This window comes from Salmo trutta, chromosome 29 (assembly GCF_901001165.1).
Source record: "Salmo trutta chromosome 29, fSalTru1.1, whole genome shotgun sequence".
Taxonomy (NCBI): Eukaryota; Metazoa; Chordata; class Actinopteri; order Salmoniformes; family Salmonidae; genus Salmo; species Salmo trutta.
The window spans coordinates 21,726,621-21,859,616 of record NC_042985.1 but is presented as its reverse complement, the minus strand read 5'-3'; the positions used below and the strand labels follow the sequence as shown (position 1 = coordinate 21,859,616).

At 42.8% G+C, this 132,996-nt stretch overlaps 5 protein-coding genes across 7 annotated transcripts in view; 3 read left to right on the top strand and 2 right to left on the bottom strand.

Moving 5' to 3' along the window:
* The first annotated feature begins 11,120 nt into the window (after window positions 1-11,120).
* Window positions 11,121-24,658, top strand: LOC115167134 (tryptophan 5-hydroxylase 1). The gene is made up of 11 exons (XM_029721243.1): window positions 11,121-11,300; window positions 14,192-14,347; window positions 15,006-15,198; window positions 15,577-15,677; window positions 16,212-16,279; window positions 16,531-16,727; window positions 16,916-17,051; window positions 22,707-22,833; window positions 22,948-23,043; window positions 23,150-23,283; window positions 23,420-24,658. Exons 1-11 carry the CDS (start codon window positions 11,199-11,201, stop codon window positions 23,592-23,594), a joined length of 1,485 nt encoding a protein of 494 aa, XP_029577103.1. The 5' UTR covers window positions 11,121-11,198; the 3' UTR covers window positions 23,595-24,658.
* A 14,512-nt stretch (window positions 24,659-39,170) lies between these two features.
* LOC115167132 (potassium voltage-gated channel subfamily C member 1) lies at window positions 39,171-71,377 on the bottom strand. 3 transcript variants are annotated; one of them, XM_029721241.1, is made up of 4 exons: window positions 70,367-71,377; window positions 56,886-57,825; window positions 47,339-47,617; window positions 39,171-41,725 (listed from the first exon to the last, which is right to left on the bottom strand). In XM_029721241.1, exons 1-4 carry the CDS (start codon window positions 70,901-70,903, stop codon window positions 41,610-41,612), a joined length of 1,872 nt encoding a protein of 623 aa, XP_029577101.1. In that variant the 5' UTR covers window positions 70,904-71,377; the 3' UTR covers window positions 39,171-41,609. The 3 variants fall into 3 exon arrangements, with proteins under 3 accessions (XP_029577101.1, XP_029577102.1, XP_029577100.1); XM_029721242.1 differs by lacking the exon at window positions 39,171-41,725 and adding an exon at window positions 42,285-43,546; XM_029721240.1 differs by lacking the exon at window positions 39,171-41,725 and adding an exon at window positions 44,969-46,495.
* Window positions 71,378-79,492: 8,115 nt separating this feature from the next.
* Window positions 79,493-98,890, top strand: LOC115167131 (CD81 antigen). Its single transcript, XM_029721239.1, has 8 exons — window positions 79,493-79,759; window positions 84,841-84,955; window positions 95,245-95,342; window positions 95,460-95,534; window positions 95,796-95,921; window positions 96,073-96,171; window positions 96,277-96,360; window positions 96,486-98,890. Exons 1-8 carry the CDS (start codon window positions 79,694-79,696, stop codon window positions 96,546-96,548), a joined length of 726 nt encoding a protein of 241 aa, XP_029577099.1. The 5' UTR covers window positions 79,493-79,693; the 3' UTR covers window positions 96,549-98,890.
* Window positions 98,891-116,989: 18,099 nt separating this feature from the next.
* Window positions 116,990-129,001, top strand: LOC115167130 (plakophilin-3). Its single transcript, XM_029721238.1, has 13 exons — window positions 116,990-117,393; window positions 119,673-119,761; window positions 120,192-120,871; window positions 121,015-121,138; window positions 121,339-121,543; window positions 124,449-124,623; window positions 124,725-124,842; window positions 125,248-125,412; window positions 125,572-125,754; window positions 125,901-126,054; window positions 126,212-126,407; window positions 126,522-126,609; window positions 128,221-129,001. Exons 1-13 carry the CDS (start codon window positions 117,168-117,170, stop codon window positions 128,260-128,262), a joined length of 2,445 nt encoding a protein of 814 aa, XP_029577098.1. The 5' UTR covers window positions 116,990-117,167; the 3' UTR covers window positions 128,263-129,001.
* Window positions 129,002-132,037: 3,036 nt separating this feature from the next.
* Window positions 132,038-132,996, bottom strand: part of LOC115167128 (anoctamin-9) — a 12,759-nt gene continuing 11,800 nt past the window's right edge. The window contains exon 24 of the mRNA XM_029721237.1: window positions 132,038-132,996. This exon is cut by the window's right edge and continues 442 nt beyond it. The gene's annotated coding sequence lies outside the window, so the exon portion shown is untranslated.

Below are 132,996 nucleotides of genomic sequence, written 5' to 3'. Positions count from 1 at the left end.
GGGCACTCTGCCACTGCTGTAGCGACAGGAGGGGAGACTTTAAACCCCTGCCTGCGCCGGGACGCAGAATGGTTGGCTAGGTACCCAGAGCCGCGCTTAATGTTGGATACCGAGGTGGGAAGACCCGGTTCACCGGCAACCCCACAGGTGTACCATGTGGCTGTGCCTAACGGGGAAATGGGGGGTGTAGCCGGTCAGGTGCAACCCAGGCAACATGGAGATGCGGGGAACAGAGCTTGGTGGGACCCAAAGCCACCCTCCCGCCAAGAACCCTGCGCCAAGGGAAGGGAGAGAGCTATTGAAATTCGAAACAATGAAAAACATAGAAAAATGTATGTAAAATCACCTGAGATGAAACTGGACAAACTAAAGGGTGTGCAATATATAAGGCTAGTGCCTGGATGTTCTGAAAGTAGTTTGAGGGTTGAAATTAGAAACATTGAACATTTATGTAAAATCTTGTGAGATGAAAATGGACAAACAAAAGGTTGTGCTACATATAAGGCTACTCAGTGGATATTCTGAAAGTAGTTTGAGGGCTGTAGGTCATAAGACTAAGGAGCTATTGAAATTTGAATCTTTAAAAAATGATCTAATGAGATGCAAATGGACAGACAAAAGGGTGTGCAATGTGTAGGCTCACTGAGTGTACATTATGAACCTTGTTTGAGGTGTGTGGGTCACATGACCAAGGCGCTATTGAACGTCAAATTTAAATAAATCATTTAAAATAGTGTGAGATGTAAACCAACAAAACAGTGCGTGCAATGTGTGTCTATGGTTCTAGCTAACCCAATGGCAGTTTTGAAAGTTTTAAGAGTAATGGTTAAAGAGCTCTTGAAATTTGAAAAATTAGATTTGTCACTATGTTGACGATCCCTAACTGCTGTTGGATGTAAGGAAAACTACAGGCGAATATCTGTCGAAGATCCAACCTGAATCTGTCTTTACCTCGGTGAGACATGCCCAGTAGAGACCTCAGGATGTGTAAACGTCAGAGGACAGACATTTTTAGAGTGAATGAGCCAACTCCAAGATTCCCAGGGTGTGAAAAGTGGTGCAGTAAGCCACTCATTTCAAGTACAGTGAGTGGTGTTGTTAATGATTGTGGCAGACCAGGGGGTTGGGTCAAAACGTTTACACAGATCAGACACGGACAGAGTAGGATTAGCTCAGTTTCAAAGGTGTTTATTAAAATAATAGTTCAAAAGAAAAGAATATGTCTCCCCCATGACACCCTCTTCTTGGCTCCGGGTCTTGCTGTTCCTGTGGGGATCAAAAACTGAACTCACTCCTGTTTCCTCTGCAACTGTCCCCAACTATACAGGAGTCCTTTCTTCCCCCACTCTCTTCCCTGTGTGCTGCCCTTCTGGCAGCTTTATGGGACTTGTACAGCTGGTGAGCAATCAGCCCCAATTAGTCCTGGCCGGAGAGCCCGTCGAGACCTGTCACGTCCAGCAGATGGCGCCATCGCCTCGTGATGTATGCTCCGTCTATCACCAATCCTCGACGAGTCTCCCCCTGGTGGCTGACCTGCTGTACGCCACATGATGCATGGTGAATTCTGTTTCAGAAATACTTTTAGTTAGTATAATCTAGCAGACAGAGACAGCGACAGAGACAGAGACAGAGACAGAGACAGAGACAGAGACAGAGACAGAGACAGAGACAGAGACAGAGACAGAGACAGAGACAGAGACAGAGACAGAGACAGAGACAGAGACAGAGACAGACAGACAGACAGACAGACAGACAGACAGACAGACAGACAGACAGACAGACAGACAGACAGACAGACAGACAGACAGACAGACAGACAGACAGACAGACAGACAGACAGACAGACAGACAGACAGACAGACAGACAGACAGACAGACAGACAGACAGACAGACAGACAGACAGACAGACAGACAGACAGACAGACAGACAGACAGACAGACAGACAGACAGACAGACAGACAGACAGACAGACAGACGCATGTCACTTTATCATGTGTGGATTCTGTCATTTTTCCCGCTTGGTACTACAATCTCTGTGCAAGTTATCCCTTTTGTATCTTGCAGGCCTATTCAGTATGTATTTATATTGAGAGAATTTCAACTAGTTACATAATCTGTGAAATTTGTGTCAATGTTGAGATTTAAAAAATGTTTCCTTGGTCCTTCATATGGTGGTGCTGCCACTTTTGGAAATCACAAAGGCTTGATGTTAAATAGAGTCTATGGTTGCATGCAAACACAAACTCTTTGGGTGGGGGCTGGGGGCAGTTGTATCATGCACAGTATCATGAATGATGATGCAGTCTTAGAATTAGAGACAGTGGTTGGGCCTATCTCTTTTCCTCTACCGAAAGCATGGACCCCTATATACCTATAGAAGGAAGAGAGACTCAATCAAACGCCCACCATCAGGTTCATGGCCATACAGTTAATATGATTTGACTTCCCGTTCACTGTTGCCCCAGAGCTTTCCTTTAGCTGTCATTCATCCTGTGGATCCATGTCTTGCACAAAGTGGACCTGACAGCCTGAATTTCCATTGAACCATGCATTCATATTTTCTCATCATATCCACTCTTGACTGCACATGTTTGCCCCCTGCTTTCCTGAGTCAAACCTGTCTTCCTGCTTTCACGTGGCTAAGCCATGGCTATACTGTTTTCATGGAAAACAGTTATGGCGAGACAAGATGCAACTCACAGTAGAAGGGAAATATTGTCCAGGTGACTGATACAGATTTTCTCCAGACAGTCAATTATTGCATATGAATGTATACAGTTGAAGTTGGAAGTTTACATACACCTTAACTGAATTTAAATGTATTTGGCTTTCACAATTCCTAGTAAAAATTCCCTGTCTTAGGTCAGTTAGGATCACCACTTTATTTTAAGAATGTGAAATGTCAGAATAATAGTATTTCTTTTGTTTCTTTCATCACATTCCCAGTGGGTCAGAAGTTTACATACACTAAATTAATATTTGGTAGCATTGCCTTTAAAATGTTTAACTTGGGTCAAACGTTCCAGGTAGCCTTCCACTAGCTTCCCACAATAAGTTGGGTGAATTTTGGCCCATTCCTCCTGACAGAGCTGATGTAACTGAGTCAGGTTTGTAGGCCTCCATACTCATACATGCTTTTTCAGTTCTGCACACAACTTTTCTATGGGATTGCGGTCAGGGCTTTGTGATGGCCACTCCAATATCTTGACTTTGTTGTCCTTAAGCCATTTGCTACAACTATGGAAGTATGCTTGGGGCCATTGTCCATTTGGAAGACCCATTTGCGACCAAGCTTTAACTTCCTGACTGATGTCTTGAGATGTTGCTTCAATATATCCACATAATTTTCCATCTTCATGATGCCATCTATTTTGTGAAGTGCACCAGTCCCTCCTGCAGCAAAGCACCCCCACAACATGATGCTGCCACCCCCGTGCTTCACGGTTGGGATGGTGTTCTTCGGCTTGCAAGCCTCCCCCTTTTTCCTCCAAACATAACGATGGTCATTATGGCCAAACAGTTCTATTTTATTTCATCAGACCAGAGGACATTTCTCCAAAAAGTATGATATTTGTCCCCACGTACAGTTGCAAACTGTAGTCTAGCTTTTTTATGGTGGTTTTGGAGCAGTGGCTTCTTCCTTGCTAAGTGGCCTTTCAGGTTATATCGATATAGGACTCGTTTTACTATGGATATAGATAATTCTGTACCTGTTTCCTCCAGCATCTTCACAAGGTCCTTTGCTGTTGTTCTGGGATTGATTTGCACTTTTCGAACCAAAGTACATTCATCTCTAGGAGACAGAACGCGTCTCCTTCCTGAGCAGTATGACGGCTGTGTGGTCCCATGGTGTTTATACTTGCGTACTATTGTTTGTACAGATGAACGTGGTACCTTCAGGCATTTGGAAATTGCTCCCAAGGAAGAACCAGACTTGTGGAGGTCTACAATTCTTTTTGAGGTCTTGGCTGATTTTCCCATGATGTCAAACAAAGAGGTACTGAGTTTGAAGGTAGGCCTTGAAATACATCCACAGGTACACCTCCAATTGACTCAAATTATGTCAATTAGCCTATCAGAAGCTTCTAAATCCATTATATAATTTTCTGGAGTTTTCCAAGCTGTTTAAAGGCACAGTCAACTTAGTGTATGTAAACTTCTGACACACTGGAATTGTGATAAAGTGACCTATAACTGAAATAATCTGTCTGTAAACAATTGTTGGAAAATTACTTTTGTCATGCACAAAGTAGATGTCCTATCCGACTTATCAAAACTATAGTTTGTTAGCAAGAATTTGGGGGAGTTGAAAAACAAGTTTTAATGACTCCAATCTAAGTGTATCTAAACTTCCGACTTCAACTGTACATGTAGCATACATCACTACGTGAGATCCTCCCTGGCCCATCATGTCACGTCCTGACCAGTAATAGGGGTTATTTGTTATTATAGTTTGGTCAGGACGTGGCAGGGGGTGTTTGGTTTATGTGGTTCGGGGTTTGTTAGTCTATGTTCTATGTTAGTATATTTTCTATGTTCTATCTAGTCTTTTGTATTTCTATGTGTAGTTAATTGGGGTTGGACCTTCAATTGGAGGCAGCTGGTTATTGTTGCCTCTGATTGAGGGTCCTATAATTAGGAGTTTGTTTTTCATGGGTTTTTGTGGGAGATTGTGCTTGTTTAGCTGTGTGCCCGACAAGATTGTACAGTTTGTTTGTGTTTTATATACGTTTATTGTGTTTTCCTTCTTCACCAAATAAAAAGATGAGTATATATTTTCCCGCTGCGTCTTGGTCTTTACCCTATGACAGCCGTGACACATCAACCCAGACTCATTACATCATCAGCCATTCCAACATCAGTGACAAATACGGTGCACTTCAATTAGGTCCCTCTACGTATTTTCCAAAGTCTGCTCATGCTGCATATCTAGTGTCAACAGTCCTATAATTACACCATGTTCATGGAACAGTGATTTGCATGCTTATTGTGTAATCTGATTTAGACAGATGGCAAACATGGTATTTTACACTAAGACGTTTTTCTTAACCTTTGTTTGACAGGAGTCTACTTCTTATATAAAGGTGACAGACAGGTGTTCAATGTTTATCAAATAGGTTCCAATGGAAACAGGAGGAGAATTTAAGCTTCATTCTGGTTTTCACATGGGTGATAGATGCAGAGGCACAGGATGAAAAGCATGTATTCTGATAATCAGATGGGTGAGCATAGCTTTCCTCCCCCATAATAGAAGACTCTTCAAAAAGGGCTCTGACAAAAGACACTCTCCTGCTGAAAGAGAGGTGCATACACTCAGTCTTTTTAATTAACATCTCCTCTACACGTGAAGTATACAAAAAACATTGACAATGTAGCACAAAGAATCTAGGACTATACCAAACAATTAAATATAATTTTCAAACCTTTGCATAGTAGGGTAAATGTACATAATTTTACCGAAGTCTGTTCCTATTATTCTATTTGTCAAGACAATATTTCCCAGTTTTAGTCAAGAGCTATGTACTCTCCGCTATGTATTTATTTGGACAGTGAAGCTAAAATGTTTAATTTGGCTATACACTCCAGCATTTTGGATTTGAGATCAAGTGTTTTATAAAGTATGAGGCGATTGCACAGAATGTCACATTTTATTTGTTGGTATTTTATATACAGTACATATCTGTTTACCATTTAGAAATGACAGCACTTATGTCTCTAGTCCTCCCATTTGAAGGTGTCAGAAGTAATTGGACAAATTACCCTTTTAGTGTATTAAATGTAGTCAAAGGTTTAGTATTTGGTCTCATTTTCCTAGCACGCAATGACTACATCAAGCTTGTGTCTACAAACTTGTTGGATACATTTGCAGTTTGTTTTGGTTGTGTTTCTGATAATTTTCTGCCCAATAGAAATGAATGGTAAGTAATGTAATGTGTCATTTTGGAGTCACTTTTATTGTAAATAAGAATATAATATGTTCTTGAACACTTCTATATTAATGTGGATGCTACCATGATTACGGATAATCATGAATGCATCGTGAATGAATAATGATGAGTTAGAAAGTTACAGATGCACAAAGATCATGCCCACAAAACTTGATATTTGGTATGATATTTATCATTATTCATACCAAGCACACATCAAATCCCACAAAATCGACATTTTGCAATGGCCATCTCATCTCAATCTTGAAACCCATTAAAAACCTTTGGTTTGAATTGAAGAGGGCAGTCCGTAAGTAAATAAGGAAATGCATTAATGTGGTAGAATGAAGACATTTTAAATGGTGAGAGAATCAGTTGAGTGAAGCATTGGTACATGATTTTAATAACACACCTTAAACTAGGATTACATTCTCATCTGTCCAGATGTACTGAGGCCAAATTGACTGTAAGGGTGTGAAGTGAAGGAGGGTAGAGGGGAGAAAGTGGGGGGTCAATGGGTAGCGATGAACAGGATTAGAGTCCAGTAATCCCCACCCAGACCCTCCTAAAATGAGACTCTCTCTCAGCCCCTTGCTCGCTCTCATCATCCTCACCTCCTCAGACTGACCTCTCACATGGGCTAGGTTTCAGACAAGCTTGAGCTTTTCTGGAAAGTGATGTGAGAATGTCTGGTAAACTGAGGGTCAGTAAAGATGGGGAGGGGGGGGCTATTGTGTATCAAATGTTTCCCTTCAATAAAAACATCTGACAGATGGAAAGAGAGGTTTGAGCAACCAGTCAATAAACTGATCTTTGAATACATGTTTCAATTATTGGCAAAGATTCAAACAGACAAATGTTTTAAACGTCTTCAGTGTGAAGGTCATGGTAGTCATGGAAGCTTCTCTGACATGGTTACTCACGGCTTAGCCTGGTTGTTGCCGATGTGGAAGAGATGAGGGAGACACAGATTAAGTAAATCTCATGCTGTGCAATAATCCTGCTCTCCAATCTCAATGCATCTCAAAAGGCTCATCCCTTCAAGGTGCTAAACCAGGACATCACAGTTATCTGAAATCTGGGTCTTCTCAATGTCAACTCATAATGTCACCATGCATTCATCATCACAAGGGTGTCTGTTGTCCACACAAAGACGTCAACGATTAAATCTGATCGCACCCTGATGTAACCGATGTGAAATGGCTGGTTAGTTAGCGGTGGTGCGCGCTAATAGCATTTCAATCGGTGACGTCACTCGCTCTGAGACTTGAAGTAGGGTTTCCCCTTGCGTTGCAAGGGCCGCGGCTTTTGTGGCGCGATGGGTAACGTTGCTTCGTGGGGTGTCAGTTGTTGATGTGTGCAAGGGTCCCTGGTTCGAGCCCAGGTTGGGGCGAAGAGAGGGACGGAACCTACACTGTTACACTGACCTATCATTGCATTGCCAATAAAGGAGTCAAAATAGGCCCTTATTTCAGTGGGCTTTATATTCTGATAGACCAAAATGTTGAACCAAATTCAACTTGCCGTAATCTATCCAGTCCAGACAATGGTCCATGCAATTGAAAGACAAAATGAAACCTGATGCAAACCAATACGAGCGTAAATGAACTTGAATGAGGGGATAATGATGAATATGCTGTCTTGCATTATACCGGATACTGATCATTAGACTGTATGAAGATGGTCCAGGCTCCATGGCTACTTTAGAGAACATGATAACACACAAGGCTTCATAGTTCTATTAGCTGGAGTGTAGAGGGACTGAGCTCCATAATTACATTAGACATCATAGTGATGGATCTGACTCTGAATTGTGAGTACGTATATTTGAATGGGCCAGGTCTCATATTGAGTTTCCCACAGACAGGATGTGATGTTGTGAATGTGAATGTGGCTGCTGTTTCCTAAGGATAATTGACAGAAAAATGTGTGCTCTGTACATTACAAAATATATGTCAAATATGTCAGGCTGCTTAATGATAAACCTATTGGCAAAAGGTGAAATTGTCAAATTGTTTTATTATATTTATTTGCTAATAAAAAAAAGTGCAAGTGAGTTTGTCTTATGTGAGAACCTAATCAGCTAAACAGTATACAATAGTAGGCTTCACAAAAATATTTCCTATAACTAGAATAATTTCTGGGATATTACTGGATTCCTGGCCTCCTTACTGCACTTTTCCCACCACAAACTGAAGAGAGGTCAAACCATATCCATCCCCTCAGACTATCTATACTAATAAGGCTACACACGAAACCATATCCTCATTCCTAGATAACCCCCCTGCCTGTTCCTCAGGTCTCTGTATCCCCTCACTCATAGAGGTCATAGACCTCTCATGTAACACACACACACACATATCCACCCAAATAGTGTGTAGCCTATAACTGTATACAGGCTTCATTGCACAGAACACTTCACACAACCAGTATTTAACTATTTTCCACTAATTCCACTAATCTAAAACTGTCTCTTTTCCAATTCAGTTGGAGGTAGAAGTGAATTGGGGCACTGAGTAGCCTCTTTGCACATGGTCTAATTAGATGGGTATTTGAGACGCACAAAGCAGCGCGTGGTCAGTCTTGTTTACCGGCAGACATGGCTAGCCTACGTCAGTCTCTCAGTCTAGTGACCGAGGAGTGGAGGTGGAGACAAAGACCAATAAAGCAGGAACGGTTGCGTGAGAATGTCTGAATAAAAGATTAGTCATGTGTTGCATTTATTTTCCTAAAGGAAACCATCATTATTTGCACTTTTAATACAATTACTAACGGTGTGAGCTTGTAAACACAAGAATTGCTCATAACATCCACATCATTATTATAATACGACCACTGTTCATTAACACGTTTATGATGTTGTACCAAGCTCCCTTAGGAACATAACGCCCCCGCTCCCTCGGGTTTGTCATACAGTAGCCAAACATGTGCAACTGGGTCCTGGAGTTTTTCAGGAAGTACAGTGCATTCGGACCCCTTGAATTTTTCCACATTTTGTTACGTTACAGCCATATTCTAAAATTGATTCAATTGTTTTTTTCCCTCATTAATCTACACACAGTACCCCATAATGACAATCCAAAAACAGGTTTTTAGAAGAAGAAAAATATATATTAAATATAAAAACAGAAATATCATGTTTACATAAGTATTCAGACCCTTCACTCAGTACTTTGTTGAAACACCTTTGACAGCGGTTACAGCCTCGGGTCTTCTTGGGTATAGCGCTACAAGCTTGGCACACCTGTATTTTGGGATTTTCTTCCATTTCTCTCTGCAGATCCTTTCAAGCTCTGTCAGGTTGGATGGGGAGTGTTGCTGCACAGCTATCTTCAGGTCTTTCCAGAGATGTTCGATCGGGTTCAAGTCCGAGCTCTGGCTGGGACACTCAAGGACATTCAGAGACTTGTCTCGAAGCCACTCCTGCGTTGTCTTCGCTGTGTGATTAGGGTCATTGTCCTGTTGGAAGGTGAGCTTTCACCCCAATCTGAGGTCCTGGGCGCTCTGGAGCAGGTTTTCATCAAGGATCTCTCTGTACTTTGCTTCATTCATCTTTTCCTTGATCTTGACTAGTCTCCCAGTCCTTGCTGCTAAAAAACATCACAACAATATGATGCTGCCACCACCATGCTTCACCATAGGGATGGTGCTAGGATTCCTCCAGACGTGACGCTTGGCATTCAGGCCAAAGAGTTCAATCTTGGTTTCATCAGACCAGAGAATTTTGTTTCTCATGGTTTTAGCAAACTCCAAGCGGGCTGTCAAGAGTCTTTTACTGAGGAGTGGTTTCTGTCTGGCCACTCTACCATAAAGGCCTGATTGGTGGAGTGCTGCAGAGATGGTTGTCTTTCTGGAAGGTTCTCTCATTTCCACAGAAGAACTCTAGTGCTCTGTCATAGTGACCATCGGGTTCTTGGTCACCTCGCTGACCAAGGCCCTTCTCCCCCGATTGCTCAGTTTAGCCTACTCTAGGAAGAGTCTTGATGGTTACAAACTTCTTCCATTTCAGAAAGATGTAGGCCACTGTGTTCTTGGGGACCTTCAATGCTGCAGACATTTTTTGGTACGCTTCCCCAGAACTGTGCGTCAACACAATCCTGTCTCAGAGCTCTACAGAAAATTCCTTCGACCTTATGGCTTGGTTTTTGCTCTGACATGCACTGTCAATTGTGGCACCTTATATAGACAAGTGTGTGCCTTTCCAAATCATGTCCAATCAATTGAATTTACCACAAGTGGATTCCAATCAAGTTGTAGAAAGATCTCAAGACAATCAATGGAAACAGGATGCAGCTGAGTTCAATTTCAAGTCTCATAGCAAAGGGTCTGAATACTTATGCAAATAAAAAAATTATATATATGAATGTGCAACAATTTCTAAAAACCTGTTTTCACTTTGTAATTATGGGGTCTTGTGTGTAGATTGCCAAGGATTTAAAAAAACATTTGAATCAATTTTAGAATTAGACTGTAAAGTAACAAAATGTGTAAAAAGTCAAGAGGTCTGAATACTTTCCGAAGGGACTGTATAGGCCTAGACTGCGATGGGAAGCGGGGCAGGACTATCTGTCACCACTATTTAATATACTCTTAGTTACATTCAGGTTTGGTATTTCCTGTGGCCTTTACTCAGCAGGTGTCTTTCAAAACGTTCTCTAACCACAAATGTGTAAATATCAAGGTCTACAGCAGGTCACGTTTTGTGTGTACGGTATAGATAGATCTCTTATTTTGGAAGCCGCAGAACCGTCCAGATGGGGGAAACTGTCCATTACGCTGTGGTGCTGAAATTTTTATAGGGGTGAGTAGTTGGGATTGTGTTGTTAAAAAATGTAGTTTATGTACAGTAAATGATATGACATCGATATGAAAACCGTTAGACCTGGGATGCTTTGCTGTTGGTGTAGGCTGTATGATAGGCTTACATTTCCCTCGTGTCAATTAGCAAGCAAGCAATCACAACTACACCAACAGTGCCTCATTATTATAGGCTTCTGATTCCCTTCATGAAAGTGAATATTTTGTAACCATCAGTGTGTGACATTAATGTGAGATTACTTGTATAACCATTACCATGTTACATTTAGGCATATAGTTGTGATACTCCTCCCCCCCACCCCATCCCTACCCCTCCTTCCACTCAGTGTTCATAAATACTGAGGCGCCTTGTGCTTTGAGTGAGAGACTCATAGGTATATCATAGCAGTTACAGCAGCAGTGGACTGCCTTACTTATTCTCACTCAAACATATCAATCAAAGGACTTTGACATGTATTCAAACAAGATTGACGGGCCGCGCAGAGGAAGGTCTTTCGACTCTATGAGTTCTTCATTGCATACTTGTTACGAGGAAAAGCAACTGAATAATGAGGTAAGTTAAATTTATATTGTAATTAAATAATAACTGGCTAAACTAAACGAAAGTATTTTTCATGGAACAATACAAATGAACAGTCATTTTACGTTGAATTGTCTTTGATTTGATAAGCTTTTGGCAAAGGCTTGAATAATCAAACATGAAGCATTTTACTTTTGACTTCAATTATCACACATAAAGGATTTACTTTTGTTGCGCCAATCTGTAATCTTACCCTCCACTTCATTAGTTAATTTATTTTCTGTGCATATCAGAGTTTTCCCCTCCCCTCTGGTTAGGTTTAGCTAGCTCTCTTATGTCTGCCATAAACCACATAAATCTGGAGACAAATGAGATGCGTAGCCTACGTCATACAATAAGGAGGTCATTGCAAGAAACATTATAGTAAAGTGAAATAAAGGAGCACGCAGTCATAACTTTTCAGAACGCTTACGCCGCAGATCTACGCAGACATCAGACTAGATTAAATAAGTTATTTGTCTGTGTTCACAACGAGCCACTGCATCTTGATTTAGGCATATTATTGAGATATAAACTAAAACCACGCACGTAATTGATAAGAATGTGCACGTTTGTGTACAACATGTTGATTTTAATTGTATTTCCTGTCAGTAAATGTACATTGAATTTAGATGAATTAGCCTATTCCAAAAATATTTCTAATATTCTGATGATTGACATAGACTGGCCCCAAAAGACATTTGGCATCAACTGAAATGAAACCGACAAAATCAACAATTTGAACACCTAAAGATGATAAGAGAACATACGTCCAGGATATGTTCCCTTGATGGATTTATTTCTGCGCTGAAAGTAGCCATCTATAATCCCGAGTTGGATTTGGATTGGAGAGCGCTATCATTCGTCACCAAATGCGATTACTGCTGCAGATCTCTTTACAATGAGACAGACACAACTCAGCATTGCCAAAATACATTTTGCCTACCGGAAAAAAATTCGACAGTTTAACGCTTCCAATCTATAGGCTAATTAAGTGTGGTAAATATTTAGGCCTAACAATATCAGTCTAAATTATGATCTTATTATTTTGTCCCTATACTTTATTTGCTGTCACAGTTTTAAAGTTCCTTTTGCGCGCAGCCAAGTGTAGTCGCTGTCCAGTGCTGAAATCTCGAAGTAGCCTGATTAGGTGGAGTATTCAGTTTGCATTCAGCTGCAGTGAATACTGTGATTGTTTACTCTTAACCCTCCTGTTGTTTTCGTTTCATGTTAATTAATTCTGTGTTCCTGGTCCAAAATGACCGCCCCATTATAGCTTATTATAAATCCATAATAATACATATATTATCACCTAATGTTGTGTTAGATATTTTTTTTATCAACTTAAGTTCTTGTGAACATTACAAGGTTTGAACTTCTATTTGCTATTTATGGCATGTAGGCCTCATAGACCTGAGCTCATAAAACTCGTTTTTGAGTAATACAAACATAATGTATGGATAATTTTGACTATAACAAATACTCAGATAAACATATTGTGCTATTTATCACAGACTACTTTGTGTCAAAGTTTAACAAGGACATTTGTTTTGAAACCATTTCACATTTTTAAATAGTGGCAAGATTTTATGTCATCAACCCGGATATGGCGTATCTCGTTGGCCTGGGGTCATCCTGATAACATTTTCAGCCGACAGCCGACCTCTCCTCTCAGGTGGGGATGAAGACCAGGACAAATTCCCATTATTTGACCGGAATGTAACAACAACCTCAGCAGGGCCCTCTTCCTCATCACCGGATTGTTCCACATCGGGTGTCTCTTGGTCTGGATCATATTCTGTGTTGTCTTCAACTTCTGACACTTTCTCCTCTAATGTATCTTCACTGTCAATTTCCTGGCCTCTCTCCTCCTTACCAGTGTCATGATCAAAGATATGATCAAGAGCCTCACATACAGTATATCATTTGGCCATTGTGCTGCCACAGAATGAATTGTGAGCAAGGCCTCAAAAAAGCTTGATATACCAGAGCTGCGAGAATATTATATCTATATTTCTAGATATTATTGAAACAATGTTGCGATTGTTTGTGAGAATGCCAACAAGTGTGGTTGCCATGGGGGAAATATTCTATTCACGTGGGGGTTGCCACGGAAGCCAAGAAGGGGAGTGAGGTGTGTGTGTGTGTGTGTGTGTGTGTGTGTGTGTGTGTGTGTGTGTGTGTGTGTGTGTGTGTGTGTGTGTGTGTGTGTGTGTGTGTGTGTGTGTGTGTGTGCTCAAACACACATGCATGTGGTGGTCTGGGAGAGGAAGTGTGTCCATCTGATGAATGGGCATGTGCCTGAACTACATTTTATACACTAATTGTAGTCTCACCCATTCATTTCTAATGGGAACGCCACAGGTGTACAAAAGTTAAACAAAACACCCAAAATGCCAGGAAAATTATCAAAATGTATTTTGTGTGTTCAGATGCGCTGTGGGGACGAAGTCATGGAACCTTATGACAATCAGATTAAATGAACTACATTTTTCAGAGGGAAAACTTGAAAATCGGTCCAATTCGACCGGAACACAGCAGGAGGGTTAATTTACACTTTGGTGAGCTTTGGTTGTGTAAATACATTGTTTGATTTAGTTGCCCTTTCTTTGTGAGGCTAGCAAACTCTTGTTCAAATATGGCTCTTACGCACAGGATATTGAACAAATCCGTAGGCCTATCAGTCCATCTAAAACGTAGCTTGCCCTTTCAAACAAATTGTCATCGGAGGTGATGTGCTTTTCCAAAACAATTAAGTTCCTGTTCAGCCTTGATAAATGGTGTATCATAGCCCAAAACACTGCCAAATCCTTACTTTCCACAAATAGGCCTAGCCAGCTCCGAGGTTTGTTTTTCATTAATATTTTCCCTCGCTTTCCCAACAGATGAAAAAGTGTACCTTCAGCAAGATCGATGAGAACAAGGACAACAAGAGTTCATCTTGGGAGAATGGTCGCTCTTTGGAAAAGGGTCGCACAGCCATCGCCTTTTCCCTCAAGAATGAAGTTGGCGGGCTCGTTAAGGCGCTTAAACTTTTCCAAGTAAGGTTGAATATTTTAAAGTAGGCTATCACATACCAAACGGGTGATGGTAGACACCAGTGTTGGGAAGTAGTGAACTACATGTAGTTCAACTAGTAATTTAACTACATTTTGCAGTAGTTTGGTGGAAGTTGAACTCAATTCAAATCTTGGTAGTGTTTTCATTACTTAATAACTTTTTTGGGGGCATGTATCGGTGAAGCTAAGTAATGGGACTACAGACTACTTTTTTGTTGCAAAATAAAATATGTGTGAGGTAGGCAATCATTTCCTTTCTTTTTCAGCATTGGACTTGCCTAATTCTCACTTGAAACATAGTTTTTGTGTTTAATAGGCTAAATTACACATTCTGTTAACATCTGACTCCAAAGTGATCTGTTCATGCAACTTGTAGTCTATGACATTTCAGATTTAGATATGATAATTTATAAAGTCGTTTGAATGTAGTTAACACATTTTTCTAAGTAACTTTAGTTAATTAAACTATATTTTCTTAAGGGTAGCTTTAGTGTAGCTTAACTTCTTCCAGTGTGAAGTAATTGGTAGCTTTGTAAACAATCTTTTCAGATTAGCTTCCCCAACACTGGTAGAGACATTATCATGCACATCAAGATACATGACATAACTTTAAATGTCTTGTTATTATCATCATCACCAGGAGAACCACGTCAACCTTGTTCACATCGAGTCCCGAAAATCGAGGCGGCGCGGCTCAGAGTTTGAGATCTTTGTTGACTGTGACAGCAGCCACGAGCAACTCAAGGAGCTCACTGACCTGCTACGAAAGCACGCCGCCAACGTAGTTGATATGGACCATGACCAACCTGACAATTCCAGCCTGCCTGAAGAAGGTAGGCCTAGATGCTACTTTTGAAATTATTTCAGAGTCCCTAAAGTCTAGCCACGTAGGCTTATTACCTATTACCAGACTAATTACCTCTGCGTGTAGCGAAAGAGAGACTTCCGGATTGTTGTACAAGGTTACTAAAGGGTCAGTGCTATCCGGAATCCTTGGGACATCCCTACCCCACACCCTAACCTTAACCCCTAACCTTAACTGAACCATAACCATATCCCTTACCTGTCCATAACCCTAACCCTTACTTTAATCATTTTAAATGTAAACTTCAGTGGGGTAAGGATGTCCCAAGGATCCCGGATAGCCCCAGACATGACTAAAATCTAGTGTAGAGGCCATCCCAGATCATCCCATGTTTCTTTTGTTTCAGACACTGAAGATATTCCCTGGTTCCCAAAGACAATCTCGGACCTGGACATGTGTGCTAACCGTGTCTTGATGTATGGCTTAGACCTGGATGCTGATCACCCAGTAGGCATACCTTCTAATATGCTCTGGTCAATGACTTTACATTCTAGTTGCAAGCCTATCTGACCATAGATATCCTATAATTATTTTTAAATAAAAAAATGTAATGAGTGTGGCAGTCACACTCCTTTTGTAATTTTTGAGCTTTTATTGAAGAGATAGAATAGTGTTGGAAAGACAGGGGGAGTCAAAGGGCAGTGGGCCTGATTTGAATCCATGCTGACTCTGGTATACATGTGTGCCAGGGTCAGCGGCTTAGACCACTAGACCACCATAGGCCACAAGATATCCAATAATTCATAATATAGGATCTCTATGTCTCAGACTCTCACTGACCTACTGAAACAGGAGGCAAACCTGTGACAATGGTACAACTATCAAAGCCAGTTAGAACTACACTGACTGTATTAGAGTGGCAGATGGAGGATTAGACTAATACTTCTATTGTGATAAGCGGCACACTTACAGAGTAGCCACTCAGTAAGTCAGTGCATGACTTGCTGTCACACCTCAATTACTTATCTTTTCTGTCTGAAGGGCTTCAAGGACAACGTCTACCGCAAAAGAAGGAAACACTTTGCTGATCTTGCCATGAGCTACAAACAGTAGGACATATTATCATGCTTTGTGAGATCTGATTTGGAAAGCTATGATGCTATGTGTATTTAATACTTTAATGTCCTAATGCACACAGGTATAGTTAGACATTTATACTGTATTTAAAAAAAGTCACCTTTATTTAACTAGGCAAGTCAGTTAAGAGCAAATTCTTATTTACAATGACGGCCTACAGTGTCATTGTAGTGCTACTCTCTTTCATTATCTTTCTGTTTCTCTCTTTCTCCCTCTCTTTTAGTGGGAATCCAATTCCACATATCGAGTTCACAGAGGAGGAGGTGAAGACCTGGGGTGTGGTCTATCGGGAGCTCAATAAGCTGTATCCAACCCATGCTTGCCGGGAGTACCTGAAGAACCTGCCACTGCTCTCCAAGCACTGTGACTACAGGGAGGACAACATCCCCCAGCTGGAAGATGTGTCACACTTCCTCAGAGGTGAGACAGGCAGAGTCTGCCTCTGTGCATGACACCACACAGTCTCATTCAGTCTGATGCTCAGGTTTATCAGCATAATGAAGGCTATTGTAAAATGAAAAGTGTGGATTTAGGGGTATCAAATTAGATGTTGCTGAATGTGTCGTGGCCTTTTACATGAGTAAATACGTATGTGTGTGTTTCATCAGAACGCACAGGCTTTATCATTCGGCCCGTGGCAGGTTACCTCTCCCCACGAGACTTTCTGGCAGGTTTGGCTTTCCGGGTTTTCCACTGCACTCAGTATGTTCGCCACAGCTCTGACCCTCTCTACACCCCTGAGCCGTAAGTACCCCTTGACACATGTTACATTAATAAGGAGAAGTTAGTCTTGGCAAATGTTAATTCACTATCATTGTTGAACATAAATCCATCTGATGTTGAGTATATCAGTGTGATGTTCATAGTCACATACTGTAAACATAGCAGTGCGTCACCGTACCGAAAATCATCGTAAAGGAACAGTGAGTATCATTCCATACAAAGAGCCTGTATTTGATTGAACAAGCCTGGCCTGTCACACCCCTAAGCACACTTAACTCTTCCGGCTGATTGCAACTCAAAAGGGCATTTTCCACAGCTACAGTCCAGCATGAGATAGGTACTCAAAGGTGCTTCTGCATACATAATCATTCAAATCAAATGAAATCCAACTTTATTGGTCACATACACATGGTTAGCAGATGTTATTGTGTGTGTAGCGAAATGCTTGTGTTTCTAGTTCCGGCAGCGCAGCAATATCTAACAAGTAATATCTAACAATTCCATAACAAATACCTAATGGAATAAGGAATGGAATGGAATAAGAATATATAAATATGTGGATGAGCAATGGCAGAGTGACATAGGCTAAGACGCAATAGATAGTATAGAATACAGTTTCTACAGTTGAAGTCGGAAGTTTACATACACTTAGGTTGGAGTCATCAAAACTCGTTTTTCAACCACTCCACCAAATTTCTTGTTAACAAACTATAGTTTTGGCAAGTCGGTTAAGACATCTACTTTATGCATGACACAAGTCATTTTTCCAACAATTGTTTACAGACAGATTATTTCACTTATAATTCACTGTATCACAATTCCAGTGGGTCAGAAGTTTACATACACTAAGTTGACTGTGCCTTTAAACAGCTTGGAAAATTCCAGAAAATTATGTCATGGCTTTAGAAGCTTTTGATAGGCTAATTGACATAATTTGAGTCAATTGGAGGTGTACCTGTGTGGATGTATTTCAAGGCCTACCTTCAATCTCAGTGCCTCTTTGCTTGGCATCATGGGAAAATCAAAAGAAATCAGCCAAGACCTCAGAAAAATAATAGTAAAACTCCACAAGTCTGGTTCATCCTTGGGAGCAATTTCCAAATGCCTGAAGGTACCACGTTCATCTGTACAAACAATAGTACGCAAGTATAAACACCATGGGACAACGCAGCCGTCATACCGCTCAGGAAGGAGACACGTTCTGTCTCCTAGAGATGAACGTACTTTGGTGCGAGAAGTGCAAATCAATCCCACAACAACAGCAAAGGACCTTGTGAAGATGCTGGAGGAAACAGGTACAAAAGTATCTATATCCACAGTAAAACGAGTCCTATATCGACATAAACTGAAAGGCCGCTCAGCAAGGAAGAAGCCACTGCTCCAAAACCGCCATAAAAAAGCCAGACTACGGTTTGCAACTGCACATGTGGACAAAGATCGTACTTTTTGGAGAAATGTCGTCTGGTCTGATGAAACAAAAATAGAACTGTTTGGACATAATGACCATCGTTATGTTTGGAGGAAAAAGGTGTAGGCTTGCAAGCTGAAGAACACCATCCCAACTGTGACGCACCGGGGGTGGCAGCATCATTACATTTACATTACATTTAAGTCATTTAGCAGACGCTCTTATCCAGAGCGACTTACAAATTGGTGCATTCACCTTATGATATCCAGTGGAACAACCACTTTACAATAGTGCATCTAGATCTATTAAGGGGGGGTTAGAAGGATTACTTTATCCTATCCCAGGTATTCCTTAAAGAGGTGGGGTTTCAGGTGTCTCCGGAAGGTGGTGATTGACTCCGCTGTCCTGGCGTCGTGAGGGAGCTTGTTCCACCATTGGGGTGCCAGAGCAGCGAACAGTTTTGACTGGGCTGAGCGGGAACTGTGCTTCCTCAGAGGTAGGGAGGCGAGCAGGCCAGAGGTGGATGAACGCAGTGCCCTTGTTTGGGTGTAGGGCCTGATCAGAGCCTGAAGGTACGGAGGTGCCGTTCCCCTCACAGCTCCGTAGGCAAGCACCATGGTCTTGTAGCGGATGCGAGCTTCAACTGGAAGCTCTATGCACTATGATTATTATTATTTGACCATGCTGGTCATTTACGAACATTTTAACATCTTGACCATGTTCTGTTATAATATCCACCCGGCACAGCCAGAAGAGGACTGGCCACCCCTCATAGCCTGGTTCCTCTCTAGGTTTCTTCCTAGGTTTTTGGCCTTTCTCAGGAGTTTTTCCTAGGGAGTTTTTCCCAGCCACCGTGCTTCTTTCACATGCATTGCTTGCTGTTTGGGGTTTTAGGCTGGGTTTCTGTACAGCACTTTGAGATTTCAGCTGATGTACGAAGGGCTATATAAATAAATTTGATTTGATTTTGATTTGATTTGAAGCCAGTGGAGGGAGCGGAGGAGCGGGGTGACGTGAGAGAACTTGGGAATGTTGAACACCAGACGGGCTGCGGCGTTCTGGATGAGTTGTAGGGGTTTAATGGCACAGGCAGGGAGCCCAGCCAACAGCGAGTTGCAGTAATCCAGACAGATGACAAGTGCCTGGATTAGGACCTGCGCCGCTTCCTGTGTGAGGCAGGGTCGTACTCTGCGAATGTTGTAGAGCATGAACCTACAGGATCAGGTCACCGCCTTGATGTTAGTGGAGAACGACAGGGTGTTGTCCAGGGTCACGCCAAGGTTCTTAGCACTCTGGGAGGAGGACACAAGGGAGTTGTCAACCGTGATGGCGAGATCATGGAACGGGCAGTCCTTCCCCGGGAGGAAGAGCAGCTCCGTCTTGCCGAGGTTCAGCTTGAGGTGGTGATCCGTCATCCACACTGATATGTCTGCCAGACATGCAGAGATGCGATTCGCCACCTGGTTATCAGAAGGGGGAAAGGAGAAGATTAATTGTGTGTCGTCTGCATAGCAATGATAGGAGAGACCATGTGAGGATATGACAGAGCCAAGTGACTTGGTGTAAAGCGAGAATAGGAGAGGGCCTAGAACAGAGCCCTGGGGGACACCAGTGGTGAGAGCACGTGGTGCGGAGACAGATTCTCGCCACGCCACCTGGTAGGAGCGACCTGTCAGGTAGGACGCAATCCAAGCGTGGGCCGCGCCGGAGATGCCCAGCTCGGAGAGGGTGGAGAGGAGGATCTGATGGTTCACAGTATCAAAGGCAGCAGATAGGTCTAGAAGGATGAGAGCAGAGGAGAGAGAGTTAGCTTTAGCAGTGCGGAGAGCCTCCGTGACACAGAGAAGAGCAGTCTCGGTTGAATGCCCAGTCTTGAAACCTGACTGATTAGGATCAAGAAGGTCATTCTGAGAGAGATAGCAGGAGAGCTGGCCAAGGACGGCACGTTCAAGAGTTTTGGAGAGAAAAGAAAGAAGGGATACTGGTCTGTAGTTGTTGACATCGGAGGGATCGAGTGTAGGTTTTTTCAGAAGGGGTGCAACTCTCGCTCTCTTGAAGACGGAAGGGACGTAGCCAGCGGTCAAGGATGAGTTGATGAGCGAGGTGAGGTAAGGGAGAAGGTCTCCGGAAATGGTCTGGAGAAGAGAGGAGGGGATAGGGTCAAGCGGGCAGGTTGTTGGGCGGCCGGCCGTCACAAGACGCGAGATTTCATCTGGAGAGAGAGGGGAGAGAGAGGTCAAAGCACAGGGTAGGGCAGTGTGAGCAGGACCAGCGGTGTCGTTTGACTTAGCAAACGAGGATCGGATGTCGTCAACCTTCTTTTCAAAATGGTTGACGAAGTCATCCGCAGAGAGGGAGGAGGGGGGGGAGGGGGAGGAGGATTCAGGAGGGAGGAGAAGGTGGCAAAGAGCTTCCTAGGGTTAGAGGCAGATGCTTGGAATTTAGAGTGGTAGAAAGTGGCTTTAGCAGCAGAGACAGAAGAGGAAAATGTAGAGAGGAGGGAGTGAAAGGATGCCAGGTCCGCAGGGAGGCGAGTTTTCCTCCATTTCCGCTCGGCTGCCCGGAGCCCTGTTCTGTGAGCTCGCAATGAGTCGTCGAGCCACGGAGCAGGAGGGGAGGACCGAGTCAAAGGATGCAGAAAGGGAGGAGAGGAGGGTTGAGGAGGCAGAATCAGGAGATAGGTTGGAGAAGGTTTGAGCAGAGGGAAGAGATGATAGGATGGAAGAGGAGAGAGTAGCGGGAGAGAGAGAGCGAAGGTTGGGACGGCGCAATACCATCCGAGTAGGGGCAGAGTGAGAAGTGTTGGATGAGAGCGAGAGGGAAAAGGATACAAGGTAGTGGTCGGAGACTTGGAGGGGAGTTGCAATGAGATTAGTGGAAGAACAGCATCATGTTGTGAGGGTGCTTTGATGCAGGAGGGACTGGTGCACTTCACAAAATAGATGGCATCATGAGGAACACAATTATGTGGATATATTGAAGCATTGACCCCAAGCATACTTCCAAACTTGTGGCAAAATGTCTTAAGGACAACAAAGTCAAGGTATTGGAGTGGCCATCACAAAGCCCTGACCTCAATCATATAGAACATTTGTGGGCCGAACTGAAAAAGCGTGTGCGAGCAAGGAGGCCTACAAACCTGACTCAGTTACACCAGCTCTGTCAAGAGGAACGGGCCAAAATTCACCCAATTTATTGTGGGAAGCTTGTGGAAGGCTACCCAAAAAGTTTGATCCAAGTTAAACAATTTAAAGGCAATGCTATTTAAATACTAATTGAGTGTATGTAAACTTCTGACCCACTGGGAATGTGATGAAAGAAATACGAGCTGAAATAAATCATTCTCTCTACTATTATTCTGACATTTCACATTCTTAAAATAAAGCGGTGATCCTAACTGACCTAAGACAGGGAATTTTTACTCGGATTAAATGTCAGGAATTGTGAAAAACTGAGTTTAAATGTATTTGGCTAAGGTGCATGTAAACTTCCGACTTCATCTGTACATATGAGATGAGTAATGCAAGATATGTAAACATTATTCAAATGGTATTATTAAAGTGATTAGTGTTCCATTTATTAAAGTGGCCAATGATTTCAAGTCTATGTGGGCAGCAGCCTCTCTGTGCTAGTGATTGCTGTTTAACAGTCTGATGGCCTTGAGATAGAAGCTGTTTTTCAGTCTCTCGGTCCCAGCTTTGATGCACCTGTACTGACCTCACCTTCTGGATGGTAGCAGGGTGAACAGGCAGTGGCTTGGGTGGTTGTTGTCCTTGATGATCTTTTTAGCCTTCCTGTGACATTGGGTGCTGTAGGTGTCCTGGAGGGCAGGTAGTTTGCCCCTGGTGATGCGTTGTGCAGACCGCACCAGCCTCTGGAGAGCCCTGCGGTTGTGGGCAGAGCAGTTGCTGTACCAGGCAGTGATACAGCCCGACAGAATGCTCTCAATTGTGCATCTGAAAAAGTTTTTGAGGGTATTAGGTGACAAGCCACATTTCTTAGCCTCCTGAGGTTGAAGAGGCGCTGTTGCGCCTTCTTCACCACACTGTCTGTGTGGGTAGATCATTTCAGATTATCAGTGATGTGTAGGAACTTAAAACTTTCCACCTTCTCCGGTACTGTCCCGTCGATGTGGATAGGGGGGTTGATTGTTTCAAAAATCTAATGGAAGAACACTTGGTTACACTGTCATAAATTTGCACATGTTCACCCATTAGCTTAATAATCCACATACTGTATGTATGTGTGTGTTTATGTGTGAATTACAGAGACACGTGTCATGAGCTGTTGGGTCATGTCCCTCTGCTGGCGGAGCCTAGTTTTGCCCAGTTCTCCCAGGAGATAGGTCTGGCTTCTCTGGGGGCCTCAGATGAGTCTGTCCAGACGCTGGCCACCGTAAGTGCTGTTTCCATTATAACAATATCCAAACACTATGCTTGAATTTAACCGTTTTTCTTGTCTAACTGATATATTCAAACGTTGTTGGCTTTTTGTGTTTTTGTTTTGCAGTGTTACTTTTTCACAGTAGAGTTTGGCCTGTGTAAACAGGAGGGAAAGATGAGAGCCTACGGCGCAGGACTACTCTCCTCTATCAGTGAGCTGAAGGTAAAAGTATTTCATATTAATATTAATTTTCAAACACCATTTCCAGCGTAAAAACACCATCTGATGCAAAGGAAAAATCCTAAAATACTTATTTTCCCTCATACAGCATGCACTCTCTGACAATGCAAAGATCATGCCCTTTGACCCCAAGGTCACCTGCAAGCAGGAGTGCATTATCACTACATTCCAAGATGTCTACTTTGTGTCAGAGAGCTTTGAAGAGGCCAAAGTCAAGATGAGGTAGGTCAATTGTGACATTACTTTCTTGGCTGTTCTGTGGGCAAATAAACTGTTAGTGGGCTAATAAACTATTCTTTCACCTTTCCAAACCTGGGCTTAGATATGTTTTTGTCATCATCTGTTTTTATGCACACAGGGAGTTTGCCAAGACCATCAAGCGTCCGTTTACTGTGAGGTACAACCCCTACACCCACAGTGTGGACGTGCTGAAGGACACATCCAGTATCAACAGCATGGTGGAGGATCTGAGACATGAACTGGACATCGTGGCCGACGCCCTACAGCGCCTTAACAAACACTACGCTGTCTGACCAGCCTGCCTGGCCCTCATACTTGCAAGGGTTGCAAAATGCTGGTAACTTTCCCAACATTTCCAGGTAGTCCAGAAATCCTGGTTGGAGGATTCACAGAATCAGGAGGAAATAAGCAAGAAATATGATATCCTCCAACCAGGATTTTTGGAAAACCTGGGAATTTTCAGAAATGTTGCAACCATATACCTGACACAGTCCTGTACTGCTGTCTGTAGTTGTCTACCACCTGATCCTTACCGAGCAGCTCACTGCTTTAATCCTACTCACTGATATCCCCAAACAGCCTTTTACCTACAAAATAAATGATAACTCTTAAAATTCAAATGTTATATTAACTTTATTAAATTATTAACCAGTAGTTTACTTTAAAATTCAATACATTTTTGGGTTTGTCATGTGAATAATAATATTGACAAGGATGATTAGAATGTGACCGAAACTGACCTTTCCTTGGCTCTTGCTTATAATGACTAATATTCTCTTGTTTTTTATATGCAGTATTTCTTTTCTATTGAAAGTCCTATCTTAATGCAACAGGAGTCTTATAGATATTGTATTGTACTCGTTTGGCATAAACCGTTTCAATACATTTGTGAATGTGCTCGTGTGGATGTAAAGTTACATGCTTTTGTGTATAGTGAGTGACAGTCTATACATGTATTATCACATTGCACAAAGCATAGTGATGTGGTAGTATTATATGATTGTGTGTGTGTGTGTGTGTGTGTGTGTGTGTGTGTGTGTGTGTGTGTGTGTGTGTGTGTGTGTGTGTGTGTGTGTGTATGTGTACCTTATCGACCTTCTGCTGCTACTACTGTTGACCTCCAGTTGTCTATTTCACATAAGATGTTCAAGGAAGGAATTTATGTGCATGTATTAGTGTTTGGAAGATGACATGAATGTACTTCTATTGAAAATCTTTAATTTGTGTAAAAAGATCCCTGGTAAACCAATCCTTACATTGAGAAGTGGTTGTCTGCATTCTGGGCTTCTAGCTATGGGGAAATATTTACAGTAGTTTCTTTGTTCTGTTTTTCTCTCATTAAATGTACTCCATGTTCACACACTGTGTTATACTATGTGCTATGATTGCTAATAATTACTCATCATTATAATTCAAATTTCCTTAGCGAACACATAAAAAACGAGCCACATCCAGGAGGATATATATAAAAGCAACATGTTTCATGAGCTGAAATAAAATATCCCATAAATATTCCATGCACACGTTTATTTCTCAAAACTTTTGTGCACAAATTTGTTTACATCCCTTTCAGTGAGCATTTTTTCATTTGCCAAGTTAATCCATCCACCTGACTGGTGTGGCATATCAAGAAGTTGATTAAACAGCATGGTCATTAAACAGGGGCACCATGTGCTGGGGACAATAAAAGGCCACTCTAAAATGTGCCATTTTGTCACACAACACAATGCCACAGATGTCTCAAGTTTTGAGGGAGTGTGCAATTGGCATGCTGACTGCAGGAATGTACACCAGAGCTGTTGCCAGAGAATTGAACGTTAATTTCTCTACCTAAGCAGCCACCAACATTGTTTTAGAGAATTTGGCAATAAGTCCAACTGGCCTCACAACCGCAGACCACGTGTAACCATGCCAGCCCAGGACCTCTAATTACGGCCTCTTCACCTGTGGGATGGTTTGAGATGAGCCACCTGGACAGTTGATGAAACTGTGGGTTTGCACAAACGAAGAAACAGTCAGAAACCGTCTCAGGGAAGCTCATCTGCATACTCGTCATCCTCACCAGGGTCTTGACCTCATTGCAGTTTGGCGTCATAACTGACTTCAGTGGGCAAATGCTCACCTTCGATGGCCACATTCTTCACGGATGAATCCCGATTTCAACTGTACCTGGCAGATGGAAGATAGTGTGTGTGGCGTTATGTGGGTGAGTGGTTTGCCGATGTCAGTGTTGTGAACAGAGTACCCCATGGTGGTGGTGGTGGGGTTATGGTATGGGCAGGCATAAGCTACCAACAATGAACACAACTGCATGTTCTCAATGGCAATTTCAATGCATAGAGATACTGTGACGAAATCCTGAGGCCCATTGTCGTGCCATTCATCCGCCGCCATCACCTCATGTTTCAGCATGATAATGCACAGCCCCATGTCGCAAGGATCTGTACACAATTCCTGGAATCTGAAAATGTCCCAGTTCTTACATGGTCTGCGTACTCACCAGACATGTCACCCATTGAGCATGTTTGGGATGCTCTGGATTGACGTGTAAGACATCGTGTTCCAGTTCCCACCAATATCCAGCAACTTCGCACAGCCATTGAAGAGGTGTGGGACAACATTCCACAGGCCACAAGCAGCAGCCTGATCAACTCTATGCAAAGGACATGTGTGGCGCTGCATGAGGCAAATGGTGGTCACACCAGACACTGACTGGTTTTCTTAACCACGCCCCTACCTTTTTTTCAAGGTATATGTGACCAACAAATACATATCTGTATTCTCAGTCATGTGAAATCCATAGATTAGGGCCTGACGAATTTATTTCAATTGACTGATTTCCTTATATGAACTGTAGGTCAGTAAAAGTATTGAAATTGTTGCATGTTGCGTTTATATTTTTGTTCAGTATAACTACCTTTAAAGTAAGCAAAAAAATGTCTCAAGCAAAAAAATGTCTCAAGCAACACAGAGTTAGATTGAGATTGTTTAACAGAAGACGCTCTATTCTTCATCGGCTGCAATATAAATCGATGGCCAGAGGGGGGAGGGATTGTATAACTTTATGGAAAAATAGTAACTCTCACACATGGCAGGAGGGGTCAACCTTGGTTATGGCCTAGTAGCATTTGTGCAATGAGTCGTTTGTCAAAGTTATGATGAGGCTACAATTGGCATCACATAGAACATGCACTATATGCATTAATTGCATATGGAGTGTTTGTTCTCAAGACACACCCCACACATTGGGGTATTAATCAGATTGAGAATGCAGGATGGAAAGGAAGTCATAAGGTGGTTTGATGCAGGATCAGGTGGGGTAGACATCTATCTCACTGCTGTGATAGTGCTTTTCCCCCATACTCCTAGGATATACTATTGCAAACACTGAGGACATGTTAGTTTGGTCATGTTGCATAGGCAGTGCCGATGAGAGAGAATGAGAATATAATTAAAGAGATGTGTCGCCCACCCTCAACTCAGATGATTGTATATAGGTTGATTTAAAAGGGAGAATGTGTGTGAAATGTGTGTGTATTAATATGAGCTGATACTGTACATGTCAGTGTCCACGGCCTATGCCTCTGTGTGTCTGCATTTGTGCATGCATGCACATGTGTGTGTGTGAACATTCCTCCACACTTTGTATTTATGATATGTGTCTGATTTGGGACATATCTCATATGTATAAACTGCACTCCACACTATTCTACGGTATCTTAGTCACTTTTAAATTGTGTTTACATATTGCATCACCCATTTCATACTGTATGTATATACTGTATTCTACACTACTACACCACTGACTGTTAAACAGCCATCTCCAGAGGCTGCTGCCTATAGACATAGATTAGGAATCACTGGCCACTTTAATAATGTTTCCATATCTGTAACGGCTGTCGTGAGAGAGAGTAGACCAAGGTGCAGCGGAGTTAGTGTTCATCATTGAATATTTAATAGCAGAAAGAACACTATACAAAAATAAGAAAACCGACAGCCAAACAGTCCTGTCAGGTGCAAACACTAACAGAAACAATTACCCACAAAACCCAAAGGAAAAACATGCTCCTTATATGTGACTCCCAATCAGCAACAACGAACTTCAGCTGTGCCTGATTGGGAGCCACACACGGCCCAAAACAAAGAAATACAAAAAACATAGAAAACGAACATAGAACGCCCACCCAATGTAACACCCTGGCCAAACCAAAATAAAGAACAAAAATCCCCTCTCTATGGCCAGGGCGTTACAATATCTTGCATTACTCATCTCATATTTGCAAACTGTACTCTATACTATTCTACGGTATCTTAGTCACTTTAATTGTTTGTAAATATTGAATCACCCATCTCATATGTATATACTGTACTCTATACTATGCCACTGTATCTTAGCCCAATGCGGCTCTGACGTACACTACCGTTCAAAAGTTTGGGGTCACTGGCAGCTTCATTAAATAGTACCCGCAAAACACCAGTCTCAACGTAAACATTGAAGGGGCGACTCCGGGATGCTGGCCTTCTAGGCAGAGTTGCAAAAAAAAGCCATATCTCAGACTGGCCAATAAAAAGAAAAGATTAAGATGGGCAAAAGAACACAGACACTGGACAGAGGAACTCTGCCTAGAAGGCAGAGTTCCACTGTTGACGTTGAGACTGGTGTTTTGCGGGTACTATTTAATGAAGCTGCCAGTTGATGGCTTGTGAGGCCTCCCACTCCTCTTTTTATTCTGGATAGGGCCAGTTTGCGCTGTTCTGTAAAGGGAGTAGTACATAGTGTTGTACGAGATCTTCAGTTTCCTGGAATGTTCTCGCATGGAATGGCCTTCATTTCTCAGAACAAGAATAGACTAATGAGTTTCAGAAGAAAGTTCTTTGTTTCTGGCCATTTTGAGCCTGTAATCGAACCCACAAATGCTGATGCTCCATATACTCAACTAGTCGAAAGAAGGCCAGTTTTATTGCTTCTTTAATCAGGACAACAGTTTTCAGCTGTGCTAACATAATTGCAAAAGGGTTTTCCTATGATCAATTAGCCTTTTAAAATGATCAACTTGGATTAGCTAACACAGCGTGCCATTGGAACACAGGAGGGATGGTTGCTGATAATGGGCCTCTGTACGCCTATGTAGATATTCCATAATAAAATCTGCCATTTCCAGCTACAATAGTCATTTACAACATTAACAATGTCTACACTGTATGTCTGATCAATTTGATGTTATTTTAATGGAGAAAAAAATTGCTTTTCTTTCAAAAACAAGGACATTTCTAAGTGACCCCAAACTTTTGAATGGTAGTGTATATGTATATACACTGCTCCAAAAAATAAAGGGAACACTTATACAACACAATGTAACTCCAAGTCAATCACACTTCTGTGAAATCAAACTGTCCACTTAGGAAGCAACACTGATTGACAATAAATGTCACATGCTGTTGTGCAAATGGAATAGACAACAGGTGGAAATTATAGGCAATTAGCAAGACACCCCCAATAAAGGAGTGCTTCTGCAGGTGGTGACCACAGACCACTTCTCAGTTCCTATGCTTCCTGGCTGATGTTTTGGTCACTTTTGAATGCTGGCGGTGCTATCACTCTAGTGGTAGCATGAGACGGAGTCTACAACCCACACAAGTGGCTCAGGTAGTGCAGCTCATCCAGGATGGCACATCAATGTGAGCTGTAGCAAGAAGGTTTGCTGTGTCTGTCAGCGTAGTGTCCAGAGCATGGAGGCGCCACCAGGAGACAGGCCAGTACATCAGGAGACGTGGAGGAGGCCATAGGAGGGCAACAACCCAGCAGCAGGACCGCTACCTCCGCCTTTGTGCAAGGAGGAGCAAGAGGAGCACTGCCAGAGCCCTGAAAAATGAATTCCAGCAGGCCACAAATGTGCATGTGTCTGCTCAAACGGTCAGAAACTCCATGAGGGTGGTATGAGGGCCCGACGTCCACAGGTGGGGGTTGTGCTTACAGCCCAACACCGTGCAGGACGTTTGGCATTTGCCAGTGAACACCAAGATTGGCAAATTTGCCACTGGCGCCCTGTGCTCTTCACAGATGAAAGCAGTTTCACACTGAGCACATGTGACAGACGTGACAGTCTGGAGACGCCGTGGAGAACGTTCTGCTGCCTGCAACATCCTCCAGCATGACCGGTTTGGCGGTGGGTCAGTCATGGTGTGGGGTGGCATTTCTTTGGGGGGCCGCACAGCCCTCCATGTGCTCGCCAGAGGTAGCCTGACTGCCATTAGGTACCGAGATGAGATCCTCAGACCCCTTGTGAGACCATATGCTGGTGTGGTTGGCCCTGGGTTCCTCCTAATGCAAGACAATGCTAGACCTCATGTGGCTGGAGTGTGTCAGCAGTTCCTGCAAGAGGAAGGCATTGATGCTATGGACTGGCCCGCCCGTTCCCCAGACCTGAATCCAATTGAGCACATCTGGGACATCATGTCTCGCTCCATCCACCAATGCCACGTTGCACCACAGACTGTCCAGGAGTTGGCAGATGCTTTAGTCCAGGTCTGGGAGGAGATCCCTCAGGAGACCATCCGTCACCTCATCAGGAGCATGCCCAGGCGTTGTAGGGAGGTCATACAGGCACGTGGAGGCCACACACACTACTGAGCCTCATTTTGACTTGATTTAAGGACATTACATCAATGTTGGATCAGCCTGTAGTGTGGTTTTCCACTTTAATTTTGAGTGTGACTCCAAATCCAGACCTCCATGGGTTGATAAAGTGGATTTCCATTGATTATTTTTGTGTGATTTTGTTGTCAGCACATTCAACTATGTAAAGAAAAAAGTATTTCATAAGATTATTTCATTCATTCAGATCTAGGATGTGTTATTTTAGTGTTCCCTTTATTTTTTGAGCAGTATACATTCCTAATCCATTCCTTACTGAGATTTCCATGTATTCTGGGTATATGTTGTGAAACTGTTAGATATTACTTGTTAGATATTACTGCACTGTCGGAGCTAGAAGCACAAGCATTTCGCTACACCTGCAATAACATCTGCTAAACAAGTTTATGTGACCAATACAACTTGATTTGATTTCATCACTAGTAGAAAAAAATAATAAAATGTGATGTCATCCAGAGACACAGAACCTCTCTCCAGAGACTAATCTATAGGGAAGACCAGGAGGACAGTAAAACGTTATGTTCTTGTGTGTGTGTAATCAACATTTGCCATAGTGTTTGTGTGACACACTGTTCTCTCTTTTTCTGTGTGGATTGGTTTCACATGATTATTCAGGGCTTTATATAGCTGTACACAACTCCCTCCATACTGTTATGCCCCAACATCTGTGAAGATCCTATGCCACCTGGAAGAGCGAGTATCAGAATGACACGTTATCAATGCCACAATGTGACAACCACACAACTAGTATGAGTTTGTTTTATTTCTATGGTGACAACACCAAAAACAAGGGATCTGGAAAGACTGCTGTGCTGAAAAAGGAACGAATAACCACTGGAGGAGTGACACAGAGGGAGGAAATAAGGACGGAGTGTCCAGAAGGGAGTGAAAGAGAGAGAGACATAACAGTGGGGAGGATAGATCTCCTGCAGATAAATCAACGGAGACACAGGGAGAGCATAGCATGTCGTTTCCTGAATGTGTAACATATACTTGCAGAACATAGTGACATCATGTCAACTCCTATGCTTTAAAACTGGACAAAAAGGGAAATGCTTTTTAGATAATTGACTTCCTCTTGTTTGCTCATAATGTGAAACAACTTGAAGGCTGCACCTCTTGAGCTGGTCCTGCAGGCTCTAGTTTTATCTTATCTTGATTATTGTCCAGTCATATGGTCAAGTGCAGCAAAGAAGGACCTAGTTAAGCTGCAGCTTGCCCAGAAGGCTAATATCAATACTATGCATGCCAGTCTCTTTTGGCTAAGAGTTGAGGAAAGACTTACTGCATAGCTTCTTGTTTTTATAAGAAACATTAATGTGTTGGAAATTCCAAATTGTTTGCATACTCAACTTACACATAGCAATGAAGCAGGAATTCCCCAGGGTAGCTGTTTAGGCTTCTTGCTTTTTTCAATCTTTACTAACGACATGCCGCTGGCTTTGAGTAAGGCCAGTGTGTCTATGTATGCGGATGACTCAACACTATACACGTCAGCTTCTACAGCGACTGAAATGACTGCAGCACTTAACAAAGAGCTGCAGTTAGCTTCGGAATGGGTAGCAAGGAATAAGTTAGTCCTAAATATTTACAAAACTTAAAACATTGTATTTGGGACAAATCATTCCCTAAACCCAAAAGCTCAACTACATTTCGTAATGAATAATGGGGATCCATAATAAATACAAATTCACACTTACTGCACCAGCCATGCCACCAGGGTCATTCACAGTCCCCATGTCCAGAACAAATTCAAGGAAATGTACAGTATTATACAGAACCATGATTGCATGGAACTCCCATCTTATATAGCTCAAGTGAACAGCCGTCCTGGTTTCAAAAAACGAATAAAGCAACACCTCACAGCACAACGCCTCTCCCCCATGTGACCTACTTGTTGTGTGTTTGTACTGACATGAATGTGTAACTGATAGATGTACACACTACATGTTAATGTTTTTAAATGTATGTCAATTGGAAAGTCTTTTGTCTGTAATGTCTTTTTCATTATGTGTCGGACACCAGTAAGACTAGTGGGGATTCTAATAAAATCTCAAATAGAAATCTGGAAGTAAACATTTCACTGTAAGGTCTACACCTGTTGTATTTGGCACACGTGACAAATAAACTTTGATTTAATTGGATTTGATGTGGAATATCAATCTGATTTGTCTTTGTGTGACCTCAAGACCATAATCATCACCATTCATCTCAGGTACGCACACACACACACACACACACACACACACACACACACACACACACACACACACACACACACACACACACACACACACACACACACACACACACACACACACACACACTATTTTTACCGTGTCCATGGTTTCTTCATATAGCTCCAGGATCACATTTCCCCCTTCCAGCTCTCTATGAGCCTTGCTCTAACCTCCTTCATATCCATCACCACCCCTGCATAGTGGCCAGCCGGCCGGCCTGACTAAGCGGTTATGAAGGTTTAATTGCCTAGCATTAAAATTTCAGAGACCCCTGTTCCATCCTCCTGCATGGTGTGGCAGGGGAGGAAGATGAAGTGACTGCTGACAGCATTGGGTTCTGGAACCACAAAGCGCAAAGCTCAAAGCATCATGGTTTAATGCTAATTCTGCCACTACACAGACACTCAATTGTGAGTTTGTCATTGCTTTATAACAGGGATGGACAACTTTGGTCCTGGAGGTCTGCAGTGTGTGCAGGTTTGTATTATTCCAGCCCAACAGTAACAAGTCTTGTTCTAACACTTTACTTACCATGGTATATTCTTCGTGGTCTACAACACTTTCTTCCATTTCCCTCCCTGGCTATTGCACTCTCTGTACTCCTCTTCTCTAGCGCCATCTAGCGGCCACCTGTGTCCTTACAGTACACCATAGAGATAGATAGAGGACTCATTTTTTATTTTATTTCACCTTTATTTAACCAGGTAGGCCAGTTGAGAACCAGTTCTCATTTACAACTGCGACCTGGCCAAGATAAAGCAAAGCAGTGCGACAAAAACAACAACACAGAGTTACACATAAACAAACGTACAGTCAATAACACAATAGAAAAGTCTATGTACAGTGTATGCAAACGTAGACGAGTAGGGAGGTCAGGCAATAAATAGGCCATGGAGGCGAAATAATTACAATTTAGGATTAACACTGGAGTGATAGATGTGCAGATGATGATGTGCAAGTAGAAATACTGGGGTGCAAAAGAGCAAGAGGATCAGTAACAATACGGGGATGAGGTAGTTGGGTGTGCTATTTACAGATTGGCTGTATACAGGTACAGTGATCGGTAAGCTGCTCTGACAGCTGATGCTTAAAGTTAGAGAGGGAGATATAGACTCCAGCTTCAGTGATTTTTGCAATTCGTTCCAGTCATTGGCAGCAGAGAACTGGAAAGAAAGGCAGCCAAAGGAAGTGTTGGCTTTGGGTGTGACCAGTGAAATATACCTGCTGGAGCATGTGCTACGGGTGGGTGTTGCTATGGTGACCAGTGAGCTGAGATAAGACGGGGCTTTACCTAGCAAAGACTTATAGATGACCTGGAGCCAGTGGGTTTGGCGACGAATGAATAGTGAGGGCTAGCCAACGAGAGGATGTAGGTCGCAGTGGTGGGTAGTATATGGGGCTTTGGTGACAAAACGGATGGCACTGTGATAGACTACATACAGTTTGCTGAGTAGAGTGTTGGAGGCTACTTTGTAAATGGAATCGCCAAAGTCAAGGATCTGTAGGATAGTCAGTTTTACTAGGGCATGTTTGGCAGCATGAGTGAAGGAGGCTTTTTTGCGAAATAGGAAGCCGATTCTAGATTTAATTTTGGATTGAAGATGCTTAATGTGAGTCTGGAAGGAGAGTTTACAGTCTAACCAGACACCTAGGTATTTGTAGTTGTCCACATATTCTAAGTCAGAACCGTCCAGAGTAGTGATGCTAGCTGGACGGGAGGGGAGGGTAATCGGTTGAAGAGCATGCACTTTGTTTTACTTGCATTTAAAAGCAGTTGGAGGCCAGGGAAGGAGTGTTGTATGGCATTGAAGCTCGTTTGGAGGTTTGTTAGCATGTTGTCCAAGAAGGGCCAGATGTATACAGTATGGTGTCGTCTGCGTAGAGGTGGATCAGAGAATCACCAGCAGCAAGAGCGACATCATTGATATATACAGAGAAAAGAGTCGGCCCGAGAATTGAACCCTGTGGCACCCCCATAGAGACTGCCAGAGGTCCGGACACCAGGCCCTCTGATTTGACACACTGAACTCTATCTGAGAAGTAGTTGGTGAACCAGGCGAGGCAGTCATTTGAGAAGCCAAGGCTATTGAGTCTGCCGATAAGAATGTGGTGATTGACAGAGTCGAAAGCCTTGGCCAGGTCAATGAAGACGGCTGCACAGTACTGTCTTTTATCGATGGAGGTTATGATATCGTTTAGGACCTTGAGCGTGGCTGAGGTGCACCCATGACCAGCTCGGAAACCAGATTGCATAATGGAGAAGGTATGGTGGGATTCGAATTGGTCGATAATCTGTTTGTTAACTTGGCTTTCAAAGATTTTAGAAAGGCAGGGCAGGATGGATATAGGTCTATAACAGTTAGGGTCTAGAGCGTCGCCCCCTTTGAAGAGGGGGATGACCGCGGCAGCTTTCCAATCTTTGGGGATCTCAGACGATACGAAAGAGAGGTTGAATAGTTTAGTAATAGGGGTTGCAACAATTTCGGCGGATAATTTTAGAAAGGGAGGGTCCAGATTGTCTAGCCCAGCTGATTTGTAGGGATCCAGATTTTGCAGCTCTTTCAGAACATCAGCTGTCTGGATTTGGGTGAAGGAGAAGCGGGGGGGGGGGGCTTGGGCATGTTGCTGCAGGGGGTGCTGAGATGTTGGCCGGGGTAGGGGTAGCTAGGTGGAAAGCGTTGCCAGCCGTAGAAAAATGCTTATTTAAATGATCGATTATCGTAGATTTATCGGTGGTGAAAATGTTTCCTATCCTCAGTGCAGTGGGCAGCTGGGAGGAGGTGCTCTTATTCTCCATGGACTTTACAGTGTCCCAAAACTTTTTGGAATTAGTGCTACAGGATACAAATTTCTGTTTGAAAAAGCTAGCCTTAGCTTTCCTTATTGACTGAGTATATTGGTTCCTGACTTCCCTGAAAAGTTGCATATCCCGGGGGCCATTCGATGCTAATGCAGAACGCCACAGGACGTTTTTTTGTGATGGTCAAGGGGAGTCAAATCTGGGTGAACCAAAGGCTATGTCTGTTCTTAGTTCTAGATTTTTTGAATGGGGCATGCTTATTTAAGATGGTGAGGAAAGCACTTTAAAAGAGCGACCAGGCATCCTTTAGTGATGGGATGAAGTCAATATCTTTCTCATCTTTATATCTGTGACATTACAGCATCTGTGACAGCATGGGCAGCGCCATTGAGGCTTCAACCCAAAGGAATTTCCACCCAGTCAACTACTTTGAGTAGTTCAAAATGGCGGAAGCATGGTGGAAGCCCTCAATGGCAATGTTCATGTCAAAACGGGTTATATCCATGATGAGTCTTCTATCGCTATGGCTCACATCCCAATGTTCCTCTCAGAGGAAAAAGTAAATGTGGTGATACAGCAGCCGATGGGGAACACAGATCTGAAAGTCTGTTATTTATAGTGCAGAAATAGGCAAAAGGGATGAGAGAGTCTCTTCTAGATGAGACAACGGTCTCAACTCCCTCTCCCTGCTTTCCTTCCCTCCCAGCCCAGAGAATGCAATCACTCAGTAACTGTCATAGAGGATCTACAAAACATGGGACAAACTTGTTCAAATTGCCATGCAAGTGGTAAAATTGCTTTTAGAGTTATGGGAGCAGTTTAGAATAAGAAAACATGTGGCTCTTTCAATCCCACGAGATAGCTGTGTTTTTATTGAATGTACACTGCTCAAAAAAATAAAGGGAACACTTAAACAACACAATGTAACTCCAAGTCAATCACACTTCTGTGAAATCAAACTGTCCACTTAGGAAGCAACACTGATTGACAATAAATTTCACATGCTGTTGTGCAAATGGAATAGACAACAGGTGGAAATTATAGGCAATTAGCAAGACACCCCCAATAAAGGAGTGGTTCTGCAGGTGGGGACCACAGACCACTTCTCAGTTCCTATGCTTCCTGGCTGATGTTTTGGTCACTTTTGAATGCTGGCGGTGCTTTCACTCTAGTGGTAGCATGAAATGGAGTCTACAACCCACACAAGTGGCTCAGGTAGTGCAGCTCATCCAGGATGGCACATCAATGCGAGCTGTAGCAAGAAGGTTTGCTGTGTCTGTCAGCGTAGTGTCCAGAGCATGGAGGCGCTACCAGGAGACAGGCCAGTACATCAGGAGACGTGGAGGAGGCCATAGGAGGGCAACAACCCAGCAGCAGGACCGCTACCTCCGCCTTTGTGCAAGGAGGAGCAGGAGAAGCACTGCCAGAGCCCTGCAAAATGACCTCCAGCAGGCCACAAATGTGCATGTGTCTGCTCAAACGGTCAGAAACAGACTCCATGAGGGTGGTATGAGGGCCCGACGTCCACAGGTGGGGGTTGTGCTTACAGCCCAACACTGTGCAAGACGTTTGGCATTTGCCAGAGAACACCAAGATTGGCAAATTCGCCACTGGCGCCCTGTGCTCTTCACAGATGAAAGCAGTTTCACACTGAGCACATGTGACAGACGTGTCAGAGTCTGGAGACGCCGTGGAGAACGTTCTGCTGCCTGCAACATCCTCCAGCATGACCGGTTTGGCGGTGGGTCAGTCATGGTGCGGGGTGGCATTTCTTTGGGGGGCCGCACAGCCCTCCATGTGCTCGCCAGAGGTAGCCTGACTGCCATTAGGTACCGAGATGAGATCCTCAGACCCCTTGTGAGACCATATGCTGGTGTGGTTGGCCCTGGGTTCCTCCTAATGCAAGACAATGCTAGACCTCATGTGGCTGGAGTGTGTCAGCAGTTCCTGCAAGAGGAAGGCATTGATGCTATGGACTGGCCCGCCCGTTCCCCAGACCTGAATCCAGTTGAGCACATCTGGGACATCATGTCTCGCTCCATCCACCAACGCCACGTTGCACCACAGACTGTCCAAGAGCATGCCCAGGCGTTGTAGGGAGGTCATACAGGCACGTGGAGGCCACACACACTACTGAGCCTCATTTTGACTTGTTTTAAGGACATTACATCAAAGTTGGATCAGCCTGTAGTGTGGTTTTCCACTTTAATTTTGAGTGTGAGTCCAAATCCAGACCTCCATGGGTTGATAAATTGGATTTCCATTGATTATTTTTGTGTGATTTTGTTGTCAGCACAGTCAACTATGTAAAGAAAAAAATATTTAATAAGATTATTTCTTTCATTCAGATCTAGGATGTGTTGTTTAAGTGTTCCCTTTATTTTTTTAGCAGTATATATAGTACAATATTTTTTTTATATCAAATATGCAGCCATGTGGACAGAGTTACCAACAGTACAGCAGGTGTCCTGTTATAATGGGACATGTGTAATAGTCTGTGTTGTGTGTACATCTCTGTGTGACACTGTCAATCCTTTCCCCGTCTTACAAAAAAAGAAAAAAACCTTTGTGTGTACAGCAGCACAATAATGACATAACACAAACAAAGATATTGAGAATGCTAACCCACAGATGGGTAAAGTAAAGAAAATGATATCAATAGCCAGTGTGAAAACACAGAGAGACAGAAGGGAGACATTGCAACATCTACAGAGAGAGAGAGAATGAGAGCGAGAGAGAGAGAGAGAGAGAGAGAGAGAGAGAGAGAGAGAAAGAGAGAGAGAGAGAGAGAGAGAGAGAGAGAGAGAGAGAGAGATAACGGAAATCATGTAGAATAAAGGGGTGGGAAAATGTGCTGCCCTTGAGAGATGATCATGCTTGTGTTGCCTTGGTAACAAGCCCTGTTAGGTAACTAGGTTGCCATGGTGCCTATTTCTGCCAGTGATGGAGACCTGGCCTTCCTGTCCATGATCAAAGCTCACCAGCACAGAAAGGAACTCATAACACTGGACTGCACAGTGCTGCCCTCCGGGGCAAATGTATTCAGCCATTCACTGGACTCAATTGAAATTAGGGCCAAACACCTGGAACATGTACAATAACTGCACCTGCATGTCCATTGGTGATTTAATGTAGGGATACATTTGGCAACGATACAGAGTAGATACTGACACAAAGAAATAAGCAACCAAACAACCAAATAAATAACCAAGCAAACACACAGCGAGACAACCTTGGATCCTCGGGTGGATGTCTTCAGTGTAATAAAAAAAAAGAGAAACAGAACTTTTATACATTTCCAAATGCATTGTGTGAACACAGTACAGCACACTCAAAATGATGTCTATTACGGAACCAGCCACGCAAATGAGATTAACTAGCTAATTTACAAACAGTGTAATTGCCACACAGATAGATTCTACTCCAATGATTAACAGGCTTTGTTATGCTGCAGTTGCTGTATATCAGGGCCATGGTAGTTTGGCAAGACCCTAGTAATTTCCTTGCCCTGGCCCATTGTCAGAGTACCATATAGAGTACACTGAACCACTAAATCATCTGGATAGGCTGATGGTAGTGACTGCTAAACAATAGAAACTATCTTGCCAAGTTCAATGGTTTAATACAGGGCATATGCTTTGCTTGTCTCACAGCATCCACATTTATCTTTCAGGTACATTTACTACTACTGTGGGTTTCTTGTAACTTTAACAGTGACTCAACCGTTGTAGGTGTGTTTGTGTGACTATGTGTGGGAGAGTTTCTCTGTTTGTTTTCAGGTGCAACACCTCTGAGGTCATATCGTATTCGTCTGGATACTGCTTAGGCTAAATGTGTATGTGTTTATCAGATTACTCTGACTGACTCTCCTCTCTCAAGATGGTCTGACACAATCATCTGATTACATGTGTGCCAGTATGAATGTAATTTTTGCCCCCAATGTTCTGATGTGTCCTCCTGTGCAGATGGTTTCCATGGGAACAGGACCAGAGCAGCAAGCCGAATGCATAGAGTATATGAATGTAATGAACATTCAAAACATGCGCTGTTCAGATAGAAGTGTGTACGTGAGAGATAAAAAACAAGAAATGATTCACTAAAACAAAACATATAAGCACAAAGACAAACAGAGATCATTTATGACATTACTTTTTATTTTATTTATGTGGTTCTTTTTGTAAGGATCATCCAGAAAAGCTCAGCTAGAATACATAACTTGAAAGGGAACATTAGAATATGTACCTGTGTTGGTCGACAGATGGGGCATGACAAATCAAAACAAACAGCTGGCATTCTTCCAACATAGACTGAGTTGTGTGAACAATGCACATCGTATGTTCACACAGGCAGTTATTTTAGCATCTTAAACCTCTTCTAATACAAGCACTAACTTCAAACAATAACCAACCTCAGCACTAAGGTTGGTTAGTTGCATTCACTACTGAACATCTTTCTACCTAATTTGTCATATATTTTGCAAGATGTTGGAGTATATGGTATACTGTACTGTGGTTTGCTGCTAAGAAAAACAACAACTGTGGAAAATATATGCAATTCCCATAGCAAATGTTTAGTAAACACTCTGATCCCTAAAATATGGCACCATTGAAGAGGGAAGACCTCCCTGTTGCATAATTGTGGCCTGCACTGTTCTATGCTTCATGCCACCTCTTGGATAGGTTTGTGTTTGTAGATCAAAAGTGTGCATCGGTATGGCAGTGTTGCAGTGTGTAAATACAGCTTCATGTCTACATTGACTACTTCACTATAGGAGGAATTTAAAGTCTTTACTTGGCTGGTTCCTCTTTACCGTGTTAGTTGAGCTAAGTAGTCTGGTCTAAAAACTGACTTTAGAAATACAAACGCTTTACATTATGCAGATGTGCACAATATATAGCAAATATTATATAGCAAATATTCTCAATTCAAGTTCTACATAGTGAAATACACTGGTCTTTTGTTCAGTGCGAGAGATCTTATCTACCAAACGCAACAGTTTAACCTGATGTCTAGTTTGGAGCGCTGGTTGATTGGTTTATTATACAGGCAGTGTATATATTGTCTGTGGCAGCAATCTTATGCTAAGAGCATTTGTGAGCCAAATTAAGAGGTTATTAGTATACGTAGACTATGTATATATTCCATCATATTCTATCAACCTTCAGTAACTATGTGGTTAATGTATCTTTTGTGTGTTTTGAAATCCCATGCAGGAAATAATATGGTGAATAATTCCCCTGGGAGTTGGTAAAAGGAAAATGTGCCGACTTTGCAGCAAAGTGTATTTTTCTTTATAATATGGGCATTCAGACTGAGTTAATGGAAACAGTGGAAAACTGTTCCTCATCCTCTCTCACTTACACATCTCAATGCCAATAATGGTATCTAGTACCTCGTGCAACATATTGGTAATAACCTGGCTTTTTGACACATTAAGCCAAGTGACAATGGAGATATTAGTCAATATTCTATAGTTAACTACAAAAGTAATGCCCAAAACTTGTGAAAACATTATACGCTTGTGAAAGCATTGTGGAAATATTGTTTCATGTAAGTGTAACACATACCGTACTGTTGAAAGAGAGTTCAGAAATCAACCAACCAGTTGTAATTTACTAGGTAGTTACAACATGGGTAATCATTTTGTTTTTATCCCATCAAAACCAGTTTTGTAATGACTTATGTTAGTGCTTGATCTCTGTTAGTCTCATGGTCACATATGTGAAGTACATGCATATTAAAACTTTGTTCTGAGTGCAGTATGTACTGTATATGAAATCCACAGCACATTGCCTGGATGAGTTTTCCACCTTGTAGCATGAAGGCAACAGAGTAATATTTGTAAGAAATACCTCAAATAAATGTTTCTTTCGATTGCTGACAACCACAAGGTTCCCTTTGCAGGCATAGTACCATACAGCCATATTTAGGCAAGAAATGTGTCAATTGTTTGTATAACTGGGGATATCAAATGAATATAAAGCACAACTACAGTTGAATTTAGGGCAAGTGACATTTTGTGACTTAAAAAACAAACTTAAAAAATGTCATTGTTGCAGTTATGATCACTTTGCTGAATTAATTTTTCTTACACTCAACCCTTAATGTGTAAAGAGTGAGGGCATTGAATATTTCTCAAAGGAAAGTTGAGGGTAAATATATGAAAAAGGCAACTCAGATGTGGTATGGCAAAAACAGCCAGAAAACAAGTATTTGGCAAGCTTTAACTCAGGGAAAAATTACTGTGTTACTGGGGCCAAAATGACACTCTTGGTTAGACTTTCTCCAACATAGTTACATGACGTCAGACACAAGGAAGGGAAGCAGATATACAGTACAAACATAAACTTCAATAAACACATCCACGCACGTACGCACACACACGCACACACAAACAAAGACACACACACACACAACGTTCATTCTTACTCAAGTATGTACAGCATGAAATCAACCAGTCATAGGTACAGCAGCCAATGAGAAAGGTGTGAGAACCACAACTCTTCTGGGTGACATTTAAGGCTGGGCAGGGGCCGGCAGCATGTCCAGCTGTCCACGTCAGCACCCCCCTGGCACTGGTCATCTATGTACAACAAACAGACTAAGAGCATTATCAGTCGGGGGATGGGACGTTGTGGCCCACACACAGTGTGGTTGGGACACCATGGTTCATAACACAGACTGACTGGTCTGTGTTCTGTGATCGCCTGGCCCGGCCTGGGCGGGATGCTAGAGAGAAGAGAGACAGAAGCGTTATTACCCAGGGCCTGTTCCTGCTGGGTGAGGGCCTGCTGGGCGAGGGCCTGCTGGGCAAGGGCCTGCTGGGTGAGGGCTTGGGTGAGTTAATGGTGGATGATGCTCAAAGTGCAGAGGGAGGAGCAGAGATGAGATAACTTTAGAGGAGTTGAATGTGTGCCGCCGGGCTGGCATCCCATGGTAAACCAGATAGTTTGACCATGCTTCACCCATGCTTAGCCAATGCATCACACCTCTTAGAGTAGACTGTCTGTATAAAGAGGTTGTTTTAAAGGGAAGTCTTATGTGTGTTGAAACCATGCTTTCATTTAAAGTCCCCTTTAGATGTTGTTGAGGGTTTAGTCATCACCATGCTGTGCATTCTGCCATGCATCTTCCAGGCCACTCTGGGTTCAGACTTGATTTCACTCCTATTTAAGACCCCCATTCACTTCCTTTAGGTTTCCAAAAAGTTTGGTACACCAGAGGAGAGAAAGGGAGAAATACATTCAAATACATTCAATCCATTCAATGAAATACAGACCCCTCTGACAGGTTTCATACAACATTTATTTCATGCTAGAGTTGTATTCTTCAACTCTTTTTCCCGATTGATTTCATGTTGCATAACATTGTTCATGCAGCTGATTTCCCCCCATGTACTTAATTGCAAACAATGATTTTCTGTTTTCAAATATACATATATTTTTGCTGCTTTCATAGTAGCTAAAGGTTGTTAGGGAAAGATGGTCAGACACAACCTGACTCAACCAGATTCTTTATGATATTGTTTCTAGTTTTCTTTAAAAAAATAACATTGTTCAAAGTATATATTTAGTATGTGAAAGTAACAATGGTAAGTAACAAGTTCTTCATAAATAATTGATTGTATACATCTAGACGTATAGCAGTAGACAGAAACATTGATTACTAATTTAGCCTAAATGATTCTTCTCATTAAGATCCAGGATCACAAGCATGCCAACATAAACAAGGTCAAACGTTATTTTAGCTTTTCACAACATAGAGAGCTTGCTGAAATATGTATATTCTCCATGTCCTTACAAGTCTCTAGTTAGAAAATAGTGGTCAATATGACCAGAGCTGCCAGGTAACATGTACTCTGTACCACAAAGAAAAATAGGAAGAAATGTGAAAAGAAAACACTCTGTCATTGAACACCTTAATAGTCTGGCTACATAAATTGTATGCAAAAGTGAGGAATCGTTAAAAGAAAAATATATTCTTCATACGGATAGTCATAATAGCTATAGTTTCTTTTTCTTTTTTACTAGTCCACCATGCAACTCATGCTAAATAAAAAGAGTCATGTTTAACTGATGGTATTGGGTGACATAAATGCCATTAGCAGTTATTTTTATTGTCCTCTACTTATTGATTTCATTCCACCCTTTCTGGCCATTCAGGCCAAGATGTCAGAACAATGTTCCTTTGTTATTTGTCTTTCTGACCTCCTACAGTTCTTCATTGAGAAAAAGTCCATACAAAAACAACAACGAAGAAAAGCAAAAAGGACGTATTCGATCTTGATGTTTGAGAGAAAGCCTGTCCTTCAAAGTGAGATGGGTGAGCTCACTGTAAGAAACCTCTGTATCTACTGTTTCTCTTCCTCGCTGTGAATGTGGCCTTGTCAAGCCTTCCATCCGTGGAATCAAGAAACGTTGGAGAGGGGGATTTCTCCCAAAGCGTTGGTTTCTCCCACTCAGAGTCAGACTGTGGTGTGCCCCCCTCAGGTCACTCTGAGAACTTCTGCCTGCATATACTTAACTAAGACAGTCTCCTCTTTACAGGGATCTGTGGTAGAGAATACACGGGAGGGTTGGGTTGCTCAGCATCAGCCAGTCATTAGTCATTCCCAAGAGGATGGATTCATTTGAGAAAGGTAAGACAATGGGGGGGTTACAGAGAAAGAGGACCTCTTACAGATGTTTTAAAATTAAAAATTAAAAAACTTGCTCTGTGGTGATCCAGGAGAAGGAGAGAAAACAAGGGACAGAGATATAGAGAAGTGAAAGAAAGAGACAAGCTGAGAGGACAGCAGAGGAACAGAGTGTCAGGGTGTGTGACTGGGCCAACTCTCTGTTGTATCGGAGCTGTGTCCATGCACACCACCTCCCTGAGGGGGAGCCACCCCAACAGAGAAAGACAGGATTGTAGCAGGATAGGAAGATCGACAGAATAAAAGACAGAAGAGCAGAACGGGAGAAGAAGTCAACCAAAAATGGGAAAATTGGACTTCTCTTTGAAGTAGCTACTTTGTGGTTGTGCTTGTGGTGGGAAGAGACATTCTTTACCTTGTAAAAAAGTATTATGAAATAGAATATAGATAAGCAAAAATATATATCTTTACTACTGAATCTATTAATGGTTTGCCTTCAATAAAGACATGACTAGGTTCCAGTAATTGAAGTGTTGGAGTACTTCACCTACAGTGAATATTTACAGCTGGGTCCTTTTCACCATTTGGATGGGCCATACAAGAGTATTTAGAGAATATTATCTCCCATTCATAGGTGTAGAGTTCTATATGAGTTCTTCCAGATCTTTTGGAATCTACCTGAGCTGACCTACTCTTTCCTATAGATGTCAAACTTCCATATTTCTGGTATTAAAGACTCTCTTCCCATTATCAGTTTTGAGAAGGGAAAGTTTACAGAGACAGAGAACAAGCAACACAGATAGATAACCACAGAAAAAATAACAGACGGAAGCGAAAAAATCTGAAGACGGAGAGCAAGGTCCAGATGACAGAAATGGGACAGACCGATACAACACGGTGAAACAGGAGCTAGCTGCAGATGGGGGTTTCTGTAGGTGGGTAACAGGGAGAAGGGCAGAGGTTTAGAGGGGAGCCTAGGAGACCGCCCTGTGCCACTGATCCATGCCTACAGAATGCTACAGGACACTATGTGGGCTGACACTGACACCACTCCGGTGCCAGCCGCCCCATGCCTGCAATGGTGCTAAGGCAATAAAGCATTTGGTAACCTTTGTTTGGGGAGAGACAGAGTTTCTGGGGTGTAGTGTATTGGTATGGGACCTCTATCTTTCAAAGAATTTCCTTTCACTCCTTTTTTTCAAAATGTATAATGTTATTGATCCAGGCCAATTGTACGCACGTATTACCATTCAGGCGTTCTCTGTTTGATTAAGGTCCCGGAAGCATGCAGAGAGCAGTTTGGGGTGGGGGGGGGGGGGGGGTTGAGGTATGGCTCAGAAAGAGAAGGCACATCAATGTATTTTCTAGCAGGGTTGAGAGTCCAACAGACAATCTGGCTCCAGGCACTAACACGTATCTGACGCTTATTCAGCTAGTTCAACATCAAGATCCTTTTGTGGTTAACAATATCAAATGGAGAAGAGAGACTGACAGTATCCAGTCTGCTTTGTAATACTGTCTATAAGAGTGCTGGCACAGAGCCATATTCAGCTAGACTTCAACATAAACTATCTACTGCAGTCCAATTATATAGTGATCTTGTTACATAATCTTATGATATGCTGTTATTTAATAACAATAGCCTGTCATCTATTTGTGAAGCAATGATATGAAAATTGTTCTTAGCAGAAGTTAGATCTTGTTGAATTATTATCCGTTGTTAGATCAGAGGTAGGACGCTGTTGAACATTTCTGTCTTGCTTCTCACCATGCTTGTCATATACTGTAATACCATGTGGCCTCTCTTATTCCTCACCATACTTCACCCCTTACCACCAGCTACATTTCCTCTCCAATGCCAACCATCAGCTGGACAGGACATGCAGTGTTGAGTTAAGAGACAAGCACAACACATGCCAACATGGAGCAACAGAGAAACAGGTTCACTTTACATTGGCAACATATACATAGACAATCACACACAGACACAGTCGCAGAGATACCGTACACACACTCAGAAGCACATTCATAAACACATGACATAGAATATACAACACTGAGGGCATGTGTACTCTTAGCTACTGTTAGTGGTCATCCTACTTGATTCATGTAATGGATCAGTCTCATGACGTGGACACAGTGGATTACTGTTGTGTTTGTGTTATGGCTCTTGAGAGTCACTGAACTTGTCCATCCAGTTCACTATGGGAGACAGTGGGAATGTGTGACCTTTCGACCAAAAAAAGCTCCACTGTGTACTAGAGGAGACAGGATAAAAAGTATGTGTAAACTGTATACTGTGTGGAGGCTGTAGCAGGTCCTGTCTTAGCTAGTGTCTGGGAACTTGGCTGGGGATGATGGCAGGTGAGATTTAGCAATGCTATTAGCCCATGACAACAATATACAGTATTATGTGCTTGTGATTCATCTCCCTACGCTCACAAGCAGCTAATTTAAGAAGCTGCGAATGACACTGGCATTATAGTTTGATACTGCAACAATTGTGGAAGCAGCTTCTTCTTCTTCTTTTTTTTCAGAGTTGATTCATCATAGAAGCCTTTGGCTTTCAGTTGTCCTGCCTTTGCCTGACGTAACTGTAGACTAGAGGACATGATGAGGGCCTGATGTTATTGTAGAGCAGGATAGTAAGGATCTCTCGGTGTGGTGAACAAGGCATTTCTTTCATTGTGCTATTCTTTAGTGTTAGAGGCTGGGGCGTCAGGTTGTGAGTGTGACATGGCCGTCCTCTTGGCCACATACCCACCCAGCTAGCTGCAGCAGAGGGTAGCCCTGGGGGCCCTGGGGGCTGAGCGGTGGGCATGGGGGCCCCGGCTCCGCCAGTGACCTCCCCTGGGAAGGGCCGGCTACCGACCAATTAGACACAAATCAAGGATGAAGGGATGATGAAGGGGGGTGATGGAGGGAGGAACAAACAGATCAGACAATGAGTGGATGAAAAACAAGGAAAAACAAACATACAACAAGGAAAAACAGAAAAAGGGAAAGTTAAGGTTGGCCCAGGGGGCAGTGTGATAATCTCGGTGATAGTGAACAAACCAAATGGAGAGAATAGAACACCCAGAGATGTAGAGGAGGGTTGGCATGGTAACGTAAAGAAACATTTCAAGAAAATCCCAAAACAGAAAAACAAGACCACTGATTAGTGATTTGTTTATATATTTGTTCAGTAACTTATTTTATGCAGAAGTAAATTCATGAAAGTAAGAGTAATTCAGATGATTCAGTTTTAATGAAAGAGAAGAGTTGGACAGAGAAAAAGGCGTCCAAATGCCAAATAAGAATGTTGGGGGTGATATTGTGTCGCTCAGCAGTAGTATGTGGGTGGGGGACCTAAAGTTGTTTGTGTTGGAAGCTGTATAGACAAAGATAGTAAGGACAAGACCTACTGTGATATAGGAGATAGCAACAACAAAAATAATGTGTGTGCTCTCTAAAGTGTCTTTTTGTGTCATGTTTCAGACTTACTGGAACAACTTTGTGTGTGTGCAGTTTCTCCTCCCTGAGTACACATGAAAGTGTGTTTGTGCTTGAGTCTAAGTGTGTTCCCTGGGGTGTGTTCCCTGAGGTGTGTTCCCTGAGATGTGTTCCCTGAAGTGTGCGCCCTGAGGAAGGTGTGCCCTGAGATTTAAGCCCTGGGATGTGTGCCCAGATGTAGGGCCTGTGTCTAGGTGTGTCATATTACGTACCCTTCCTGACTCTGGCCGCCGTGTGGCCTGGCCGCCCGCCCATGGCCAGGAGGAAGCAGGGCTGCTGCTCGGATCGGTCAATAGGGCTTAAGATCTGGCCATCGTCAGGTGACATAATCTGGTCTATGTGGGGACAGTCTTCATTGGCCAGTGCTGCTTTTTCTGCCTCCTTGGCTGACTCCTTGGCTGACTCCTTGGCTGACTCCTTGGCTGCTCTCTTGGCTGGATCCTTGGATGTTTCCCCGTTCACTTTGGGATCTTGAAAAACAGCTTGTGGTGCTGAAACAGAGGGAGAAGAACTTAGTAGTGATTCCACAATGGTGTGGAAGAGGATGTGTCAGCACTGGCATTTATGTGCAAGCTTGTCTGTTTTATAATCAACCAGGTAACACAGTTTTGAAGGACAATAATCAAACTTTTTAAAATGTAAAATCAACATTGACCTTTTCCAACTGCCCAAATCCCAACCACAGGAACTTCAACTAAAAAAAACTTCAGGCTTGCTGCTCAATTTGGCACGGAATATCTGCTTTCTTTGGTTTCCCAAATCCCTCACTCTCAAAACTAACAAGCTCCTGTCCTGGAAATGTACCACCTGCCTTTACAGACATAGCAGTGACTATTTACAGGTCAATAAAATAACCGTAGTGACACACGATTCTTCATCTTCAGTATGGTAAATAAAGGTGACCAACTCACAACAATCTGCGAGAACAGGAAACACTACCATTTTATCATCCAGGCCTCACATGTCGTACCTCGTGGGCCTTATAAGCATTACATCTACATACTGAACCACACAGCCCAGACCACCACTGTCACCGCTGTAGTAAAACATTATTTGTGGGTAACACTTGCAGATATTAGCAATGGTGTCTCTGCTGCATTGATGCTTCACCCCATTACACATTACAGTAATTCATCTGCTCTTGTCAGCGCAGCAGGCAGCACACAGACCTTAGCCAGCCACACACAGCCACTGTATGTGTGACGCAGACCCCCTGGGATGGAGGGAGAGGAAGGAGGGGAGAGAGAGTGGGAGATGAGTCACTTTCTTCAGAATAGTTCAATGAATAAAGACACCATTCTCTACCTCCCTCTCTCCTCCTACACTTTAATTGCAGCCTCTGTGTTCATCCCCTTCTCTTTTTTCATCCACCTCTTACTTCCCCCCCATCCCCTCATTCATCTTTTGGATATCTGTATCCAAGTCATGGGCTCTATTGATTGGCTGTTGGCCTGGTCATCGTGCATGTCTGATGTGATGAAGTGGAAGAGGATTTGTCCAGATGGTGCCTCTTTACAGGACAGAGAGGGAGAGTAAAGATGACACAGCAGTAATGACCATATCACTGAGATCTGTCCATCACTGGCATTGTGGAGGACAACACTTCCAATAGAAACATGATGCATTCTGGTCATTTTGGTCAGCCATCACTACATCCACCTTACTCTCTACTTTCTAATGCACTAACAACATTTATCACAGAACCATACTCATCGCTTCTCATTCAAATGTATTGCCACACTGCACAACCACAGAAGAGATATACAGCGAGATACTGTATGTAAGTTAGCGGACCTGGTCCCGAAGTGTCTGTGTACACGTGTGACTAAAAACAGCTCACTGAATAAATGATGACAGCAATTTCAGGGGGTGTTTTTTTGTTTGTTTTTTTCCTGCACTTGCTTGCTGTTTGAGACTGCACTCTCATAGTCATCCCAATGGCATTTCGCCGGGTCCTCACTGGTCCCTTAATGTGTGTCTGTATGTTTTGACATTGATTAGTAAAAATAGATGTGTTCATCTGTTCAAACTTCGAACAATAAGCACACACCATATTCAAGTATGCAACTAAGTAATGGATGTCATAAATAAGCAAGTAGCTTATTTGATAGCTACGTGTGTGTGTGTGTGTGTGTGTGTGTGTGTGTGTGTGTGTGTGTGTGTGTGTGTGTGTGTGTGTGTGTGTGTGTGTGTGTGTGTGTGTGTGTACCTTATCGACCTTCTGCTGCTACTACTGTTGATCTCCAGTTGTCTATTTCACATAAAATGTTCAAGGAAGGAATTTATGTGCATGTATTAGTGTTTGGAAGATGACATGAATGTACTTCTATTGAAAATCTTTAATTTGTGTAAAAAGATCCCTGGTAAACCAATCCTTACATTGAGAAGTGGTTGTCTGCATTCTGGGCTTCTAGCTATGGGGAAATATTTACAGTAGTTTCTTTGTTCTGTTTTTCTCTCATTAAATGTACTCCATGTTCACACACTGTGTTATACTATGTGCTATGATTGCTAATTATTACTCATCATTATAATTCAAATTTCCTTAGCGAACACATAAAAAACGAGCCACATCCAGGAGCATATATATAAAAGCAACATGTTTCATGAGCTGAAATAAAATATCCCATAAATATTCCATGCACACGTTTATTTCTCAAAACTTTTGTGCACAAATTTGTTTACATCCCTTTCAGTGAGCATTTTTTCGATCGAGCCAGAACGCTCGATCACATCAGCTGCTCAAGGGACCATCTTTATGAGTACAGTACAGTACTTTAAAAGTTATGTAACCTTTCCCAGCTCTCTTATTCCTAGAAAGTGAGTTCCATTGTGTAGACTGCTGTAAAAAGTTAATTGATGCATTGTATATTTGGCAATCCTAGCCTATCCCTCATCCTAATCAAACAGCCCATGCCTCTTGTTCAAAGACTGGAGGACTCAGACAGAGTTCTCACTCCATTGAAAGCCGTATATGGAGAATGCCAACCTATGTGCCAGAATCACAACATTCTACACGCATTATTCATTTCCCCCTGAGCTGAACCCAACCCATCTTGAGGGCCCATGCTCAGCATGTTCCTGAATGTGTGTGTATTAATGTGCTATTACATACATGGAAGGAGTTGATTACATACATATATCCCTTATAGTAACTTTGGAACAATGTCCATGTAACGTAAAGTGTTGCTCTAATGTGTGTCTGTTCAATTACAATTCAGTGACATCATGTACAGTAGATGGATGAGCAGGTCAAACTGTTTTCTGATTGGGTGCTAAATGAGTTTCATATTTGCTGCTTATTCCATCATTCTGCTTTGCAGCCCAGTGTGAATAATAGGAGAAGCAAGTGAATAGCTGCAGTTCCTGGCTGAACCACACTCCTATTGTGCAATGTGCGTTGCTAGGAGACTGCTGTCATGGCAACAGACATTGGCATGGAAAAAAGATTGGGGAGAATTAAATAAATAAGACATTAAGGAAGAGAGAGGATGGTGGGAAGGTGAAAAAAATCTTTGTTTTTACCACCTCCAGATAATGTACATTATGGCAGTGCCTGGTGAAACTCTAACTCTCATTGGTCAAGATCATAGAAGTAATGAGACTTAGGCACATCCTGTATCATATGACTAGGCAAAGTCAGGAAGTCAGGAAGTGTGACCCTTGTTAAGGACAGGTCATTATGTCACCTCTGGTTGTTCTCTCTGCAGGGAGTCAGGTCAGGTGACAGGCCCTGATGGCTCAGCGTGTAGACGCCATCTAACAGGCTACAAAGTAAAGGTGCAGATAGAGGACAAGGTCATCTAAATTGGTTTGTTACAAACAAATAACTATCACTGAATAGTATCGTTGGAATCTAATCAGTAGAGACACCTTGTAAGTGGGACATCTTGGATCACAACTCTCCAGGGAAAACATTCATTATAAAGTTATAAAGGATTCTATTATAAACAGGAGTACAGCCAGTGAGCGAGGGGTGCAGTGCTTTTTTGTGTGTGTGAGAGAGTGCTCAGAGGGCTGTTAGTCATAGACGTAGCGTGGAATGATGCTTGGCCGTAACGTGGCAGTAAATAAGGAGCCATCACAAGATGCACTCATGGCCACTTCAGGCACTCGTGGCAGGGCATAAATATACACTACTCACACTATTTCATAGAAGAGGGAACCCAATGGAATCAGTTGGGCCCTATCCCTATCATGAGTAGGCGATGTACAGTATATCAGCCTGTGAGTAACTGAGAATCCCCCAAAGCTGCTTGTGCTCACCACAGCTGGCCTGGTCACCAAGCAGAAAAACATGAAAGAGCAACACATTCATCATCCATCCAAAGGACCTCCTGCAAATTGATAGGTTCTCTGAGGGAAACCCCCACTCTCTGCTGTCTTTGTTCAACTTTCCCTATGAGTCACACAGGTTAGACACACAGGTCTCCAGGCAACCAGGCTGTCTCTTTTATTGCAGTAATTTCTAGAGTACGATATCACTGGAGTAATGTTAGTTCAACAAGTTAACTGTAAAATAAAAGCATTCGCTGTTAAAAAATATATATATCTAGCACCTACTCACTCATGGGTTAATCTTTATTTTTACTATTTTCTACATCTTAGAATAATAGTGAAGACATCAAAACTATGAAACAACATATATGGAATCATGTAGTAACCAAAAAAGTGTTAACTTCCCTGGGCTAGCGTCCCACCCTAGTCAACAGCCAGTGGAATCGCGTGGCGTGAAATACAAATACCTCAAAAATGCTATAACTTCAATTTCTCAAACATATTTTACACCATTTTAAAGACAAGACTATCGTTAATCTAACCACATTGTCCGATTTCAAAAAGGCTTTACAGCGAAAGCAAAACATTAGATTATGTCAGGAGAGTACCCTGCCAAAAATAATCACACAGCCATTTTCAAAGCAAGCATATATGTCACAAAAAACAAATCCACAGCTAAATGCAGCACTAACTTTTGATGATCTTCATCAGATGACACTCCTAGGACATTATGTTATAGAATACATGCATGTTTTGTTCAATCAAGTTCATATTTATATCAAAAACCAGCTTTTTACATTAGCATGTGATGTTCAGAACTAGCATACCCACCGAAAACTTCCGGTGAATTTACTAAATTACTCATGATAAACGTTCACAAAATACATAACAATTATTTTAAGAATTATAGGTACAGAACTCCTTTATGCAATCGCGGTGTCAGATTTTAAAATAGCTTTTCGGCGAAAGCACATTTTGCAATATTCTGAGTACATAGCTCGGCCATCACGGCTAGCTATTTTGACACCCACCAAGTTTGGGACTCACTAAACTCAGAATTACTATTAGAAAAATTGGATTACCTTTGCTGTTCTTTGTCAGAATGCACTCCCAGGACTTCTACTTCAACAACAAATGTTGTTTTGGTTCCAAATAATCCATAGTTATATTCAAATAGCTCCATTTTGTTCGTGCGTTCAGGTCACTATCCGAAGGGTGACGCGCGAGCGCATTTTGTGACAAAAAAATGTAAAATATTCCATTACCGTACTTAGAAGCATGTCAAACGCTGTTTAAAATCAATTTTTATGTTATTTTTCTCATAAAATAGCGATAATATTCCAACCGGCAACGTTGTATTCATTCAAAGGCTGAAAGAAAAAAATTGAGAATTCTCGTGAAGCGCATCTCAGTCTCACTGTCCCCAGGCTGACCACTCACAAACAGAGCTGTTGTACTTTGCCCAGAGACAGCAGACACCCCATTCCGCTTTCTGGCGGCTTTAGAGAGGCAATGGGAGCCTTAGAAAGTGTCACGTTACAGCACAGATGCTGTATTTTTGATAGAGATGCAACAGAAGGACAACAAATTGTCAGACAGGGCACTTCCTGTATGGAATCTTCTCAGGTTTTGGCCTGCCATATGAGTTATGTTATACTCACAGACACCATTCAAACAGTTTTAGAAACTTTAGAGTGTTTTCTATCCAAATCTACTAATTATATGCATATCTTGTTTCTGGGCAAGAGTAATAACCAGTTTAAATCGGGTACGTTTTTTATCCGGCCGTGCAAATACTGCCCCCTAGCCCCAATAGGATAAACAAATATATTATATTTGAGATTCTTTAAATAGCCACTCATTGCCTTGATGACAGCTTTGCACACTCTTTACATTCTCTCAACCAGCTTCACCTGGAATGCTTTCCAACAGTCTTGAAGGAGTTCCCACATATGCTGAGCACTTGTTGGCTGCTATTCCTTCACTCTGCGGTCCTACTCATCCCAAACAATCTCAATTTGGTTGAAGTCGGGGGATTGTGGAGGTCAGGTCATCTGATGCAGCACTCCATCACTCTCCTTGATAAAATAGCCCTTACAAAGCCTGGAGATGTGTTGGGTCATTGTCCTGTTGAAAAACAAATGATAGTCCCACTAAGCCCAAACCAGATGAGATGGCGTATCTTTGCAGAATGCTGTGGTAGCCATGCTGGTTAAGTGTGCCTTGAATTCTAAATAAATCACAGACAGTGTAACCAGCAAAGCACCCCCACACCCTAACACCTCCTCCTCCATGCTTTACAGTGGGAAATACACATGCAGAGGTCATCCATTCACCCACACCGCATTTCAAAAAGACACAGCGGTCGGAACTAAAAATCTCAAATTTGGACTCCAGACCAAAGGACAAATTTCCACCAGTCTAATGTCCATTGCTCGTGTTTCTTGGCCCAAACAAGTCTCTTCTTCTTATTGGTGTCCTTTAGTAGTAGTTTCATTGCAGCAATTCGACCATGAAGGCCTGATTCACACAGTCTCCTCTGAACAGTTGATGTTGAGATGTGTCTGTTACTTGAACTCCGTGAAGCATTTATTTGGGCTAGTAACTCTAATGAACATCCTCTGCAGCAAAGGTAACTCTGGGTCTTCCATTCTGGTGGCGGTCCTCATGAGAGCCAGTTTCATCATAGCGCTTCATGGTTTTTGCAACTGCACTTGAAGAAACTTCCAAAGTTCTTGAAATGTTCCATATTGACTGACCTTCATTCTTAAAGTAATGATGGACTGTCGTTTCTCTTTGCTTATTTGAGCTGTTCTTGCCATAATATGGACGGCCTTTTACCAAATAGGGCTATCTTCTGTATACCCCCCTACCTTGTCTGTCACGTCCTGACCCTAGTAAGTCCGGAACCTATTATAGTTAAGAAATTAGAAATGACCGGTAGTGAATATATAAAGTTGAAGTCAGAAGTTTACATACACTTAAGTTGGAGTCATTGAAACTCGTTTTTCAACCACTATACAAATTTCTTGTTAACAAACTATAGTTCTGGCAAGTCGGTTAGGACATCTACTTTGTGCATGACACAAGTCATTTTTCCAACAATTGTTTACAGACATATTATTTCACTTATAATTCACTGTATCACAATTCCAGTGGATCAGAAGTTTACTACATACACTAAGTTGACTGTGCCTTTAAACAGCTTGGACGATTCCAGAAAATGATGTCATGGCTTTAGAAGCTTGTGATAGGCTAATTGACATAATTTGAGTCAATTGGAGGTGGACCTGTGGATGTATTTCAAGGCCTACCTTCAAACTCAGTGCCTCTTTGCTTGACATCATGGGATAATCAAAAGAAATCAGCCAAGACCTCAGAAAATATATTGTAGACCTCCACAAGTCTGGTTCATCCTTTGGAGCAATTTCCAAACGCCTGAAGGTACCACGTTCATCTGTACAAACAATAGTACGCCGTCATACTGCTCAGGAAGGAGACGCATTCTGTCTCCTAGAGATTAACGTACTTTGGTGCGAAAAGTACAAATCAATCCCAGAACAACAGCAAAGGACCTTGTGAAGATGCTGGAGGAAACAGGTACAAAAGTATCTATATCCACAGAGTCCTATATCGATATGACCTGAAAGGCCGCTCAGCAAGGAAGAAGCCACTGCTCCAAAACCGCCATAAAAAAGCCAGGCTACGGTTTGCAACTGCACATGGGGACAAAGATCATACTTTTTGGAGAAATGTCCTCTGGTCTGATGAAACAAAAATAGAACTGTTTGGCCATAATGACCATCGTTATGTTCGGAGGAAAAAGGGGGAGGCTTGCAAGCCGAAGAACACCATCCCAGCCGTGAAACACGGGGTGGTAGCAACATGTTGTGGGGGTGCTTTGTTGCAGGAGGGACTGGTGCACTTCACAAAATTGATGGCATCGTGAGGGAGGAAAATTCTGTGGATATATTGAAGCAACATCTCAAGACATCAGTCAGGAAGTTAAAGCTTGGTCGCAAATGGGGTCTTCCAAATGGACAATGACCCCAAGCATACTTCCAAAGTTGTGGCAAAATGGCTTAAGGACAACAAAGTCAAGGTTTTGGAGTGGCCATCACAAAGCCCTGACCTCAATCCTATAGAACATTTGTGGACAGAACTGAAAAAGCGTGTGTGACCAAGGAGGCATACAAACCTGACTCAGTTACACCAGCGCTGTCAGGAGGAATGGGCCAAAATGCACCCAACTTATTGTGGGAAGCTTGTGGAAGGCTACCCGTAATGTTTGACCAAAGTTAAATAATTTAAAGGCAATGCTACCAAATGCTAATTGAGTGTATGTAAACTTCTGACCCACTGGGAATGTGATGAAAGAAATAAAAGCTGAAATAATTAATTCTCTCTACTAATTTCCTGACATTTCACATTCTTAAAATAAAGTGGTGATCCTAACTGACCTAAGACAGGGAATTTTTACTTGGTTTAAATGTCAGGAATTGTGAAAAACTGAGTTTAAATGTATTTGGCTAAGGTGTATGTAATCTTCCGACTTCAACTGTATATAAATATATATTTATTTTCTGAAAAACGTCCTATTCTGCTACCTGGCCTATGCATCATACAAATACATTTGGCAATCAGCCAAATGAACAATATGTCTGCAGGCTTTAAACTTGTTTCACAGCACTGCAGTATTTTTCCTGAGACAGCACACAAGCAGATAAGTTAACCAGGAAATATCATAAATGCATGGGTGTGATAGTCTTATGTGTGATTCATAAATTGTGATGTATTTTCCATCCTAGTGGAGGAAATAGGCTATTTATTATCTGCTGTCAGGATGGATGGCTACTGTATGTGCCAATGTGTTACCTTTAGTGTTTTCATCACTGCATTAAACTGGTCAGGGTAGAGATGAAAAGGTAGTTGAGGGGGAGATTGGTCTGGTGTGGTATGAGGTGTGGTCTGATCTGGCATGAGGTTTGGTCTGGTGTGGTATGAGGTTTGGTCTGATCTGACATGAGGTTCGGTCCGGTGTGGTATGAGGTTTGGTCTGGTGTGGTGTGGTGTGAGGTTTGTTCTGGTGTGGTATGAGGCTTGGTCTGATCTGGCATGAGGTTTGGTCTGGTGCGGTATGAGGTTTGGTCTGGTGTGGTATGAGGTTTGGTCTGGTGTGGTATGCGTTGATAATGTCTGGGGAGTGGTCAGTGGAGTTGATAACGTATGTGTATGTGTGGAGTGGTCACTGGTCAACATACTGCCATGTAGGGGCTCTCCTCATTCGATGGCTCCTGGTGTGGAGAATGGCTGTTTTTCTGACTGGTGAGTTAGCAGGAGGAGGAGAGAGGAGGAGGAGGTGGAGAGAGGAGGATGAGTAGGAGGAGGTGGTGTGAAGGCAGGGGAGTTCAGTCTGTTATTTGAGAATTTCTTTTCTTTTCATTGACATTCAGATGGACATTTGGCAGAAAGTTTTCCTACCTGCTCTGTTTATTTCTAAGATCTCTTCTGGTGGTTCTTGTGGGGCCAGGGGCCATGTGTCGTCCTGCGTGCTGTGGTGAGGTGAGGTTACCTCCGACTTACAGTAATTGGGGGAGCCCAGAAGTGGGGCGCGGGGGATATGCTTGTTCTTTTTCTTTGGTAACTTCTGCTTGGCCATCGCCAGGGAGTAATACATCCCAAAGTTATTGACAATAACAGGCACTGGCATGGCAATAGTCAGCACACCAGCCAGAGCACACAGCGCTCCCACCAGCATGCCAGACCATGTCTGAGGGTACATGTCTCCATAGCCCAGGGTTGTCATTGTCACCACCGCCCACCAGAATCCAATAGGAATGTTCTTGAAGTGCGTGTGCTCGCTGGCTCGGGGGTCATTGGGCTTGGCACCAATCCTTTCAGCATAGTAGATCATAGTGGCGAAGATGAGCACACCCAGGGCAAGGAAGATGATGAGGAGCAGGAACTCATTGGTGCTGGCTCGGAGTGTATGACCCAGGACACGCAGTCCCACAAAGTGCCGAGTCAGCTTAAAGATCCGGAGGATCCGGACAAAGCGTACCACACGTAGGAAACCCAGTACATCCTTAGCCGCCTTGGAAGAGAGCCCACTCAGCCCCACCTCCAGGTAGAAGGGCATGATGGCAATAAAGTCGATGATGTTAAGGGTGTTACGGAAAAACTCCAGCTTGCTCGGACAGAACGTCACTCGCATTATGAACTCAAATGTAAACCACAACACACAGACCCCCTCAATATAGGTGAGGAAGACCACGGTCTCAGTCTCCTGGTAGACCCGCGTGCTGTTGTCCAGCGGGTCAATTTCCGTCCGGTTGATGATGGGGTTGAAGGCCTCGTGTGTCTCCAGGCAGAAGGTGGTGATGGAAACCAGGATGAAGAACAGGGAGGCGAAGGCTATCCACTGCAGGGGAGAGATGAGAGGGAGGGAGAGAAGGAGGGAGAGGGAAAGAGAGAGGGAGAGATTATAAGCGAGGGAGCTTAGAATACAAACGTGAAGGAACAGAGCACTAGAACACCCCCACAGCTCTCTTCAGTTCTACAACACACATCTAGGTCAGTACTCTTAACTGAGTGTCACTTGAAAGGGCGTACACCTAAACTGTGGTGCTTCACCGGTAAGGGAGTTGTTAGTACTGGTGGGGCCTGGAGGGAGGAGGGGAGGGACGGAGGGGGATGTTATGTACTGTACAGGGGAAAGCTTGTTTCTGGGTCAGCTTTTGCGCCAGCACTTAAGGTATTATTTCCGTGAGGGCACTGTGTTCACCATGGCATCTGGCCCAAACGATAACATGTGACGGTGCCACCTCATCAATTTTAAATGGTGTTTTAATGCATAGTCCTTAATGTATAGGGCGCTATACACTGCTGCCCATAGATTAGGGCTGACAGCAGTGCTGCTGCCAGAAGAGGCTGATTGGGTTGCATAACTCCACTTAATACCACTGGACTATTAAAGCGATGTTCCAGAACTATTGAATAATTTCAGCCAGTAGTTTTGAAAGTGGTGCTCATGAGCCAAAACAGGTCCCATTTTTTTGCCTACTACATCATCCAATTCGTGTGATATGTTACGAATCCAACTTGTACACTTGTACACTAAACAGGTCCAGGTCTGAGAGGAGGCAGGCGCTGCCAGGCACATACACAACAACCACAGTACAGTAGTGATAGAGCCAGGGTCCTACCTGGACATGAAGGGCTTAGTGATTCCATTATAGAAGAGCAAATTACAATTAGGTTATTTTTCTAACACAGTTCTTTTTGTGCATGGTACATAACTTCCAACATCCTTGACTTTTAACAAACTGAGCCAAAGCAATGTCAATATAAAGGGTAAATCAAATTGATCTTTTCAACTCCAAACAGTATAATACAGGCACACCTTACAACCCTGATACTCACAATAACAACAACAACCTCTCGGGAGAAAGGATTCATTGACAAAAGAAGCACACTGGGGTGTTGAGAAATGAAGTGGTCTAGTTAACCACCAGTGACTGTTGAGAGGCTTGTATAATGGAAAAAGGCCCCAAAAAACATATTCTAGTTAACCCTTTACGCTTAAAGGGGTGGCAGGGTAGCCTAGTGGTTAGAGCATTGGACTAGCAACCGCAAAGGTTGCAAGTTCAAATCCCTGAGTTGATGAAGTACAAAACTGTTGTTCTGCCCCTGCATAGGCTGTCATTGTAAATAAGAATTTGTTCTTAACTGATTTGCCTAGTAAAATAAATAAAGCCTATGCAGTGCCATTTTCCAGTAGGTTTCATTCAGGGTAGTAAATGTACCTTGTGTTCCACTGATACAATCAGAGACAGAAAAGACAATACAGACAGTCTGACTGATGCATTAAATTGAGAGAAAGTCATTACTTTTAAAGAAACTGTGCTAGAGCGATTCACTATGATAAGGTCTATTGTTGTTGAAGGCTTTGCAAGCTGCAGGCCCTTCTGCAATGTGTGCTAATGAAATTGATAAAAGGGTACATTAGACATGCCTCCTCCACCCGCCTGATGCAGCAGAGGCCTGGAGATGACGGCACACATGACAGGGAGGGTGACGTCTGAAAGACGAAAAGCCCACTGCGATTTCTTTCTTAGAAACACACACATTCATTCACACTCTCACTCTCATTCTGACACACATGCAACACACACTAGCCATTGACAACCACGACAACCACTGCAGCAACAACAACCACAACCACAAAAACACTTCAATCCACAAGTGTAAATGAAATTCAATGACTTTGTTTTCACACTCTGACTGTTTCCATCTGTCCTGTCATCCACATAAAAATAACCTTCTGGTTGGGTTTCTGAAATGAAGACAGGTTGTGGTAAGGCCAGAAGGAAGCGAAGAGAGTGTTACTGTCCTTGTCACCACAACATTTTCTCTCACAAGCCCAGCAAAGGTGACAGACTTGCTTCCATTATTTCACTGGTGTGAAAATAGATCAGCAGCATCCCTGGATGGACTTAATTACTGAGGCCTGTCATTGGACTGAGAATGAATACTAACTGCTGTCAACTTCCTGTGCAGAATATCCAACATCTAAGTCCATGTTACATTGTTCTCAGAACATCCAACATTTTCAACTATCCGTATCAATACAGCAACATCGTTATTAATAACGTATGATATGCAGCTGTAAGAGGAAAACCTGGAACATTGGAAAAGTATCATATTGTTCACTAATGAAGGAACTTGAGCCGTTTACACAAATTCCATGAGTCCAATTGAACTCTCCAGAGAAAGGAAATGAAACAGCTATCTTTGAAAAACGTTGACTAACCTTTATGTTTATTCCATGACTGGCTACAGACTGCTGGTACGAGAAACAGCAGTGTAATATAGATACAGGAAAGGATCAACACATCATTGAGGAACTTCTAGACAGAGTGGTATAATGGTATGTGCACAATTTGTATCCTAAATGGATTCTCTAAAAGCTTTATATTGAGACAAACTTCTAATCTCATATTACAATACATTAAGCAAACATGAGAGTAACCCTTCCTCGTTCTTACCTCTGACCTGCAGCACAAACAACGTGTGTGCATGCATGAATGTGTCTGAGCGTGTGTGTGAGAGCACGTGCTTGTTAGCATGCATGGCTGAGTGTGTAAACATCATCCAAGGCAGATTGTGATGTATTTGGTGGAAAATGCTAGCAGAATTATATTTTCCCTGGTGTTCTCAACAAAACATGTATCAGCAACATTTACAGAAAACTAATGAGTGAGTGTCTTACTATAAATGAGAGGCAAAGTGCATTATAACACACTCATGTGAATTACTGTTTGTTGTCATGGTTTGGGTGCGGGGGTGTTTCCGTAATAGATGTGTGATTAGCTTGTTGAGTTGTGATAAATCAGTGTTACAGAAAGCCAGGAAGTCATTTGAATGAACCATTAGGGAGTCACATTTCCACCACTGTAATAGGCAAGTCAAAATAACCCAAAATACATGACATACAGATGTAAAATCTTAATTTGAGCTAATTTGCTACAGCAGGAAGATAATCCTTCAGAAACAGGAAATTAGAATTATTATGTGGATTATAATTAATGGACATTTTTGTAAGGTTTGATACATTTTTCGTAAGGGAAAATCAAGTCTGAAATTTCAAAGTGGAAATGACAACCTTCAGAAACCAACTTTAAACCTCAACTACACTACAAGTTTTTAATGTCCTGCATTGAGGGAAAGCTCTCCTGCAACAGGGGGATCAAATTAAGATCCTTTATCTGTATCATTCTGTTTTGGAGCAAATAAGTATTAGAAGTGCTGAACATGAGACATTGTCCTGTTTGCATTACAGGTGAAGGAACCGCCTTCACACAGGACTACCTACCTGGAATCCCATGCACAGAATTGACGCCGACCCAAACATAATGTCTACACTGCAGACTGACCAGAGCAAGCAAGCATTTGCACTGCATCTCTCAGCTCTGAGAGAGTGGTTCTTTTCCCTTTGTGTCTGGGCTGGCAAGTCCTCACCCTTCAGTGGGAGGGAGCCAAGGACAACGCTGAGTTTATAACTGAGAGTATAACCTTCCTCCAAGGAAACCAATCAGCAGGCCTTTCTGTCAGAACACATCACACACTCATCAGAGATGGTTATAGAAGCCATACCTTTGGGAAATAAACACCCAGCAGCTTCACTACCAAGCCTCTGCTACATGGAACTGAATTAACAACAACACCACTAAATAAGAAGCTTAATGGACAGAGATTAATAAAGATAGAAAATGTGACCATGATAAATACTGTATGTAAGTCTAAGTGTGACACTGGCAGTGTGCTGTACCTGCTAGTTTAAGGACACAACCACTGAGCAGAATACTGCATGGATATTAACATTCAATATGGAATTAAATCAATGGTATTGAGCACAAAATATTTGGATTTGCTGTGGGTTCTACTCTGCAAATTGTATTGGTCGCATACACATGTTTATCAGATGTTCTTCCGGATGTAGCAGAATGCTTGTGTTCCTAGTTCCAACAGTGCAGTAATATCTAACAATACACAACAACATCGCAAGCATGTCGTTTGTTTGAGAGGATGCATTGAGATAGTAAATACACAATGTAATTAAGTTAAAAGGCTGCAACGTAGACTGTGCCACAGAAAGTGTGTACATGTCAAGTATATCAAATGCTTAATCAGGAAATGTTGGAAGTAAGTTACAGATGTAGGATCTTAATTTGATCACTCTTTTGTTGCTGAAATGCAAACTTGTAGTGTTTTTTTGTATTATTAATAAGGCTTCTAAAGTTTGGCATTTCAGACATGATTTGCCCTCCCGAAAAATGCATCAACCCCTGCAAAAAATGTCCATTAGCTATAATACACATAATAATTAAAATCTCCTGTTGCTGCAAGATTATTTTCCTGCTGTAGAAAACTGGCTCAAATTAAGATTCTATATCTGTAGATGCTTCAGTCACAGTGCCATTGTAAGTGTAGGAGACAGCATTAAGTCAACGCTAAACAAAATAAAACTGCAACCAGACCCTTCTCTCCTACAACCCTCCCACACTCTCCATCTCTTTTAGACTCGTGCATCCTAGAGATGAAAGCATGTCACGTTCTCTTATGTAACAACCTTTCCCTCCATCCATCTGCCTGTCTCTGTGCTTACTGTATGCGTTTGTGACAATGTATTTGCATTGCCTGTTTATGAGTGTGTATTACATGCAGTATGTGTAATTATAGATAAATACTTATTTTTTTATATATAGTGAGTTTTATTATGTAAAGTGTATTTGTTTGAGTTTGTGTTCCTAAATGTTATTAGGCATGAATCTGCATGAGAGAGAGGAGGGAAAACATGATAGGTGCCGTGTGGCTCATTTGGTAGAGCATGGCACTTGCAATGCCAAGGTTGTGGGTTTGATTCCCACAGGGGACCAGTGTGAGGAAAAAATTATGTATTCACCTTATTTGTTGGATATGTAACAATGATTTACTTAACGAACAGTAAGATATTTCTGTCCTGCTAATGCTGTGATTTATGGTCTCCACTCTAGCACCCTGCAGGGAAGGTTAGAAGTGACTAAGCAATCTTGGTTTCAGCTATATAAAAACTATGCATCGTCTGTGAAAGCTAGACTCTCAGCCTAACAGTCAGTCGAGACTGGTGGGCTGACGGTCTCATTTTTGCAATAATTAATCGATATAAAATAAAGATGATTGTTTGAAGAAATTACCAAGACCAAGTCTCTCTCAGTACTGAATTTCCACGACACCAGTACGAACCAATATGAAACTGTATGCACTCACTACTGTAAGTCGTTCTGGATAAGAGCTTCTGTAAAGTAGAACACTGGGGACCTTTTCACATGCTGATGATGAGGGTGGACAAGGTTGTTTTCTGTGAATCAAGGAATGTCTCTGTGGGGTTAAAAAAAATCCTGTTATATTTACGGTAACATACTGTACCGTTTTCTTCAGTAACTTACAGGTAACTGGCTGCCAGTAAATTACCTTAAAAACAACATCATGTTTTTTTTACCGTGTAGGGATCAAGTTACAGGCCTTGCCTAATAATTGTCCATCTACATTTTAGTACATGAGATGCTTAGCCTTTGTGTGAGTGCCCTTGCAGATCTAGAAGGGCCTTGACTGACAGTTTAAAAGCAGTGTCAATAACTAGACACATCCCAATATAACTACCGACAACATAAACAGCTAAGGCCTCATTTACAGTTGGCTCAGCCCCTCCTGTATCATCCTGTATGTGTTTTGGTTTTGCTATATTGATGTGAATATTAATGTGAATATTGATGTGTTTGATGTGTATTGATGTGTATACAGGGCTCATCTGTGAAAGAGACTTTGGTCTTAGCATGACTCTTAACTACAATAAAGGTAAAAAATATATTTATATTAATCAAGGAAACATTTTAATCAGCGGCTGATATCATAAGTGGCTTTCATTCATTAAAAAGTATATTATATCGCCAATGAACGAAACTAATTCTATACAGACAGTCAAGTCCAGAAACAAAATTCATATAACATACACATTTAGTGACAAGGTCATGCAAATGTGAAAACGACTACATTGGTTTTCTCTCCAACAAATCAACAAATAGCCTACATCAGATCCTTTATACTGTAAAAAGGAAGTCATATTGAACTGATTGATTGAACATTTGTTTGGAAGACATTTGTTAGCACAGTAACAGCCATTGGTAACCATGGTATGCATCCAAGGATGAAATGCTTGCTGGCTGTTTTTAGTTTTAGGTTGTAATTAGATTACCCTGTCAGAGTATGATCTGAGAGTGCCAGTAGAGACATTAGAGACATTAGAGACAGTAGAGACAGTAGAGACAGTAGAGACAGTAGAGACAGTAGAGACAGTAGAGATTGAACATGTGCTGCTGAAGCTGTATGATGCCTCAGAATGCTGAGTTAGCTCAGAGCTCCACCACCACCTCCCTCCCTGCTCCACTCACCTACTGCAGTCTCAGATGGGAGATAAAACATGAAAAGGTTATTGCTATGAAACAGGCAATCCCACTTAACTGATTTTCTGTATTACCGTGCACATCGGAAATAGAGAATGTATATGTAGCATTTACAGCACTATAATGAACTATACAAATCCATTCATACATAAACCACAACAGATTGAGTCATCTGAAACTATAGGAAGAAGAAAAATGAGAACTTGCACATCTTGAATATATATTCTTCAAGCCAGCCATGTACAAACACCAAAGTCAAAGCCTTTACTAAAAGCGTCTATCAATTAGTTTGGCTCTAAGTTTAGATAATCTAAACACTTCAAATAACGTGACTTGATAGTGCCAACACATAATGTGGCTCTGTTCCAACTGTTTCAATGCCTTGCTTTTGGTAAATTACTCACATCGACTATGAAAGCCTCTATTTTGATGAGAGGACAGAAATGATAGAGAATGATTCTTGAATTATGTATACTAACTTAGCTCAATAGCCCTTATGATTACTGAGACTCAAGCACCGAGGTGTAACATACTGTAACATGAATGACAGTATATGTTGGCAGACTAAACACCATAGTAAATGATGAGATACAGAAGGGATAGCAATAATTGAGCATTATAAGGAAGCCGTGGTCAGTGCTTCATCATGCTATTCAATGGCCTGGGTTTAACGCCTGCTCTCTCTGCTTATGGACTCCCCCGGCAACAAACACACCAAACATTTGCCTTGGCCATGTGTGTCAGTGATCCCCATGCTCAGTGCCAGTGTGCCATTCCTCATCATCACGGCTGCCCACACCACTCACACAAAACATTTACATTTTAGTCATTTCGCAGAAGCTCTTATCCAGAGCGACTTACAGTTAGTGCATTCATCTTAAGATAGTCATAGTAAGTACATTTTACCTCAATAAAGTAGATAACAGCAAAGTCAGAGCTAGTAAGAGGGGAAAATCAAGTGCAAGAGTTAGATCACAAAATGCTTTTTTATTTTTTAAATGGGGCGAGGTGAGGAGGGGGTGCAAGTGGGGGGGGGGGGGTGCTGTGGGATTATTTAAGATACTCTTTGAAGAGGTAGGGTTTTCAATGTTTTTGGAAGATGGGCAGGGACTATGCTGTCCAAGCTTCAGGGGAAAGCTGGTTCCACCATTGGGGTGCCAGGATAGAGAAGAGTTTGGACTGGGTTCAGCGGGAGCTGCCCTCCCGTAGGGGTAGGAGGGCCAAGAGACCTGATGTGGCAGAACGGAGTGCTCGGGTTGTGGTGTAGGGTTTGAGCATAGCCTGAAGGTAGGGAAGGGCAGTTCCTCTTGCTGCTCTGTAGGCAAGTACCATGGTCTTCTAGTGTATACGAGCTTTGACTGGAAGCCAGTGGAGTGTGCGGAGGAGCGGGGTGACATGGGATAACGTGGGAAGGTTGAACACCAGGCAGGCTTCAGCGTTCTCTCCAGAGGGGAGATGTCAAGTGCCTGGATTAGGACCTGTGCCGCTTCCTGTATAAGGTAGGCTCGTACTCTATGAATGTTGTAAAGCATGAACCTGCAAAAGCGAGTCACTGCTTTGATGCCACTAACAGTCCGAACAGGTGCATAGACACTAAACAGGAGACAACAACCCACAATTCCCATTACAAACACATAGGACCTTCAATCAGAGGCAACGAGGAACAGCTGCCTCCAATTGAAGGCCAATCCCAATAACCTAAACATAGAACTAAACAACCTAGATCTAACATAGAAATACACTAACCTAGAACATAACCCAAAAACCCCGGAACACTCTAAACACACACCCCTCTACATAACACATAGCCCAACAAACCCCGAAACCCTCTAAACAAACAAAACCCCTGCCACGTCCTGACCAAACTACAATAACAAATAACCCCTTTACTGCTCAGGACGTGACAGCAGAACAAGTGAGTGTAACTTTCCTCTCTGTTTTGGCAGTGTAATGGTGGCATGAGAGGCCTGTATTCTGCCTCGATATTTGCCCCAGTTTGAGTGCTTTTAGCTGGGTGCCTCATTCCTCTCTGCCTGGGAAATCAATTATACAGGAGCGCAGGGACAAACCCCAGTGCTTTTTAAGGGGTGTCATGCTCCACTCCTTTTGGGAGAAAGAGCTGTGTTAGATATCCCAGTGACCAGCTTTTGATTGGTTTGTGCATTTCCCTACTGGAGTTGGACTGTGTCGATGTGTATCATGCACATGCTCACCTACATGTTCATAATGTGTTCATACAGTTACACATGTGAACCTCAATGTACTACAGCACGCCACATGGTAGACTAAGAGCAGGTGTTGTTTGATAAAGCAAAGCAATATGTCCATCTATCTCGGCCACAGCCCTCCAGACGAGCCAGTCTCTGTGTGGATCTCCTTAAAACCTAGATGACTTCCTGTTAAAGTGTGGCAAGGTTAGCCACGCAGCATGTCTTTTGTGTAATAGGATGCCTCCCTCTATCTCTCCATTAATTACCAGGGTCTGTGCCCAACTAATTCATGCTAATCGCTCCAGCCATCTAAGGAGCAACCAGCCTTGCTATGTTCAGTTCTGCCTGGATCTGTTACTCACTCTGTGGTGGTTAGAAGCTGCCATCCCAGCCACACTGTCTCTCTAGGGTGATTACGTAGACGTATAGCTACTTTCCAGGTAGGTGCACTTTTAAGTAGAATGGATCTCCTTCTAATCTCAAGAGCAGTTTCATCCCAGATAGCTGAAGGTCATGGTAGCTGACAGGGTGTCTGTATGGTCAGTAGGCTCCTCACGTTAAAGCTGACACGTCCACTTTAAAAGCCTAGCATGATATTGATTTCAAAGCTCTCCCTCCACATAAACTCACTGCTGTGTTTCTTATGTGACGTGGAGTGATACATTACAACCCACAGCCATGGCTGAGTGAAAAGAAACCTCCCACCCATTCCCATCCAGCAGCTCCCACTTCCACTTCTAACCTGAACAAACCCACATCTACCCTACCTGTCCCAAAACCCCACCAAACTGCATTCAGTCATGCACTTCCTTCTCTCCAGCGGCACAAAGTTATTTCTCATCGTCCTTACCACTGAAACACATGTTTAACTTAAGTATTTATTTACATCCTTACATGAGCAGCAATTTGATCGATCGATAAACTAACCTAAATGATTTGCCCTCTCACAAATCCAGGTAGTAAGGGCCAAGTCATCAAAAGTCCAAGGGCACAGGATGCCTCAATGTCCCCTTTCATAAGTAGGATGACTAGTAGTTGTAGCCACGTGTCTGAATTATGGTCAGTCTAAGTTCCCTCAGATTGCCTTCCAAACTAAAGACAGGTTAATTTAATATAGTGCTCACTGGGAGTATGTGAGAGTATGTGAGCCATGTCTGAAAGCAACATGAGTACCACTGCACTAATATCTGTCCACAAGAACGGTTGGTAGTGGTACAGACATCTAGTTATACAAGCTACACCTGCTTCACATACAAAGGTACTGTATGTAACTGCATTTACTTACATCGCCGCTACATTGGCACTGCATTAATCACCATGTAATACCTAGGTAATAATTCTGCTTGTCAAGTGGGATATAGAGTGGAAGAGTAACATGTCTGCCAGCAGGGCAGGAGGGTGTATGAGGTGGCAGAAGTGAGGTTGGGTGTTTATTAAGAAAGGTGATAATGAGGTCCTTCTTGCCACCTCTTCTGTCACCCAGCACCAACAAAAGAGACTCCAAAGGGGATATAAAAATCTGATTCTCTCTCTTTCCTTTCTTCCTTCTATATATATATTATTTACACAGGAGGAAACCAAAGTTACTGGAGCAAAAGATAAGCACAGACGGTCAACATGTTTTTCCTCTGAGATCAGTGTTGTGTTTGCCCCTGCTGACCAAAATTGGGCCTAATGAGGATTTAATAACAACTAATCGATTCCCTGGCTAGCTCATCTCACATAATTGGTCAGTACAGCAGGATTGTCACAACAAAATAATCTTGCTGCAACAGGATTTAAACGTTTACTCCATAATGTTGTTTGATCGGCTGTTAGGCTAATAGCTGACCAAATTTAGGCTACATGAAATGTGCAATACTGTTAATATAACCGTGTGTTAGTGTGGGTTTTCAGTGAATTTATGTAAATCACAAAGCTCAACTGCATTTCCTGCGGTGCAGGAAAATTTGCAGCAACATAAGCAATCAAATTAAGATCCTACACCTGTAGCTTCACGTTTTGCACTCACAATGCTCTGTGAAGGCCCTATGGTGTGTCTGTGTACACTGCATGGTCTCTATGGTCCATTTGATCTCCAGTTGCTAAGGCACCGGGACATGGTCATTCATAGTAACTCAACAATTTACTGTCACAATGAGAGACTGAGAATGAGAAACAGGTAAAGAGAGTGAGAAAATGGGAAGGAGGCTATATGAGAGAACCAGAGTGTAGACAATACACTTAGCTAGTGGAAGAGAGAGGGTAGACTATACTGTTACTCAACCCTGCACTATTGTAATCACTGCCCCTCAGGAGAATTGAGAGGTGCAAAAGCTGGAGTCAAGCCAGTATGCTCCAGTCTAAACGAGTAAGCAGATGCACTTATATACATTGATCTAAGCATTTATGGAAATTGACAAAGCCATAGCAGAGGCTATTGCTTGCACTTACGTAATTTGCAAACTGCTCAGTCTCTGAAGAACAGCAAGGGGACCAATAACTAACCAAAACGTAACACATATGCTGCATAATGCATATTGATTGATTGACCAGTTGATTGATTATAGATACATTCTGAAGATGTTATACTCTAACATGTTGTATCCTGTGCTGAGCCAGGGGAGGATGGATTTCTGATCCCTGCATCTCCGTCCCAGCTGTCTCAGGTCAGTGGGTCAGGATCCTGTTGGGTCAGTAAGAGACTACTTTGAATTGTTTTCAAGTGCAGCTAAAAGGCATTGGGAATGGGAATACCAGGTGTGATAGGTGTTGTTGTTCAAAGCTAAGTCGAATTGCAAGGAGAAGAGACCGAAAGGTTAGACAAAGCTAATAATTAGGTTATAAATGCAGACATAAGCCTACAGAACCACAGACAGCTCCAAACAGGCAATGTAATGAATATGCAAAATCTGTAGGAGACAAATATATGTAGGACTGTACACACATCCGTGTTCTCATTAAAAACGGTGAGGGGCATTTAAACAATTAAACTCTCATTATAAGTTTTCTTTCATCTAGTCCTCATGAGGTAATTCATAAGACCTCACATGGTCTGAAAGCAGGGTGGCTGCATGTTGCATAGGCAATGCGACAAGACGCCCAGAATGCACATGTCGAGAGTGAGCGTTGTGCATCATCACTTAGCGATACGTTTGTGTGCTGGTGATGGAGCCATTAAAAGGGAAATCTGTAGTTCAAACAATAACAAAGCAGCCACCCCATCACTGTTCTGGTAAACAGCTGAGAGATGGGGCTGGAGTAATGTAACCACTTTGAAATTCATAGACAGGGCTATGGATGCAAGGTCTGACCATTCATGATATCAACATTTTAGAGGCAATACAGTGTTTGTTTACAATTGACCAGTTTAACAATGAAGTAAAACAAGCTTATATTTTGGGTTCTTATGGGCTACGACAGTTGAACTACGCTAATCCGGTATTTGTAAGTTATATTATTCAATAATCAATGGGTATATGTCATTCATTTAAAAGTCAAAAAATGTATGTGCCAACTTCAGATTTCAACTTTAAGCTTCAAATCCAATTAATATTCACGAGCCTTATTAGTACGCTACTATGAACACAATTTTTTTGCGTGAACGTTGGATGAGCGTGAAAGGAACTATGTTAAAGCAAATGTCTCTCTTTCACACACACACATGCACGAGCACAGAGAGAGAGATTGTAAAGCATTGTTTTTTCAGGCTAGTAGTAGGCCTATCTAAACTTTTATTGACTCAAGATGACTGATTCCAACCCTTACTTACCCTTGCATATTTAGAAGAATAGGGATCCTCGAAAAGTGCCCAAAGCAACCGCTGCCAACGTCGCCAATGCCCCCCGGATTTGGCATCTGGTCCATCAAGAGCCAACCTATTGATCATTCCCAGCGTTTCCTCATCCCCATCCTCCTCTGAATTCTCGGGGGGGCCACCCCCAAAGCTATCCAATGCCTCCTCGGCCTCTCGATGTTGCCGATAAGTCATCCAACAACATGGTTCCACGTCGGTCTCATCGATACCCCAGAACGCCAACTCCTCCTCGTACAACGGGCCGCAAACATCTGCAGGGCAGTGCAACTTCCCGGTCCTATAGTAATTAAGGATGTGGGCAAACACACCCGGGTGCCGGTCAAAGAAAAATTCTTCAATCTTGGGATCGTAGTCAAAGTGACTGTGGGCTTCCGGCTCGGCGAGCCAAGCTAACCGGGTGCCCGGTAATGTACGAAGGGTGCTACGGTAGGTCTGGTGTCTGATACCTCCCACGTTAATCACAATACGATCGTTCTCGTCGCCTTGTCCCATTGCGTCGCTTAGGCATGTCTCAAGCAGGTTCCAGTCATTATATTGCAAAACATGTGCGAGGCAACGCAGTGAGATCTGGCCGACGCATGAACTCGAGTTGAAAGAGGAAAAGAGAAGGCAGATTTCTTACCGACTTCTTTTATTCAGCTTGCAAAAAAGCACAGGCTCCACTCAAGCTTTCAAATAAATCCCAACTTTTAATAATACCAAAGAAAGCAATGCCTCAACGGATGTTTGATATAGTTGCAAGGTAGGCTAAAGCAAGAAGCAGCCTGTGGCTGCCCCAGAAATATGCATGGAAAAAAATCTAAATGTTCATGGTTAGGCTACATCACAAAACCAAAGATGAACGCCCCTCCGAAAAGCGTTGATGAAAAAGGTGTGTAGGCTATGACTCCATATAATGAAAACCTAGTTCCAAATCCACGCCGTCTTTTAATTAGGGAAACGTACAGTCCTTGTGGCATGCAACGAAAGATGAGAGCTGTGATGCTGAACGGACAGCACCAGTCTCTCTGAGCGCACACTCCTCACACTCCCTCCCTCTCCTCTCTCTCTTTCATCATCCCCCTCCCACTGTCTTTGAGACAAGACTCTTGCACTCCCTAATCCCTTGTCTTTCTTTATATTTTCCTCCTTGAGCAGGACTGCTACAGAGAGATCAACATTGATCCTTGACAAGATGAGACTTTACATGTTCTGTGTTCGATAATGCTCCTGAATTCCTATATGCCTAAAACACAGATCCTTGAATGAGTGCCATTGCAACTTAATGTGTTCTGTTTAAAATTATGTTCACAGGAGAATGAGGAGAGAGCCTGCAGTATATGCTGTATACCATGAGGCAGGGTTGCACAGACTCCTTGTCATGGTTTTGTAAAGTACATTAAATAACATTAATTGGTTGGAAAGGATGCACAGGTGCATGGACCTAAATTGATGAGGGGTGTGTCTGGGACAGCTGTTTTGGCTCTGTCAGCACCATGGACAGGTCACATATGGGCTTCCACACAGGTGAATCAACTACATGACAACACACTTATTTTGAGATTGAAGTTGAGTCAAGTTACTATTTGTGACAGTTAGTGCTCATATATATACAGTACCAGTCAACATTTTGGACACACCTACTAATTCAAGGGTTTTTCTTTATTTTTACTATTTTCTACATTGTAGAATAATAGTGAAGACATCAAAACTATGAAATAACACATATGGAATCATGTAGTAACCAAAAAAGTGCTAAACAAATCAAAATATATTTAAAATTTGAGATTCTTCACAGTATCCACCCTTTGCCTTGATGACAGCTTTGAACACACTTGGCATTCTCTCAACCAGCTTCATGAGGTAGTCACCTGCAATGCATTTCAATTAACAGGTGTGCCTTGTTAAAAGTTCATTTGGGGAATTTCTTTCCTTCTTAATGCCTAGTTAAGTGAAGGTTAAATAAATTAAAAATTAAAAATGCATTTGAGCCAGTCAGTTGTGTTGTGACAAGGTAGGGGTGGTATACAGAAGATAGCCCTATTTGGTAAAAGATAAAGTCCTATATTATGGCAAGAACAGCTCAAATAAACAAAGATAAATGACAGTCCATCATTACTTTAAGACATGAAGGTCAATCAATCCGGAAAATTTCAAGAACTTTGATAGTTACTTCAAGTGCAGTCGCGAAAACCATCAAGCGCTATAATGAAACTGGTTCTCATGAGTACCGCCACAGGAAAGGAAGACCCAGAGACCCAGAGTTACCTCTGCCGCAGAGGATAAGTTCATTAGAGTTACCAGCCTCAGAAATTTCAGCCCAAATACAATTGAAGTCGGAAGTTTACATACACTTAGGTTGGAGTCATTAAAATTTGTTTTTCAACCACTCCACAAATTTCTTGTTAACAAACTATAGTTTTGCAAGTCAATTAGGACACCTACTTTGTGCATGACACAAGTAATTTTTCCAACAATTGTTTACAGACAGATTATTTCACTTATAATTCACTGTATCACAATTCCAGTGGGTCAGAAGTTTACATATACTAAGTTGACTGTGCCTTTAAACAGCTTGGAAAATTCCAGAAAATGATGTCATGGCTAATTGATAGGCTAATTGACATCATTTGCGTCAATTGGAGGTGTACCTGTGGATGTATTTCAAGGCTTACCTTCAAACTCAGTGCCTCTTTGCTTGACATCATGGAATAATCAAAAGAAATCAGCCAAGACCTCAGAAAAAATATTGTAGACCTCCACAAGTCTGGTTCATCCTTGGGAGCAGTTTCCAAACGCCTGAAGGTACCACGTTCATCTGTACAAACAATAGTACGCAAGTATAAACACCATGGGACCACGCAGCCGTCATACCGCTCACGAAGGAGACGCGTTCTGTCTCCTAGAGTTGAACGTACTTTGGTGTGAAAAGTGCAAATCAATCCCACAACAACAGCAAAGGACCTCATGAAGATGTTGGAGGAAACCAGTACAAAAGTATCTATATCCACAGTAAAATGAGTCCTATATCGACATAACCTGAAAGGCTGCTCAGCAAGGAAGAAGCCACTGTTCCAAAACCGCCATAAAAAAGCCAGACTACGGTTTGCAACTGCACATGGGGACAAAGGTCGTACTTTTTAGAGAAATGTCCTCTGGTCTGATGAAACAAAAATAGAACTGTTTGGCCATAATGACCATCGTTATGTTTGGAGGAAAAAGGTGTAGGCTTGCAAGCTGAAGAACACCATCTCAACCCTGAAGCACGGGGGTGGTAGCATCATGTTGTGGGGGTGCTTTGCTGCAGGAGGGACTGGTGCACTTCACAAAATAGTACGGCAAAAAAATGTATGAAATGAATTAAATGTATCCATTCACTACTGTAAGTCGCTCTGGATAAGAGCGTCTGCTAAATGACTAAAATGTAAAAAATGTAGATGGCATCATGAGGATGGAAAATTATGTGGATATATTACATTTACATTTTAGTCATTTAGCAGACGCTCTTATCCAGAGCGACTTACAGTAGTGAATTCATACATTTAATTAAAAAAATGTTCGCACTGGTCCCCCGTGGGAATCGAACCCACAACCCTGGCGTTGCAAACACCATGCTCTACCAACTGAGCCACACGGGACCATATTGAAGCAACATCTCAACACATCAGTCAGGAAGTTAAAGCTTGGTCGCAAATGGAGTCTTCCAAATGGACAATGACCCCAAGCATATTTCCAAAGTTGTGGCAAAATGGCTTAAGGACAACAAAGTCAAGGTATTGGAGTGGCCATCACAAAGCCCTGACCTCAATCCCATTGAACATTTGTGGGCCGAACTGAAAAAGCGTGTGCGAGTAAAGAGGCCTACAAACCTGACTCAGTTACACCAGCTCTGTCACAAGAAATGGGCCAAAATTCACCCAACTTATTGTGGGAAGCTTGTGGAAGGCTACCCAAAATGTTTGACCCAAGTTAAAAATGTTAAAGGCAATTCTACCAAATACTAATTGAGTGTATGTAAACTTCTGACCCACTGGGAATGTGATGAAAGAAATAAAAGCTGAAATAAATCATTCTCTATACTATTATTCTGACATTTCACATTCTTAAAATAAAGTGGTGATCCTAACTGACCTAAGACAGGGAATTCTTACTTGGATTAAATGTCAGGAATTGTGAAAAACTGAGTTTAAATGTATTTGGCTAAGGTGTATATCAACTTCCGACTTCAACTGTAATTGCTTCACAGAGTTCAAGTAACAGACACATCTCAACATCAGCTGTTCAAAGGAGACTGCGTGAATCAGGCCTTCATGGTCAAATTGCTGCAAAGAAACCAATAGTAAAGGACACCAATAAGAAGAAGAGACTTGCTTGGGCCAAGAAACACGAGCAATGGACATTAGACCGGTGGAAATCTTTTTCTTTTTTTATCGCTGTGTGAGATGCAGAGTAGGTGAACGGATGATCTCTGCATGTGTGGTTCCCACCATGAAGCATGGAGGAGGAGTTGTGATGGTGTGGGGGTGCTTTTCTGGTGACACTGTCAGTGATTTATTTAGAATTCAAGGCACACTTAACTAGCATGGCTACCACAGCATTCTGCAGCAATTCACCAACCCATCTGGTTTGCGCTTAGTGGGACTATCATTTGTTTTTCAACAGGAAAATTTCCCAACACAACTCCAGGCTGTGTAAGGGCTATTTGACCAAGGAGAGTTTTGGAGTGCTTCATCGGATGACCTGGCCCCCACACCGACCTCAACCCAATTGAGATGTTTTGGGTTGAGTTGGACCGCAGAGTGAAAGAAAAGCAGCCAACAAGTGCTCAGCATATGTGGGAACTCCTTCAAGACTGTTGGAAAAGCATTCCGCATTCCTCATGCATTGATGTCTGCACTATTATTCTACAATGTAGAAAAGAGTAAAAATAAAGACAAACCCTTGAATGAGTAGGTGTGTCCAAACTTTTGACTGGTACTGTATATATAAGCTACTTATACGTAGAATACATATAAATAGTATACTCATATACAGTTAGTGGCCAGTTTTTTTAGGTACACCCATCTAGTACCAGGTCGGACCCCCGTTTGCCTTCAGAACAGCCTGAATTATTTGGGGCCTGGAAATATTGCTCAATTGGTATCAAGGGACCTAACGTGTGCAGGAAAATATTCCCCACACCTTTACACCACAACCACCAGCCTGTACTGTTGGTACTTATACATAGTATACTTATGTGGAAAAAGTACTTATGTGGAGAGAAGTATGTATATTATGCAGTACAGACACTGCCCTCTTGTGGCCTCTTGTGAGTTGAAGCAAAAGCTATTACGGGCAATTTTAATTGTGCCTGTTCAATCACGTGTTAAAACAGCTTTCAAGACCATATGAGTTTATTAGCTTACAGACAGCATCCATAACCTTATCAACATTAGGATACTCCAGATCAGTGATCGGATCTTAGACTGGTCTCATCTATTGTCTAGGAAAGGGTTCGCCAACTGGAGGCCCGCAAGCCGAATTTGGCCCACTGGTGGTTTTATTTGGCCCACCAAATTTTCTGAGCTACAACAACAACAATTTTTTATATTTTTATTTTATTTTATTGTTGGACATAAAAGACTGTAAAAACACCAGGAAATCATCTCCAAGTGATTTAAATTCGGGGAATTATGTTCCCAAGTATTCCCACACATAACAGAGAGACACTTGATTGTATACAAACAAATGTAACCAAGGTTTGAAATTATTATGTTTTAGTCAAATATTATATCTGTTTCAGCTTCTTGCGGGAAATTTACAGTCTGCAAATTATGTTCAGGCACCCCGACCAACCACTCAACAACAAAAAAATCGTCCTGCATTTTAATCTAGTTGATGATCCCTGGTCAGCCTTTGAAATGACTACTGATTGATGGAGCAGTCATTATCATATCCCCAGGACCATTAAGGACGCAACTATGACCCACAAACACACAACTTGAAGAGTGTTGCATATAGTATGCCCAGCTATCCTCTTCATACATGATTCATGAAAAGTACAGTAAAAAATGTCAGAAAACATTCATCCATTAAAATGAAGATATAGTACAGTGCTGACACCCAATGGACACAAAACAGCAATACATGGACAGCATAAAGCACCATCTGGAAGATTCCCTGCTGTTCAATTGTTATTTCAATATAACCAAATTGTAATTTATAAATGACTATGAGTGTCACGCCCTGACCGGGTGAACTCAGGTGTTTTGGGTCAGGGTGGTTTATGTTGGGTGGTTTTCCTGTGTTTGTGTTCTGTTTTGCGTTGGAGCCTTGTGTTGGCTCTATTGGGGAGTATTTCTATGTTGGTTTCTGTCTTCCCAATCAGAGACAGCTGTCGCTAGTTGTCTCTGATTGGGATCTCATTTAAGTTCATTTTCCCCCACGCTGTTCGTGGGGAATTGTAGTTTGCACTGTGTTTCGTTTCTCCTGTGAAACTGTCACCATCTGTCGTGTTTATTGTTTTTTCGTGTACATCATATTTAAATAAAATGATGTGGAGCACGCAACCCGCTGCGTATTGGTCTGACAGTGATTTCGAGATATCTTCCGATGAGGGAGAATACGAGGAACGTGACAGAATTCCCCACCGAACCAGGACCAAGCAGCGGGAGGAAAAGGAGCGCGAGAGAAAGGAGTTCTGGACCTGGGAGGAGATCATGTCGGGGAAAGGACCCTGGCGGACGGACTCCCAGGTCGAGGAGGAAAAGCCAGCCGGTAGACGGAGTCGCAGGCGGCGGTCGAGGAAGCCCGGAAAACAGCCCCAAGAAAATTTTGGGGGGGGGCTAATGGGGTGGTCCGGTAGGGCAGAGGAAGAGCCCAGACCACTGCTCTCGTGGGGGATGACGGCGGAGGAAGAGACGAGGATGAGGCAGTTGAATGAGGACCTGCAGAGGGAAGATCTGGAGGAGGAGCCCTGGTATGCGGAGTTGCGCGCTGTGTCGCCAGTGCGCCCGCACAGCCCAGTGCGTCCGGTGGACAGACCCAGCACATGCCGTGCTAAGATGGGAATCCAGCCGGGACGAGTGGCTAAACCAGCTCCACGCTACAGGTCACCTATACGTGTTCACAGTCCTGTCTGGCCCGTCCCTGCTCCCCGCACCAAGCCCACGGTGCGTGTCCCCAGTCCTGTCCGGCCCGTTCCTGCTCCCCGCACCAGGTTAGTGGTGCGTGTCCCCAGTCCTGTCCGGCCCGTCCCTGCTCCCCGCACCAGGTTAGTGGTGCGTGTCCCCAGTCCTGTCCGGCCCGTCCCTGCTCCCCGCACCAAGTCAGTGGTGCGTGTCCCCAGTCCTGTCCGGCCCGTCCCTGCTCCCCGCACCAGGTTAGTGGTGCGTGTCCCCAGTCCTGTCCGGCCCGTCCCTGCTCCCCGCACCAGGTTAGTGGTGCGTGTCCCCAGTCCTGTCCGGCCCGTCCCTGCTCCCCACACCAGGTTAATGGTGCGTGTCCCCAGTCCTGTCCGGCCCGTTCCTGCTCCCCGCACCAAGTCAGTGGTGCGTGTTCCCAGTCCGGTCCGGCCCGTTCCTGCTCCCCGCACCAGGTTAGTGGTGCGTGTCCCCAGTCCTGTCTGGCCCGTCCCTGCTGCCCGCACCAAACCAGTGGTGCGTGTTCCCAGTCCGGCACGGCCCGGGTCCGGTCCACCGGTGCCCAATCCTGTTCCGGGCGACAGCTCCGCTCCAGAGCCTGGGCATGCCTCTCCACAGTGGTCCAGTCCGGGCCAGAGGGGTAGGGCTAAGGGGGAGGCGGGGGGGAGAACACGCCCGGGGCCAGAGCCTCCACCGAGGGTGAGGCGCCCACCCGGATTCCCCCCCCCTAATAGACTTAAGTTTGGTGCGCCGGGAGTACGCACCGTTGAGGGGGGGGTACTGTCACGCCCTGACCGGGTGAACTCAGGTGTTTTGGGTCAGGGTGGTTTATGTTGGGTGGTTTTCCTGTGTTTGTGTTCTGTTTTGCGTTGGAGCCTTGTGTTGGCTCTATTGGGGAGTATTTCTATGTTGGTTTCTGTCTTCCCAATCAGAGACAGCTGTCGCTAGTTGTCTCTGATTGGGATCTCATTTAAGTTCATTTTCCCCCACGCTGTTCGTGGGGAATTGTAGTTTGCACTGTGTTTCGTTTCTCCTGTGAAACTGTCACCATCTGTCGTGTTTATTGTTTTTTCGTGTACATCATATTTAAATAAAATGATGTGGAGCACGCAACCCGCTGCGTATTGGTCTGACAGTGATTTCGAGATATCTTCCGATGAGGGAGAATACGAGGAACGTGACAATGAGCTAGTGTGACTGCCTTACTCTATCCCCAAATCTAAGCTTGTATTACTACATTACTTATGATCTTTGTTGTCATTGTGTCTTTGTAACATACTGTATATTCAAGTAGCCTAGGCCAATTGTATGCTGGAATACTGCTATACTAGATCTGCACTCTATATCCTATATATATTTGGTGGTGATTTCTAGAGATGTGGTGTGACTGTGAGGTATAGCTTCCCAAAGAATCACACTTGATGAATTACTATATTCTGGAAGTATTCCAACTTCAAATGGCTTTTCAAATGTAAAGACTCGATTTGGGTCTTTGAATGAGCCATGAAAAATGCATGCACTACAAATTCTCAGTAATTGAGCTTCCACCTCCATCTCAGAGCTAACCTGTCCTGTCAGGATGTCAATAACAATATCACTCCATATGATACAGCAGCCTGTATGTAGCCTCTCTATAGGCCAAAGTGAATGGCTACACCTTAAACTAGTTAGCCTACTAACATGCAAAACTGAGTACAACACAGACCCCAACAGTTTGATGCCATGCTACCTGGAGCCCCAGTCACAGATAAACCTATGGAAGAAAAAAAGTCGACTCTATGCACACTGATTGTATAATTGTACAATAATTGTATAATAGCGGCCCTAAACTCACCCACTGGCCCAATAGACATAGCCCCCTAGGCTGCCATGCCCCTTTTTCTCTGTAGGCGGCACCGTTGTACAACAATATTGTTCGATTTGTGCAAGGAGAAAGGCTAATTAAAAAAACGGAGGCGGATCACGTTAAAGGATTGCGTATCCTACATATCTTGTTGGCAAGCAGTCTTGAGTCTCTTCCACCTCATTTTTAAGGGGCGGGGAGTATTTGGGTGTTGCCGTCGACCTCGACAAAGAGTCCAGTGGCAACAAAAAAAATCGGATTATTTTCATTCAACAACCGCCTGGCCTTGTGTCTCTTGCCCGTCGCCTCACCACCGAAAGGGATCTGAATACTTCAACTATGGGAGTCGAAGGCTGCACTAAATGTATCAAATACATGCTTTTCTTCTTTAACTTCATCTTCTGGGTGAGACTTTTTTCTTGTAATATAGACTTTTAACTGGCCAAGCATTTGGTTGTTTGTCTATAGGGGCAGTAATGGAACCCTCTTCCTGCTAAAAATAGTTCGTGATTTATTTTGTCTTTTTTGTTGGTGTTGCCAAATAGGTATACGATCTGGGGAAAACTTCATCCAAATAGGCCTGCAGATGCCGATGTAGTAGTCTTATTTGTTTTACTTTTATATTTTTATTCAAATAAAATAAAAATAGCGGTTTTGTATTTGAACAGACCTAGACTCGTAGCCTATGCTGCCATATGGCGATATGAGGTGCGTTCTTATTTATCGCGAATATGGGTAGAAGAGCAGCCATATTTTAGGGACCGCATCGGGAACAGACCGTCAAGATATGTGAAGATTGGAAATTATGTTGCTATCTAAAATAATGATAGAAATAATAACCGAGTGCAGGATATGATTGACCGGTATATGACAGTGCAGGAACTAAGAACATAGGTTGTGGTCAGTTTTCGGCTACAGATCACATTTCAGGCGTTGTTTAGATTGGAATACATCGATGTTGTCCCTCCGTCATTTCATACTTACACCCCTAATTTTCAGTAGTGTTTTTGCCTCCAAAGAACTTGATGAAATTCTGCAATTTTTTGTTTTACTAAAAGAGGCCCGTTAATCATTGTGACGTTGTGTAAATCCCCTGAAATGCCTTTGCCTCTGTGATCCATTGGGGAAGCTTAATTGTGGGTGACTCATTTGGATGGAGGGGAAACTTTGACAAAAAGACCACAAGCGTTTATGCAAATGTTTCTAAACCCAACAGATTTTCACGCCATCCTTTCATTAGTGGAAGTGAAATGTTCGTCTTTTTATGTCCCTGTGTGAACCATTCACTTGTGTAAATTGGTCTGGTAATAACATTTAGTCAGAAGACAGATATATATTTTTTATTTAACTTGGCAAGCCAGTTACAATGATGGCCTGGCAAAAGGCCTCCTGCGGGGAAGGGGGCTGGGATTAAAAATACATTAAATGAAAATATATGACAAAACGCACATCACAACAAGAGAGACAACACAATACTATATAAATAGAGACCTAAGACAACAACACAGCATGGTAGCAACACAACATGACAACATGGTACCAGTACAACATGGCAGCAGCACAAAACAGGGTACAAACATTATTGGGCACAGACAACAGCAAGAAGGTAGAGACAACAATACATCACGCAAAGCAGCCACAACTGTCAGTAAGAGTGTCCATGATTGAGTCTTTGAATGAAGCGATCCAGTTAAAACTGTCCAGTTTGAGTGTTTGTTGCAGCTCGTTCCATAATCTTCTGTCTTGAGATGTATATTTTTTTTATAGGGATATGTTATTGATTGATGATTAGGCAGAAGTATTCTTAAGAGAGTGTATAGAACCACTACAATCAGAAAGACGTATTGGTAGACCTCCGGACTATTGTTGTAAACATATCCCCAAGGCTACTTTGGGTGACCCCAGATTAGGTGAGGGCACTGAACTTGAGAAATCATTCACTGTGCCAAGACCCGCACTTGTTCATGTGGGTTGTAATGTGGGTGTGAAATTCATTGTGAGTCTTGGCTCAGTCATGAAGAAGGTTGGAAAGGATGAATTATAGTAAGGGCTGGGGTGTGGCATAGCAGTCATCTGTGGAAACTGAGAGATACTCATTTTAAGATTCATGATTGCTTAAGTGGTTGCATGGATTGATGTGTCAGGTCTTTTGCTTGCTCAATGACCAAATCCATTAGACTGGACATGTATATCATCAACTCTCTGATCTCTCAAGTGTAATTAATCCAAAGGCTGTCATTGTAAATTAAATTTAAGGCATTCCCCCCAAAAATGTTGATTAGGGGTTGCTACCCTTGCCATTTTGTATATGTTGAACAGGTGGCTTCAAGAACAAGCTGGCAACATTTTTTTTTTATCTCTATTTAATGGAATTACCTTTAGTTTGAACACATCCTTTCACATGAAAACCTTTCAATCACCTTGTTCATTCCTGTGGATTGCCTTTTGAGCCGGGACAACAAGTCATTGAGATATATCAAATACAATTCGGATTTAAACAATGCCTGGGAATGTCCTCTTGTACACCCGCATTTATTTACATTTACGTCATTTAGCAGACGCTCTTATCCAGAGCGACTTACAAATTGGTGCATTCACCTTATGATATCCAGTGGAACAACCACTTTACAATAGTACATCTATATCTTTTGGGTCTCTCAGAACATAAATCAGAGTAGAATGGAAAGGGGCTAGTGGCTGACCCGTGGTTTACAGGATCTGTGGCTTCTGCATTTGAGCCATTCCCACCACCACCAGCAGCATGCCAAGCATTTTACAACCCCCTGCACACAAGGCATGTGGCAGAAATAGCCCTCTCACTAGACTGCAGTAAAAAGAGCTGAGGTGCTAGGGCGAAGGGGAAACACAGTGGGGTATTGGCACTGAGGTATACTATGTTGTGTTTGCCAGTCGTAGTACAGGAAGAACATGTGCTGTACTTCCTCTTTACAGATAAGTGACACATTTATCTCTCGAACTCTGTGAACATGCTGAAAATGCTCTTTTTCAGCCAAGAGTTGAGGGAAGTCAGATAAGCAGTTCATGATGTGTACTTGAAGATAGTAGCTGCTTTGGTGTATTGTTTTTCTGTGAATTTAACTTTTTTTAGCTAGCATGGAAATGACATGATTAAGTTCATCTGATAGGGTTAAGATAATGATATGGTTGGATGGTCTCCCTGAGATTTTCAGAAGACTCACTTGGTTGGCCTCGTACCACTTTGATGATGATTATAATAATGGATTGGATTTGAATGCTCACACCTGTGTCGTATCATTGTAATTTCTATAGTAACACTATTGTATAAACATGTTGTTACCTAATAATTACGTTAGTGGAATAGTGACTGTTGTCTGTGGTGACATCTTTTTTGTAGCCTATAAAACCAACTAAGTAGATTGGGGCTTGATCAGTACATGGATGGGAGGAGGCAATGGAAAGAAGCACTGTACTTGGGATAGAACCATGGAATACTTTCCAAACTGTTTAACATCCTACAGTGGAATCTTGCCGCAGAAACCACACAGAGAATCAAACACAGTGGAATATCTCTGTTGCCCTCATAAGGCGTTGGTGTCCTGATAGGAAAAGGAGTCCAAAGTTCCCTTCTTCATTGAGACCCCCTGGCGTGGAAGCAAACTAATGACTGTGCACTGACAAATGCTACCTCTGTTATTTTCCCATGCAGCCACCTGTCTCGGCAGGCTGCTCGCAGGCCAGCATGTTGGGAAGGCGAGGGAAAAGCGATGAGACCTGACTTACTGTGGGGAGGTCGTAGTGTGTCTACAGTAGATATCAGAGTGGCCCTTTGCCCATACTGGGAACAGCAACAGCTGACAGGGATGAGGGAAGACTCCCGAAGAGGAGGGTGACAATAGAGCTGCAGAGAACTGGCATGCCTTCCCAGACACTGGACTTCATCCACTGTTCTTATTCATAGTTTTTCCCTAGCAACACCTAAGGAATTTGTATTTAACTTGATATATTATGGGACCATTAGGCTTCAATATAGAATTTGGAAATAAGTATGGACTCTTTCCATTTGTGAGAAAACAAAGTTAATAACAAGTTTATATTAAACATTGTATGATACAGTATCATATTAATGTAATTTATGTACACTATACTGTGTCTCGGGGTCTGTGTCTGTCTCAAGTACTAGATACAGTATATTCATGTCCAAATTACAGAAATCCCGAAAGAAACGACTGTGCAGACGTCTCTTGGCTGCTCCAGAATGCAACCGTTCAGGGGCCTCACCCTTTGGCAGGCTGCAGTGTTGATCTGGTTGCCAGGCAGCAGCGAGCCTCAGCAGTGGAATTAAGCTTTCTGAGGGAGACGTGGAGGAGAGAAGAGCAGAGAGGCTGGGTAGTGGAGGCTATTTTCAGGAATGAACTCAACCAGAGGGACCATGATTAATATACAGCTAACTTAGGTTAAGTCTTAACATATTCCTGCTGTGAAGATATGGGTTAGATATATTACATTTCACTAACCTAATAAACCCTTTGGAGTTAAGTCCAGTTAGATGGATTTGACCAACTGCAGGGCAGAGGTACTGTAGTAGTTTGTAGAGACACTGACTCCAGGTACAGGAAGCCTTAGTGAAAGCTCTCTTCATCTGAAGCATTACAGCCACCACCCCACCGTCAGAGAAGGTGGGGTGGTGATCTCTTCCAGTGTTTGGTGTTGTTAGGCAGCTGTTAACAGATGTGGCTGTGCTTTCATATCATAAGGCAGGGCAGGGGGCTAACAGGACTCTGGGGGAGTGGGTAGGTGAGCAGGGCCTCCTTTGTCCTCCACTTGTCTGGACATTCCTTAGTCAGAGTTGTGCTGCCTGTGTTTGTTGGGACTGCGGCAAAAGCGGTGCTGTGTAGATTAATTACCTAAGCACCAATGCTCCCCATCCTAATGGCAACCGTAAAGATCTGTCAACACCAATCCAGTCTTGGCATCCCCAGCTGCTATACTGCTGAATAGAATAAAACATTTATGCAGAAATGTATCTTTGAATAACCCCTCACTTTCCCTACTTCATCTGTCCTCCTATGTTCAGCTCTGTGCAGTTTCTGGAGAGGCACTAGACAGGGGGCCAAGAAGTCCCCCATTCTCAGAGCCAAAATGGAGGCTATGGTAGAAAATACTTTTCACTGTTCATCCAAATTCAGGGAGAAACCAGACACTGCTGAAATAGAAACCTGGGCTGTATAAAAGTTGTCAGTTTAGGTAAAGCATGGAGTCACAGGGATTTCACCATTGACTCCTACATTGGCAGGGAGATTAGGCAGAGACACTTGCTTTAGAGAAGAGAGTGGCGGAAGTGACGATGTTCAGTCTGCAAAGAACATGAACAACACTGACGTTCTATTTGCTACACCTAACAAAATAAGGCTTCAAAGTAAATTATGTAAGGTCAATTAATGTTGGTTCTTCTATGTGAGTGCATGTGTCTAATCCAATTTTCTCATTCCCTCTCTTCTGTCCAGCTCGCAGGAGGTGTGGTCCTGGGCGTGGCTCTATGGCTTCGACATGATGGCCACACCAGCAGCCTGCTAGAGTTGAAGTTTGACGGCCATCAAGCACCAACCACCTTCTTAAACAGTAAGTACTTTAACTCTCCCTCCTTGTCGTCAGACTATACTGTACCATGCATTTAACATGGTGAATATGTGTGTTATAAACATGGTGTTGTGAGCTGGGTTCTCTCTATTTGACACCTGGTCCATTGTGTAGTTGTACTCCCCTGGAGTGTTCAGGGACAAGGTCAAGCAGAACAAACAGTATCCCAATGCTCCACTGATCCCTCAGTGTCTTCTAAAATGGCAGGTTCCACTTCTCTACCTGTATGGCCAAAGTGATCAAACGTAAGTTCCTTTAGGGTTACTAAAGTCATTTAATGAAATGATTCAAAATAGGGATTCATTTGATTTCTGTCAATCAGGGGTGTGGGTTCATTTGGAAAAATGAATGCCATCAGTGAGGAATTGTAAATTCCCTCAGTTAACCTTTTTATAAAGGGGTTTACAGAATGAAAAGTCTCCTGTGTTATCAGGAAGTATGTAGCCTATGTTGCTCACATGTTGAGCAAGAAACATGTTTTTCCATAGAGCAGTGCGATGTTTATCCAATATCTTTATTTAGACAACTACTACCCACACATACTTCCAGTTTCAGAATAAGACTTGTGTATCTACCAAACATTTACAGGTGTAGTACCCTAAGGAATTTGGGGAGTTTTGTTTAGTACAAGTACTGCGACAGTAGTATTGGGTTTATACCTCACAATTCCCCGAATAATATCGTTCTTGTGGCAGTCCACTATGTATGTATTCTGGACCGAGGTTGCCAGGGATTTTCCCATTGCACTAAAAAGGGAGATCCCGTCTGGTAATCGTATTATTCTTAGTTAGCAGCTGGGTGTTATGGGCTATGACCAATTGTTCTATAGCTGAGGTCTTTATTTCTGTCTGAAAGAAGACCAACAGCACCCTAAGCAAGGGTTGCAGCACTCTAACCCCAAATATGTTGCGAAAGTGTCACAACAGACCAGCCATATAAAACATTCTCTGTCACCACCACATCCTGCGTTAAGTCATACCCATGTAACAGTATGGGTGGAATTCAAATAGAAGAAGCCATAGCGGTGTTTATGCAGTATCTCTGTTGAGAAACTGTTGCTGAACGCGCACACAAGGCCGTGACATGTATTGGAGGCTTGGACAATTCTCCAGAGAGGATCAACTGTCTGTTTTTCTGACCATGACAATGATTCCACACACCAAGTGGATCAGGTTTTCAGTTTTGCTGTTATGTCAACTTTGATATTCTCCTCTCTCTCTCCTCTCTCTCTCTCTCTCTCTCTCCCCTCTCCTCTCTCCCCTCTCTCCCCCTCTCTCCCCCTCTCTCCCCTCTCTTCCCCTCTCTTCCCCTCTCTTCCCCTCTCTTCCCCTCTCTTCCCCTCTCTTCCCCTCTCTCCCCCTCTCTCCCCCTCTCCTTCTCTCCTTCTCTCCTTCTCTCTTCTCGCTCTCTCTCCTCTCTCGCTCTCTCTCGCTCGCTCTCGCTCGCTCTCGCTCGCTCTCTCTCGCTCTCTCTCGCTCTCTCTCGCTCTCTCTCGCTCTCTCTCTCTCTCTTTCTCTCTCTCTCTCACACAACAGGAAAGGGAGTAATTGATTGTTGTCTTCACATCTTCTTTCCTAAGGTTACGACATTAAAATCAGTCAAAACGCTTTTCTAAGTAATTTTTGTGAATAAGACAATGATAAACACAGCCTTGTGTAGAGTTTTAGCATTTTTACACTAGGTTAATTGTTGTTTTAAAAGAGACAAAAGCTCTCCATTTTATCACTGTGGTCATTCGCCTGTCATGATTAACCAGAGGTTATTAACATAGATATTAGCCTACTAACATCCATCTTACTCAAGTGATATCTAACTGTATAATGCATGACATTATAATCATCTACAATATTGTAAATTCCCAGTCATTACAAGGCATAGCTTCAAATGTAAGACAAACTTCAAATCTTTCAATGTGACTGTCTCAACAATTAAGCAATTCCGGCAAAGTGAAGACTCATTAAGATATCCTGAAATAGTCTGTTAGAGGAAGGCATTACCCCACTCACTTTGTGCATGAATTTAAGTGTTTATGGTATTCTTCTTGTAGTACAAAATTGCTAGTGGAAGTGACACTAGTAGGGCGCTCATATGCATTATCAGCTTCCATTTTGTGTTTCGTTGGGTCGGAGACTGGATGCGTCCCAAATGGCACCATACTCCCTACATAGTGCACTACTTTTGGTCAGGGCCCATAAGTAATGCTATATGAAAGGAATAGGATGCCATTTAGGACATAGTCTGTGAAGTTGTAATAGAATAGAAGGGATGGTGATGGGAAGTTCCACTGTAATGGCCTGGGCAGGCCTTGACCCATGACCTCATGGGCTCCATGGACACAGCCCCCTTTGTCCCAGCCCAGTGGTTTGCCATCGATGGCTGGGGACAGCTGAAGGGGCTGCACAGCTAGGATAGCAATACCTGCTATGGCAAGGGTGGGCAAACTTTTAGTCTTGAGGGAAATTTAGGGCCGTACAGAATCGATTTAAAAAAAAATATATATTTTCATTATTGTTATTATTATAATTTTTTTTGTATTATTATTCTTTTTTTCCCCTAAGTTGTTTGTCAAAATTAATTTGTGGGCCAGAAAGCCACAAAGGGGGCTGTGTCAGTTATTTAAAAATATATAGGCCCATTTATAATTTCTACACATACTTTATCTAGTTTTAGACATCCAACAGTGGCCTGATTGAATGGGCTATAGTTTTCCCACCTCTGTGCAAGGCGATATCATAAGGCTTTTGATATGCTTTGTGAGAGTAGCAGTAGGAAGTACTGCAGCCTTGCTACTGTACAACTGCATCTCAGCTCACTGGTCACCATAGCAGCACGCGCTCCAGCAGGTATATCTCACTGGTCACCCCCAAAGCCAATTCTTCCTTCGGCCGAATCCTTCCAGTTCTCTGCTGCCAATGACTGGAACGAACTGCAAAAATCACTGAAGCGGGAGACTCCTATCTCCCTCACTAGCTTTAAGCACCAGCTGTCAGAGCAGCTCGCAGATCACTGCACCTGTACATGGCTCATCTGTAAATAGCCCATCCAATCTACCCCATCGACATACTGTATTTATTTATTTATCTTGCTCCTTTGCACCCCAGTATCTCTACTTGCACATTCATCTTCTATACACCCTACCATTCCAGTGTTTAATTGCTATATTGTAATTCCTTGTGGTCCCGTGTGGCTCAGTTGGTAGAGCATGGTGTTTGCAACGCCAGGGTTGTGGGTTCGATTCCCACAGGGGACCAGTATGATTTTTTTTTTAATGAAATGTATTCACTACTGTAAGTCGCTCTGGATAAGAGCCTATTAATTGCCTTACCTCACTTATCCTACCTCATTTGCACATGCTCTATATAGAGTTTTCTACTGTATTATTGATTGTATGTTTGTTTATTCCATGTGTAACTCTGTGTTGTATGTGTCGAACTGCTTTGCTTTATCTTGGCCAGCTCGCAGTTGCAAATGAGAACTTGTTCTCAACTAGCCTACCTGGATAAATAAAGGTGAAAAAAATAAAATTATTGATATTGGACGTATATTGTAGAAATGTTATACTTTGGAAAATAAGCAAGTAAGGACTCAATTTCATCATGCTTGTCGTAGCTTAATAATTGGTGATATTGTATCGATGTTGATTCATTGGAACTTTTTGAAATAGTAGCTCTGTGTTCTAAAAGCAACTTTCCCAGCTAGTGATTGTGAAAGTTAAGGGAGTTGTACTTGCCTATTGCTCCAGTGAAGTCTGTCAGTGAGAACAGATCCAGTATATGATGTTTTCTAGTTTGAACAATTCTGGTCCAAAGTGTAAATGTTTTATAAGACAAAGTCTGGTTATGTTCAGATGGAACTGGGCGCCTCACCACAACACACAGTACTGTATTGCAGAGAGCAAGAACCTTTGTGGCGTGCACAGGAAATTAGAGACACCCAGCCTCACAGGAAAAGACAAACATAGACATTGCCTTTGACCTATGACCACATTTTCAACAACCCACATTACCTTACATTACGCAATCAACCCATATTGAGGGACAGCGAATGTGAGCGGATCGCAAATGAAAATAAGTGTGGTTAAATGTTACATTAACTACAACCAATAAAACCACAGTTAAATGTAATGTAATTTTGTCAGGACTTGGGTGGTACTCAGGTTCCTCTCAAGCCTTGTGAGGTTGGACAGAGGAGAGAGGTAAGAGGGTAATTCTACTGGCCCATTAAACACTCAGTACCGTGTGTTTACTCCCACTATGTCCACTTTTCTGTTGATAGATTCCAGTAAAGGCCCACCCATGAGGGGAGAAGATGCCAGAAGATGCTTATTAGCGCCACCCCTGCCCCAGGAGACTAAATTTGCACTCCCGCTCATACCTCTCGCTACCACTTCCTGTAGATAATGTCCTTTAAGTAGAGATATTATAGAACAGTAATGGAGCCTGGATGGTTTATGTAACACTGAGCTGCTTCCAGAGTCTGGACTCTGCATGTCTTAAAAAGCTGGTGTTCCACCATATGACCCCCAGATGCACTCCTCTGTCATGTTCAGCTCTAGTGTGGCATCACTCACACTTCACCGTCAGATACTGTGTAGTTGGCTGTGGTTGTATGACTACGTTGAGGTTACTAATATCAGCAAGGGACTTGTCCTGCTACTCAGGGGGTTAAACTTGTCCGCCCTTTTGTATACTCCACATGAACGTCCTTCATAAACATCCTCTCTTTTACTAGCTGCAACGTTCAAAATCTGCATTCAGAGTTGGCTTCATGAATCGTCTTCCTTATGTCATTCATTTTATCATTTGTGAATGCAGGTCAGAAGGGTAAACAGATATCGCAATAAGGAAGGAGGTAAAATGGAGGGGGAAGTGAACTTGCAATAGAAGAAACTACAGCCATTTAGCCTTGATTCGGATGAAGATGCACAGTGTCCATGCAGATCTAATAAACAGTAGCCAACTGGAGCACAATCCATCCTCAGGGGATTTCCAATGATGTGGGTGTTTTCAGGGCGTTATTTTGACATGTATTCTCTCCAGCCACTTCAAAGATGATTAAGAGAAACCAAGAGACTGTGGTTGTTTTTCAGCAACTGGATTTGTATGTCCTTCAACAATTTACTCGCTTGTTTGAAACATGCAAAAACAAATGGAACAGGAGAGGGACTTTAACATACACACAGCACAAAAAAAATAATAATCACAGCCTGCCCATTACATAAAGTATTTTTCTCTTCAGAGCATGGTCCTTGTTGCTTTTTTTTAAATGAAAGGAAAAAATTCCTCACCAGTCTCCTCCCTCATACTGCCCCACCCACTTCTTGAGAAAGTTTCCCCTTTAGCCCTTTACTTTCCACTGAAGTTCAACTTTGTCCCCATCTGTTTGTGTTTAACATCTGTGTTGCACTCTCTCCTTCCTCCTCTTCAGCTCTGTCTACCTCTGTCATTCTTTCTTTCTCTCTCTTCAGCTTTGTCTACCTCCCTCTGTCCTCCTTTCTTTTCTCTTCCTCCTTCCTTTGTTTTGTCACTCCTCTCTCCACCTCCCTACCACTCTCTCTATCATCTCAATCCTCTTGTTTTTATCTTGCTCTGTCCATCTCTCTCTTTCTCTTTTCGCTCATGCCTTACCTTCCCCTCCTGTGATGTGCTGCATGGGGCCTATCTGGGCACTCTAGCGCTGTGGTGTGGAGAGCCTGATCAAATCAAATCAAATCAAATTTATTTATATAGCCCTTCGTACATCAGCTGAAATCTCAAAGTGCTGTACAGAAACCCAGCCTAAAACCCCAAACAGCAAGCAATGCATGTGAAAGAAGCACGGTGGCTGGGAAAAACTCCCTAGGAAAAACTCCTGAGAAAGGCCAAAAACCTAGGAAGAAACCTAGAGAGGAACCAGGCTATGAGGGGTGGCCAGTCCTCTTCTGGCTGTGCCGGGTGGATATTATAACAGAACATGGTCAAGATGTTAAAATGTTCGTAAATGACCAGCATGGTCAAATAATAGTAATCATAGTAATTGTCGAGGGTGCAACATGCACGTCCGGTGAACAGGTCAGGGTTCCGTAGCCGCAGGCAGAACAGTTGAAACTGGAGCAGCAGCATGGCCAGGTGGACTGGGGACAGCAAGGAGTCATCATGCCAGGTAGTCCTAGGGCTCAGGTCCTCCGAGAGAAAGAAAGAAAGAAAGAAAGAAAGAAAGAAAGAGAGAATTAGAGAGAGCATATTTACATTCACACAGGACACCGGATAAGACAAGAGAATACTCCAGATGTAACAGACTGACCCTAGCCCCCCGACACATAAACTACTGCAGCATAAATACTGGAGGCTGAGACAGGAGGGATCAGAAGACACTGTGGCCCCATCCGATGATACCCCCGGACAGGGCCAAAACAGGCAGGATATAACCCCACCCACTTTGCCAAAGCACAGCCCCCACACCACTAGAGGGATATCTACAACCACCAACTTACCGTCCGAAGACAAGGCCGAGTATAGCCCACAAAGATGTCCGCCACGGCACAACCCAAGGGGGGGGCGCCAACCCAGACAGGAAGACCACGTCAGTGGCTCAACCTACTCAAGTGACGCACCCCTCCCATGGACGGCATGGAAGAACACCAGTAAGTCAGTGACTCAGCCCCTGTAAAAGGGTTAGAGGCAGAGAATCCCAGTGGGAAGAGGGGAACCGACAAGGCAGAGACAGCAAGGGCGGTTCGTTGCTCCAGCCTTTCCGTTCACCTTCACACTCCTGGGCCAGACTATACTTAATCATAGGACCTACTGAAGAGATAAGTCTTCAGTAAAGACTTAAAGGTTGAGACTGAGTCTGCGTCTCTCACATGGGTAGGCAGACCATTCCATAAAAATGGAGCTCTATAGGAGAAAGCCCTACCTCCAGCCGTTTGCTGATGTCATAGACTGCACTGGTTCCAGAGCTGGTGTTGGACCTCATGTTTCCTCTCACTCAAGGGTCTATCCCCTGGCTCTGAGCCAGCTGCCTGCCCAGAGATTTAATGAGACCAACAGCTGCATTAGCATTCACAGGCGTGCATGCACATGGACACACAAGCACACACACAACTTTTCTGGAGAGTACTGTACTACCCAGTACCACAGTGCTGTATCAGTTTTCATGTGCACAGCCTGGTACAGCCTCTACATGTTTTTCCGCAGCCAAAGACACATTCAAATAGTGACATAAGCAGTGGCTTTTCAGTTTGTACGTCACACCAGTACCTTATAAGTTTAGAATGTAGTCTGTGGCATATTGAATTGAATTTAAACTTAACACAATTATCGGTAACTGGCCTATATAGTGTACATTGGAATCTAACTCCAAGTTTAGTGTTTATTACAAGCAAAGAAAGTGTATCCTCCAGAGAGACCGATAATAGTTTGAATAAAACAATAACTGAAACACAATGCGGTAAGGAGTGAACCTTTTTCTAGATGACCTGGGTGTGGTCAGCACTTCTCCCTGTGTTTCTCATATAATTTCCATACAAGCAATGACCAGTGATAACTCAGTGGAAATCCATTGTACTGTATATCCTTGGTCATGCACCCAAGAACAATTTGTGTTTCAAATAAACATAAGATGCATTTGAAGCATCTTGTATTATTTATCTTTACCTGAAGAATTTAACACATACAGTACTTGACAAAGTACAGTTTTCAGAATATTCTTCCGTGCCTATAATAATCTAACTAGTCAAATGATATGTACAAAAGGCAAAGAGTGAATAGTATCCTTAGAATGGTCCCCGGGTCTCTTCAGGGCACTACACTGTTAGAAAAAAGGGTTATTCGGCCATCCCTACAGGAGAACATGTTTTGGCTCCAGGTAGAACCCTTTTGGGTTCCAGGTAAAAACCCTTTTGGGTTCCATGTAGAACCCTCTGTGGAAAAGGGTTCTACATGGAATCAAATAGGGTTCTTCAAAGGGTTCCACTATGGAGTCAGCCAAAGAATCATTTTTAGGTTCTAGATAGACAAAAAGGTGCTAAGAGTGTAGGTCATCATTCATCCATTGTGAGTGAGGTCAGAGTAGAAGGTCACATCAGGGGCTCTGATGTTTGGAACCTCCTGATTAATCAACCAGCAGAAAGACTATTTACCTCAGACCAAAGCCTACAGTATTTCACCATATTTGTGTAATTACACATATTGTTTGTGTTTTAACATTTACATATTTTGGTAATAATAAAAACATCTAGTTTGGTTGAAATGCCCTTTTCTTCCCAATGGAAAAACTGTGTAGGCTCTGTTCACTCTTCCCTCTAATTTAGTGGTATCCAATTATGTCTTATAGTAGCAACCATGTTCTCACTAGTACACAAGTGGGTAGGACGGATGATTCAAACGTTGGTCATATGAAATCTAGACAGCTACCATGTGTCATCAGTGCCACCACTTCCCACAAGAAAAAAACATGTTTTTGCTGCTCACCACAGGAAGCACATTGGTCACAAAGACAAAAATGTTGAGTTTCCTCTGAGCCTGTTTGGATTACCCAACTGAGGCCTCCAGACTAGTCTGCTGTTTTAGCCAACCAGTTGACTCTCAGAGCAACATTTTTAGAACTTGTATATAGATGAAAATAAATACATTGTTGATAATGCATAGATTGGTCAAATGCATGAACGGATGGATATAGCTCAAACAAGTGGTAAAGAAAAGGGAAAGAGAGAAGGGTGTGATACTGCATCGACCCACTGCTAAACATGCCGGTCACGCCCCTGTTTTATTCTGATGTCATGGTAAGGGATGGCTGAGCAGCGCTCGTAAAAAGCTCCCCATCCGTGATTCAATTCTCCCCGCCGCACAGCCACAATCAAGGAAATTGAAGGAGCACTTGGTCAGCCTCCAAGCCATCGATTTTTAAATGAGCCAGGCGAGCAGGCAGGAGAGAGACGCTGTCCTGGCCGTCTGTGTCCCTTCACTGGAATCTGAGGGGATGGGAGAGGACGAGAATCCAATAAGCTTTGCGATTACATTATACAGGACAAAAAAACATTAACCCAAATCGTGACCCGGCCCCTCTCTGTATCTATCAAGGACAGAGTAGAGGGATGGAATGGCAGTGTAGTCTGTGGGGCGTGGGTGGAGGTCTTAAGGATGATGGATGGGGAGAGGGAGAGATCATAGGAGACGGTGGCATACAGTACCCCTACTAAAAGTCCAGTATAGGGTCTCAAGCAAGGATGTGTTTTTCCCCAAGTTGGTTTATCAAAATTGGTACTGTAATACTTTGCATAAAGCCCCCATGAACTGAATTTATCTGAGAGAGAAAGGGGACAAGAAAGAGAAAAGGCCTGTATAAACTTAAGCATAACGAAATGACTTTCTTGAGCTAAAAATTAACATATTGTCTGGTTAGTCAGTAATTTCTACCCCGGTCTGCATTCACTGTTCAGCCGATAAATGGGTGCCACACAGCCCACCTCACACCAGCCCTATCTTCTCGGAACTACTATCCCCGCAAAACTTCAGGGCTGTCATCACGGAAACAGAACTGAACAATAATGTTACGTGCCTTGTGAAGCGGTGGCTCAGGCAACTGTTGCTCTGGACCACATGCTAAAGTTTAATGACGTCACAGGAAGTGTATATTATCACCTAAACCCCCTCATTGACATTCAGTGTGAGGCCCTAGTTATTAAATTCATAGTGGGACTATTTCTAAGCGCAGGTTTTATGATTGAATTTATGGGTAAAATCAGCCCAGCACACCAAGGTCAGTAGAGCTACACTGGGTTTCCATGGTTACCATGCTAGCCCTGTCTGAGCATCTGATGGATGAACACAAGGCATGATGGGAGGGGCTAATGAAATCTGACCACACCAAGGAGCTGTAAAAACAAAACCTGCACAGCCTGGCGAGAGACGACTTTGATATATTATAAACCTTTCAACTGAAAACAAAATATCCTTCCCCACTCCTGCATTCTCATCAATTCTTATTCCATATGTTCTTCATAAGAATAACATTTATCTACAATGTTTGTTTGGATGCGTCTTGACATGAGACATAAATGCTTATTGCATTGGATTGAGAGCCAAGCACCTTGTGTAAATAACTGCAAAGTTTCCATATTAAGGCAGAATTAAAACATGCTAAACCAAATAAATAACACCAACTCATGCCACCTGGTGATAGTTAAGATGACTGAACTTATCATAAAGGAGTAAACACACTAGCAATGTTCTGTAGAATATTGACTGTTGACCAAGTTGTCTTTGTTTATTCTCTCTCCCTATCTATTTTAGGTGTTCACATCCTGATCGCTGTTGGCGCAGTGATGATGGTTGTCGGGTTCCTCGGCTGCTATGGTGCCATTCAGGAGTCTCAGTGTCTTCTTGGAACAGTGAGTCATACAGACAGAACACCATGCAGCAAAGAGTCACTTGTATGTGGTCTAGCCAGCCCATTCCCGGCTATCCCCTAAATTGTCCACTGAATGAATGACTTTGTTTTCCTCCAGTTCTTTGCCTGCTTGGTGATCCTGTTCGCTTGTGAGGTGGCAGCTGGAATCTTTGGATTCATGCACAAAGATTCGGTGAGGACACATACTTATTCTGATCTTACACACAGAAACACATTGCACACATACACACACACAAAAACAAAATGTGTATTGAAACACAGCGTAGCGTACAGTACTACATGATAGAGTTAAAAGCCAGTGATAATGTCATAGTGTGGCTCTAATGTGATCATGACAAAGTAACTGAGGACGGAATAACTACATTCAGTTATTCCTTCAGAGTTCCATATCTGTCATAACCTGACCAGACACATCCTGTCCTTTTGGTTGTAGATTTCCAAAGAGCTGATTACCTTCTATGACAATGTGTACGAGAACTCTGTAGCAACCACTTTAACAGACCAGGACAAGGACAAGAAACAGGCTGCCGCTGCTGTGCTGAAGGTCTTCCATGAGACGGTAAGTCAAGCTCATACTTAAACTAAAAGCATAACTGTCCAAAACTCACTTGTAAGCTGATTTTAAACACACAGCAAAGTGAATCTCATAGCAACATCCAGACACACATCTCACTAATAAAGCTCCACTAACACGTGCCTTTTTCTTTTAGTTGGAATGCTGTGGTAGGGGCATCAGCAACCCGTTCACTACGTTAATCACCCAAGGTTTTACAGACATCTGCCCCAAGTCAGTCGCCGCTTCCACTACAGTAAGTACTCTAAGGCCAACTATGAGGACAATACAGAATGTTGGTTATATAGTGCATAAACCACAAAGTACAATTTCGACTCAAATGTGTTATTTTGTTTGACAGGACTGTCATGGAAAAATCAGGGAGCTCTTTACCGAGAAGGTTTACCTGATTGGCATCGCTGCCCTGATAGTTGCTATTATTATGGTGAGTATTATGAAATAGAGTATGTAGCTTGTGTGGAAGTGTAGTTCATACAAGATAAGGGATCCTTGGCATCTCTATGAAGAGACCCATAATGCCCCTCTCATTTCTTTGTTCTCTCCTGTCAGATCTTTGAGATGACCTTTAGTATGGTCCTGTGCTGTGGGATCCGCAACAGCCCGGTGTACTAAAGTCCAGGGGGAAGAAGCAAGGGCTAGTGACCTCTGGAGATACTAGCCAATGACTGAAGGAAAATATTTATCTTCCTTTTTTGTTTTTATAGCCTGTCACTTCCTCAAATAGTTGCTTGCCAATTTTGCCAGTTGTACAAGATCAAAAATGCATCTTCTCACACAGTTTTTGATAATGCGGTACCAACTATTCTTGTCTGTCACAGATAGCTGTTCAGTATTTTGACTAATGTTAGTCTGTACAAAATGTTGAGGTTTACATTGGCATGGCATTTACACACACACACACACACACGAGTATAGATCCTGGAATTATCTTGTGTTAATTGTAAAGTATTGCTACTTTGCTGGAGTCCAAAACATTGTATTCTGTTGGTTTATCAATCATTTTTTGAAATGTATATGTATAAACTGTATATATTTGCAGTGCTTTATGACTGTCAAGCATGGATATTGTATTGAATCCCTTCTCCCCACAATTTTCTGCACTCACTGCTTGTCTGCCTGAGTTTTTTCCATAGACAACAACCACTAAGAAACAGTGAATGGATACTATTGATTTGTCTGTCCCATCTAAAACCAAGATAATAGAGGTGATAGTTTCCCCTGTGCTTTTAACACCTACCAATCTAAGCCATAAAGAGACCCCATGCCTCCAAGCCTTATGAGTGGAATGTCCCATCCTCCCCAACAACACCTTGTTCCTGTAAAACTACATTGAATGTCCTGTCCTTAACCTATTGCTGTGTACTATGTATACCTACAGAAGCCTCACCTCCTAGGCTGGCGCAGCGGTCAAACGCACTGCACCGCAGTGCTGAGGCGCCACTATAGCATGGGGTACGATCCCAGACACAACCGGCCGTGACCGGGAGCCCCATAGAATGGCGCACAATTGGCCCAGTGCCGTCTGGGCTAGGGGAAGATTTGGCTGGTGGGGCTTTCCTTGGCTCATCTTGCTATAGCGACTCCTTGTGACAGGTCTGGACGCCTGCAAGCTGACTCCAATCATCAGTTGAACAGTGTTTCCTCTGACACATTAGTGCAGCTGACATCGGGGTTAAGAGAGCAGTGTAATAAGAAGTAGGCAGCCAGGCTGGTCATGTTTCGGAGGACGCATGACTCAACCTTCACTTCTCCCAAGCCCGTTGCAGAGATGAGCCAAGGGACCTAAAACGGGGTAAAAAAATACGCCGGGCCTGGTTAGATCTTGGTCGGGAGACCGCCTGGGAATCCTAGGTGCCATAAACGCAAAATAATATTTAAGAAAAATGAAAAAAAGAAATGTCACCTTCAGCCATTCAGACAAATCTAGTTTATTTTCAAAGAATCTTTTTTATGCCTACTTGTTATACTCTGACAGTCAAACATATTATTATGCCGGGACTTGCCGGACAATGTTGTATCTGTGCTGTATGATGATACTGTATAATACCACTGACCATGCCGTTGTGAGAGGTTGTGTTTGTGTGTCAGGAAGTCAAATACTGGCCATGTCAACAAGTAAAGTCCACGACCAACCCACCACTAGGGTGCAGACCTGTTGTGATGCTTCATGGTATTCCATTGCTATGGTTCCAAAGCCAGGGGGAGCTCTTGTCATACATTCTTGCTCCACTGTGACTTTGGTTGCCTGCTCAACTGCAAAGCACTTCTTACAGGTTCCATTTCGATCTTCAGCTTCCCTTCAGAGTTCACAGATTTGAATCTGATCCATTAGAGGGCGAGCTGGAGCTATCACCCTATTATCTACACCCATCCAGTCCTTTCAGATCAGTTAACACTGAAGGGCTAGGGACTGAACTGGAACCAGGCCCTTAACATTCACCTATATACACACATAAGCACTTAAACACTCACACATACTCACTCCATCATTTGTGTAGTCCTACATAATAGACTGTATGGCTTTCTAAGCCAACCAAAACCTAGTCTTGTTAACACATAATGCCTATGCTGATATATGGTTAAGTGTCTTGTATCATGTACAGCTATATATTATTGTACTAATGACCATGTAAAGACAATGTAGCTCTGCCTTTCATTGTGATATTTTGTCTGATATGTTGTGAAAAGAAAAATGGGTGTCAGCTTCAATGGCAGTGTGCAGGACTGAGAAATCAGTTGAGTTACTAAAGGTTGGGAAGATTAGCGTCATGGCTGTATATGCTGTACAACACAAAGGTGAAAGAACAATGCCAGCAAAAGAGTGTAAAAACACTACACAATGTAGTGACTGAGACTCAATAGCCCACTGCCATTCAAATCTGTGCCCTTTCTCCTGTTTTAGATTTTGGTTTTGTTGCCCAAGTATTAAGGGATTAAATGTATTTTACAAATAATGCATGATGTCCATGACTTTATTTTTTATTCTCTATTCATTGTTAGTATAAGGAATAACCTGTCTTTTTTACATCTTATATAGTACATGAGTTGTTAAAATCCTTAACATATCCTTGACAGGTAGGCCCTATGTGGCAGTGTTTTCTATTCTAGGCTAGAGAGGAAATGTCTCTAAGTGTTAAACCAGGGTCGTCTTTCTTCACCCTAATTCCATAAAAATATATTTCCTGGTTACCTAACTATATGGATATAGAGAGAAACATCTATGGATTCAAAAAGTCTCCACCATTGGTCATAATTTGTATTTGATCTGTGGGTTTAGACAGGAAATCAAGATATGATCAAACACTGTGAGGAGAAAATAATTCTATACTGAACAAAAAAATATGAACATGTACAGAAAAAGCTTATTTCTCATTTTTTGCACACATTTGTTTATCCCTGTCAGTGAGCATTTCTCCTTTTCCAAGATAATACATCCACCTGTCAGGTGTGGCTTATCAAGAAGCTGATTGAACAGCATGATCATTACACATGTGCACCTTGTGCTGGGGACAGTAAAGGCCACTCAAAAATGGGTAGTTTTGTCACACAACACAATGCTAACGTGCAATTGACATGCTGACTGCAGCAATGTCCACCAGAGCTGTTGCCAGAGAATTGAATGTTCATTTCTCTACCATAAGCTGCCTCTAACGTCGTTTTAGAGAATTTGGCAGTGCGTCCAACCGGCCTCACGACCAGAGACCACGTGTAACCACACCAGCCCAGGATCTCCACATCTGGCTTCTTCACCTGCGGGATCGTCTGCAACCAGTACAGCTGATGAAACTGAGGAGTGTTTTTGTCTGTAATAAAGCCCTTTTGTGAGGTACCCATGGCTGCGCCCCTGCCCAATCACGTAAAATCCATAGACCAGGACCTAGTGATTTATTTAAATTGATTGATTTCCTTATATGAACTGTAACTCAGTAAAATAGTTGAAATTGTTGCATGTTGCGTTTATATTTTTGTTCAGTATAGACTACCAATAGTTACATGTACACTGAGTATACCAAACATTAGGAACACCTTCCTAATATTCGTTGGGGCATGGACTCCACAAGGTGTCGAAAGCGGATGCTGGCCAATGCTGACTCCAATGCTTCCCACAATTATGTCAAGTTGGTTGGATGTCCTTTGGGTGGTGGACCATTCTTGATACACACGGGAAACTGTTGAACCCAGCAGCATTGCAGTTCTTGACACAAACCGGTGAGACTGGCACCTACTACCATACCGAGTTCAAAGGCACTTAAATCTTTTGTCTTGCCCATTCACCCTCTGAATGGCACACACATGGCCCTGGGTCTGAACCCCGCCCTGTGCAACTGGATCCTGGACTTCCTGACGGGCCGCCCCCAGGTGGGAAAGGTAGGAAACAACAACTCCACTACGCTGATCCTCAACACAGGGGCCCCACAAGGGTACGTGCTCAGCCCCCTCCTGTACTCCTTGTTCACCCATGACTGCGTGGCCACGCACACCTCTACTCAATCATCAAGTTTGCAGATGACACAACAGTAGTAGGCCTAATTACCAACAATGAAGAGACAGCCTACAGGGAGGAGGTGAGGGCCCTGGTTCCAGGAAAATAACATCTCCTTCAACATCAACAAAATGGAGCTGATCGGGGACTTCAGGAATCAACAGAGAGAGCACACCTTTATTCACATCAACGGGACCGCAGTTGTGAAGGTGAAAAGCTTAAAGTTCCTCTGCATACACATCACTGACAATCTGAAATGGTCCACCCACACAGACAGTATGGTGAAGAAGGCGCAATAGCGCCTATTCAACCTCAAGAGGCTGAAAAAAATTGGCTTGGCCCCTAAGACTAAGACAAACTTTTGCAGATGTACAATTGAGAGCATCCTGTCAGGCTGTATCACCACCTGGTACGACAACTGCACCGCCCGCAACCCCAGGGCTCTCCAGAGTGTGGTGCGGTCTGCCCAATGCATCACCGGGGGCACACTGCCTGCCCCCCAGGACACCTACAGCACCCGATGTCACAGGAAGGGCAAAAAGATCATCAAGGACATCAACCACTGGAGCCACGGCCTGTTCACCCCCCTGTCATCCAGAAGGCGAGGTCAGTACAGGTGCATCAAAGCTGGGGCAGAGAGACTGAAAAACAGCTTCTATCTCAAGGCCATCAGACTGTTAAATAGTCATCACTAGCCCACTACCACCCGGTTACTCAAACCTACACCTTAGAGGCTGCTGCCCTATATACATAGACATGGAATCACTGGCCACTTTAGATGGAACACTAGTCACTTTAGTAATGTTTACATACTGCTTTACTCATATCATATCGTACTGTATTCTACTGTATTTTAGTCAAAGCCACTCTGACATTGCTCGTCCTAATATTTATATATTTCTTAATTCCATTCTTTTACTTTTAGATTTGTGTGTATTATTGTGAATTGTTAGATACTACTGCACTGTCAAAGCTAAGAACACAAGCATTTCGCTATGCCAGCAATAACATTGCTAAATATGTGTATGTGACCAATAAAATTTGATTTGATTTGACACAATCCATGTCACAATTGTCTCAAGGCTTAAAAATCCTTCTTTAACCTGTCTCCTCCCCTTCATCTACACTGATTGAAGTGGATTTAACAAGTGACATCAATAAGGGATCATTGCTTTCATCTGAATTCACCTGGTCAGTCTGTCATGGAAAGAGCAGGTGTTCTTAATGTTTTGTATAGTCATTGTATACAGTATCTTGTGATGGTATTCCATTGCTACAAAACATGAATGAGGCTTTTTAGAGCATGCTAGCTAGCAAGGAATCTGCCCATATGGATTACTTTCTAGGAATCTATATAAACGAATGCATAGCACTCTCCAACACAATTATTATCCTTGATTTGTTTTCCACTTTTTTATTCAAGTCACTCAAGATCCATCAATTGAACTCAATTTGTTTGTTAATTACTATACTTAGATCTATTAGTTAGGACAGGCTTCTGTGTTGATGTGAACTATGACCTCAGATCCTAAAGTCTTGGGAAGATCAGATGTAGCCTAGGTGGGGCTGGGACCAGGGTTGAGTAAGTCTAGATGTCCACACTAACAAGTACAGTCCTGAGTCTAAAGATAAGCAGACCTTTACCGAGGACCAACTAGCAATCCTATTGGCTAGAGCAGGATAACACAAACGCTCAGCCAATAAAGATCTGCTCATTAGGCAGGCATGGAAAGAGTACTGAAATGGTCTACTCAAGTAGAAGTATTGTAATTTTTATGAAATTTTACGCAAGTAGAAATAAAATTACTGGTGTAAAAAAAGTATAAGTAAAAAGTACTCAGAGTACAAGTAATTGAGTTAATTTTTAAATGAAAATGTTGACCTTCATAATTAGCTAATTTCACTAATGTTACTTGAATGTTGTTACACATGATCTTTTCCATGCGTAACATTTTTAAAAAGAAGAGAGGAAATTATTCTACAGTAGGAACTACGTTAATTTATTTTATGAGTTGCAACAAGGCACATCTGTATGTAAAAAAAATATACTTTTAAAATGTTAAAATAAATTAAACATAAAATGTATTGATAAATAAAAAGCTATAAAAAATTCAGTGAATAAACAATAATGTTGCCAGTCTTCAATATATTTCAGACTCCAGAAATAAACGTTTCTAATTCTTTCACCCATTAAATTCCTCATTCACCCCTCTGTTACTTGTTACTTGTCCATGTGACCAGCTGACATTCACTCACTCACCCATTCACCCTCACTCAGTCAGTCCCTCTTTCCTCACTAACTCACTCACTGACTTATAAAAAAACTCTTTCACTTACTCACCAGGGGTGGAAAGAGTACTGATTTGGAAAATACTGAAAAAAGTACAAGTACTTAGAAAAGCTACTCAATTACAATAATGAGAGTAGTTAATTAGTTACTTTACACCTCTGTCATTAGGACACCTCAACTCACCCTCTTGGGGTGAGGCACTTTGGCCGTCCTCAGCCCGGATTTAAGGCCTCACTGTAAGGATGAAGAGGCCACTCCCCTGACACGACAGTGCTGCACAGATTCTTCACATACCAGAACAGTTTAACAACTTCCAACCAGACCCATTAGGGAATAAAGACCAGGCAAACTCCAAGAAAACATCTAACACTACCTAAGAGAGGACAAGATTCTATGTGGTCCATGTTGTACCGAAGAATCTCACCTTATGAAAGTACTCTAATGTCTTGGGTCCATCTTATGTTTTGGGTCCATTTCATAGTAAATTTTAATCATAGACAATGGTAGGGAATTATAGATTCTGGACCTGAACATAGGGGACAATGCCTACCATTAATCAAACTCCAAGACTAAAGGTAACAATGGGAACCAGCTGGCTTCATGCGCTCATGGCTTTGGGGCCATGGCTTTTTATCATTACTGTCTGTACACACCGCAGTGGATCTGTCCCACTCTCCCCAACACAGTGTTTTTCTTGTTTAGTTCTCACCTCAATGAAGGCTCTATATACAGTTGAAGTCGGAAGTTTACATACACCTTAGCCAAATACATTTAAACTCAGTTTTTCACAATTCCTGACATTTAATCCTAGTAAAAATTCCCTGTCTTAGGTCAGTTAGGATCACCACTTTATTTTAAGAATGTGAAATGTCAGAATAATAGTATAGAGAATGATTTATTTCAGCTTTTATTTCTTTCATCACATTCCCAGTGGGTCAGAAGTTTACATACACTCAATTAGTATTTGGTAGAATTGCCTTTAAAATGTTTAACTTGGGTCAAACATTTTGGGTAGCCTTCCACAAGCTTCCCACAATAAGTTGGGTGAATTTTGGCCCATTCCTTGTGACAGAGCTGGTGTAACTGAGTCAGGTTTGTAGGCCTCAGTTCTGCCCACAAATGTTCAATGGGATTGAGGTCAGGGCTTTGTGATGGCCACTCCAATACCTTGACTTTGTTGTCCTTAAGCCATTTTGCCACAACTTTGGAAGTATGCTTGGGGTCATAGTCCATTTGGAAGCCCCCATTTGCGACCAAGCTTTAACTTCCTGACTGATGTCTTGAGATGTTGCTTCAATATATCCACATAATCTTCGTCCCTCATGATGCCATCTATTTTGTGAAGTGCACCAGTCCCTCCTGCAGCAAAGCACCCCCACAACATGATGCTGCCACCCCCGTGCTTCACGGTTGGGATGGTGTTCTTCGGCTTGCAAGGGTCCCCCTTTTTCCTCCAAACATAACGATGGTCATTATGGCCAAACAGTTCCATTTTTGTTTCATCAGACCAGAGGACATTTCTCCAAAAAGTACGACCTTTGTCCCCATGTGCAGTTGCAAACCCTAATCTGGCTTTTTTATGGTGGTTTTAGAGCAGTGGCTTCTTCCTTGCTGAGCGGCCTTTCAGGTTATGTTGATATAGGACTCGTTTTACTGTGGATATAGATACTTTTGTACCTGTTTCCTCCAGCATCTTCACAAGGTCCTTTGCTGTTGTTCTGGGATTGATTAGCACTTTTCACACCAAAGTACGTTCATCTCTAGGAGACAGAACGTGTCTCCTTCCTGAGCGGTATGATGGCTGCGTTGTCCCATGGTGTTTATACTTGCGTACTATTGTTTGTACAGATGAAAGTGGTACCTTCAGGTGTTTGGAAATTGCTCCCAAAGATGAACCAGACTTGTGAAGGTCTACAATATTTTTCTGAGGTCTTGGCTGATTTATTTTGATTTTCCCATGATGTCAAGAAAAGAGGCACTGAGTTTGAAGGTAGGCCTTGAAATACATCCACAGGTACACCTCCAATTGACTCAAATTATGTCAATTAGCCTATCAGAAGCTTCTAAAGCCATGACATAATTTTCTGGAATTTTCCAAGCTGTTAAAAGGCACAGTCAACTTAGTGTATGTAAACTTCTGATCCACTGGAATTGTGATACAGTGAGTTATAAGTGAAATAATCTGTCTGTAAACAATTGTTGGAAAAATGCCTTGTGTTATGCACAAAGTAGGTGTCCTAACCGACTTGCCAAAACTATAGTTTGTTAACAAGAAATTTGTGGAGTGGTTGAAAAACAAGTTTTAATGTCTCCAACCTAAGTGTATTTAAACTTCCGACTTCAACTGTATGTGCCTCGCTTTGTACCTCTCAGCCTTTTTTAGCCAATGGCTGTGGCGCATATCTAATGAGGAGTGTGTATGGTTGGTGTCCATTGTGTTTTGTCTTTGTATTTCAAATACAGTTGGTATTGGTATTGTGACACTGGAGTGGGGGAGTGGCACAGCTTTCATACCAATGTCACATCCTCACCAATATCCTCAGTGTCATAAAGTATACTAGCCCCATGCTGTTACTTTATGGATCACTATTTCACTCAATGTCAAAACTTGTTACACCCTAATTATTGGGAAGCACTCACTGACAGTTTTACATTGGAAAACATTACAAAGGTCCTGTACAAATGAACCTGCGTCACACCCAAGCAGCCTAGCCGTTGACCTAAGACCTCTCTAGTCACAGAGATGATGGTTGTGAAATACTCACATTGATCATCACTTCTTTTTAAACGCTTGATGTGACAAATGCTACACATTTCTGACATTACAGGGTGTGGCTGGCTGGGAAGTGAAAGGAGGTGGGTATCAGCAAGCACCTTCTGTTTTTGTTTCGGAAAAACGGGATGGTTGTGTTCTCCACTAGGAATGGGAGAGAGAAGAAGACAATCGATATGTTTCTGACAGTGACAGCCCTGTTGGAGCTGATTGTCAAGGAATGACGAGGAGACGATTTGATTGGGTAACTGATTGGGAGTCCTGATGTGATTGACAGCTGTGTGACAGCTGTTATGAACATCCTGAGCACAAGCACACAGTCATGCCTGATTTATAGACCCCTGCTATCTGTCCCTCATGTTAAACTGTGGCTTTGGCAATCAGGATCTTAACACCAAGCAGATTAATCATTCAAACATCTGATCTGAAATATATAGATACTATCACTTTGAGATAACGATCAGGCTGACACCAGCACAATAAATCATCAGCACCCATGAATTTGTGTGACAAAATAAGCCAAGTAGCCGATTACTGCCAGGCAGAAAGTACATCAGCAGTACACTGAGAAAACAGAGTTTTGTATTCTAGAGAACTAGGTGTATTGATGAAGCAAGCAGAAAGATATAACGCTCATCCAACCTTGCCAACATCTCCCAGTGTTGTGCTATCTCTACAATATGTGAGACTAACATCTGGTATGACTGCTGTTGGTTTTTGGTTAGCACACTCAGAAATACACAGGGGAGAGTGAGAATGTAGTGGCTAGCAGCCCATTCCCCACCGGCCTGTCAAACACTAACCCTGGGTTTATCTGCATGAGCCCCTACTGGGACTCCCAAAAAATCCCCCAATGTTTCTACGGGGTCAAAAGCCTTCACTTCTTATTTTTTTAAACCAGATTCAGTTGCTATGTAAAATGAATATTAATGGTTTTGCGGTTGTTCAACCTGCCTTGAAGCTGTTTACTCAGATCGGCTAGATTACAGTTTCTCTTTGATGAGTTATGAAATCCAAGAGCTCAGCTGAGTTGTGTTATGGGGGGTGTGTACTGGAGGCCAAGTCAGGTGCAGGAGAGCAGAGTGTAGTTAACAGGTGCACTTTTAATTCCGGTCCAAACGAAAGCACAGAAGTGCATACAACGTGCCCAAAACATGGAACAATAAACAAAAGTCTGGCGCGTAACAATGCACACATAACATCAAAACAATTTCACACAAAGACATGGAGGGGAACAGAGGACTAAATACATTCAGTGTGATTAGGGAATGAAAACCAGGTGTGTATGGAACAAGACAAAACAAATGGGAATATGAAAAATGGAGCGGCGATGGCTAGAAAGCCGGTGACGTCGATCGCCGAACGTCGCCCGAACAAGGAGAGGAGCCGACTTCGGCGGAAGTCGTGACAAGTTGTTATTGCCTTATTTCACAACATCCTGTGGCTTCATTGTCTAAGGCATGGTGGACTGTTCAATAATTTTCCCTGGGTTTCTATCTTTCTGAGACGCAAGTTATTTCTCAGCCTTGTCCTCCCAGACCCCAACCTGGTCTCTCTGGATTGGTCATGTTGTGATTTAGGGAACACAGCTATAAGACAATAACATACAGTGCCTACAAAGTATTCACACCCCCTGAATCTTTCACATTTTGTTGTGCTACAAGGTGAGATTCAAATTTAATTACTTTTCATTTTTTGTCAACGATCTACACAAAATATTTTGTAATGTCAAAGTGGAAGAAAAATGTGTTAAAAATATTTGAAAAATAAAACACAAATATATCTTGATCACATAAGTATTCAACCCCCTGAGTCAATACAGTATAGAATCAGAGTAATTGGATATTTTTTCCTCACCCATCTACACACAATACCCCATAATGACAAGTAAAAATATGTTTTTAGACATGTTTGCAAATGTATTGAAAATTAAATACAGAAATATCTCATTTAAATAATTATTCACACTCCTGAATCAATGCTTTGTAGAAGCAGCTTTGGCAGCCATGAGTCTCTCTGGGTAAGTCTCTATGAGCTTTGCACACCTTGTGACAATAATGCTAGTACGAACTCGGACCCAGGCACAGAGAAACACAGCAGGCAGAGGTAAGGGTAAATCCAGAACATTTACTAAGGTCCTCACAGAGAAAACAAAGGAATAGCACACGAGCACACTAATCAAAACATAAGACCTAAGCAAAGATCCCTGCCCATAGAGGAACCTAAATAGCTAGGCAACAGGTGAACTGAGTGGGCAATCAACCACAGGTAAAACTAATAATAACAATCAGGGTAACCTGGACACTAGAAACAATGTAAGGGTGCCCTCCAGCGGTAACCTAAGGGAGCACACTCAAAAATGAAACAGACACTGTGACAGGACCCCCCCCCCCCCAAGGACGTTCCACCGGGGGTAGCTGAACGTTGACGGAAGTCCCGGATGAGTCCAGGGTCCAGAATGTCCCGAGCCGGAACCCAGGATCGTTCCTCAGGACCGTAACCCTCCCTGTCCACGAGATACTGAGTCCCACGCCGGAACTGATGACTGGAGAGGATGTGTCTCACTGTGTAGGCTGCCTGTCCCGCTATCATGCGAGGCAGAGGTGGAGGCAGAGTGGCAGGAACCAGAGGACTGAATACCACAGGCTTGAGTCTGTAGATGTGGAAGGTGTGATGAACCCTTATGGACTGGGGAAGACGAAGATGATAGGCCACTGGATTGATGCGCCGTAGGACCTTGAATGGCCCAAAGTACCGGGGAGACAACTTCCTAAGATTCCATGTGTAGAGGCAGATCCCTAGTAGACAACCAGACCATCTGGCCTGGACACAGGAGGAGACTCGGGCGGCGATGACGGTTGGCCTGCCGTTGAACCCGAGCTGAGGACCTCAGGAGCACTGACCAGGTCTGGCGGCAACAAGAGATGAGGCGTTGAGCGGAAGGGACCGCCACTTCAATCTGCTGATCAGGAAACGGGGGGGCTGGTAACCGTACAACACCTAGAATGGTGACAGGCCGGTGGAGGAACACTGGAGAGTTTTGTGTGCGTACCAAGGGAAGGTGCTGACTCCAAGTGGCGGGGTTGGCGGACACAAAGCACCGTAAGGCGGTGTCCAGATCCTGGTTCACCCGCTCTGTTTGACCGTTGGACTGAGGGTGATATCCCGAGGACAGACTGGCTGATGACCCCAGAAGAGTACAGAATTCCCTCCAGAATCTGGAGGCAAACTGGGGCCCCCGGTCGGAGATGATGTACAGAGGAAGTCCGTGAAGGCGGAAAAGATGCTGAATGACTAACTGAGCAGTGTCAGTTGCTGACGAGGAATCTTGTTCCGGGCGCAGGTCGGACAAGCTGCCACGAAGGTTCGAGTGTCAGCCTCCGCCGAGGGCCACCAAAACCTCTTCTTCAAAAATTCTAGTGTTCGCTGCCCACCCGGATGAGAGGGGAGATGCGACGAATGAGCCCACTGAAGTACCTTGAACTGTGCCCCGATAGGGACAAAAAATCTGTTAGGTGGACAGCCGTCTGGAACTGTCTCCCTACCATGCGCCTCCCTCACTACAGTCTCTATTCCCCAGGACACCGGCGCGAGGATGAGTGACCTGGCTATAATGGATCCAAGCTGCCGATCCTCACTGGAGCTGGGAAACTGGCGAGAAAGGGCGTCCGGCTTCACGCTCTTAGACCCTGGACGATAAGATAACGTGAATCTGAACCGAGTGAGGAAGAGAGCCCAACGAGCCTGCCGGGGACTGAGGCATTTAGCCTCCTGGATGTAGGCCAGGTTCTTGTGGTCAGTCCAAACCATAAAGGGGTGTTCCCGAACCCTCCAACCAGTGCCGCCACTCCTCCAAAGCCAGTTTGACTGCAACAAGCTCCCGATTTCCAACATCATAGTTCCTCTCTGCTGGAGAGAGACGCCTGGAGAAGAAGGTACAGGGATGAAGCTTTTGGTCTTTAGTTGAGCTCTGAGACAGAACCGCACCCACGCCAACGTCAGAGGCGTCCACCTCTACCACAAAGGGAAGAGAAGGGTCTGCATGAACAAGAATGCGTGCGGAAGAAACAAACATTTCAGGTCCTGGAACGCCTTCTGAGCAGCAGAGGTCCAGCATACATGCTCAGCCGAGCCTTTGGTGAGCACTGTCAATGGCGTAGCCACAGAACTAAAGTCTCTCACAAATCTCCGGTAGAAATGAGCAAAACCCCCAAAAACGCTGGACTTGCTTGACAGTGCTGGGCCGCGACCAGTTGACCATCGCTTCTACCTTTTGGGAGTCCATCCTTACACAGCCTTGAGACACAATGTATCCCAGGAAGGATATCTGAGGTACGTGAAACTCACACTTTTCGGCCTTCACGAACAAGTGATGAGAGAGGAGTCTTTGAAGGACATTGCGAACATGTTGGATGTGTTCAACAATGGACCTGGAGAAGATGAGGATGTCATCCAGGTACACAAACATGAACTGGTGAAGGAAGTTGCGTAGCACATCATTAACTAGGGCATGGAAAACAGCGGGAGCATTAGTAAGTTCAAACGGCATGACCCAGGACTCATAATGTCCTTTAGGGGTGTTGGACGCTGTCTTCCACTCGTCTCCCTGTCTGATGTGCACCAGATTGTACGCGTTCCGTAAATCCAATTTTGAGAAAACCGTAGCTCCCTGGAGTCTCTCAAAAGCTGACGACATAAGAGGAAGAGGGTAACAGTTCTTGATGGTAATGTTATTTAAACCCCGATAATCGATACAAGGACGTAATCCCTCATCCTTCTTCCCAACAAAAAAAACCCCGCTCCTGCAGGTGAAGTGGACGGCCGAATAAAATCAGCCGCCAGTGTCCCCTTAAGATAACTGTTTATGGCTGCAGTCTCTGGACCTGAGTGAGAATACAGCCCTCCTCTTGGAGGAGTGGTGCCGGGCAGGAGGTCGATGGCACAATCGTAGGACCTGTGGAGGTAGTTCGCTGGCCCTTCGTTTGCTGAAAACCTGACCCAGATCCCAGTAATCCCGAGGTACACGGGAAAGATCAGGCTTGTCATTCCCAGTTGGGGGAACAGGAGAGTCAGAAGCCTCCTGTTCAGGGTCGTCCCGAGGGCCAGTCAATTTGAGGATTATGGGTGGAAAGCCACAGATGTTCAAGAACCAGGGGAAGCTCAGCGGATTCCACCAGATGTAACTGGATAATCGCCACATGGTAATCCAGAACTTGTAGCTGAATAGGCATGGTGAGTTGCTTCACCTTCCCAGACCCTAGGGGTTGACCATCCAGTGCAATGACCGACAATGGAATGTCCAGCTCAATGAGAGGCAGCCCCTGTTGGCGAGCTAATGTGCGATCTAGAAAACAGCCGGTAGCCCCAGAGTCTATGAAAGCAGGAATGTCCAACTGACCATTGTCCCACCGCAGGTTGGCCGGAAGCAAGGTGCGTACCATGTCGGCAGCTGGAGACTGTATCTGACTCGCCAGTATTCTCCCATCTACTGAAGAGTCATCCCGTCAATGCTCGGCTGAGGGACCTTACAGATAATTGTATGTGTGGGGTACAGAGATGAGGTAGTCATTTAAAGAATTATGTCAATACACTAATATTGCTCACCGAGTGAGACCATGGAACTTATTTTGTGACTTGTTAAGCACTTTTTTACTACTGAACTTATTTAGGCTTGCCATAACAAAGGGTTTGAATACTTATTGACTCAAGGCATTTCAGCTTTTAATTTTGTATTAATTTGTAAAAATGTCTAAAAACATAATTCCAATTTGACATTATGGGGTATTGTGTGTAGGCCAATGACACAAAATATAAATGTAAAACATTTGTATCACAACAAAATGTGGAAAAAGTCAAGGTGTGTGAATACTTTCTGAAGGCACTGTAGACATTCCTCAACAGCCAGGGTGTCACGTATACTCCCTCTCTGGCGCTTGAAGTCGCCAGTCTGCTTATTATTACTCACACTTGTCACCATTGTTACGCGCACCAGCGTCTCATCAGACTCACCTGGACTCCATCACCTTCCTGATTACCTTCCTTATAACTGTCACTCCCTTTGGTTCTTTCCCTAGGCATTATTTGTTTCATGTCTTTACGGTACTCGTGTTTCTTGTATTGTTCCATGTTCGTTTATTCATTAAATATTCACTCCCTGTACTTGCTTCCCAAATCCTAGCGTACACCTTACAGAATAACGCCTCACCAAAGGGAAGCAACAGCGATTTTTGTATTTTTGTATTTCTTTTTTTACTAGTGACGTCGGATCCAAGGGTCTCTGCCTAAGCAACGGGGGATGCCTCAGCTGGCTCGACAGGTTCTCAATTCTTGGTTTTCCCGTCAAGCGTCTGTGGCCGACGCTACCAAGGATGTCTCAGCTAGATCGTAAGGGTCCCATGCCTCAGCTAGCTCGACAGGTTCACAAGATTCGGTTGGATCGTCAGGCTCCCATGCCTCAGCCGGCTCGTCAAGCTCCCATGCCTCAGCCGGCTCGTCAGGCTCCCATGCCTCAGCCGGCTCGTCAGGCTCCCATGCCTCAGCTGGCTCGTCAGGCTCCCATGCCTCAGCCGGTTCATCAGGCTCCCATGTCTCAGCTGGCTTCGACAGGTTCCGCGCCTCAGCAGAAGCGATCGGCCCGATTTTGGTCCCCAGGACCGTCCCTCTGGTCGGCGTCCTGCGGCTGGAGTCGCGTGTCAGGGTGGGGTTACTGTCACGTATACTCCCTCTCCGGTGCTCGAGGTCGCCAGTCTACTATTGCACACACCTGTCACTATCGTTATGCGCAACAGCGCCTCATCAGACTCACCTGGACTCCATCACCTTCCTGATTACCTTCCTTATAACTGTCACTCCCTTTGGTTCTTTCCCTAGGCATTATTGACTGTTTGTGTTTCATGTCTGTACGCTACTCGTGTTTCTTGTATTGTTCCATGTTCGGTTATTTATTAAATATTCACTCCCTGTACTTGCTTCCAGACTCCTAGCGTACACGTTACACTGGGTCACACTTTTTTGGGGATAGTTCAGATTTTCCATCTGTAGATGCTCTACAGATGGTCATACTATCAACAAATTATCTATTGATAAGCAACTGCTTGCTAAGGTTACGGTCAGGGTTTAGTATAAGGGTAAGAGTTAAGGTTAGGGTTAGTAGTTAGTTAGTTGAAAATGCTACTGATAGTCTGTAGAGCATCTACAGATGGACTATCCAAATAAAGTGTTACCACAGCCTGTAATGAGTAGCCATGGATTCTGAACAGACTCCCAAAGTGATGTCACTGTTTCAGAGTAAGGAAAGGCACATCTGATGACCTCAACTAATACTTGTTTTTGTTCTCACTCAAAACTATGCAATAAGGGACTGAAATCAGTTTAGTTTGTGTCCTAATGAAACACAGTGGAAACAAAGGATTGGACTTTTTCAAACCAACGCTTTGAATGTATTCATTCATACAAAAATGCAAACAGCAATATAAATGTATCTTGTCCAATGGGCTGCTTTTCAGTCACAAGAATGATATTCAATAATTTCTTTAATTTCAGTTCAATTTCAGGTCAATGGTGAGTTTGAAGGTAGATATAGGCCTACAAGCTAGTTCAGGTTAGTCTGAACTAGCTTGTAGGCCTATATCTGGAGACATCCGGAAGGGAAAACATGAGCTGCTTTTCTGGTTGAATCCTCCCCCCCGCCCAAAAGATAAAGTTATTCTCAAGATCTCAGTGTGTGTACCTGCAACCACCCACCCAACCTGAGTCAGCTAGCTGCCAATGATCATGACAGGTCTTGACAGGTTCGGTTGTCCAACGGGAATCATTGACAGCAATCTGTTCCTGAGAAAGACTTAATGACACACAGTGCCACCCATAGAATCACATGATGAATTACGGGATCTCTACGGCACACCTTCCTGCATCACCTTGACAGGCCTTGGCATGGTCCCTACACTACTTTCCGGCTACCCGGAATGATCATATTACTCCAGTGCTAGACTCTCTACACTGGCGTCCTGTTAAGGCAAGGGCTGAATTTCAAGGTGTTACTGCTAACCTACAAAGCAGTACATGGGCTTGCTCCTACCTATCTTTCCGATTTGGTCCTGCCGTACATACCTACACGTACTCTACGGTCACAAGATACAGGCCTCTTTACTGTTCCTAGAATTTTTAAGCAAACAGCTGGAGGCAGGGCTTTCTCCAACAGAGCTCCATTTTTATGGAATGGTCTGCCTATCCACGTGAGAGACGCAGACTCGGTCTCGACCTTTAAGTCTTTATTGAAGACTCATCTCTTCAGTAGATCCTATGATTGAGTGTAGTGTGGCCCAGGAGTGTGAAGGTGAACGGAAAGGCACTGGAGCCCTTACTGTCTCTGCCTGGCTGGTTGCCCTCTCTCCACAGGAATTCTCTGCCTCAAACCCTATTACAGGGGTTTACTGGTGCTCTTCCATGCCGTCCCTAGGAGGGGTGCGTCACTTGAGTGGGTTGAGTCACTGACGTGATCTTCCTCTCCGGGTTGGCGCCCCCCTTGGGTTTGTGGCGTGGCGGAGATCTTCGTGGGCTATACTCTGCCTTGTCTCAGGATGGTAAGTTGGTGGTTGAAGATATATCATTCTAGTGGTGTGGGGGCTGTGCTTTGGCAAAGTGGGAGGGGTTATATCCTGCATGCTTGGCCCTGTCCGGGGGTATCGTCGGACAGGGCTACAATGTCTCCCGACAGCTCCTGTCTCAGCCTCCAGTATTTATGCTGCAATAGTTTATGTGTCGGGGGACTAAGGTCAGACTGTTATATCTGGAGTATTTCAAATCAAATCAAATCAAATCAAATCAAATGTATTTATATAGCCCTTCATATATCAGCTGAAATCTCAAAGTGCTGTACAGAAACCCAGCCTAAAACACCAAACAGCAAGCAATGCATGTGAAAGAAGCACGGTGGCTAGGAAACAGGTGAACAGGTCAGGGTTCCATAGCCGCAGGCAGAACAGTTGAAACTGGAGCAGCAGCATGGCCAGGTGGACTGGGGACAGCAAGGAGTCATCATGCCGGGTAGTCCCGAGGCATGGTCCTAGGGCTCAGGTCCTTCGAGAGAAAGAAAGAAAGAAAGAGAGAAAGAGAGAATTAGAGAGAGCATATTTAAATTCACACAGGACACCGGATAAGACAAGAGAATACTCCAGATGTAACAGACTGACCCTAGCCCCCCGGCACATAAACTACTGCAGCATAAATACTGGAGGCTGAGACAGGAGGGATCAGAAGACACTGTGGCCCCATCCGATGATACCCCCGGACAGGGCCAAACAGGCAGGATATAACCCCACCCACTTTGCCAAAGCACAGCCCCCACACCACTAGAGGGATGTCTACAACCACCAACTTACCGTCCGAAGACAAGGCCGAGTATAGCCCACCAAATCTCCGCCATGGCACAACCCAAGGGGGTTTTCTCCTGTCTTATCCGGTGTCCTGTGTGAATTTAAGTATGCTTTCTCTAATTCTCTCTCTTTTTCTCTCTTTCTTTCTTTCTTTCTTTCTTTCTTTCTTTCTCTCAGAGGACCTGAGCCCTAGGACCATGCCTCAGGACTACCTGATGGCCTGATTACTCCTTGCTGTCCCCAGTCCGCCTGATCGTTCTGCTGCTCCAGTTTCAACTGTTCTGCCTGCGGCTATGGAACCCTGACCTGTTCACCGGACGTGCTACCTGTCCCAGACCTGCTGTTTATAACTCTCTAGAGACAGCAGGAGCGGTAGAGATACTCTGAATGATTGGCTATGAAAAGCCAACTGACATTTACTCCTGAGGTGCTGACCTGTTGCACTCTCTACAACCACTGTGATTATTATTATTTGACCCTGCTGGTCATCTATGAACATTTGAACATCTTGGCCATGTTCTGTTATAATCTCCACACAGCACAGCCAGAAGAGGACTGGCCACCCCTCATAGCCTGGTTCCGCTCTAGGTTTCTTCCTAGGTTCCGGCCTTTCTAGGGAGTTTTTCCTAGCCACTGTGCTTCTACACCTGCATTGCTTGCTGTTTGGGGTTTTAGGCTGGGTTTCTGTACACCACTTTGTGACAACAGCTGATGTAAGAAGGGCTTTATAAATACATTTGATTGATTGATTGACTACATAATCAATGACAGCAGCCTGTTCATGAGAGAAAGTTAATGACATACAGTGCAGGCTATACTAAGGTCAACACTTTTAACCCTCTGATCTAACCACACACTCATACAAAATCTTCCCCAAACAGAACCAGTGCACTGACATCAAACCCATTGATATCACTATAACAATTTTGGGCCCTGACAGTTTGTGATTCATTTAGACACATTTGGTTTAAATATGATCTCACATCACATCTTCACTTCTAACCTAGCCTCTCCTCTTTGACACATCTTTCTCTCCGTCTTTATCACTATCCCATACTCCCATCTTCATCTAAGTCAGGCCAGGGCGTGGAGTATTAGGGAAGGGTTAAATCAGGGGTGAGCCCTGAAAGGTCAGCACTCCTTAGTCTAAAACCACCACCTCCCTAAAAGACCTGAGATTTCAGGAAAAGAGAACAGACGGACTAGAGCTAACTGAAGGTAGAAGGAATACTGAAAGAAGACAGAAAATATTTTAAACACTCTGGCAAATGATACTAAAACCTATTGTGATGGTGAGTCCCTGAATCTGACTATGTTGGGGTGTTTGGATTATCTGATGGGATAATGATACATGTATGCCTTGTGAGTATCTTATTGTATCTTGCACCACGCTGTACCATGTACATTAGGTACCTAAACCTGGGCATGGGTCAAAGATGGTAAGGTATGCAATGTTGGTTCAGAAGGAGATGACATGGTCTCAAATGATGTCCTGTCTTTTCATAGCTAATTAATAGGCTAATTAATAACTTAAATTTAATTCACATCAATTCAGTAGTGAGGGAAAAACAAGATAATACAGTACGCTGCCTGCCTCTGACCATACACGACCTCAAAAGTATAGTTTTAAAAACGTTTTGAGGCTATACAGTGTTTGTTTCCAGATTTATTTTGCATATTACCTATAATCAATTACAATATGACTGAAATAGTTTAGTTTCCTGTGTTGAAATCGTGAGAGTGTACCCCAACAACAGAATATTGTGGGCATATACCGGTCATTAAAAATAATCATGCCAGTAGACCGCTGATTGGCAAGCATTGAGAGCCTACAACTTTAAGGTGGGGTTTTTGAAGTGTTTTATGCTTTGGCCACAAATACGAGTTTATACGAGGATAGAATAAGTCAACAACATATGAGTTAACAGAATGTGAACTTTTACCATTTCAATTTTCACTGGAACAGTTCCTTTAATTTATTTTCAAAAATGTATGTTGCAACTAAGGATTCCAGCTTAAATTTAAACATTCTCCTAGTGTATTTTGCTGCAGCTGCTGCAGTAGGCTATGTATTGCCAATGTGAGACTGCGTGACATCAAATAACTCCTAGTGTTTGGCTGGAGGAGGCAAGCACAAGTTCAGAAAGAAGTGTAGCAGGGTGGTCTGTGTGACTTTGGGAATTATTGAGTGCATGAGTCTGCCACTTTATACATAGGAGCTGGCGTCATTTACACATAATAACGAACTAGGGACTCTATTTGATTGTCCTTTGTCAATTTTAAAGGATTGTTTCAATTTGTGGTTATCGCAATGAGTGCGACCGTTGCTTCAGAGAGCTGCTTTCTGTCCGCCCTACAGCCCAACACCGCGGTCACCACTTATGCAGTCCCGTCCGATGTGCAGTTGGGACCGAGGGGTTCCATAATGGACGAGGTGGAAAGGGCTAAGAGGGTTCAACAACAAGTCCATTTGCGCCTCGCCGAAAAGAGGTCTTCATCCCTCACACGGCTGAACGGCTCGAACTGCATTTCCCCAGGTGGGCAACTTATTTTACGTTTTAGCCTGTGTCCCATTTTAGAAATAAATGTGAGGCATTTGTTTTTCAATTTAAAAGCACACATGAATTACCAGCTGTGTGTAGACCAGACCAAATACTAATGAAAAAAGTTTGGGAATTCTTTAAATTACACCCTTATGGAAGATGGCTCAACCCTACTCTTTCAACACAAATCCAGTCCAAATATACTATGATCAGTTTTCCTTTGACGTACAAAACATGTACAGGTTCATTCTATCATTGGTAGCCTAAAGACTTGTCAATATTGATTGATTATTATTGCATTCTAATCAGTGAAACTAGTCCTTGTCTTGGCAGACTGGTCTTGCTGGTACCAGATGGGGTTAAGGGTTTATAGTGTGGTGTGAGTAGTCATATTAAGATACAGCGGTTTCCCGTTAGACCACCTCCAACCCCCCATCTAGGCTATATTACTCTCTCCTACATGCCATAAAAATGCAGCCCTGCAGGTATTTCATAACATGCAGGGGCAAGGTAACACATCTGAGTGATCTGACCAATGGTCCTCACACATGTCAAACAGTAATTCTGTATATAAAATGTTATTTATACACAGATGCTTTTACACAGAAGATGTGATATTCTGAAAAAGCATAACATTTAGTAACAGCCAGGGAATATCACTGCATGTGGTAATGAACCATATTATGTGAGTGACACATTCCTTTTCATGGGTTCCTCATTCACACCTTACAAGGCTGTCACACCCAAGGCTTTAGATTTTAGCAGAATTTTGATGCCTATACAGTATGAACAAGTAACAGTCACATGGCTCATAAGTGACAGAAGATAAACTCAGCTAATTATTGAAGAAAAGGGTAGTATTTAGTCTCAGAGCGTTTGATCCTTGTGCTGACTGATTTAACACTTTTAAAGATTATTTCATGCCCAATACTAATAAAAGGAATATTTAGCTGGATTCCTCAAAATGGTTACACAGTTGGAGAATGTTTATTTTTTTACCACTAGAATGATATCCTCAGGTAGCTAGTTTAGTGGGCAATGTTTTGAACAGGTCAATTTTGGATAGTTGACACTTTATGACGTCATTTTTTGACAGGATTGGGGAGGGAAATGATGCACAATACAGTATAATATGATAAAGTATAATGGTAGTTTTGAACTGCTAGTCATGGGGGATATTGATAACATAAAGCTCTGATTAAAAAAGTGGGACCCTCTGATGGTTGGACACGAATGTTCCATACATTCAGCTCTTCAGAATGGGTTATCAGTAGCACCAAGCTGCTCAGCTCATGTTCTATTTTGGACAAGGTTGAGTGGGTTGGGTTGGATATTGTAGTCAGATGGCGTCTCAGAAAGAACTACGTGAAACCAACACATAAATCAGTCAGCTGCCTGTGTTTTGCAATGAGAAGGCAGACAACATGTGTTGGGAAAACTATACTGTTAATTATAGTGCTGTTATAAACTAATTAAGAAAGGTTTTTTTGATTGAAAACATACAGTGATAGTAGGCCTATTTCACTCAGCAATGAAGTACATTCCCAACAATTGATCATATTCGTGTGTGTGTATGTGTGTGTAAGTAAAACTCATAATGGAGGGGATATTGGGAATATAATGCATAGTTTATTTGACAATAAATTATGTTATGGCAACTCCTATTCAAACTCAACAGGGGGCTATAGATAATACTGTCTCAAATGACTTACAACATCATATTATCACACTGTTGCCATGGTTATACAGTCAAAACATACAGTGCTTGTATACACATTAAGAAAATGTGATTTTTATGTCCTGTTATGCACTCTCTCACTAAACAAAGAGTCTCCCAAAGGTATACTACCCTGCTTGCTTAGTCCAACATTAGCTTGTTTCTTCCCTCAATGTTTCTATATCTCAGTACAGTGATTAGTTTTAGGCTAATCCCCTCTAAAACATGAGGTATTATTGTGCAATATCTCCCTGGGTGTGTGTTTACATTTTTAAATGTTTGCTGCTTGTCTTGGTGTACAGCTGAGGCTGATATAGTTGTTGTTTTCTCATGCACAAACATAGTAACCATGAGTCCAAATAGCAAAGCAAGTGGCAAGAAGCTAATCAGAGTCATCATTTGTCACACTTTTTTTTGATAACAAGAACAGGTGCCTTGCAAGACACATTATAGCTTCATTAATATGTAATTAGACTAATTACGAAGTTGTAATCTCAGGAGAAAGTTGTGGTTGCATTCTCTGTCTAAGACAAAGTCTTTCTCTATCCACATGTAGACCATGGTGGCACAATGAGATATAACACGTACAACCCCGGATTCAGCTCTAAGTCAATGGTGTATAACACAGGGAGCAGGACCATGAAGGTGAGTACTGTAGGACTTCATATTTTCTCATGTTTAGTTGTGTTTATTTTTGCCTTCATGATAACCCTAATCTAATAGCCCCAAAGTCCTGCTTTTCTATCTGATTACCATGCTACCTTTGTCCCTTATCTAAACCAGAAGAGATATGTGTTAAAAAAAGAAGCTCCACAGTCCTGCCACAGTGACACACTTCACAGCTGCACCCTCACAGCACATACATGCAGTATTTCACAGGATCCTACCATAACTATGTTTAGATGAGACACAGAAACAAAAATCTCTGGACAGGATTCTACTGCCCAAAGAGTCTAAAAACATCTTACCCATTACCTCATTTTTAGACTAGACAGTTTGGCCAATGTTTGCTTTTTGGGGATTATTATAGTGTAGATAGTTTAGTGTAACAGTGTCCTTTCTGTATGTCCTCTAGATGCCCCCGGTATCTCAGCAGTACTTGGGAGGTGGGTACTCGTCTCGCTCAGCGGTGGAGTTAGGACCCAGATACAGAATCAGCCAGCCTCCAGTCAACACTGACTACCTCCACCATGACGACATCCAGCTGGGTGACTACCAGACCAGCCAGACGAGGACCACCAGGTCCAGATCAGTTTGTCAGGCTGACCAAGAGGCAGTGGTCCAGGGTGTGGGAGGCCTGCTCACCCTGCCCCACCAGCAGCCCAACCCAGTGGCCAGCTGGGTGGCCCGGGATGGCATGGCAATAGAGTTCCACTCCTATCACGGTGAAGGTATACCTGCTCCAGCAACGATGAGGCGCACCCTCAGTGGAACCCTGGCGGGAGGTGGTAGCGGTGGGTGGAGAGAGGCGGAGCCATTTTACCAGCACTCCTACAGAGGCCCCGCCCACTGTACCATTAGTCGCATCAACAACAGACAACAGCAGCAGCAGCAACATCTGAGCTCAGCGTCGGGGCTGCAGCAGTGGCAGCAGGTGTCTGGCGGGGGCAGTGGCAGTGTGTGCGGAGGCTGGGGTCAGTACCAGAACTCCCTGCCCCGACCGGCCTCCTTGCACAGCAGGAAGAGTGTGGGGAAAGACACGGACGTGCCTGATGGGGGCAGGGATTCAGCTGACAGCAACGAGAAACTCGGAGGGTGAGAGATGCGTGGGCTGTTCAAATCTCCTGCAATATCAGACGGACAAACGCAGCCCTAGGTACATTCTGTTCTTCTTACATAACTGTTATAGGTTTCTGATTAACCTCACTCTCCTTTTCCTCCCTGGTGTTTGTGGACAGAATGCACAGTTTAGACATGCCCACCGCGGTCAACTATCTCTCCATGTCCGACACAGCCATGCAGGTGCTGGGAGCAGCCTACATCCAGCACCAATGTTACCATAGCAGTGATGCCAAGAACCAGGTAACAGATCCTTCTCAATAAATAGCCATTTACAGTAACATACTTCATTGCCCAAAATGGAATTTACAGCCCTACTGTTTAAACTAAACTGAGTTCTCCATGCTCTTATCAAAAATCCATTGTAATATATAATTTGTTGTCTTGTTATGGCTTAGTAAGTCAGCCTGATAGTCATATAGACTGGCCCACCCTGTCTACAGGTGCGTCTGCTGAAGGGTGTTCCAGCCCTGGTGCAGCTCTTCAGCAGTGACAGCCAGGAGGTCCAGCGCAACGCTACAGGTGCTACACGCAACCTCATCTATGAGAACATGGACAACAAGGCGGCCCTCATTGAGGCTGGGGGAATAGCCAAGCTCATCAGTGTCCTAAACGAACCAGATGAGGAGCTTCGCAAGAACGTCACTGGTAAGATCATCTATATACTTTAACAATCAGCTTGAATCTCAAACTAAGTTACAATTTTAAAGTTCAAGGAAATACTGTGTCGGTATGAGAGCAACAAAAGCAAAACAGTCAAAGTGACATGTCCCCAATCAGAGATTCAAACAAACACTTTCTTTCAATTAGAGTCCAACATAAAGTTAATAAAGTTTTAATCCCAAATAGAATATATTTTTAGTAGTGATGGACACCGATATGGAAAATCTATATCAATGCCATTTGCTTTTTTCTAACCAATATCAATATCCTATCAGTTTTATGAATAACATTGCTACTGTGTGAATGTTTCTACGGCTTTGAGAAGTCCAGACAAATTACATTTTGGGGAAATAAAGCCAACTCGGCTCCTTTGTTTATTAAATCAGATTGCTCATTCATCACAAAGCCCACTGATATTGCAAACTATTTTAATTACTTTTTCATTGGCAAGATAAGCAAACGTAGGGATGACATGCCGGCAACAAATGCTGACACTACATATCCAAGTATATCGGACCAAATTATGAAAGACAAGAATTGTACTTTTGAATTCCGTAAAGTCAGTGTGGAAGAGGTGAAAAAATGATTGTTGTCTATCAACAATGACAAGCCACCGGGGTCTGACAATCTAGATGGAAAATTACTGAGGATAATAGCAGACGATATTGCCACTCCTATTTGCCACATCTTCAATTTAAGCCTACTGGAGAGCATGTGCCCTCAGGCCTGGAGGGAAGCTAAAGTCATTCCGCTACCCAAAAATAGTAAAGCCCCCTTTACTGGCTCAAATAGCCGACCGGCCTGTTACCAACCCTTAGTAAACCCTTAGTAAACTTCAATTTTTTTTGACCAAATACAATGTCACGTCCTGGCCAGTATAAGGGTTAATTAGTATTGTAGTTTGGTCAGGACGTGACAGAGGGTATTTGTTTTATGTGGTTCAGGGTGGTGTGTTTGGTTAAAGGGTGTTTGATTTAGTATTTCCGGGGTTTTGGTTTATAGTCTATGTTTATGTATTTCTATGTCTAGTCTGGTGAGTGTGTTTCTATGTTGTGTTGATTGGGGTTGGGACTCTCAGTTGAAGGCAGGTGTTGTCTATCTGCCTTTGATTGAGAGTCCCATATATTAGGGTGTGTTTGTGGTTGTTATTTGTGGGTAATTGTTCTGTGTTGAGCTTAGGCTTTGCCAGACTGTTTGTTGTCGTTCGTTCGTTCATTTCTCGTGTTTGTTATTTTTGTATTCATTTTTTGAAGTTAATAAATCATCAAAATGAGCATACACGTACCTGCTGTGTTTTGGTCCTCCTTCACCGACGACAACCGTGACATACAATGCAATTTCACAGTAAATTAATTGACAACAGAATTTCAGCATGCTTATAGGGAAGGACACTCAACAAGCATAGCACTTACACAAATGACTGATGATTGGCTGAGAGAAATTGATGATAAAATTATTGTGGGGGCTGTCTTGTTAGACTTCAGTGCAGCTTTTGACATTATCAGTCATAGTCTGCTGCTGGAAAAATGTATGTGTTATGGCTTTACACCCCCTGCTATAATGTGGATAAAGAGTTACTTATCTAACAGAACACAGAGGGTGTTCTTTAATGGAAGCCACTCAAATATAATCCAGTTAGAATCAGGATTTCCCCAAGGTAGCTGTTTAGGCCCCTTGCTTTTTTCAATTTTTACTAACGACATGCCACTGACTTTGAGTAAAGCCAGAGTGTCTATGTATGCAGATGACTCAACATTATACACGTTAGCTACGACAGCGACTGAAATGACTGCAACACTCAACAAAGAGCTGCAGTTAGTTTCAGAGTGGATGGTAAGGAATAAGTTAGCCCTAAATATTTCTGAAACTAAAAGCATTGTATTTGGAACAAAACACTCACTAAACCCTAAACCTCAACTAAATCTTGTGGAAATTGAGCGAGTTGAGATGACTAAAACTGCTTGGAGTAACCCTAGATTGTAAACTGTCATGGTCAAACATATTGATGCAGTAGTAGCTAAGATGGGGAGAAGTCTGTCTATAATAAAGCAATGCTCTGCCATCTTAACAACACTATTAACAAGGCAGGTCCTACAGGCCCTAGTTTTGTCACACCTTGACTACTGTTCAGTCATATGGTCAGGTGCCACAAAAAAGGACTTAGGAAAATTGCAATTGGCTCAGAAAAGGGCAGCACGGCTGGGCCTTGGATGTACACAGAGAGCTAATATTAATAATATGCATGTCAATACCCGGACTATTAGCATTGTACCCCCCACCCTCATTTTTACGCTGCTGCTACTTTCTGTTTATTATCCATGCATAGTCACTTTACCTCTACCTACATGTACATATTACCTCAATTACCTCGACTAACCACTGCCCCCGCAGATTGACTCTGGACCGGTACCCCCTGTATATAGCCTTGCTACTGTTACTTTTTTGTTGCTCCTTAATTATTTGTTATTTTTTCAATTTGTCTTATTTTTTATTTAAATTATTTTTTTATTTCAGTTTATTTTAGTAAATACTGTCCTAACACTTTTTATTTTCTTAAAACTGCATTGTTGGTTAAGAGCTTCTAAGTAAGCATTTCTCTGTAAGGTCTACACCTGTTGTATTTGGCGCATGTGACAAAATAACATGTGATTAGATATTGATACATCAGATATTATGTATTGGCCACATAGAAAATAGGCTCCCAAGAGTTTACTTTGGCATCATATGACATGAATCCCACTGTGATAATAGTGATTATTTAGACCTATTGAAGTTAAATCATTTGGATGTCAGGTTATCAGCACACACTCTATCCTGGTCATAGAGGCCGTTTTTGTGTATCCGACGGAGTGGTTCAATAGACCCTCTCTCTCCTCTGTCTGTCCTGCAGGTATTCTGTGGAACATGTCCTCTAAGGAGAGTCTGAAGGAGAGGTTGGCCAGAGAGACATTGAGTGAGCTCACAGAGAGGGTGCTGGTGCCCCTGTGCAGTGGTGGAGATTCAGAGCTGATCCGTCAGAGTCCATCTGAGGCAGACATCTTCTACAACACCACAGGCTGCCTGAGGTAGCTATACCTATCTGCCTACATGTTGTATACATACACACTGTACACGGACTGATACATGTACTGTATACAACTTCTCTGTACTCTCTTCCTCTGTTCAGGAACCTGAGCTCAGTGAATGAGAGGACGAGGCAGCAGATGAGAGACATGCGAGGGCTGGTGGACTCTCTGGTGGCCTACATCCAGAACTCCCTTCAGGATGAGAAAGCAGAGGACAAAGTACACCTCAACTGTTCTACCTATGTCACATTATTGTGTGTTTCTTTCACAACTTGATTATTTTTCTGGGCATGTTCTTTCAGGTCAAACCCTTTTCCCTGATTTAATATCTCATTTGATTTGATCTTAACTACTATAGGCTTCAGCAACTCATTGGTTCAGCTGGGGTAGAGTGAGAGCCAATCAAAGTATCTGTACAGTTCATCATTAGTGGTACTGTTTGCATTATCTACCAGACAGCCAGACTGGTCATGCTGTGGCCTATCTGCTGTGCCTTATGTAACGCAGGCTGCTCTGAGAGACACAATGGCCACCAGTGTTTCCATCTCACACCTCTCCCTCTCTCTCTCTTGCTCTCTCCTTCTCTCTCTTCCCCCCTACCTCCATCTTTGTATGTGCCTGCAGGGTGTAGAGAATGCAGTGGGTGTCCTGAGGAACCTGTCTTATCAGCTGTACAGTGAGATCCCTTCCTCAACCCTACTGCGACTGGAGGGGCCTACGCGGGCCAGAGCCACTACTGAGACTGAGTCCATTGGCTGTTTCACCCCACAGAGCAAGAAGGCAAAAGAGGTAGGTGTCAATTACACAAGGCAAAACCAAAGGAAATATCAAATTATGGCTAAACGTCAAGACACTGAAACATGTACAGTATGTCGTCATACATTCCTGATGGATATGGGACCATGATATGTTTTTTCTGTAATGAATCTCTCCCCCTGATCTCTATAGCGACGGAACCAGGAACTGTCCACCTTCTCAGAGGTGGCTAAGCAGCCGAAGGGGGCGGAGTGGCTGTGGCACCCCCAGGTGGTGGGGCTGTATAACCGTGTGCTGCAGCACCATGAGACCAACACGGCAACACGAGAGGCTGCAGCAGGCGCCCTGCAGAACATCACAGCCGGAGAGACCAGGGTAGGTCCCACCCCTCCTCTCCCCCACGGGCTGACCTAGCCATCACTTTCATCATGACAGGCTACTTATGCTTCATTCAGATTTACAGTTCAACTGAAAATGTACTCAACACTAGTGTTGAATTCCCCTTCCTCCTTGTGTATCAGTGGGCGTCAGTGCTGAGTTGGGTGGCTTTAGAGCAGGAGCGGATGCTGCCTGTGGTGCTGGACCTCCTGCAGACACAAAGCGACCAGGAGATGCGTTCCCTCACTGGCCTCCTGAGGAACCTGTCCCGACACAGCAGAAACAAGGACGACATGGGTGAGACTCAACCCCCAGTACCCCACACTGTTCATTTCTACCTCTGTCTCTCCTGCCCACAACCTTGTATCCATCCATTCCATGCATATTAATCACAGTAATTCCCCTTATAAGGAGACTTTAAAGAATGGCTACATCTCACCCTTCTGACCTCCAGCTACGAAGTTAGTGAACGTTCTGGTGACCAAGCTCCCCAGTGATGGCCACCAGAAGGAACCCTCTGGTGAAGTGGTGGTCAACATATGTGGGACCCTCAACAACCTGGTTGCAGGCAACTCACTGGCAGCGAGAGACATCACCTTCTTTGATGGACTCCCCAAACTTGTTGCAATCAAGTCTTCCCACAACAGCAGGTTAGTGAATCTTGTCTGTCAGTGTTCTTGGTTTTGTTATTCATTGTGTCTGCTTTTTATTTCCAATTTACTGTCTGGCTCCTGTTGTTTGACTATGTTTCTCTCCTTCTATAGCTCAGGGATGCTGAAGGCTGCCAAGGCTGCTTCCACGGTACTCTTCAACATGTTCCAGTACAACAAGCTGCATAAAGATTATAAACAGGTGAGGCTAACACCATTTAACATAGACATTGTGATAGATGGGATTGGAGAGCAGGAAGGGGGGTCGTTAGCCTCCTCCATTGTGCATGGCCCTCTAACCTCTTGTCTTGGTCCAGATGGTTCTTTATTTTCTTTATGGCCTCTAATGGTTAGTCTAACTCTTTTTTTTCTCAGTTCTCAGCATTCTCCCGTCCCCCTCCCCTGGATTCACTGATATCCCCCATAGTTCTTTGGCACAGCAAATTTAAATATTTTCACTAAAGCTTTTAATTATTACATTTTCATGGAAGTGAATTTTTCTTGTGGCCCTTAGGAATCCTCATTCTGTGCAGATACTACAGTTATCAGTTCAAGTTTATACAATCTAGTTATCTGTTATCGGTTATATATTTAGACTAGCTTTTATATCATGGTTTTCTTTGCTTGAGTTGTTTTGGGGTTTATTGAACAGGACCAGTAAAACACGTTGGCTTGGTGGTTGGTAACTGGACGGTCCTCTCCTCTGTGCTATAGTGCTACTTGAGTTTGTAGTGCAGTGTCTTGTCCCTTGGTATGTTTGGAATCTGGCAGTGGGATGCTGGGAGCAGCCATTGATTGTCTCTTGCAAGATAATGGCTGTCGGATATTTTGCACAGAGAAAAAACAATCTTCAGTTGACACTTGTAAACACTGTTTGTCCCTTCTACGTGCCCTCTTCACACTGTAGAATATTTAGGCCTGTTTACTGGGGCCGGGACGATACCAGAATCGTGAAAAATTGTCATAGACTGTTCTCTCTACCTCACAGCAAGTGGTACAAGAGCGTCTGGGACCAAAAGGCTCCTGATCATCTTCCACACCCAAACCATAAGATTGCTAAACAGTTAATATACTGGCTACCTGGACTATTTACATTGACACCTTTATAAAAAAATGTATTCACTTTTACCCTACCTACATCAGTGGAGGCTGCTGAGGGGAGGATGGCTCATTATAATGGCTGAAATGGATCCAATGGAATGGTATCAACCATATGGAAACCAGGTTTGATGTGTTTGACACCGTTCCACTGACTCCATTCCAGCCATTATTAATAGCCGTCCTCCCCTTAGCAGCCTCCACTGGCCTGCATGTACCTCTGCACATTGACTTTGTACCAGTACTCCTTATGTTATTTTATGCTGTTACTAATAAACTTTTTTTATTTAGCAATATGTTTTCGTACTTTTTAACTCTGCATTGTTGGGAAAGGTCTCGTAAGTAAGCATTTCACTGTAAAGTCTACACCTGTTGTATTCAGGGCATGTGACAAATAAAATGTGATTATATTTATTTGATACTATTTAGTATCGTGGCAAGGAAACAAACGTGGATTTAACTTCTTTAGCCCTAATGTTGGAAACAAACATCATTATGTTGTCATCCAGTCACATGTATTGATTTTCCAAGCTATAGCACACACTATTTCACATACAGCAGGTTTTTCAAGAAGCAAAGAGTTTGATCTGCTTCATGTTTTCATTTTTGCCATGGAACAAAATATTGTGATACTGGTATCGTCCCGGGCCAACTATTTACCCTTTCTAAAAACAGACTGCTCTATCTAAGTGGCCTTCTCCCTTGTGTTTTACAGAAAGGGTTCACGAGGTGTGACTTCACCGACACGGCCATTTAGAACAGACGGCTTGGCCGGTGACTGGATTCATATTCTGGACCTGCTGGTAGACCCAGCAGGAGGACCCCCACAATGACCTGACACATCTGGTCTCAAATGGATGCATTGATGGAACCTGAATTATTCTGAGGAATGTATTTACCGGCCGCCAAGGACGGAGGAGAAGCAGCTTTTCTTTACTCAATATTTTTTATTTTATCACATTTTATTGGTCTTTCAAAATGGACTGCTTTACCAGCTTAATATTTGTATTGTCATGAGAGTGTGTTGGATGACTGAGGAATCTTCACTTCAGGACGGTGTGTGTGTGTGTGTGTGTGTGTGTGTGTGTGTGTGTGTGTGTGTGTGTGTGCGTGGTCCATGCCTGTGTGCATGCATATGTGTGAATGTTTGGATTTAGTGGACTCATCCCGTAAAAGGCATTGGATGCCTCTTTTCATCTCTGATACCATATGGGCTCAACCTGCCATTCCTACAGACATACAGTGAATATAACCCTCTAGATGTTATTAGTTCTACGGTACATGGATGCTTCACTGAAAGACAAGATACAGGATGGGTGCCCTCCAAACTCCCCTTTGAACTAATAATCACCAGAGCATTACAAAGAGCCCCTGCTTTTAATCACCCCAGTCTCCACTTCATGGTGAAACAATGTTTTCCTGTTCCATCCAATGAGCCTCTTCTGTGTTTATTTTCACCCTAAATAACTAACAATAAACAGCATCTGACATGACCAGACAGTTGTCCCCAGTGTATCCTTTTAGAATGAAAATAAACTTCTCATTATCTTACCCATCCCTCACAGATCTGTGCTACATTGTTTCATAATGGTTACTAATCGTAAACCCTCCCTGCTTCTGAAATTCACTCACCCTTGTGTCATTTATGACTAAGAAAGAATTTGCAATAATGGCGTCTAAATAAAGTGCTGAGGAGTGTTGAATATGAAAGCAGACTTTACAGTACTACCCAGTATGACCTCTGACACATTGATGTATGTCTGAGTCTGATACAGGGAGTTAACCCAACTCTGAACCCAACTCTGAGGCCACTGCACACACAGGTCATTACTTCTCTGCATTATTCATCTACGTTGGCTAGCTCACACTGTGTTCTGTAACAGTATGTGAGGTGAATTGCTTCTCATAGGTAATAGTTTAATTGAATTGATTTGGCATGATACATGATTGCATTGTAAAGATACAATCAAACTCAAGGGAACTTCTGTTTTCTCTTGTTTACTGGTAAGTTTAATAATATGCACATTGTATGGAGTTTCCTCTGAAGCATTTGGGCTCCTTGTACTGCCTTCTCTTGTGGGAGGAATTGTTCTCATTGGCGGCAGGCCAAACAGGGCGTTTAAGTTTACAGATACTGTTCCTCAGTCTGGCAGCACACTATGAGGTATGAACTGTGGTGAGAGGGTAAGGTTCTCCAGGAAGTCATGGGAAATGGTGGTGGAGTAAAAAGACTAGATGAAGAGCAAAGACACAGGCTAACAACCCTCTTATAAAGGGAGTGGAGAAAGCCTTGGAATGCAGACAGAAGGATCTGGCTTGGTTTTATTTCCTCTGAGCTCAACAGAGAGTCAGGTTAGAGAACTTCAGTGAGAAACAAAAGTTAAGAATAGAGAAAGGCAGATTGATGAACTGTTCTACCATGAGTTAGTCTGATTTGTCCACACAAACATGCTGTTTTTAAAGTAAGAACAAAAGTATATTTTATATGCTCAGTGTGACCTTAGTATTTCTGCAACCTCACTGAATGCATTCCAGATATGAAGTGAACCCACTAAGAGGATTTATGTTATTGGAACACTGAGAATATTTTTGGTTTAACTCTAATAGAGGGGAGGAACTCTCAATGAAACGACAGGCCAGGGGACATGGATAGAATAGTTTTAGCTACAGTAAGATGACATGTAGTTAGGAACTGCTTTTAGCAGACCATGTAGATGACCCCTTTCATGTCCCTTCACCAAATCTGTTTCCACAAGGTAGGTTATGTAGTTTAGTGCTGTATATACCTTTGGGCTGTAGAAGAGAAGACCACTCTGCCCTCTTGTGGTATACAGACACTATGTTCATAGAGGGTTGTTTCATAGAAACCTTCTAATGGACCACTTTTCTCTATAACCTCTATCTGTTTATTTTATTTACCTGACCTAATGTGAAAATTATTTTTGGGGTGTTGATCAGGCTCAACTTGTTAGGGAAATACACAGGGTGTGGACCACCAAATGGCAGTTCATTGTGTCTACTTAGCTTAAAACCTGTTGAGGCCAGGGGGCAGGATCTTATCCCGGTATTGGGATTCATTGTCATGTGACCATGGCGGGGAATTCAAAACTGCAAGAGTAATCATTTCAAATAATAAAATAATCAACTATTTTCCTCCATTTGAAAGATATATCTCCTAAATCTAACCACGCTGTCCGATTTTCAGAGGCTTTACGGAGAATGCATAAAGTTAGGTTATGTGAGGAGAGTACATTGACAATAGCTGCGTGTAATGTTTAGCCAATTCAAAGAAGGGCATCAACAGACAGAAAACTAGCTAGAATTATGCACTTACCTTTGACAATCTGCATCAGATGACACTCATAGGACATTATGTTAGACAATACATGCATTTTTAGTTCCATCAAGTTCATGTTTATATCCAAAAACAGCATTTACAGTCACGGTGAAATTCAGAATTTTTTTCGGCTCGAATGCTCCCAGTGAATCCAGCATTACAAATCACGGAATTACTATTCGAAAACATTGGTAAATTATAATATTGTCATTCAAAGAATAATATATTATCATCTCGTAATTGCTACCGAATGGCCAGATCTCAAAATAACTTTACTGGGAAATCACATTTTGCTATAAACTGGGTACTATGCTAACAACATAAGCTAAGCTATAAGCTAAGCTAAGCTATACCGTTAGCATTAGCATCATCTAATATCGATAATAACATTCTAAATATCCCCTTACCTTTGATTATCTCCATCAGAAGGCGCTGCCAGCGATCCCAGGTCCAGAACAAATGTGGTTTCTTTTGATAAAGTTCATAATTTATGTCCAAATAGTTAGCGTTCAGTAGGCTCCCACAAAATGAGGTGGGCAGTGTAAAGTCACGCCGAAAAGCTAAAAAAAAACTAGTAAATAATCTATTTACGTTTCTTCAAACATGTCAAACGTTGTTTAGCATTAATCTTTTGGTCCATTTTTAACGTGAAACATCAGTAAACATCAGTAATATTTTCACACAACCTATCAAGTGTCTAGAATAAACTATTATGACAAAGACACTCTTCTCAGATTCATGCGCAGGCGCAAAAAAATGAAGTGATGACGTGTCAACTTGTAAGCATTCTAATTCGGTCTGTATTCATGACAGATGCTTCCAACAACTTTCTAAAGATCGTTGACATCTAGTGGAAGCAGTAGGAGTTGCGAACTGAATCCTTTCTCACTGTGGTATCTTTAAAACAATGACACTAAATAGTACAGTCACAGAATTCTCATTTTTTTAAATCTATTTTTCACAGGTTTTTGCCTGCAATATGAGTTTTGTTATACTTACAGACACCATTCAAACTGTTTTAGAAAATTCAGAGTGTTTTCTATCCGAATGTGTTAATAATATGCATATCCTAGCTTCTGAGTTGGTGTAGGAGGCAGTTAAAAATGGGCACATATTTTTTTCAAAATTCTCAATACTGCCCCCGTGGCCCGTAGAGGTTTTAACAGACAAAAAAGTCCTCAAGTACACATTCAGCTGAGAGTAAAATCACTGCAGGCTTTAATCTTTGTCCCGTCGGTCCATCAAAAGTGGACAAAATGGACAAAATTATAGTGCACTTTCACTCAGGTGACAGACTGATGAGCAAAACCCTGTCACATACTGTATGTACAATATACAGTAAAAAAAGAAAACAGCAACTCAAAATGTACACCATTCCAACAACAATACAATATCCATAGGTATTGGCTTAAATCATTTCTGAATTATACTTTACAAAAACTATTGCACATACACACAACATAAAGCAACGCTATGTTTGAATTTAAAAAGGGATAACAATATTTCTAAATTTAATTTCAAATAAAGAAATAATGCAGTGGATTAAAAGGAAAGTCAAGAGATGCATAATTATATAACAAAGATATCAACCTTTCACAAAGATAAATTACATTATTCACACTTTGTGATTCTATATGTTGAGAGAACATAGGTTACTAAAAGCATGTAAACAGGAAACAGGAAACATCAGTACAATATTTGCAAAACAGGATGTCACACAATAAAACTACCGCAGTTCTTTGTAAAACATTAATATTGGCCAGAGTAAGGGAGCCAATACATTTCAACTCAGGTTTTCCATTTGTATGTCATATATAGTTTGTGAAACAAAATTAACCACAACTCTGTTACTGTATAGGCATCCCTGCTAGGTTAACCTAATGTAGCAGGCATAAAATAAATCTACACACTGAAGAAGGCTGCAAAGTCTGTACGCTATCCCTGATGCAGTGAAAATACGTTTTTTTTTAATGAAGTCATCTTTATGCAACATATTTTTGTGTACGGACCCATCACACCTTTTAATTTATCTGATTTCACACCAACCAAACTTCTGGGAAACTGCGATGGTCCCCTTTTGATTAGAAAAGTAAATGCCTGAAACTAGATCCCCTACATACTGGTCATTCAAGAAAATACAATGTTATATGGACC

Excerpts from the sequence above, each read along its gene's own strand:
- LOC115167134 (XM_029721243.1), top strand. The coding sequence starts at position 11,199 with ATGTATTCAAACAAGATTGACGGGCCGCGCAGAGGAAGGTCTTTCGAC. Across the intron at positions 15,199-15,576 it reads TTCCAGCCTGCCTGAAGAAG|ACACTGAAGATATTCCCTGG; the intron begins GTAGGCCTAGAT and ends CTTTTGTTTCAG. Across the intron at positions 23,044-23,149 it reads CCTCTATCAGTGAGCTGAAG|CATGCACTCTCTGACAATGC; the intron begins GTAAAAGTATTT and ends TCCCTCATACAG.
- LOC115167132 (XM_029721240.1), bottom strand. The coding sequence starts at position 70,903 with ATGGGACAAGGCGACGAGAACGATCGTATTGTGATTAACGTGGGAGGT. Across the intron at positions 57,826-70,366 it reads ATTCTTCTAAATATGCAAGG|TGGATAGCCTTCGCCTCCCT; the intron begins GTAAGTAAGGGT and ends TCTCCCCTGCAG. Across the intron at positions 47,618-56,885 it reads CTTAGAAATAAACAGAGCAG|CACCACAAGCTGTTTTTCAA; the intron begins GTAGGAAAACTT and ends CCTCTGTTTCAG.
- LOC115167131 (XM_029721239.1), top strand. The coding sequence starts at position 79,694 with ATGGGAGTCGAAGGCTGCACTAAATGTATCAAATACATGCTTTTCTTC. Across the intron at positions 79,760-84,840 it reads TCTTTAACTTCATCTTCTGG|CTCGCAGGAGGTGTGGTCCT; the intron begins GTGAGACTTTTT and ends TCTTCTGTCCAG. Across the intron at positions 95,535-95,795 it reads GATTCATGCACAAAGATTCG|ATTTCCAAAGAGCTGATTAC; the intron begins GTGAGGACACAT and ends TTTTGGTTGTAG.
- LOC115167130 (XM_029721238.1), top strand. The coding sequence starts at position 117,168 with ATGAGTGCGACCGTTGCTTCAGAGAGCTGCTTTCTGTCCGCCCTACAG. Across the intron at positions 117,394-119,672 it reads CTCGAACTGCATTTCCCCAG|ACCATGGTGGCACAATGAGA; the intron begins GTGGGCAACTTA and ends ATCCACATGTAG. Across the intron at positions 124,843-125,247 it reads ATGAGAAAGCAGAGGACAAA|GGTGTAGAGAATGCAGTGGG; the intron begins GTACACCTCAAC and ends ATGTGCCTGCAG.